The sequence below is a fragment of the Meleagris gallopavo genome, chromosome 20, assembly GCF_905368555.1.
Source record: "Meleagris gallopavo chromosome 20, MGAL_WU_HG_1.1, whole genome shotgun sequence".
NCBI lineage: Eukaryota > Metazoa > Chordata > Aves > Galliformes > Phasianidae > Meleagris > Meleagris gallopavo.
This window is the reverse complement of record NC_139423.1, coordinates 3,611,965-3,755,725: the sequence shown is the minus strand read 5'-3', so window position 1 is coordinate 3,755,725 and position 143,761 is coordinate 3,611,965. Positions and strand designations below refer to the sequence as shown.

The window sequence follows — 143,761 nt, the reverse complement described above, 5'->3', positions numbered from 1 at the left end:
TCAGCAATTAGTCAAAGGTGGGAGAAGCTACCAGAGCTGAGCTGTGTTTGACATGGCACAACCGTGTCACCAAGTGTCCCATTCCCAGTGGCACTTGGATGAGTGGGTCAATGCCAGGAGCACAGTGAGCGTGGGTCAGGAGCAGGGTTACCCAATGCACACTGCACCAGGAGAAGTGTAGGCTGGATATTAGGAAGAAATTGCCACAGGTGGAGCCAGGTGCTCCATGGTAAGACAGCTTTGATGCACTTGCTGCATTCGCCCTCATTTAGAGGAAAGCAAACAGATTCTCATCCGCAGATCTCCTTAAAGCTTTTCTTAAGCACGACGCTGCAGTATGCAAACTATTTACTGCGTATTTCTTCCAACACCGACAGACCCACCTCTGAGCCTCTATAAAAAGGAAACAGATAATAAAACAGCTAACAAGCCAGCACTCTAATTGACAACACAAAAAGGAGGGGAAAGTGCTGCAACCGGCAGCAGAACTTTGGGGAAGCAGTGTATAATTAATCGAGGTGGGATTTCACCAAGATCCCCCGGTCTTACAAACAACGCTGCAAGACATTTAATGACCGCAGGTGAGGAGAGTCTTGGCTTTATTGCTCATTTGAAACTAAGCACGGAGAATACAAAGTGATCCAAAAAGCCGCAACAAAACAAACCTCAAAACCCCACAAATACAAACAAATTGTCCCAAAAACACTCCTTCCACTTTGCCTTTGGACACCCTGCAGCTCCATGTGCTGCAGAACCTTCTGGAGCGGGATGAGCAAAACTGCACCATGCAAACCCTCCAGGAACTACCTGGGGAAAAATAGACAATATATCCCTCCACCATATCATTCCTACATCACTATAGAGGAATGCAGCTGGGATGGGAAGAAATGTCATCAAAGCAACCAAAAGGTCTTTGCTAAAATATTTATTTCCTATCCATACTTCAGACCAGGCTTTGTTTAGGCAACAGGCACGGTGCACCTGCAAAGCATCCGGGTGTCACCACTGCGGGGGGGGGGGGGGATTTTCAGCTGCACGAAAGAGCAGCTCATTGTGAGCCCTGGAGGCAAGCTGAGGTTTGTCATTGACTTCACCAAGAGAAGAGCTGAGCCAGCAGAGCCGTGTTGGAAAATCCTCCTTCCTCGTAATAGGGTAGGCACCATGGGGCTGTGGAGCATTTAGTGGGCAAGACCCACTGTGCTGGAAATTAGTAGTCACCTGTGTGAAAAACATCATAGACAGCTCCTACAGACCTGCAGCAATCCTTAATTATCTCCATCAGGGAGCTCTACTTTTAAGGAGAAAAAGAGCAAACTCAAGAACTGCGCTGGAACACAGGGGATGGGGAGTTGGGTGGCCAGAAGTAGAGGCTGAATGCTGCGACTGAACTCCCTTGGCAAATGCCCCTGCCCTTCATCCAGTCATGGCTGCACTTAAAAACCTTTTCATACCAAAACACTGTTCTCAGGTCAGAGTGGGGCAGAGCAAATCCACCAATTTAGGCATCCATCTACCTAAAGCCTCTGTAGTTGGTAGCTTGGTACTACGTTGTGTCCACATTGTTGTTCCTATTGCACCATTAAAGCTTAAAAAATCAAATACGATGTCTGAAATACCAATAGCTGGGAAGATTTTAAGAACACTCCCAAATAATAGGAGTGCTACGGTGGCCACCAAGAGGTGAGCGAGCCCTCCCCGGCCCCAGGCTCTTTTAAGACACTCTTAAATCCCTGTCCTGCAGAAATAAAAGAGGCTTTAAATATAACCTGCCCTAGCACTTCGTATAGCACGGGGAGCAGCAGAACAGTGGAGAAAAGGACAAACATGATTGCTGAAGTCAAACAGAGAAAATTGCAGGTAAATACCAGCTAGGTGCTGCTCCAAAACCTCCCGAAGGTTGTGATGGCTCAGTGGGTAACGCCCAGGGAAGGGGCTGATGCATGCAGGGTCAAACAGAGCTGGAAAAGGCACAGCTAAGTGCACAGTAACTCGTTAGTCAGAGCCTTTCTGTTGGGACTGTGTGGCTGGGTGAGCTTTTGTACAGCTTTGGCACTTTAAATGGTGTTAGGAAATGAAGAGCATGCCAGCTCTGTAGGAGCTCAGCCAGCACAATGAGTGGCGTTTGTAGTGCCTCTTCCAGCGTGCTGGCACAACAGCCCGCTATGCATTCACACCATCACCCCATAGCAGGGATGTGGAGGCAGAAACCTGCAGGAGAGGGGAGTTCAAAATGCCAGACCTGGTGAGAAGGAAACCAGGTAGAGATGGGTTCAGAAGATGGGAAAAAATATGAATAAAAAATATCTTTAAACGACCACACCAATGTTCCTCCTCTCTCTGCCTCCCAGCCCAGTTCTGTGCGATGTCAGACATCCCCACTGCCACCAGGCAGCCCTACAAGCAGAGCAGCTCACAGGGGTACCTCTGGGAAGGGTGATCCCAGAGCAGTCGCACTGTGAGAACTTGATGTTGCCAGGGAAACAGCTTACTGGGTGATGGAAGGAGCGTTCTGGGCTTGTTGGTTTTCTCCTCGTTTGTTTTGCACCCTCACAGCGTCAACTAACAGCCCATCACCAGCCATGGGATGCGGGGTAACACACTGCAGAGTCTGGCACAGGGCGAGCAGGAAAGGGAAGGGTGCACACCAGTGCTAGAGGCAGCGAGCTTTTATCTTTAATAAGTAAAGAGCTGCCTAATACTATCAAATGAATCCTCATTAATCAATAATATGAAATCGGGCAGTATTCTTAATGACCAAATCAGCTCTCAAGTCCAGCTCCCCACAACCAAACACGTCTCATGCCCTGCTGTCCTATCCCAAAGAAAGGAAAAGTCTTTGGCACCCTTCTCCCAGCACTTGTCCATCCTCTTTGCTTCACACTAATAGAGATGCCAGCACATTCACACTGCTCTGAATGATTTCTCATGTTTAATCACTCAGCCTAAGCCTCAACAAAGTGCAAGTCCTCCTTGGGGACTTACCAAGGCTGGGAGCTGCACCAGTATGAGGAAACAGCAGCATCTTCATCTGAGCAAGGGGAGCCACGGGCAGCCTACTCCTCTAGAATTGCCTAAGAAAGTGCGAAGTCTGATTTCTCAGTCACATCCCAGTCAGATCCCTGCAAAGCTTCCCATTCTGTAGGCTCAAAGGGGCTCCTAAAGGAGATGCTCGTGTGAGCACCCAGGCACCCTGCAGCACAGCAACCAGCTGGCGCCCAGGTGGCCCTTTGATAAATACCATCTGAGAAGGTGAAAAGATAGAATGGGGAAAATTCACCCATGTTTTCTGATGTCTTCCTCAGCGGAGAAAATCTCCCAGTTTTAAAGATTCAGAATTTGTTATTCTGGTGGTTGGTTGAATTGGAGTACTTTTTCATAGGAGGCCACATTCAAGGGGATTTCCAGATTATTTCAGCTGGGGCCTCTCAAAGCATGGGACAGGAAGCTCTCCATGCTCCTTCAGCCCTCCCAGATAAAGAAGCATAGAGCAGTAACCCTCCCCCCCACACACACCCAGCACACAAGTGGCTCATCACGAAGCCCTGGGAAGGAGGTGACCACATCCTGGCAGCATGATGCAGACACTACAACAACAGGAAGGGACTGGGGGTGCAGGGTGAAAGCCTCAGCACTGCAGGATGGGGCAGGGAGGGGTGGGAGGGCAAGGAGCAGCACAGAGCCCTTCAAGGAAATGCAGCTCTGGGGGGGTCCTCCCAGCCCCAGCGCAAGCAGATGCAGAGCAGCATCACCAGCTCTATGCCATTTCACTATCAAACATGTGAAGTCTGTGCCATTGACTTTGCTCATGTCCCACTCTGGATGGGCTCCCAGCCCCCAGAAACACCAAACAGCACAGATCTGCATTTCCACTGAAGCAGACTTCCTCTCCCATCTGCTTTATTCCCCAACCGGAAGAGCTCCATACTTTGGGGGAATCAAATTCCACTTTCCGGCTTATTAACAGGAAAAAAAAAAAAAAAAAAGTCATTCATCTCCCTCAGCCACATGTTTTACAGCTCACGGGGAGGGAGCAAGCTGAATTTTCTTGTGGTGACTTTCATTCCTTGAGTTAAGACCTTCTCACCATAGAGGGAAGCCCCAGGCAGGAGGATCCTGCAGCACATGGGGAGGGTTGGGTCCTCAGAGAATGGAAGCACAACACGGACTGCAAAGTATAGGCCACCAAACCACTGGGAGTAAATAAAACAGTACTGAAGAATGAAGCATCCTAACCCAAATCATCTTCTGGAGTATCAGTAGCATAGGATCGCGGGATGGTTGGAGTTGGAAGGGACCCTAAAGGCCATCTGGTGCCACCCCTGCACTGAGCAGGGACACCCACAGCTCCATCAGTGCTCACAGCCCATCCCCTGACCTTGGCTGTCTGCAGGGATGGGGCACCACCGCCTCTATGGGCAACCTGTGCCACTGCCTCAGTGCAGATCTCACGGCTCTGCGGAGCAGAGGAGATGACTCACCACACCTCACCCAGGCAGAGGTCCCGACACGTTATTTATTTCTCTTCCTCAGGCCCAAATTTCTGAAATCACGACTTTTATTAAACCCCAGCGCGGTGCGGATCACAGCCATAATTCTTCTTCCCCCCACCTTCCCACCACAAATCCATTCAAAGTGAGTGACATTTGCAAAGTGTATTTTCACGGCCCTCCGTAATCCCTTCAGAATATTAAGACTGCATTACTTTGTCTTTGGTTACATTAACTTCAATTTTCCTTATGAGTAAGTATTTGGCTAAAAATTAATATAGTGAAGTTGAAAAGAATCTTATGATAGGAAAAAGACTAATTTCATCTCTGGCTGCTCAGATACCAGAGTACACTGGGGTTAATGTAATTAACTTACAATTTTAGCCTAGGTTGTGTACATACACTGAATCTCCCTGCTGGAAACAAGATTAGATTTTATTACACTATATATCCTGGTTATCTTCACCATGCCTCCAATATTACTTCCCTCAATGACTTCAAGGCTCTCTGCTGCAATGAAAATGCAGAACCATCTGGTTTTGAGCCCATGCAGTTTATTTAAGGATTTAATTAAATGCTCTAAATGGAGAGCTTCTTTGAATTAACATTTTAAATGTGACTTATTGCAGGTTTAATATTGTCTTAATGCCAACCTGGGAAACTCCATAGCCAAGTTGTTGACGTTTAAATTGAATTCATTTGGGTGGCTCCAGGGGGACTCATTAATTAATCTAAACAACTAATGGGGATTGGTTCTGACTTTTGATGAAGATTATTTACAGAGACAATTTGCAGTGAATAAAGAGTCACAGTAGGCAAATGTTTAATTGAATTTAAAAAAAAAAAAAAAAAAAAAGGACATCTCATTGTGTTCAATATCAAGGATGCATCTTGTAAGTAAGCTTTGAAATACCAAGAAAGGGCCGATAGCTGGGAGCTTCCTAGCTGCACACTAATAACAAAGAGAATGGGTAATTACATTTGCCTGTGTAATTTAAAGCCTGTAAGAGGACAACAGGTCTGTCTGGTTTACAGTACACACAGAGACTCCAACACAAAATATTCTGTTTTGATGACAAAGTTACCCCACTCACTTTTACTTACGTAGCAGAAAATGCCATTTTCCAGCCAATCACCAGCTGGAAAAATAGAGTCAAGCCCTCCCTGTTGCATTGGCAAACACCTGGGGTAACTGCAAGGAGCTCAGCAGAGCTGCTTTAATTTATAACAACTTAATTTCTAACATCCAATCTTCCCTTATTCTTTGATTATATTCACTTTGGCAGCAGTTATTTGTCCTCTGAGCACCCCACGAGCCCAGGAGTAGCACTGAGATACGTGGTTTGTTCCCTGTAAGCCACAGCAAAACACGACCTGCCTCTCTGTGCTTCTGTGCTCATCAAGGCAACTCATCCTTCAGCGTTTTTCCACGGTTATCATCATTATCACATCTCATCCCAAAGCCTGCAGTAACACCAGAGGTTGCCACCAACATAAGGCATTGTGGTGCTGAGGCTCCACTGCCCAGTGCTTCTCTCAGGTGACTTCTGCTCATAAAAAATTCCTTAAACTATAGCCTGGGAATGCCATCAGATCAGACAAAACCACTGTGGCATCGCCTCATCCTAGAGCCATGGCCAAGCCTGCAGTGCTGAACCCAGCCCAGCCATGATTTTATTTTCAAACAATATCACAAATCTCGCCTGAAATGAAGAGTCTCCAAACTTCGTTTCTTTCTAGGCTGGACACATCCTGAATGCTAATTTAAGAGCCAATTGAGGGGGAGGGTACATTAAGAAAATGCACATAACCATTAAGCCAGGGAGACTAAAGCATCCTGCCTGGCTCAACACTGCTGGATACTGTCTAGAGCATCGCCAGCTGCTCTCAGATACCTATAGTGGAGCTCTTTTATGCAAACACCTCCAGTAACAGCTTTTGTGGATCTGACAGCCAGAGTGGTTAAAAATTAGGCATTCAGTGGGTATCCAGTGGAGAGACATTGTACAGCACATCTGAAGAGGGGAGGCACGCTCGGAGAGGAAATTCTGAATTGCCTGCAGGGGAAGGGCTGCTCAGGCGGGCGGGACAGAGCCCAGCAGTGGGCAAAGCTGTGCTGTGAGTGCTGAGCATCACTGGGGCATTGATCCTACATCCCACGGTCACTGGGGGCTGCAGCTCCAGGGAATGGGGTGGGCAGACAAGAGGAGGGTCGCATCCCAAAAGCAGCAGCAGCAGCAAAGGTGGGCGTTCTGCAGAAAGAGTTGGTGTTTTTTCTCCTCATATCCCAGGATTTCCTAAATAACCCTACCAGCCTGAGTTTGACATGCATAGGATACAGAGGCAAGAACTTCTCTTTCCAAGGCTGTTAAGCAAAGCCAAACTTCATTAGATTCCTTATAGTTTGGGCAACAACCACTGAAAGCATCTGACAAATGGGCTGGAGAGCTGGCAGGTGTGGGGCTGCCACTTAGGTTATGATAACATAAAATTCTAGACAAAATGCACATATATATGTGTGTATGTATATATATCTATGCAAACACACACATACACACAAGATGTTATAACAGTGCATATGCATGTAGACAGAACTAAATCTGGAAGCGGGCTGATAGAACACACATTTTTTATCTGCTGGTTTCTCTCTCATTCTCATTTCCACTGTTTGGATTAAAATGCATCATTTCCCCATCCCACATGCAAATGGAATATAAACTGTAAAAGCGGAACATTTAAACAAATATTTGCAGGGTGGGTTTGTTTGTTTTTGAACACTTGTCCTATTCCAGAAGGAATCTGCAGATCACACGAAGTTTCATAGAGCACCTCCCCTTTGTTCCCCACAAAAAGGCAGTGGGGACAGAGATCTGAACGAGTGCAGGACCTCCTGCAGGATTTGCATCCTCAGGCTCACACAAATCAATCTGCCTCGATCTGCCTCCATATCTTACACCAAATTGCTTCACAGAGAGCTCGTGCCCATCCTGAAACTGAGTTCCAAGTCAAAAACATCAGCCTGGTTCTGCTGCCTTTTCCATAACACATCTCAGCAATGATAAGGATTCATTTGTGCAAAACAGGGCATGTAGAAGGCATGGACACAATCGGCGTTAACAGCACTATTTCGTTATTCATTTAAAAAACAATTAAATCCAAGAGACTGACCTGCCTGTCAATGACATCTCGACTGTCTTCAGGTTTAAATTCAGAGCCAGAAGCTTCCATGTCCTGAGAAAACAAGAAATTAAATCTGTGTTATTCTCAAGTTTCACTCCTGTGTTTGTACCACTGGTTGTTGTAGTTTAGAGCAAGGATGGCTTCAGCTCTTTGTGCTACAGGAAATCCTTGAGGCCCAGAGGCCCAAATCCCAAAGGGAGCAGCAGGAATGCTCCTGAAAAGACTCTGAGGAATCGATTCTTCCCTAACAGTACCACCTCCAGCAGTGGTCCTCCCAGCAGAGAGCCAGGATGGTGCTAAAGCCAGTTTCACATCGTTACCTAGAACATAAAATAACATCCCCATGGTGGGCTGCAGGCTTGTGAGGTGTAACAAAGAATCATGGATGGGACATCCAACACTACCCAGACGTTTCAATAAGGCTGAGCAAGAAGGCACTTGGATGGACACCGATGCCACAGATGGGGCCGTAGGCCTGCACACACTCGGGGTTTGTGCATGGGATTTCCCCTTGCTTCCCTGACAAGTACAAATTAATAGGACAGCAGATATCCACTGGCTATTTATATCTGAGATGTGCAACAGCAAGAGAATCACTACATGCCAAGTAAGCGATCTACGTCCCAGTTTGGCATGCAAACAACAAAACCACTGCATTCAATACTGGGATGCAAGGAACAGGGCTGGCTCAGAGCAGCCTGGGCCAGAAGCTGGGAAATCCCAACTAGAAAGTCCTGTTCCATGCACACACACGATCTCATCACAGGTTCATGGTGATGTTGTTTGGTAACCAGGTTGCTGCAGGCTGCCTTTGCAGCCTTCCATACTGAGCTTTGCAGGGCAACAGGTGAAAAAGAACAACAAAGCAGCAAAGCATGTTTGTGGAGAAGCAAACTGAAAGGCAGGGAAGCAGAATTCGAAAGATGCAGTTCTAAGAAACAAAGCATGTCCTGTTATCCAGCAGAGTGCTCTACTTTCTGAGCTGCACACATCACTTGGATTAATTCTCTGAAAGAAAACAGGCTGTCTCAAAAGCAGCCTTATGGTCTCAGCAATTCGCTTCACAATTAGTCACTAAACCACCTTGATTTAATTATTCGAGAAGAATCTCACCGCTACTGATAACTGCTTAATTAAAAACACAACTTCAGAGCAATAAGAGAGTCACGTTATGTTGGAGTTGAAAGAGGTTTCAGGCTGAAAGCACTTGCTGTTCATTTTACCCAGCTCAATGCCCAACGTATGCAGAGTCCCAAGGATTTTAAGTGACTCAAACAACAAACAGCGCTCCTACGTTGGCTATTCTTCAGAGCCAACACCACTCCAGCAAAACCTAATTAAAAGAAGCATCACCGCAATGGAGCTAGAGAAAGAGCAGCCATCCCATGTACATGGTGGGAAACACCTCGGCTGCTCCAGGTTGGAGGTTTTTGCCTGAGGACAGCGGCCCGAGAGCCACTCCTCTGGGAGAGCCTCCAACCTACCAGCATGCCATTGCCTCTGTGGTTATTCCAAACCCCTCTCCTTTGCCAACTCCTTTGGTTTTAATGTGCTTTTGGGATAGCTGAAACTATACATGTATTTATATACAAAAAAAAAATAAAAAATTAAATGACTGCCTTCTTGACTATTATCTTCCTGGTTTATTGTGTGCCCTCTCTCCCCTTCTCTTCCCAGAGAGACCAACCATCACATGAAAATGCTTTTCATCATCTGTAAAATTTGATGCCCAAAATAGCCCCACGGTTGCCCTAGCAACTAGCATTTATTCCCCCTCCCCCAGCAGCCCCCCCTTTGCATATTGCTGCATATTTCTATCATCTCTTTCCAGGCACAGTTCATAAACACGGCTGCATAATAAAGAATGTTATCACCAATGACTTACAGCCCAGCTGCTGCAAATAAGATATGAAGTGGCAGGGAAATACAATTTCATGCAGCTAGGACAACAGATTGATTGGGTGCCCTTCAAATTTGATGCCACTTCTTTAAGTCTGTCCAAATTCAAAAAAAAAAAAAAAAAAAAAGTTAGTTTTCCCCACCTCCCCATCTTTCCATGGTAGCAACAGACAATAAAAGTGGGAGATAATTCACTAGGACACTCATTATGTCTGCAGCAACCTTGCCCTGAGAGATTGACAATTTAAAGAGATGCGCTGCTTTTCCCTGCCACCTCCTCTACTTTTTCCCAAGCCACTCTCCTTCATCAGAAGTCTTATTCCCACAGTTTTGCTGCCTGTTTAATTCAATTATCTTCCCTTTTGAGTTATTATTTCTATTCAGATTGCTAGCCAGAAGGTTGGTATAGGCGGAGACAAAAAAAAAAATCCTTGGTTTCATTGCCACTACCTCCAAAATTTTATCCTTACTTGTATTTAGATATGAAAAAACCTCCCATAGCATTTCCATCAAAGATCACCCCAGCAAGGACAAGAGGTGTGCTTCTAAATTCTTCCCCCTTGTCACTTCTGACAGCTCGACCTTCAACGACCAAGAGCTGTGCTCTGGGGGCTGATCTGACCCTGCAGAGATCACCTGGTGGCACGGAGGTGCAACGCAGCACATCGAGGACCAGAGGGGCTGTGCTGCTGCACACATTGTGCTTCTGCTTGCACAAGAGAGAAATGGGTGCACACAGAAGCAATCCCTGCACATCGTTGTAGTGCAGGACTTTTTTTCCCCTCCCCACCCCCTCCACTGCTGTAGGGGCTCAGTGGATTTTTCTTCTGTTCAGGGAAGGCTTGCATCCCTGAGACACTGCTCCTCCCTCTCTCAGCTGCAAACTACTTTCCCATTTATATGCTGTTCCTTAGCATATAAAGGATGCTTGGAGGGCTGGCAAGGATGAGGCTTGTTTTGCACAGGGGATGCTGGCACGTGGCCTGGGCACTGTGACTGGTGAGGGTTCTGGAGCACAAGTCTTATGGGCAGTGACTGAGGGAACTGGGATGGCTCAGTCTGGACAAGATGAGGAGGAGCAGGAGAGACTTTACTGCTCTCTACAACTCTCTGAGAAGAGGTTGTGATGAGGTGGAGGATGGCCTATGCTCCCAAAAAACAGCAGTAGGAGGTGAGGGAATGGCCTAAAGTTGCACAAAGGGAGGCTCAAGTTGGATTTCTTCTCAGAAAGAGCAGTGATGCACTGGCACAGGTTGCCCAGGGAGGTGGCAGAGTCACTGTCCCTGGAGATGCACAAGAAAAGGGTGGATTTTGCATCGAGTGATATAGTTTAGTGGTATGGTGGTGGAGGATGGATGGTTGGACTTGATGACAGCAGTCTTTCCAACCTTAATGATTCCAAGAGTCAAGATGTGCTACAGGTGCACTGCTTGGAGATCTGCAGGGAAGAAAAGTCTAGTTGGTTCTACTTAACAAGAAGATAGAGACCCATTGTAAGTGGCTCCAAATCTTACCTAGGGTTACATAGCACCAGTCAACCAAATCAAACAGAGAGGGGAGAAATCAATCCTTGCAGAAGCTGTTCTCAAGTGCTGGGTGGTAAGGAAACCCTTCCCTCCTGCCTTCATATTTTTCCAACACTCAAATCATTTGGAAGAAGAATCTTTGAGTGCTTACCTGCTGCATTGACCAACAAAGCATTGCCCAGCAGACAGAGCAGAGAAGCTGAAGGTGTGAGGATGAGCATCTCCTTCATATTCAGTGATCCCCTGCATCCCCCCCTCTCCCCTCAGCTTCTCTTTTCCCACCCCCAAATTGCAACACTGGATCTCCAATGAGGTTTCAAAGCTCGGATCCATGCAATATGTAAGAACTGGATCTGAGTTCCAGCAGTTTTTACTCATTGACCCCATGATGTTGTGATGTTTAAATGCACAGGACGTTTGCCAAGCAAAGCAGTTCAGAGCAGAATTACCGTTATTAAGATGAGAGATGAGGTTTTAAACTCCAAACTGCAGATTGGGAAAGTTAAAGCTGCTTTCAGCATCCATCTTAAAATATGCTCAGCGATGAAAAACTGAAGTCAGCTTTGAAGCAGCATCCATAGGTCACAAAAGGAGTGTTTAAGAGTAGAAGATACCAAAGAAAAAATGTTTCATTCCTTATTTTCTTTGCGATACCTTTAGTGACAAAAATACAGAGTTAAAGAAAAGAAGAAAACACAAAAGGAGGAAACACTTTCTTTTCACAGACCGATTTCTACCACCTCCTTCAAGGCATGAGCAGGTCTTTAATCTAAGGAGGGTCATTTCTGTGTCATTTCTGTGCCCTAAGTGGAGGCCAAGTTCAAGACGACTCTACTCCTTTTAATTTCCTCTGGATAAAAACGCTAGGATACAGAATCCCATTTATCTTTCTTCTCCCAAGTAAATAAATAAAAAAAAAAACTTAGTGCATGCTATAAATACTCCATAATATAGAGAATCCAACACCACTTTTTTTTTTTTTTTTTTTTTTGCACCTAAAACCTTAAACCCTACTGACACCATAAAACACCGGCGCTCCGCATCCCGTGATTGTTTCCCATAATCTAGGGGTGCATTAAAGGGAGAAAAAACTGTGCTGAAAAAATAACATCTTATCTATTTCCTTCCTCCCTACCACCACTTCACGTTGTTGTCATCGCAGGTCAGACACCTGCTCCCCACGTTCTAATCTGTGGAAGTGATAAATGCTCGCAGGCAGTGATTACGAGTGGCCGCATTCACTCGGTGTCAATCTGGAAGCCGGCACTTGGAAGCTGTTGCCATTCTTTGTCCTGCCAACAGGGCAAGGAAAAAAAGCGGGAAAAAAGAGTATCTAATAATAGGAATTTTGCTTTTACCTCCTCCTGTCTGAAGGAGAGAGCCATTACCAGCTCTGGGCTCTACCCAAACCCCATATTGGAGAGGGGATGTTGCAGCCAGGAGCGTTCTTACAATCTCTTGAGATACTGTGGGGTAATTATGGAATCATTACGGTTGGAAAAGACCTCTGAGATCATCCAGTCCAACCATTCACCTACCACCAATGCTGCCCACTAAACCATGTCCAAACGTTTAATATAAGGAAGATAATTTACACGATCTGGAATCTCCTGGATTTGACCTCCAGGAGGCTCTGGAGATGTTTGCAGAGGCGAGAGAGATGGGCAGCAAGCCAGATCTCAACATAACACCACAAAACCTGACAAAGCACAACGGAGTTCCCATCACTCCAGCCACAGGGCAGCCCCCATGGCCCCATTTTGTTGTGAGGCAGAATCACATCCTCCTCTTGGCAGAACTTGGGTCACCTGGTGGGGTGAAACTGAAGGGAGAGGAGCCTGGATCCTCACATGTTGCATTCCAATCAAGAATTGCTATTTTTCCAAGATTTGGGGAAAATCTTGGGAGTCACCACTCATGCAGGTAGAGAGGACACAGGCTTTGGAGTCATCAATTATACTGTGGCTGCACACCACAACTATTCATAAATATTTATACACACACACGTGCACCCTTTGTTCTGCCTGTGTGACAAAGAGAAGTTGGACTCTGCTCTCTCCCTCACCTGGATTTGCTCTGCCCTTTCTGCTGGCTACATGGGATTTGATTGAATTAACTTAATTGGCAAATGTATTGTTCAGACAGCTGTGACAGAAGTGACTTCGTGCATTAGTCAGAAGGTTAAGGAGCTCGTGGCAGCTCCCAACACCTTTCTTTGCTTCCAGACACCTCACTACCAACCAAATAATCTCATCTTCTGGACAGACGTTCATACACTATCCAGGACAGCCCTTTTCCAGCACCACAGGCACTTGAAAAACACAACTGAATTCTTTGCGTGCACAGGCACAGAGAGAGGAAATTTTCATAACCATTTTGATTCCTTCTAACTGAAACCAGCGTAAATCTCTGTCTTTTATGAATCTCACTTACATTTCGTGCCTGACTTGTGCATAAAACTTCCCCAGATTTACACAAGCTAACTCCATAAGTCATCTCCTTCCCAATCGGGCCCTATATCTTGATGACCTTTTAGAAACCAATGACTGCTTTCCTGTTGTTATCCATAATTGGAAAAGCACTGGAGATAAGAAAATTTATAGCAATGAGTGATCTACCTGCAAGAGACAATAAAGAACACCAGGGGGTGAAAGAAGGGGGAAACAAAATCCCACACAGAGAGAAGCACACAGCCACGCACTGCTCAGGCTGAACATCCCCTGCCCATACTAAATCTCTCTGCCCTCCCCCTGGACTGGATGATATCAGTGGTCTTTTCCAACCTTAACGATCCTATGACATTAATCACCCCGCTATCACTCACAGCAAAAGACACAGGAATCATCGTATGTGATGGGATCGTTGAAGTGCTCCTGGATATCACTGGACTCCTTCCCAAGAGGTCCCTTCCAACCCAAACCATTCTATGATTCTAAGATGCTATGCACCTCTCCCAGTTTCAGGAGATGGGAGCTTTCTCTAAGGCAGAAGCTTTGATCCTACTCATACCCAAGAAATATAGGATGTGAACAGAAATGGTTTCACTCATAATGCTAATCAGCATGATCCGGATGGCATTCTAGTCTGTAGGAACCAAAGAGGTCCCAAAAGGAGGAGGAGCATTTCCTTCTCCAAGTGTAAGAAAGCACACCCCAGCAGTATCAATAAGGCTGGATTTGGAGGGGATGCCTGAGCCCTGCATGTCTACATGCACAACACGTCCAGCCTCACAGTGATAGCTCACACCTTCCCCAGGAGAGGAGCAGCCAGAACCCTGGAGCACCATAAGGAACAGAAACAGGGACCCCTGTTCCAGATGAAGCTCTTTGTTAGGGGCTCTTCCAGCTTCCCCACTCCAGTCCTGCTGAGTTCACTCGGTGCAAAGGAAGTCTCCTTCAGACATCTGTATTTTCAGGTTATTCATTATGAATTGATTAGTTCATCTCACAGTCACTCTGATCATATTCTTCCTATGTACTAACATCTCAATGAATGAGCAGTCAAGTAGAAAATGAATGCATTAGTGCCTGATTGTGTTACTAAGCTCTTGTAAATGCTAACGAGGGCAGCGGTGTTTAATTCATCCAAATAACAAACAGGTAGTTACAGAGTTAAACAGCACAGGCTTTCCAAACAGGAGTAAAACATCTAGAAAATCTTAGTATCTTTCCCATTTAGCACTTGAAATTAGCTATGGATGTGAGTGCTTGAGAATCCTTTTGTCCGAGTACAGAGACATTTCCCTGCTTGTATTTTTTCAGTTCTGACACTGAACTGACTGTTTTCATGCCCGCTAGGGTAGAACTGATTACAAACCACCAGGTAATTAACAACCAGGTAACAACTTGCATTCAAACTAGCTTTTTAGAAGAAACTAAGCTTAGAAAAAAAAAAATATATTAATAACTCCATTGGATTTGCTATCTGCAACTCCATATGCAAGATACAGTTTCCAGTTTTAATAATTCCCCATCTCCAACCTCAAGCAACCATGATGATATATATAAAAAACAGAAGCCCTGAGCTTCTATTTTTGGTAGGCATGCTACCCTCTTAAAAGCAATGGGTGCATTTTCTAGGCAGGTAGGCCACTCAAGAACTTTGTTCTCATTACACAGGCTGACTGCATGATCCAGAGTATAGCAGCTGTCTGGATCACAATGCATTCATCAAATCTTTATGAGCAATAGATTAAAAAGACTGGGAAGTTTCCGTGCAGACCAAGCCTCAGGCTTGCCTTATTTCTCTGCCATGGAGCAGCTCTTCTGCAACCAGGAGAGCCAGGCAGTCTGGGCACACACTGCTGCCGTGCCCAGACCTACCCACACTCCTCACATTTTCAGGATATTTATTCACTCAGCTTCTCATAAGGACGAGCAGACAGGTGTGGGTTATACAGGCAGCCAGCACCCTTGTGGGTCCAGGTTATACCACTCACCAGCTTGCCATTAAAATATAATACAGCATTAGAAAAGCGTTGTACCTTGTTCTCAGCAAGAATCAGCTGCAACACCAAAGATGCTGCGACAGCTATCAGCGCATGCCTGGGCATCATCCTCCTCCACAAAATTGAACCTCTAGAGCACGGAGGGGGGGTGACCCAGAAGAGCATCCACAACCCAAATCCTATGGCTGAGAGTAGTGTCCCAACACTCCCTGAGGCCTGGCAGCTCAGGGCTGTGCCCACTGGGGAGCTGCTCCATGCCCACCACCCTCTGGGGCAGAACCTTTTCCTGATACCCAGGCTGAACCTCCCCTGGATGCAGCTCCATGCAGTTCCCTCTGCTTGCAAACCGAAACCCAGCTGAGCCATGTGCTGCAAACCACAGCTGAGCCAGCAGATGTACCTCCTTGTGCACCTTGACCCCTGCACTCCCTGCAGGAGAAGCTAAGTGTTGTACAACTCACATAGGCATGATGTTCCTCTGCTACTGATCCAATACTGGATCAATTTTTTGAGCAAAAGCCTCCAAGAATTGCCTGCCTCTGACTCAGAGATACGCAGTACTCCCAGAGGCTGAGGAGATTTTAATTTCCCATGTCTGCTAAGTATGTAAGACTGGACTTGCTAGGTAAAGATGCCATACCCTGTAGCTACAGAGCTGACCTACCTCAAGCAGCAGAACAACTTGGAACCAAGCACTCAGATCCTCTAAGAAGAGCTCATATCAGAGCCTGCAAGAGGTGCCTATAACAACCTGAGCAGAGAAGACTGACTCATCCCATTGTTTTCCCCAAGCACAGACTGTATCTGCTTGGCAATAGACCAAGAAAAATGACAGCAACAACTACCAGATCCCAACAAATCTCTTCCTTGACTGCCCCTGCTGTTCATTTCCAAGATGCAGAGCTGGTTGTGCTGCTATCCCATAGGACAAGGCTCACTCTTTGGTCTAGATCTGCTTCCCTCATCTTCTCGAAAGGCAACCTGACAGAGGAGCTGGTCTTGCACATTATAAGACCTCTCAATCAGAGAGAATCTTTTAGGGTCTCCTCAATCAGTAGAAAGCCAAACAGGGCTCCAGAGATGCCACCTTCTAAGTGTCTGGGGCACAACTAGTCTTGGAAATGGGGTGTTAGCACAGAGCAGGGGTCAAAAATTCCCCCTCAGCAGCATGTTAGCCCTGATGCAAGGCTTGGTTTTGCACTTTGGGAATGCTTGCACTAAAAACTGCAGTGAGAGCGTTACTCTTCTTACACAGCCCACCAAAGAGCCATTTAGTGGTAATGACCCAACTTGGCTTTCTCCTGGAAACCTTCAGTAGACTCCTGTATATTTCTGAGGTTTTAACGGATCTGGTAGAAAAACAGAGAAAGTAGCATGCGATACAAAGAAGCTGGGTTTAGTTTTTTGTACACACAATAAACCACCATTAGGAATTTCTCCCCAGTATTTTCTATGCTTCCTCTCTCACTGAGAGATGTTCCAATTTTCTATCACATCTTTTCTCTTTCCCTTTATTTTTCTCCTTCTCATTAGCTCGTTTGCCTTCCCTTACCTTTTTCCTTCCTGACGGAGGAAGGTGAGAAGATCTTTAAGTCTGTGTGAGCACTAACAGACCCCAAGGAAAGGAGGAGCCCTCCAAATAAGCACATGAAGACAGCAGCAGTGAATTAGCTATCCAAGAAATATTTGTCTTGCACAGAAACAAAAAACAGTGCCTACCTGGTAACTCTATAGACCCAAGACTTGCTCTGTACACAGGATAAGCCTCTTCATAGAAATTATCTTCTTCACATTAGGGAGGTATTCCTGAGCCAGAGGAACAAATTCCCCCAGGAAGAGAGATAAGACCTCTTCTACAGCTGGCAACAGCCAGGTTATCAAATATTTATGGTAATCAAAAGAGCAGGTGAATGCATTCAACCCCGATGGGTTAGCATGAATATCAAACAACACGGGCCCAAGTAGTGATTATTATGAGTACCTGGTTTAATAAAACAGATTAGATACAAACAGAGGTATCAGTGGCAAATGAAACTAGGAGCTCTGCTCCCAAACACAACTCTACCCACTGAGTGAACTTAACCTGAAAGTTGGAAGAAGTAGAACTGCTTCAGAGGAGAAATGTCTTTGGGAAACATGTTGTTTACTCAACACATCCCAATATGTGCAGCTGAAGGTCTCCACTTTCACCCCATGTGTGGAGAAGGGGAAGCCGTGACTTTTGCTCATGCACAATGCTAAGTTTGGGAGGCCAGATGCATGAGAGGAAACCCTCACAGCAATGAGAAACCAGGTTTTGTACACTGGAAAGCAAAGTTAAATGAACTGCTTTTAACATAAGGAAAGTCTTGCCCTGTTTCACTGAAGAACAACGCACAGGTGCAAGATACCTTGTAAAATCTGCAGGATTTACCCAAAGCAGCTCCAAAAAGGAGTTCAGGGCTGGTCAAAGTCATCAGAATAAAAGGTCCTGGCATTAACAGACTTCATAGACTTACAGAAAAAGACAGTGTGGCATGGGAAACAAGAGTACGCAACACCACTGGGATTAGCCTGTACAAATAATCTCTGCAAGTGTCTACACCTGTGTCTGGCTTTCGAGGAGCAACAGATACTTGAGAGCTTTCTGCTGTGCTGCCTAAGCTCTCTAGTCCCTGTGTGTTCCAGGTTTGTTTTGGTTAGTTAGTGAGTTCTTAAGTCAGATGAGAAGTCTTCCTGATGGCCATCAGACAGATCCAAAAACCACTTCTGCCTCATCTGTGAGTTGCTCAAAGTAGAAGCTAAGGCGCATTAGTCAAAGAAAAGAGCTGCATTTTCTTTGAAAGGAGTAAATGCCTTTAGCTGATTCAATGCTTTGTTAGCAGTTACATCCAGTCTCCAGAGCTACTTCTCACAAACTGCAGGAACTCACACAGGTGGGAGAACTACCAGAAAGCAGGAGAGAAATCGGTGGTCAGCTCTGGAGATTAAGCAGCAATCTTGGAAGAAAACACTGCCCAAGGGAGAAGTAGGGACAAAGCAGGAAGATGAATGGGAAATCCATCCAACAAGATCTACTCACGGCCTCCAGAAGATAGCAAATGGACAGGACAAAAACAAGTTAAGCTCTGTTGCTATGGACAGCAAGCAGGGTTAACTTCACACCAGATCTTCTAGAGAGGTGCTCCTCATTAGGCCACCACCAAACAAGGCCACGCAACTCCAAGAAACACACAGCAAGCATCTCCCCACAGCAGTAAGAGCCTTCAGCAGAAGCCTTGGGGTGAGGTCATGGGTCCACAAGCCCCTACTGCAGGCAGCACAGAAGCTCCATAGGGATGGCCAGGACACCAGAAAACCTTCAGTGAGATGAACGATGTGTGTGGCAGTGGGCAGTCTCTATAGCACAGTACTTGCTGCTCCTCCCTGCACAAAAGGATGCCCAGACATCCCATGAGAACACCACAGGGGCTGGAAAAAAGGGACAGCATATTGTCTTTTTTTTTTTTTTTTTTTTTTTTTTAATAAAGGAGCTGTGGTGTCATCTTGCTTTATTTTTTGACATTGCAGCCTGCTGGCAGGAGGACTCTGTTGCCAGGGAAACTGCTGCAAAGGTGCTCAGGGCTGCTGCCCACAGCAAGGCAGGGAAGTGCCTGCTGGCACCAGGAGCACCCACAGAAGCTGCCCCAGGCCAGGATGCAATGCAAGCAGCAGTGAGACAAGCAGCTGCTCCACCACTCCCAGGTTCAGTGCTCACTCCTTACTCTCTTGCCCACAGAGGAGGATGGGGTGGAACAGCACCGATTTATTTGTCTTATTATTTTGCCTAAAGGAGGCTCTATTCTTTTTTAAATTTTCTTTTTAGATGGCTGCCATTAGTAGAATTATGGTTGCAATTTACAATAATCAATTTGAAACCAGGGTTTGATTAGTTAATGCACTTGTTGTTGTTCTCTCCTGATTTGATCAGGAGGGAAGTGGGAGGGCTCCGTTTGCATGCTGCAGCTCTCGTGGTGTGTGCAAACAGCAAAAACATCCCTGCTCCTCACCTGTCTCCACCAGGCTGCATGCACACCCTGTTGCATTCCAGGAGTAGAACCAAGCAGAAATTTCAAACTTGCTACAGCCAGGAGGATCCCAAGTCCCTCTGATCCATAGCCAGCCCCATAACTTCCCAGGGGCCAGCTGTGTTATATTCCCTAACATCCCAGGGATGGAGGGATGAAATAGCACTGGGGTGCCCTTAGCTGACCCCTTGGGAGTTACGGGGCTGGCTATGGATCTCTTGTAGTCTTTCTGCACCCTTTTTTCCTTCCTGCTCGTGCTATTTCCATTCCTTCTCCACTCACCTCTCCACATCCCCAAAGTTCTGTGCCGTAATTCTCAGCACCATGTACCAAAGAAACCCTAGACAGAAAGGCTGTGGCACCCTCCTCTGCTGCTCAAAGCGGACAAGCATACATACACTGTATTAAAGGAAGAGGGAAAAAAAAAAAACAACAAATCCATCTTTTTAAGGACTTTGTATATCCCACCTGCTTGCAGAGCATCCTTGGGAGAAATCCGAATGTTGCAATTGACATTACCTGGTGCAATAATTAGAAGCTGTATTTACAGCCATGATACCATTTTAATGCTGTTTTGCATCTGTTGTGCTTCCACTTAGAGAGCAAATGTAGTGGGGAACATCTGTTTTCCACTGCTATCTGATGTGACAATCCCCGGCCAGTGATTTTACCTCTATTACAATGGGCTTTAATTATTGCAATTACTGTCACAGAGCGATGTCCCTGCAGCAACAGGTACAAGGCCTGGCCCAGCTTTCTAAGCAGATGACATCGCCTAGCTCTGCTCCTTTTTATTCCACTCAGTGCAATAACACATGGAAGAAATGAAAGTTCTGAAGCAGATGTTGCCTCTGCTTTGCATGGAGGTGCCATCATCAGCCCAGGAAGCACACTGCTCAGCAGCATCCACACCTGGGACTTTTTTCCCCACAGCCAAGGGGTTTCTACCTTCATTGTCATAGAAGGAGATTTGGGGCAGTTCATGTTTTTCTCAGGAGACCCAGCAGGATGCAAGGATCTTGAGGGTGCCATCAAGTTTCCAGGCCACGCTGCACAATAGATCTTTCACCTCTTGCAAGGCATCTTCCTTAGCTCCAATTATTTGCCCTTGCACTCATGCAACCAGTAATTAGTCAAATTTGAGGTCACATTCAGTCCTGCCATAAGACTATAACTGAAGAACAGCCCAGAGCTCCATCTGAACAAAGTTGGCATCCCAAAGCTGCCATCAGTGCCCTCTCTCCCAGTACCTTCAGGAGTACTAAAAAGGAGCAGCAGTGACCAAGGAAAGCCATCCCCAGTCTCCTGGCTGAGCATCTTGCAGCCCAACTCCTCCCTTTCTACTCTGCTTGTAGAAATAGTTATTGCAGAAGCGTTTCCCACCCAAACCAAAGCTGAGATCACTGTGATGGTTCCCAGTATCCCCTCGCTCCGACACCAGTTTGACAAAGAAGATACAACTGATGTCATCTACATGGAATTTTACAAGGCCTTTAACACGGTCTTGCACCACATCCTTATCTGTAAATTGGAAAAACATGGATGTGAAGGCTGCAGTATTTGCTGGATAAGGAGTTGGTTGGGTGGCTGCGGTTAACAGCTCCGCAACCAGGTGGAGGGGGGTCACAAGTGGTGTCCCCAGGGGTCTATGTTGGATTGATGCTGTTCAGCAATGACACAGGTAGTGGGGTTGAGTGCACCCTCAGTGATTTACTGCTGGCACCAAGCGGAGAGGTGCCTTGGCACAACAGAAAGGGCAGCATTCAGAGAGATCTGGACAGGCTTGAAGAGCAGGCACATGAGAATCTACTGGTGTTCAACAAAACCAAGTGCCATTCCATGATTTCCCTGAACTCCTCCACGCCCAACATAGAGGGACTCGTCCTCCTGCTGAGCTGCTCTGCCACCCCCTTCTGAGCAGATTTTGGTGACCTGTCAGCACTGGGCTAACATGCCAAGGAAGTCACATCAAGCCAGGTTTAGAAGTACATCGGCAATTCTTCACCTGCTGATTCACTTGAAGCAAATGCTGTGCCATCTGACACACGCTAGGGGTTTGGGAGCAGAAGTTGCTGGTCATTTCCAGACACATCCATATGAATATGTAGTATAGAAGTGTACACGTGCATTTAATTCAGTGTTATCTTCCCTAACACACACCAAGAAATCCTCACTGCCAGAGAGCTCCCACACCTCCTCCCACCCCTGGTTCCTACTGATTTCTCAGTCAAACCTCTCTTTGGGCAAAGTGTTCTTATTTGGCACACCCCAACACTCTTGTGTATTGGATCTAAGCTTGTGATCCCCTCTCACTGCATCACTGTGAGTCGAGCATCCTTCAGCCTAGCCCAGGGATGGTGGTCTAGAAAAACAGCATCAGTGCAAAGAGCACTTTCAGTCACCACAGTGACTGGCTATATGGACACAGCCCCACTCATTTCAGAACGACAGAAACAGTGCTATGCCACAGAAGCTGTTAGTAAACAGCAGCAGCTTGAACTATGAAAACCATTCTGGCTGAGGAGAGTTAGGGTCATGCAGGTTTCTCCACCCATAAAGCCAACAGAAGGCTCTTAGTTTATTTAGGTCAATTAACTCCAGCTTTCAAATTAAGTTCTCGTTTCGTTTTACAGACAAGCTGTGAGTAAAGCATGGGGAAAAAAAGGGGGAGGGGGGGGGAGGGGAGAGGAGAGGAGGAAGTCAGCTGAGGAGAACATAGCCCAGGATTTCCAGACTTAATTTAAACCCAAAGGTAAAAAGAAAATTGAGATCAGAGAAGAGCACAGAGCACCTCTCAAGTGCTTCCATCCTTGCTTCTTCTCTGCTCTGTTCATTGAGCTCACAGGCCAGGAAAAGGCAGAAAGGAGCAGTGCAGAGGAAGCCATTTGTGGTACACAACAACACGTTTTATTGCTCTCACGCACCCAAGAATGATGCTTCATATTCTTGAGTGCCATCTACTGGCATTTTTATCTCTTTGCTATATATTAAACCCAACCACAGCATTGAAAGAGCAGTCATGTTGCAGTCAAGCACTTAGAAGTAGAAAAATTCCAAAATCTGGGCTGTGCACCCAATCCTGACCCCATCCCCTCACATAGATCCATCAGAACACGTTGCCTAACAATGGCCACGCACCACTTTCTGCATGAAAAAGCCCCATCCACACACCAGATGGATAGTGCTCTCCTAATGAGCAGCTACTCAATATTTTTCTTTATCCTCATCACTCAACACGTAGCTCCACGTCCTGTGCATGGCATGCAATTGAAGTCCTGCTCTAAATAATGAGCTATTAATTTTCTCCTGGGCTTTCCCAGCATTTATTATTGTAGCATCCAAGTGGTTTGCAAACATTAATTTGCCTTACAACAGCCCCATGAGGAAGGGTGGAATTATTCTCCTGCAGATGGGAGACTGAGGGACGGCCATAGCGAAGCCAGAAGGGTTCAGAGCACCCTAAAGTTTGGGGTGCAGTTTTTCAATAGGGATAGGGCTTGAATCCCCATTCCAGGGCTGGTGCAGCCATTCATTCTGCCCTAATGGGAAATTTCCCATCTCACAATCACTATTTCCATTCTGCTTCATACACCCAGCAGAACTGCAAGACCATTTCGAGGTTCAAAAATCATTATTTTTTGTATTCAGAGACAGCAGCACTGCTCGTTTGCATCGTGACAATATTACATTTCCTCATTACTTTCCATCCCTTCCACCTCTTCAGATCTTATTTGCATTTTTGATCAGACCCGAGCACCGAGGAGATGCCTGCAGGGAGATGGCTGTAACAGTGCCCAGGTCTTTTTCCTGGGCTGAATCAATTAATTTGCACCTCTGGGAATAAAATGATTTTTTTTCCCCTGCAATGTGTACAATCCCTCCCAGTTTTCTTTGGTAAGAGAGGGGGAGAACCAGGCTTTGAAGTGCAAAGTCATATGTGTAAATCATCATCTCCTGCAGCGAGAGCTGTGTGCTGCCGTCCCAGGTGGGCACACCTGACCTGGGCAGGAGGGACCACAGCACCAATCTGCTCTGCTCATCCTCCCTGTGGGTCCGCAGTGCTCAGCAATGGCCCTGTGGAATGTTCAATGAGACCAAATCACTCCATGTCTGAGCATCAGGCCAGCCCCACCACCCAGCATCTGTCCATGTTTTAAGCTTCTATCTCACAGCTGGAGGCTGCAAGATTCTTCACAACACCTCACTGTAAAGGGAAACTCAGGGCAGGGGCTGCCTGCAGGTCTGGGAGGCATTTTGCTGAGTTGAGGATCTCCAGCCCAGCCCTGCACTGCTGCAATGTTCAGAGTTGTGTTTTATCCTCTGTTAAGCCCCATCCCCAAGCAGCCTGTATGGGAGTACTTTCATTGACTGAAGGTGTTCCTGGCTATGCCAGCTATGGAAAGATTACTGTCAGCCAACCCCAGTCCACCCCCACCATGCCCATTGACCACATCTGTCTGTGCCACATCTCCTGAACACCTACTAGGATGGTGACTCCACCACCTCCCCATGCAGCTGTGCTGAAGTCTCATCACACCTTCTGAAGAGAAATTGCTCCCAATATCCCATCTGAACCTCTCCCAGCACAACTTGAGGCCCTCACCTCTCATCCTATCACCATTACCCAGGAGCAGAGGCCAACCCCCACCTCACCACAACCTCCTTCAGGAAGTTATAGAGAGCAGTGAGGTTTCCTCCAAACACTGCTTCTCTTAATGAGAGATAAAAAAAAAACCAACAAACAAATGCAAAAAACCCACAAAACTAACATACCCCAGTTCCTCCTTCTAGGAGCACTCAGTCCTCACCTAACACAAAAACCAAGTAGCTCTCCTCTGCCTACAGCCAACAGCAACTCTTGTAGTGACCAAATTAGTACAGATTATTATGGGCTGGATGACTTTCAGCTGTGAATGCTGCTTGTTAACCTCACATGTTGGCCATTCCCTTTTTGCCATTGCTTTTTTCTACCCCATACCATGCTTCCTACATCACATCACAATCCCCATCTCCCAGCTGTGTCCCAGGGGGCTTGGATCCCCAATCCGAGGGACTTGGCTTCCCAATCTCTGCTTCCACTTCCCATCCCTACAAACACATCCCAGTTATTTGGACAGCCTTTCTCCTGCAGATCCCTGCAGGTTCCCAATTGGTTTTGGCTCGTTGACCTGGCACCGTCCTCCTGGTGGACAACAGAGATGCTGGGAGCTGGGACTGTGTGCCTCAGTTTCCCTCCCACGAGACAGCACAGCCATGCTTTGGAGGGGCTGTGACACCTCTGGGTGCAGCACAGCCTCCAACCTCGAGTGGAGCAAATCAAAAGGGAAGTTCCCTTTCTCAGACAAGGTCAGGGCACACCACCTAGGCTGAACTCTGTAGAAAATAGTTAATTAATCTCTCTTGCCGTGGCCTAATTCTCTTTTCAACATGTGGCTGTCACTTCCCTGTCATCACAGCTGATTTACAATGGGGTTTAATTAAATCCTCTGTACATTATTCAGCATTCTCTGAAGACAACACCAAAGCAGCCAAGGGTATTTAAAATGTCACCTGCTGAGACGTATCATCTTCTTCTAAATAAATATGACAGTGATCAAACTTTGGCTAATTACAGTGACTTCGTTATTTGTTTGTATGTTTTAATATTTAATTGCTTTCGTGTTCATCCAATTACAAAGCAACAGCAAATAGAAATTAACTTTTTATCAGCGTGTTCCCAGCCCAGCTAATCAGCACTTCAAAGGCCAGGCACAATAGGAGGCCATCCAACCTGAGAGTGCTTTACAATATATTCTCTGCTGAATGGACCGTTCGATTAAATTAAGGCAGAATTGTGTTTGTCAGTGTATTCCCAGCTCCCACCCAGATTCCCTTTATGTGGTCGTTTATGGGCCTCGTTGTGGCATCCTTGCAGCAGGGCAGTAAATTGTTTGCATTGCTCCTGTCCTCATTCAGGCAGCGCTGGTTGCAGCCTGAGGTAGTGGTGCTAGCTCTGCGTCAGCTGAAACATGGGGAATACCCCATTGTTGTTTTGCTTGGACATGCAATGGGTGCAGCTGCACTGGCTCCTGTTGCTTCCCTGGAAGGTCTGCATCCATTCTAGCAACGAGCAAGGGAAAGCAGCAAAAAAAACCCCAAACCTCAAGGGCATATAACCATGACAGGGTGATTTTTGCCAGTGCAACCATCATAGAATCATTAAGATTGGAAAGACTGCTAAGGTCATCCATTCCAACCATCAACCCATCTCATCATACCACTAATCACATTCTTCATTGTGATATCCACCCTTTTCTTGAGCACCTCCAAGGACTGTGACTCCACCACCTCCCTTGGCAACCTGTGCCAATGCCTGACCAGTCTGACCACTGACCAGTAAATTACTTATATTGCCAGAAATACAATGTGGTTACAGAGAGGTTAAGAAAAGCTGGTTTCCCTCTGCATAACTCCTGGTGAAGAGGAACCTTGCTGCAAAGAGTGATTTAGGGTCAAAGAAAACAGATAAATAGCACATCTGCCTAACATCAGGGGAGAAATACAGCCAGACAAGCACATGCATAAATGACCCACATTAAAGAGAATTGATCTGTGTTGTATCAGACCTGCCTGCACTGCCTGATTATTATCGCTGCAAACAGCCAAGCCTTTTAGTTACCACAATAATGGACTGGACAAGAGATTGGGGCTTGTGCCACAAACAAACATGGCTTTAGAAGCAGCCTGTGTAATAATGATAATAACAAAGTGCAATCTCCTCGTTTTAAAAATGAAACCAAACAAATGATGCACACGTAAACCCAGACCATGGTTAGAGGCATTCACAAACTTCCAACATGATCCTCCAAACCTTCCTTGCCGTCCCCTGGAGTTCGTAGGACATCTCTCAGTGTAAGCATGAAGAGTAAGGAAGTCATACGTTTGCACAACAGAAGACTGGAGCAGTTGGTAGGCTCCTTGTTGCATGGGCCAATGTCCCTTAAGCAAGTAGTACGAGAAGTGAAGGACACAAAGAACCATGGGCAACTACAGGTCCTCAGGGCAATAGGAGGTGCTGCAGTGATCACCATGCCTTGGTCTGATTTATTTATCCAGCACTACTGCAGTGAGAGCACGGGAAAAGAAAAAAATGACATAGACCTGTTTCTCTAGGGAGGAAGGGGGTGGTTCATCTTGGATATTTGGGACAATTTCTTCTCCAAAAGAGTGGTGATGCAGTGGCACAGCTGCCCAGGGATTGATGGAGTCACCATCTCTGCTGATGTTCCAGAACCATGGAGATGTGGCACTGAGGGATGGTCAGTGGGCATGGTGGTTTGGGTTGGGGATCTTACAGGTCTTTTCCAACATTAATGATTTGATGATTTTATTCTATGATTCTCTGTATCACAGAAAGAACTCATCTTTATCCCTACAGCACTGCGGATCAGCGCCAGGGAGGCACCACCTCTATCAGAAGGCTGTGACACAGCTTTGCATAGGAATTCTCAGTGTGGAGAAAAAATTATGCTGGGAAAAGGAATAAAAAAGTACTTTTATCAGATGTTTTTTATTAAAAAAAAAAAAAAACACACAAAAAAACCCCACAGCGTTTTCCCCACTGAGAAACAACTTTGTGGTTAATTTTAGGCTTATCTCATGAAATATTAAATGAACAAAGAAATGTGTTGGAAATACTTTGATTTTATTGAAATAAAATATTTAATTTGACCCAAAATGCTTTTTCAGTTTTATTGGATCTCCGAGACTGGTTTCATTTGAGAAATCAAACATTGCAGAGCTTTGCATGCAAACAGCAGATCTAAATCCTGCCCAGCTTCGATACCAACTTATTCACCATAGCGACTTTCAATGGCTTTTGTTGTCATAATTTTTCTCCTGCAAAGTGATAGCATTCATTAAAAGACAGCCAAACCAGGCTCACCCCAAGGAGGAAGCTGAATTACTTTGATGGGTCGTTTGAAAGAGCTGAGTGATGAGCACACTGGCAGCAATGCAGAGGTTTGGGTTGGGAGGAGAGGAGCCCAGAAGAAATGCAGAAATATGCGTATGAAGAAAAACAGAAACTTTCTGCTTTGATGAAAAAATCCGAGCATTTTGAAGTCTATGCACAAAGACTACAGCAGAATTTACTGCCAGTGACATGAGAAGGGGCAGCTAAGGAAAAATAAACTTCCAGCTGGAAAGACATGTTCAGCATCATAGAAAAGTCACATTTTTCTCAATAGAAAGAGGCTGGGAAAAAACAGTGAAAAGCTTTCAAAATGTTTAATTCCAAACAGATTCTTGAGATACAGAGCTTTCAATCAGGAAACTGAAAAGCAGAAAATATCCCATTTTTTCCTGGCCAGGACGAGGGCCATATTCACCACGGCTAGGAGCCATCACTGCGAAGGCCGTAGGGAAACACGGAGAGCTGTTCTCATCCTACAGGACAGATGGGGACAATGGCTTCACAGCACTGCTGGGCCCTATCTGACATGGCCATGGGGTTTTCAGTTAATTCCCAACAAAATCCTGCTTTGAATCACTTCAGTATCACTTGACGAAGAAACCACTGGAGAAAGCTCTGAAGTCACCACGTATCGTCTTCCAGCACAGAGCTCTCCCATATACACACACAGCTTGGAGGGAATTCATGTCCTCAGGCTTAAGCTAACTGCAAACCGAAACAGAAAACGCCAGGCTCAGCCACCAAAGCCAGCTTGGACCAAACCAAAGGCTACAGCTGGCACAGCCCCTTCCCTCTGTGACTCGCTGGAATTTCAAATTCTGATTTAACATCCACATCTGGGCCAAGAACAGTACCGATATTATTATTATTACTGTAGCTGAATCTTGAATGTTTTCCAGGGTGGCAAAGATTTCTCTCACTCAGTTTTATTGCTTCATTCCTGCATTTTTCAGCTCTAATAAGTAGGGTGACCAAGTCAAGGGCACACATCCAGATTTCTGAAGCTGCCATGTCATCGAAACATAGGAAATAATAACACGTATACTGGGGATAGCATGAGAACTGTTCCCCTTGGCTCTCCATTTCTTTGTTCTTGGGCTTTTGATCCAACTTTTGAATTGGGTCCTGGATCCCAGAGCGAGATGATCACAGGAGAATCTCAGCTCTAGTTCACTTAGAACCAAATTTCTAACCTTTGTGCTGCAGAGAAAGATAAGGCTTCGAACTTCAGGAAGAAAAGAATCAGTTGGGATGGTTTAGAAGAGATCCAGTGGTGAAGTCCATAACTCAGAAGAGCTCCAGGGACATGAGGGCTGTGACCTCCAGCACTGGGCTCCAGCAGTGCTCTGTGCCAAGGCTTTTTCAGAAAGAAAAGCTGCCAGGAAAACCAGAATCCGTGACACAGAAAGGGACGGATCGCCCTCCAACACACAAAAAGAAATCAAAGTGAGTGCTTTGCATACAAGCCTTGCATTTGCAATTCTGATGCTCTAATAGGAAATGGCTCCCAGCTGGGGGAGGGGTAGACAGGAAATATTACAACTATGTTATTTTGTTACACTAATTACCAATAATGGCACATACTAGGATACCAACCACAGTCAATTCATTTTGAAAGCTATATAATAATGTTTAGGATAAAGGAATTAATTTTTATAGCCACTGAAGCAGATTTACTTGTACTGTAATGCAGATTTATTACAAATTAAATTTCCCAACTCGAAGTTGGAGAGGCTCAGCAGGACCTGAGGGGACATGTACCCTGTTGTATGAAGGAGCTTCTGCTGCTTCAGGGCTCATGTCTGTGGGCCACTGTTAGCACAAGAGTTTGGATGTACCCTACAGCATGAACACGAGCAGGCAAGAGGGCATGACCACACTGGGTGACTGCCATTCAGACAACTGCTTGTGAAAGTTGTTGTTATTATTTTTTTTAATACATATTGTATTAGCTTTAAAAGGTGAAATTTTAGTGCTACAGGCTTTCTGTGTAAAAAAAATTCCATAAAAAATTCATAAAGTGGAAACTTTGAAGTAAAGCCAAGAAGATGCAGTCATTATTTTACAGAAACATTTCTGGTGTCAATCATTGACTATGGCACATTTCAGACCACTCAGGATTGGGACAGATGTAAGTGGAACCAAAAGCAGAGCTGGGCATGGATGAGGGAGCTGGACAGGGCAGGGAAGGGCCCTCATGCAATCCAATAGGAACATCAGCATTCCCAATTGCCAATTCCATTTTCAGTTATGGTGGTAATAGGTTGATGGTTGGACTAGATGATCTTAGTGTTCTTTTGCAACCAGAATGACTCTGTGATTCTAACACCAATGTCCAACATGCTGAAATGTGGTTTTGTTATAATCAATACCATGATGGGCAACCAGCAGGATGCCTTTCAGGGTGCATGACATGGACTGGGCATGCTGCTCATCTACAGCTTGGGAAAGGGATCCCAGCTTACCAGCTCAACGCTTGGCATTATGATGCCCTTAAAGAAATAAAAGCTTGTTCAGCCCAAGCTTTGCAATAGCTTCAGTGCCAAGTGGCAGTGCAGTAGGCGAGAAGGGCGAGAAGGGCTCACAGCAGTGCTTACACATCAGCCCTGTACCAGCAGATGGATGGAGGCACCAAACAAAACCTACCCAAGTTCCTCGGGAGGCACAGACAGAGCTGGAGCTGCTCTGAACCTGTCTCAAAGACATCCCTATGCACAATGCTGCAGAGAACTGGAACGGTCCTGCTCACATGTTGGCTCTTAATGACAGCCACAGAGATCCCATCACATTAAGCCTCATCCTGGGAGAGGGATGCGGAGGGAGGAGAGTCATTAGCTCAGCCCGGGTGCCATGCAAGGAGGAGGAGGAGTGGTTTCCTGTGATAATACTGCACAGGCTGAGCTCCCACCAATACTTTCCTGTGCTCCAGGATAAATGAGACTTCCCTAATTCTTTCCCCACTGCAAATAAACAGACGGGGAGTCTACACCACGCGGCTTGTAGTGCCCTATTCATCACAGCATCCCAACTGTAGGTAGCAGTGATTACAGCTAATTATTGGCAATTACTGCCACTGAGCTGGTAGGTGTGTTTCCCCAATAACTTTCAGCAGCTCCCAAAGCTCTTTGAGGGCTTCTCCATGCGGCAGTGACTCCTCCTCTGCACAGCAGCCAGATTCTCCTCCCAAATCTCTCCCCACTGAGCATCATGGTGTGATCGGAGATAAAACGGGAAAAATACTCAGCCCCATGAGACCACAGCATCAGTGACACACCGACAGGTTGGTGAGAACCCTCCTGCCTGGAACGACTCTTTATGCCTTTTGCTCCTTCGATCAAGCCTGGATCTCCCCGCCCCTTCTCGAGCATATCATTCAATTCATACAAAAACACAACAGAGGAGCGCATGTACAGCCGACGCTTTCCCCGCGTATAAAGTGACACGGCAGCGGGTGAGGGATGGATCCTTTGAGAAATTCGTATGCCAGCCTTCCCACTATAGTAATTTCATTCTGTCTTTGTAATTGTCTGATATTACATTGTTCCCTGCCGGAAGATTAATTAGCTAGTCTTACCCTCCAATACACCATCCCTCTGCAACCCTCAAGGAAGCTGGAGTGGTGCCAAGCCGTGTGGATTTGCTATTCGGGCTGGCAGCTGCTACCGCCGCCACGAAAGCCTCCTTTTGTCCCTGAGTAGCAGTTGCTGTGCCAACTGACCCCCACGTCCCTGGCTCTCCCAAAGCCACCGCCGAGGATCTGGCCAAGGTTCAGCAACATAGGGTAAGGTTTGGAAGAGAAGGGTGGGGGGAGAAAGGGAAAAAAAACAACAATAACAACAAAACACAAGCAGAGAAAATGCAAAAAAAAAAAAAAAAAGAGAGAGAAATCAACACATAAAACACACACAACTCCGACCGCCCCCCACACCCCAGCCCTTCACATGGCATAATTACTCACGCTTGTTAAGCATGGCTGCATTGCGTATGCGAGTCACGCGGGCCGGGCGCACGTTGGTGATGCTGCAGTGCTGGCTGGCAGTGGGAAGGGCATGGCGGCACCGCGGGGACACCACGCCATGGGGGTCCCCAACAGAGGGTCTGCAGGTTTTGTTCCTGTCCTTTCTCCCTCCCTTCCGTCCTCCCCAGGCATGGGTTTGAGTGGATCTGCCTTAGCTCAGTGGTGGTGCGCAGTGGATAGGGTTTGGATGTGTCCCCATCCAACAGTGGGAGGAAACTCCCTAAAAAATATGGAGATGTCTCCATTGCCCAGTGCACACCACAGAGCCATGCTGACAAGTGCACTGGTTGCCATTGCATGCAGTCCTCCCTAAGTCACGTTGGTTCAGTATGCTGTAGGACATGTTCAGACACATTTGCCTGGTGCTCTGTTTTGCCCCCAAAAGCACTAGGGTAGCTCACAAATGCTGTTTTCCTGGCTGGTCTGCCCCAGCCCCACTGCTCAGCCACCCTGGACATTTCCTTGGCCACCGTCCCCATCAGGGCCACAATGCAGGGCACCAAAGGTGCCGACAGGTTGTGCTTAAGGAGCAAAAAGAAAGGAAAGGAGATCCCTGTGTTGCACACAGAAGAAGCTGTGAGCACGGAGGGCTGCAGTCCACCTCCTGCTCTGAGATCCCCAGATCACAGTGGGGACATGAGGAGATTTTCTCAGGGCAGGCTCTGCACCAGTATGCGGGAAAACAGCTTGGAATCAGTTGTTGTGGGGCTGCAGGGAACGGTCCCAAACTGTGCTGGGGGTTCATTGAGATCTGCAGGGAGGAGATGTGGGCACTTCAGCGCCCGCCTCACCAGCAGCCCCCCTCCCCGGGTGCTACGGAAACGGGAATTAAGCGATGATGAATGCGGTATTAATTAATTAAAAGAAAATGCGCACAAAGAGGGGCGGGGGTCCTGGTGCCCAAAGAGGGGTCACCCTACCCTCATTGCTCGTTGGCTTTGCTCAGCAGGAGGCATCGGGGCGAGTGGCAGCAGTGGGAAACAGGGACCTGGCAGGAACAGCTCCGCGCCGCCATCTTCTCTTGGCACAGAGACTGAATAGAAAATCGATTTTGCACACCCCGAAATGGCCGCACGGGAGGGGTCAGCGGAGGAGCTCAGAGCAGATGGCACCGCGGGGACTCCGCTGCTTGGGTTTGAGGATGGAGGCTGTTTCACACGTGTGATGAGCTACAACCTTCAGCTTAAATAAAATGATGAAGAAGGCAAAGCTCGGCACGTTGCTTGGATTTGCATTCTGCACCCACCTGCACCACGTGCCCATCGCCTCCTCCTATTGCAGGCACACGGACACAGCAGTTCCAAATTCAATGGCAAAGCTCTTCCAACTCACACCATCCTTCCCTCTGCCATTGTGTTAAACCTACTCTTCTTTTCTCCCACTGCAGTGATAATCCCCCATAGCTGAGCACCAGGGCAGTTCGTGGCTCTTCTCCCAACTCTCACTCAAGGTACATTATTTATATATCTTTCAACACTGACTTTTTCAGCACTTTTTTTTTCTTTTCTTTAATTACTTGCATTTAAAATAAAAATGCCAACCTGTGTGAGTGACTGCCCTCATTACAGTCCCAGCCCTCTGGCTAATTAATGTCTGTTAGCTTTGGCTTATACACTAGGATGCCTAAACCCAAAATACACAAGGCTGCCAAGTTACTTTGCAAACAATGCTTGCCTTGAAGAAACGTGTGAGTTGGGTAATGCAGCTGTGTGCAATCTGACAGTAATCCTTGGTTTCAAGGTGTCTTCAGAGAGGGAAAGCTACAGCTTGGCCACCCCCAGGGAGATGGCTGGAAAACCGAAGAGCAAAGCAGGAGGAAAGTAAAGAGAAAGAAGGCATCTGCAACAGAAGGGAGGCATCTCCAAGAGAAAGGAGGCATCTAAAAGAAAGAGAAGCAGCCTAAAGTCTAAGGACTGTTTACTTAGCAAGGTCACAAATAAAGGACAAAGGAACAGGCAGGGTGGGAAGGTTGGTTCAGTCCTGGCAGCATCCAAGAGTCAGCACTGCTGAAGGCTGCAGGTTTAAATCTGATTAAAAAAAGAAAATCCTTATGTAAACTTAATGCATAATTAACCTGAGAAAAGCACTTGTAGAAGATATCATGAGGTTGTGAGAGCATTAGAGCCACAAAAACAACTCTATCGCTCTATGAAGAATGAGAACATTCCCTGTGAAATTATTTCAATGCTCATCTAATGAAAAGCGTGAAGCCTGCTGCATCCCAACCAGGGCAGATTGCAGGTTTCTCACATCTCCCTACAGAGTTAAAAATCCTTGCAAAGATGCCCTCAGGTTTCATCCTCCCGTAGACCCCTGTGTAAGCCCTGCATTTTCTGTGCTCCCCCCTTCATTTCACACCTCCCTCGGGGTCTCATGGCACAGACATCGCTCAGACCCATCCGTCTCCCCAGGCTGTGTTTGGGTCCCGAGCTCCCAAAGCTCCTCCTGATGCCATTGGTAAAAAAAGCCAAGTCTCCTGTTTGCCAACGCCTGTAACTGAACCGCCCGCAGGCCCTGCCCTCCACCCAGCTCCTGGCCTGCTTACAACCAGAGCAGCTGTTTCACATTTCCCAGTTTAAAACCTCATGTTACATCAATGTCCCTCTTGCCAAAAATCCAGCGAGAGGTTGGCTCCACGATCCAGGTCAGGGTGCCCCTCCTCCCAGCAGGATCCTGACCCAAATGTTTGAGACTCCCTTTGGAGAAAGCTCTGCTCAGCACCCCAACACCCCACACACCGTATGTGTTTGGGGTTACTGCAGCACCCAGCATGATCCCAGGGCTGTCTGCACAACCTGCAGAGCCCCAGTGCTCTGCCCTTGCTTGCAGCTTTGTTGCTCCCATGCATGCATCACCAGGCTCTGCCAGCAGCACCGCAGGCGCTCGGCAGGGCAGTGCCAGCACTCCAAAACAATAAAACATGGTTTCCAAATGCCTAATTTTACAGCTAATTTCATGGTATTTTGATGTTGTAAGCTTGAGATGCGTTTGCAAAAAGCAAGTATTTTAATGCGTGGCTACAAAGACCCCAAGAGCAATAAGAAAACAGTCACAGAGCTCCCATTAAATACAACTGCAATGCAGAGCGTGCTCAGAGCCAGGTGAAATCCACCTATGAAAAAAAAAAAAGGGGCAGAGAGCACGACACAACACTTCTGCAGCTCACAGAGGTGCTGTCATTCACACTGCACTTCTGCAACGTGCATTAGCAGCACTCACAGAGCCACTGGCTCTGCAGAGGGTGCCCTCCATGCCAGGCCCAACCTGCCCAGATCCCAGCACAGGGACTCACTGGGATCAAGGTCTTTCTCATTACTGTGCACAGAGCCAGGAGGATGCTGCAGATATACTATGAGCACTTAGGAGGAAAAACATTACAGTGTCTAAAGGCACTTTAAATGATTTAGATACAAACTTGCCTGTAATAAGACATCTATTTTGGTTAATCTCTTAGTTGCAAATCTTGAAACTCTTGAACCTGCCTCAGGCTACTGTCAGCAGCACTTCATTTAACACTGCTTATTGGGAATAACTGCTATTTCCCACTGTAACCTCCAAACCTCTTAAAGTCTCTCTTATTGCTTTGCCCAAACACACTTGCCTTGAGGATACAGCAGGTTTCTCTCACTGAGAGCTGTTACACTGATCTGAACACGCTGAATCAGAGCAGACCGGGCTCAGAGCATCGTTCCCATAGTGTTTGGGAGCAGCTCTCCTTTGAGTGCTCACTGGGGTTATGGGAGCTGTCTGATCTCACATCACTCACGTATTGCAGGGGGTGGGGATGTGCCTGGAGACAGCCTGACCTTGTCACTGTGCTTGGAACACCCTGTGGGCTCAGCATCACGGCTGCAGGGCTCAGCATCACATCTGTAGGGCTCACACTTGGATCTTTTCTATGTTTCTCTTTGAAGAGGATCCAGAGTTGTGTGGGTGCACATCCAGTGCCTGGTGGACACCCAGGTGTGATGACAAAGTGACCAGCCATTGGTCTCCCAGGTGAGCACATGTATGAGAGTCCTCCAAACACATCCTATAGACACAACACTTAACAGCCACAGCACAAGGCTTCCCAGACTTGAGTCTGGGGAAATGTGCATCTCTGCAGCCCCTACAGCAGTGCTGCAAGCACAGCCCTCTGCTTGGGGGAAAGGTCTTAGGTTGGAACGCACTTTAAAGATCGTCTACTTCCAACCCCCTGCCATGGGCAGGTTGCCCATACCACGTCAGGCTGCCTTGAATCCTGTCTTGGGCACCTCCAGGGATGGGGCACCCACATTTCTCTGGGCAAGTTTTGATCCGTGGTGGAGGATGTGAGGAAATGCCAAAGAAAAGGAAGGGGCTCACACAACGCTCACAGCATCAGCTGCTGTTCCCAAGGCATGCTGCTCCTGCAGGCTGTAATGCTCAGAGCTGTGCCCTTGAGCCAACGCTGAGCCCCTCCTTTATCTGCATCCCTCCACTCTGCTCCTGTCCTGGAGCCTTGGTCTGAGCTCAGGTTGGGAACTAAGCATTCATCAGACAGCTTTCTCCCCTGCTAGATGGGATCCATCCTGTTCCATGCAGCTCTTAGGTGGCCCCAGGCCATGCTCTCTGGGGCTGGCCAGGAACCATATGGGTTTTCCATCTCTCTGCAGCAGTCCCACACCTTTTGCTGCTGGGGGTTTGGGGGACTGATACGTGCACAAAAGATGGTTTCAGTAGGTATAAGAAGAGGGAATTTGGCTCATTACTGCATGCTGTGAGGTATGTCTTTAAGCTTCAGTAAACTTTTGGAGTCCCTGGGCAGCTGGTAATGTGCCTTTGATGGAAGCATGACTTTTGAAATGGCAGTTTTTAGCTTAGCTGGGTAATGTTAATGAGAAAATACTGTGGGCTGTGGGTGGAAGGCTCCTGAATCCCAGACGTTCAAAATGAATTATTCTGTTTTCCTAAATGAAGCAACGCAGCACAGTGGTGAGAATCAGGAGTTGGCAGCCAAATGTGGAGCAGGGAGCTGCAGCCTCAGACATGCCATGTGCAGGGAGCAAGCCCTGCTGCTCTGCTTCTCAGAGCTGTGTGGGTTGGGGCAGTGCAGGTGGGGACGGATGGACAAATTCTCCCTTCTGCTGCAGCCACGGAGCTGATCAAAGCCCCAGGCTGCAGCTCTGCAGCTCCTCGGCAATTAGAGCTCAGAAAGCCAATGCTGTGTCTGCTGCTGCACAGCACAGTGCACATCAAAAGGAGTTCCCACGAGGATGGGTCCCATGCGTGCAGGTTATGATGAGCACCATGGGTTGGTGTAGGAGATACAGCCCGAATATCCACCAGCACTGTTTGCACTGTGCAGGCGGTGCAACCCGTGGGACAGTGCATTGGGCAGCTCATGCTAAAGGCTCATCCTATATGCCCATCCCCTGAGCAGTGCTGCTGGCTTCTGGGCTCCTATGCACAAGGTGCTGGTGATTACCCTCCAAGTAATTAGTTTTTAAATCAGGCAGACGTTTCAGGAACCACTCGCTATGAGCTGCTTTAATTATTGATGCTCCCTTTTATTCGTATTATTTATAGCAGCTGGACCGGGTGCGATGCTCGTGGGGCCAGAAGCAGCCCCAGCCCTTTCCTGGGTTTCCATCCCCTCCGGGGTCACCCCCAAACCCCTCAGTGCTCAGGGACTCCCCCTTTGCAGCAAAGCAAACAGGAGCGAGTGCCCATCACTGCGGTAATTAAACTCTCACTCATCTTCATTTCCCTCAGTTGCTGAAGCGAGGCCACTCAATAAGCCATTAGCACAAGGCTCTTTCTATCACTACAGCATCGTTAAGCACACGTACCCCAGAGACCACTGGGGACCAAAACGTGGTCATGTAGTGCCTCTCACTCCCCCCCAACAGCTCCTCGTGGGATGCTCAGGGAGATTTCACTGCATAAACCTTTCCTGAGCTGAGGTCTTCTTGCAGGAGCCATCCCTACCTGCCCTTTCCTGCAGCAAGAACTCATTCCTGTCCAGCACCAGCACAGCATCTGCCCCAGTGCAGCCCCTGCCCCGACTCAAGGAAAGCTGTAAAAAGCAGCACCAGCACAGGAAGAAAAAAAAAAAGCCATAGGGGAAAAGCTGCTGCAGATGCTTTGCCAGAAGCAAAGCCCACGGCCCGTGTTTGTAATTACAACTGTATGTTGATTTTTCCCCGCCAAAGATGTTGTGCTTGGGGTCTGGCTGTGGTTCCAGCAGTGAGGACCTGTGGGGCAGCAGAGCTGGGGATGAGCGGTGCCTGAGCCAGAGCAACCACAAAATCACAGCACATTGCTTGGAAATCCTCTGAAAGGCATCAGGCTGGGCTTTGCAATGGGGCTGGGAGCCAACTGACAGCGCAATGCTGGATGCTGTGCATAGAATTATAGAATCACAGAATGGTTTGGGTTGGAAGGGACCTTTAAGGACATCTAGTTCCAACCCCCTGCTACAGGCAGGGATGTCTCCCTCTGCAACCCAGGTGCCAGCAGAAAACCAGGTCCCTAAAGATGCCCTCTACTCCACACGCCTGTAGGGAACCCAAACCCAACCCAAAGCAAGGTGCTTTCTGCCCTATTGGTTTGCATGCAGCTCAGGCATCTTGGGAAGAAAAAATACAGCACACAAGTAAGATACCTACATGGGAGGTGCTAGGCATGGGACCCCGCTGCAGCCCTATGGTGTTCTGGGGTCAGCAATGCATTGAGCCATCCCCCAAAATGGGCACAGCCCCATTCAGCAGCCGGTTGGATCCATGCATCAAATCCATCCCTGCCCCCCCAAGGAACAGCCAATCCCAAATAAGCCATCTCCCATCCGCAGTCAAAACATTTATTTTGGGAAATACATATTAAACACTATTATTTATACAAATTAAAAAAAAAAAAAAAAAAAAAGGACTAAATTTCTCGTAATGCTTATAACCCCCGAAAGGCCATTGTAATACATCTGGATGAAGTTTGTTCTTTTTATTATTGTATTTTCATTTCCTTCCCCCCCAAAAGAAAGAGAAAGATCCCAGGTTATAAGGGAGAAAGCAGCGTGCCTCGCCTGGCCCAGCTTGAGAGATCGACTGGAGGGAAAAGAATTAAAAGAATTTAAGATGACATTTGCAGAAGTGCCTCGCGCAGGAGATTTTCTCCCCTTGAAGTCTTTGTAACAATTGAAATGCATCTATTTTTTTTTTTGTTTTCTTTTTTTTTTTTTTCCAGTAAATACGTTTTGTTTTTGCTAAAATATAGCAAGTCAGTATGTAAATGGTTGTGCTTCCTCAGCAGCTCAGCGAGTGCTGCTGCAGAGGGGGAAATGTGAGCTATGGGGAGAGCGCGTTCTCCTTGCGGTGCACCCCAGGGTGTGCGGGAGCACCTCCTAACCCCTCACTGAGTATGTGGGCATCCTGAGCAGGGTGAGAGCTGTCTCTGCTCCTCTGCCCCATAGGGAATGCAGGGTGGGCCACGCTGCCATTATTACACGCCAAAAAAAAGGGCCATTTGCATGAGGTTTCATCCCACAGAGGAGAGCAGAGATGGATGGAGCTGACACCGGGAGAGGGGCAGGGGGACGTGGGGCTCCTGGGCCACGCAGCGTTTCCCAGCAGAACCCACGCAGGGTCCTTCTTCCTGCAGGTCCACGGAAACACAGAGTGTGGGCAGAGCCATAGGGCCAGGCTGCTCTCATGCATGTGGGCATGCAGGGCTCAGGCGGTGTGGGCACAGCCCCGTGCGCAGGGCTGTTCACATGGAGGAGTGCGTTATGGAGACGTCACACACGGGATGCAAAGGAATATGTTTAGAAAAATAACACCTAATGGCCTCCTCTGACTTAGGGAAAAGTCCGCTATGACAAAGGTCAGACAGGACAAACCTCCACTTCCCAGCACCGCTTTGCGGGGACGTTCCACTCTCAGCCCCTTCAAACACACTCTGAGCCTTCCATGGAATAAAACACCCTACAGATTAGAAATAAATACATGCGGGTCCACAGGAACCCAGCCATACCTATGGGCCAAGCCACGAGTGAGAGGGACAAGGAGTCTCTGCAAAGCACTGCAGTGTGGGGAAGCATTTTCCAGACACAACCCCCTGCCCCCATTCTGCACTATTGCAAGGTAACAGTCCTAAAGGCACTTCTCCCAGAGCCAGGCTGCTGCGAGGCGAGATAACGCCCCAATGCTCCCAGCTTATTGCATGTAGGCAGGGAAGAGGGGCTGGGTCAGGGCTGGTGCTGCAGGGCTGCTGAGGAGGAGGCAGGAGACAAGGATGGCACTGTCTTGCTGTCTTCACACCACCGTACCTTGCTTTGCTTCTGGAGGGTACAATGACATGGAGCAACCCTTGCCTCCAATGGACGGAGAGGAAAAATGGCACAGACGTGGGACAGAGGTACTCAGCCTTTGGCAAACTGCCCCGGGTGCATGGCCACAGAGGTGGCAGGAAACACCAACCGCACCCTGAGACCCCGCAGCACCTGCTGCCCTACAGCCCAAATCCACACAGCCCTATGGCTGGAGGCTCCTCCATCCCCTCCCAGGGTTGGGGAGCAGCGGGGGACGGGCACTCATCCCACTCTGTACAACATACGGCATCTGGTTATTTGGTCAGTTAACATTGGTGGGGGGTTTTGGGGGAAGAGGGACAGTGGCAGAGGATTTATATAAAAATAAAGGGAGGAGGGGGTAGAAATAGCGAGCGTGAGCGAGCAAGGTCCTGGCTACAGAGCGAGACGGTTACATTTCGTTAGCCACCAGCTCTTTGTCGGTCACGCCGTTGGAGAGCGAGCTCTGGCCCTCGTTCAGCCTCTTCACCCTGTAGGCTTCGAAGTGGATATTGCTGGTAATATCCTTTATGTTTTGCATGTGTGTCCTATGGGAAACAGAAACATGGGGTGGTCACATCTCATATAGGGCATAACACCCACTGTGCCAACCCCGGCTGCCACCTCAGCCTCTGCTTTCCAGCTCTCTCTCCAGCCTTGTCCCCACTTATACCCCTGGCTAATGGTACATCTGTAGGATGCAGGAGGGAAGCAAAGGCAGTTATGGGCAGCTGGGTCCAGAAGCCCCCTGCAGCCACATCCCGTGGCACGGGGCCACCCCACCGAGGGCTGGGAGGGAAGCACGGAGGGATGGAGGAGCAAAGCAAAGCAGGGCTGCATCTGGTGGGATGAGCTCTGCCCTTTGGATGCCAACTGGAGACCAACGCTATGGGGACGCGGCGCAGTCCTACCAACCTGATGAGGAGGTCCCGCAGGTAGGCGAACTCACAGTGTGTCGTGTTCTCCACTGGGAGGGAGAGAGAGAAACCTGTCAGTGTACACCCATGGCAGCTGCCTGGGGCAGGAGGGCGTGATGGGGCTTCACCAGCACGTGGGGAATGGGGACAGAGACCTAGTCCAAGGGTAGAGTGCTTGCAAGAAAGAGGGGGGAAAAGCAAAGGGTGCTGCACCAGCGCAATGAACATAATAGCTCTCAGTTTACCAGGCAGTTGAATTTAGAGCATCGACTCCCTTTTTTCATTGTTTTTCCATGCAAACTTTGAAGAGAACTCAGAAATGGCAGGACAACAAGTAACACTGCTCTGCAAGATGCCCATGGGCACACTGGGTCCTTGTGTGGCATCTGCCTTCTGCATGGGGAGACCTACACTCAACCACTCCAAACCCCATTAAACTCAGAGCTTCCAAGGATAGAGCACAAGAGGGCAGCAGAGATTTAAAATACACCGATTTTCCTGGCAGTTTTGCTAAGCAATCCCTCAACACGGGAATCCTATAAAAAAAGAATCACAAATGAGAGCAGTCTCTGAAATGAAGGGGAGGAAGGCAGAGGGGTGGCATTGGAGATGTGTCAGCTGGCTGCCAGAAGGCAGAAGCAGGGAAATGTGATGATGGATTGGAGCCAGGAGCCTTCAAACTATAATTTAAAATGAGAGAGGGGAAAAAAAAGAAAAAAAAAAAGAATGGGATGAAGATGGAAGAATGATGAGATCCCACTGCTAAATGCATGGACGATTCACAGAAGCATTATCATAGAATTATTATTAGAATTGGAAAAGACTAAGATCATCCAGTCCAACCATAAGGATGGATCCTATCACGTTCTGTCAAGGCAGGAGATGGGCTGAGGAGGGAGGGAAGCAAGGACAAGCTACCTTCAATGGTGCCCCACTTGGTCTTCCTTCCAAGGATTCTCCTTCCATTAACCTGGTATTCCTGGTCACTGCCCACCACTGCAAATGGGATCATTTCCTGAAGGCAGACAAAAGCAAGGTTACGTTTTCCTTCTGAAAAAACAGTCTGGAAACCAGGCTGCTCAGCAAAGTCCTGAGCCATGCTGCTTTCCTTTTTTGCAAGAGGACCTCTGGGCATCATGGTAACATGGAGCTGCACACCCCCAGCCACACACACCCAGCTGCAGTGCCGTGCACTCACCCTGAATTTCTCATTCACGAGCCGATCTTCAGAATCTTCATCAAACTCCTTCTGAGGGTACACATCAATCCCATTGGCAAGGAGATCAGCCGTGATCTGGGAGGGGAAGAGTAGAGCATGAAAACACATGAAAGCTCAGGCAAAGGAGCTGCTCCCATCCCATCCCATCCCATCCCATCCCATCCCATCCCATCCCATCCCATCCCATCCCATCCCATCCCATCCCATCAGCTCATACCAGGGCATAGCAATGCCCAGCAGTCAAACACTGATATCTGGGCTGGTCCTCCAGACCCAGCAATTGCCCCTGTGCCCTACAGCCCTCAGCCATCCCCTGCACTACACCAGGATATTTGGGCCAGTGCAGTACAGTGTGCACACAGAGGAAAGCACACACGCTGCTCCTATGCACTCAGACAGCCCCTTCTCAGCTGCCCACCAACAGAATCAAGGGGATTTCATGCCTTGCTTTCCCACAAATGTGGGGAAACATTTGTGCCTGGTCGCTGCTGAGTGCGTGGTGCTGCCCAGGAAGCCTTTTACAGCCTCAACATGCACCGCCGTCAGCCTCCCAAAATATAACAAACCAGCCTGAAAATAACAACAGCAGCAACAAAGGAGGCAGGAGAAACAGGCTCCGAGGCCAGGAGCTCAGAACTTATCCCACACTGACAAAATTCCAAGAGAAACACAAAGAAGAGTGAAGGCCGTTCCCTGCTGCACGGATCGCTCAGCGCTGCGGCTGAGGAATGCTGGGCTGGCGGCCCAGTGCTCAGCTCCCAACCTGCGCAGCCTCCTGGCCCCTCACCCGCTGCTTGAAGTAGTCCCTCTCCTCCAGTGTCAGCGTGTCGGCTTTGGCGATCACGGGGACGATGTTGACCACTTTGCTCAGGCGTTTCATGAACTCGATGTCCAGCGGTCGGAGCCTGAAAAACACAGTGGAGGGATGAGGGACTCACACGGGGCCGTGCAATCTCCCAGCGAAGAGAAAAATTTCTAAGGTGAAAGCATCAGAAGAGCAAAGTCAAAGCGATTGCATAACCCCAGCACTCCTTGGGAAACCCATCCCTTATGGGTGCGTAATTGGTGCCACGCATGGACCCGGCCCTGACCCTGCCTCTGCTCCTCACTCCTCCCAGGAGATGCTCTTATCACTGGGGGCTAGATGCAGCTGTACAGCTCAGGGACACCTCTGCTTGCTCCGGGACAAATGCCAAAGCTTGATCTCACGAGGCACAACAGAATCATCTAACCATTAAGGTTGGAAATGACCTCTCAGATCACCATGTCCAACCCCAGTCCACCCTCACCATGCCCACTGACCACATCTCCCAGTGCCACATCTCCACAGTTCTTGAACACCTCCAGCGACAGTGACTCCACCACCTCCCTGGGCAGCTGTGCCACTGCATCACCTCTCTTTCTGAGAGGAAATTTTTCCTGATATCCAACCTGAATTTTCCCTGGAGCAACTTGAGGTCATCACATCTCAACCTAACACAGTTAATTGGGAGCAGAGGCCAACCCCCACCTCATCACAACCTCCTGTCAGGGAGTTGTAGAGAGCAATGAAGTCTCCCCTCAGCCTCTTCTTCTCCAGGTTGAACCAGCCCAGTTCCCTCAACTGCTGCCCATAGGAAATGTGCTCCACACCCTTCACTCTGCTGCCCTTCTCTGGATGTGCTCTGGCTCCTCAATGTCTTTCCAGCATCTGACCTCAGCAGCAGCAAGACATCCTAATGCTCACATCCTCACAGCCTCATGGTGACACAGCCTCAGCCTGGCAGGCCTTGGTGAAGCCCTGTTTCGCTGACCAGAAGCTCACATCACCAGGAACCCACAAGAGCAGGTTGGAGCCCTGCGTGGGGCAACATGGAGTCACGCCAAGCACCAAGAGATGGGGAGAACACTGTCAAGACAGCACCTACTGCCAACACACCCAACCAAGCCCCACGGTGGTGGTCTCTGTGAGCTTTATGAAAGGCTCAGAACCCCCCAGAGCCCCTGCATGGCTCCTGCAAACCCAGCAAAAGCCTTGCAAGCACACAGGGAAAGAAACTGATGATGCCCCACCTCCATCCCTCAGCAGCAACACACAGTCCATAGAAAGCTGCTCAGCTGCACCATGCCACTCCTGTGATCCTAAAACCACAGCTCAAGGCTACCCCCATGCATAGATCCCATCTGTACCCTGCCCAAACCTCTTCTCCTCCCAGGAAGGTCTGGTCACACCCTGCATGGAGCAGCTCCCCTACCCTGACACAGCTCAGTACCAGCAGTGTGAGTACAAACCAGTTCCCAGCATAAGCTCAGGAGCCACAGATCACCATGGGCCCCAGGAAAGAAAAGAGTTTGGCTATTTAAAAAAAAAAAAAGAAAGGAAGAAAGAAAGAAAAAAACACAAGGAAACCCCCATGGACACATCTAAGCAGACTGCTGCTGGCAAACATTGTTTGGAGCTCTGCATAATGTATTTCCCAGACCTCCAAGGAAGCAATGCACTTACGTTCCTTTCCCAGCAGAACGCTTTCCCCTCCTTTCTCTTTGCTGTTTTTCAAACAGTTTTTCCCCTTTAAAAGCCTCTTCCCCACTGAGGCTGTGTTCCTGCCTCTTTCATCAGAGCACAGCCTGGGATGCGCACGCAGCCGATGGATTCACAGCCCACCAGACACGTGAGATTGAGCCCAGACCCCTCAGCCCTCCCTGGTACCAGATGAGGAGCTGAGGCTGTTCCCAAGGCACAGCTCACATGCAGAGCAGTGATGCTAAACGGAAGCAGAGGGGACAGCTGTGGCACCACGGGGCAGCTCCCAGGATGCTGTAGAGCAAAGTTCCCCACTCTTTCCTCCCTGCACATCACATCCATGGGCTGAGCTGCTGCAAAACCCCCAGCCACAATTTTTAGGAAACCCCAAAACCTCAAGTATTTAAAAGCAAGTGATGCTGGAAGTCATTGTTACTCATCTGAAGACAACAAAGGAGAATGAAGGGCTTAAGGGGATGATGAAAGAAGAGAGCCTGATTTGAACATCCACTAATTAACGCTGCACAGACCTACGCAGACACAGGCAAGGTCACGATGGGGCAAGCCCAGATCTAATTCCTGCCAAACTCCTGCTGCACAGCACCACCCAGCAATGCTGGCTGCCCCCCCACCCCCTCTTGTTACGGGGTTGGAGACAGCAGAGTGCCTTTAAATACCTTTATGGTAATAACAACCCACTGAGAGCCGCAGCCATTTCCTTTCTGTGCCCCAGATCAAACCAGCAGCAGGAAGCTGAGCTGTGCATGTAGCCACCCCACAGCACCCAGCACCCCGACGAGGGGCCCAGTCGTGGCTGCAGGGTGTCTATCTCTCAACACGTGGCTCTGGCACACACACAGAGCAGGGCTGCTGGGGCTGGGCAGTGGTTCAGAGCTACGTTTCCAAGCCGGGTGGTGCTTCACAGGGGTCACAGCTGAGAAATTTATTGGGTGGCAAAGATTGCGGCTTGTGCGGCTGCAGCCAAAAGCCCTGCCAGCAGGTTACTTAGCCTGTGCTAACATGGTTTTACGGGAGTGTTACAAGAAGGACAGGGTGTGTGCGAGCTAGATGGCTTGCAAATCCTGCCCTGACCTCCCTAGGAAGGGAAAATTCTCCCTGGATTAACCCTTGAGCAGAATGGTAGGAAGTATGAGCCTGCGCTAAGCGTGGTGTGAGCCCCTGCACTGCAAACTGAGCAGAGCCCTGCTGCCAGCGCTGCGGCACGGGCACACTGGGGTACCAGGCACCATGACTTGGGCTTCGAAGGGGAGCAGAAGGGAAACCCAATGCTTGCTCATTGCTTTCTCCAAAAGCTTATTTCCCACAGACTTCTTGTACTCCATGGGGTTTGCCCCCCTTTCTGCAGGCAACAGCTTCAATCGCTCTCAGCCTCTCTGTCCCCGGGCAGGAGGGGATGTGAGCCGATGCTGGGGGTGGCACAGGGCAAGGCTGTTAGCACTGCAGCAAGGGCTGTGCACAGCTCAGCAACACCATCCTCCAACGGCCGGGCTAGCTGATATTGGAAACACATGTTTGCTGGAGAGAAAGAAGAAAGGCAGCTGAACCTCCAGCAATTACTGCTAGCCAGCAGTGAGAGAAACCAGAACTTGCCGAGGGGCTCCGGCGGGGGACGGGGTGAAGCAAGCTCCATGGGGTGCTGCATGGGAAGCAGAGCCCACAGCAGCAGCCCCAAACCTCCCATCCACATCTGCTGCGTGCTGTGCTCCCATGTTCATAGATGTGCAAGGGTTAAATGCCCAAAGTGATGAGAAAAAGACAAAGCACAGCTCATGCTGCAATACCCCGACCCGGTTTGCTTTGGATAGGTCCAAAGATGAGAAGCACCAACAGCCAGAATGGCCCAACACATCATCCCCTCCTACATTTCCACTTCATCAGGGTGTAAAGGAAGAGCCCAAGCCCAGGAGGAGGCTCCTGCTCCCTCTCAGAGGCTGTGAGGTCCCTGCACACGCTGTGCTTATTATACAAGAAGAGCATAGCTGCCCCATGCAGTCATTGTATTCCACTGAAAAGTGCATTTTTTGTCTGCCCACCAACAGAAGCAAAACAAAACCTTTTTTTTTTCTTTTTTTTTTTTTTGTTTTCTGTTGGAATACATCTCTCCGTGATGAAGAGGAAAAGGCTGACATGAATACAGTGCTGGTGGTTTGAGTTTACTTCTGAAATCAGACACAAAAATTCCCCATGCAGACAAAGCCAGAAGTGGAAGGAATTGACTCAAATCAAAAGGAAGCTCGGGTCTCACTTCATGCTGAGACGCTTCGAGTTGTGGCTTTCAGACACCACGAGTGCCCCAGATCTCAGTAAAGGCTCTGTGTCTTTAAAACAGAGAAGCAGGAGATGGAAATGGAGCTCTTTGATGCTGTTATTTGAGAAGTGCCAGAGACAGGAGAGCTCTGCACAGAGTAAACTGCATCCCATGTGCAGACTAATCAAACAACCACAGAATGCCCTAAAAGGGTTACGATGTTGGCTCCCTCGGTACGGCAGTGCTTACAAAGGTAGGGGAGCAGAAAAGCAAGTTCTCCTGTTTGCAGAGGCAATCATCCCATCCAGAAGCTCGCTGCCTGCTGCCCACCCTCAGCTGAGCAAAGGTGATCAAAGCAAACCTGAATGAGAGCTTTCATGGCCTCGGGAGAAAACACCCCATCCTCCTTGGCTAAAGCAATTCCAGGTGCTCATAGATGACTCTGAGCTCCTCCAAACCCTTTGACAGACCTCCATCTTTGGGGATGGGCTGCCCCAAGCAGCTGAGATGTGGGACCAGAGGCACAGAGGGGAGCACAGAGGGGCTGGAGCCCAGGGGTGTGTACGTACGAGTGGCCGGTGGCGGGGATGAAGTATATACAGCAGTGCACCCTGGTGTCAGGGATCCGCTTCTTGCGGTTGATGTTGATCTCCTCCTGCAGGTACTTCTCATACTGGTCGTTGATGAACTTCATGATGGGCTGCCAGCTGCAGAGGCACAGACACATGAGGTTGGGGTGTGAGAGGGACCCTGAGCCCTCCTGCTTCCTGAAAGCACCATCTATAGGGAGAGGGAGCACAGGACAGCAGAGAGGTGTCCAAAAAGGCCCCATCCTCCCTATCCCAATGGGACCACATAGGGGCTCAGGCACTCTGCATGCACACAGCACTGCCCCACCAGCAACACATCCCACACAGACCCCAACTGTCCCAAAGACATGTGGCAGGGCTCTGGGCCACATGAGCACAGTCTGGGAATCGGCTGTGCTGGCATACAGCTGCTCCTGGCACCAAACAAAGCCTGTCTCATGCCACAAACAGCAGGATGTTTATGGGTCCACTTCGGTGCCAGGGAGCACCCACAATGATCCCTCTGCTCTGCTTTTCATAGGGTAAGGGGAGCACAGGACCACAGCCCAGCCCCAGCACCAAAGCAGGATGCCCCAGCATCAGGTGCCTTCTCCCTGCAGCAGCTCCTCGTGCCCAGGCAGCTCACCAGTTCTCGTTGTTGATGTGGTCTCCAAAGCCAGGGGTGTCAATGACCGTCAGCTTCATGCGAACCCCTTTCTCTTCAATCTCTGAAATGGAGAGGAAAGCAGACAGTGTGAGCCAAGCATGCCCTGGCTAAGCTTCCCCTTACAGCTTCCAGTAGGCACAAACCAGCCCTCCGAGGGGATGCAGCACTGCATTTGCCCTGTATGCATTCCCCCCAGCTGCCACCTTGCTTATTCCCTTCTATCATAATTAAGTCAGTGCTGGAGGATAAAAGGAAAAGATGTGCTTTCCCAGCCCACTGAGCATCTCTGGATGCTCCACGCCCATTTGGGCAGATGAGAGCAGAGGTTCAGCAGGACGCAAGGCACAGTAGGACAGAAAGCCAAAGCACCAGCTGGGATATGTAGAGCCTCACCGTGAGTGATGGATTTGATCTCAATGGTCTTGGGGATCCGCTCTTCAGAAGTTGGCTGTACAGATTTCCGGCTGATTTTGGATTTGAAGAGGGTGTTGATTAATGTGGATTTCCCCAAGCCGCTCTGACCTGGAAAGCAGCAGGACAAACCATCGTCAGCACTGTGACATTTCCGGGTTATTTTTGCAGGGGACAGCAGATGAGAAGCTGCCAGGACACAGCCTGCACAGAGCTTGTGACAGGGCAGCGTTACTGGGGGCAAAGCCTCTCCTCGCACCGCTGTGTGTAGGGGAAAGCAGGGGGAGGACAGCAGTGTGGTCACATACAAAGGAGCTCCTTCCTCTGCACGTGGCTTCTTGAACCACCACACACTCCCACATCCTCCCCCAGCAGCTCTGTGAGCCTTTAGCAGGACAGGAGTCCAAGCTGCAGCAGTGCCAACACCCCAGGCTTCTGCATTCACTGTGAGCTGCAATGCAGTACAGCACAGCACACATTGCTCACCAGCAGCCAACACCACTGGGTTGCAGAGGGGACATGTGATACAATCTGGTCCAGGTGCTCCTGCACCAGCTTCAACCAAGCACCCCTGGGCCCCCCATGGGCACAGCTCCTCCTGCACCCCTCCCCACGTCTGTCGGGAGAGATGCAGCTCAGCTTGTTCATGCTGCTACGAATTCCCCAGCCTGTAAACAGCTCTCTGGAGCCTGCCAAGGGAGGAACAATGTTTTCCAGCCACGCTACAGCAAAAGCTTCCTACCACACACAGTGCTGCCACAGCAGAGCCCTTCTGATCAGCCCCCAGCATCTGCTGGGAGTGCAGGGGGAGGCCTGGAGCTGCTCAGCCAGGTTCACACAGAAAAATGTCACAAGAAGCTGCACCAACTGGTTCTGAAATGAGAGAGCTTGCAGTGACCTCCCAGCCCACATCCCAGGCTGCCCTGAGAAGCTGTGGGTGTCCCATCCCTGGAGGTGCTCAAGGCCACGTTGGGTCAGCAACCCTGCTCATGCTATGGGGGATTGAGACTAGATGATCTTTGAGGTCACACTATCACAGAAACACAGATCGGAATTGAAAGGGACCACTGGGGACCACCTAATTCAACCTCCTGCTAAAGCAAATTCTCTAAAGTAGGTTGCAAACAACCCAACAGTGTGTCCCTTGCAACCCAAGCCATTCTATGATTCATTCTCTGATACTGTGTCTTGCTGCCAAACCACGGCAGGGCTGTCACTCTCTGTAACACCTGACACCTCTGAGGTACTCCCAGGGGGAGCGATGCACCCCAACACAGCACTGGGATCCTGGCAATTGCCAGGCTGTGTCCCATCCTGGCCATAATGACCGCTGAATCTGACCAGCACTCTGCAAGCAGCACTTTTCCGTGTCAGAGACAGCGACATGGAGCTGAACTGCTGTTCCCAAGGGGTGGACAGAGAGGACAAACATTGCCACAGAACAAAACAAACAGCCCGTGGAGCACGCTGCAGGCAGCTGGCCCACAGGGAGCACTCACCCACAACCATGATGTTGAACTCGAAGCCTTGCTTCATGGCTTTCCGTCTCATCTGCTCCAGGATGGCATCGATCCCCACGTAGCCAAAGTCTGCAGCTGGTTTGTCCGGCCGTGCCGGTGCCGCCTGCTTGGGGCCAGCATCACGCACAGCGTCCGTCATGCCGGGCACAGTGCTGGGAATGGCCTCTGGACCTGGGGGGCAAAGGGAGAATGGTCAGAAGGGCTGAGCAGTTTGGGGCATTTGGGGGCTGAGAGAGCAGCACGCAGCATCTTTGCCTGGAATCACCTCGAATTTGGGCTTGCATTTCTTAACCTACTGCATGCACCTCAATCCCTGCCCACGTTACCAAGCCTATGAAGCACAGCACAAGGATGCAGCCCAGCACTGTGGACCTTGCTCCATGGGCAGAGCCCTGCCAGATCCCACCAGATCCCAGGGCAATGCTTTGAGCCAGACCCAGCACTGAGGAAGCCCTCAGCACAAGTGCAGAGCCCCACTGCAGCCCACTGAGAGCTGGAGAACAACACATCCACATCTAAATGGGTCGCACCAGAGAGCACCCACACAGTAACAGGGCTGTCACAGTACTGCTCTAGTTCTGTTGTTATCTGTCAGGGGAAAAGCAAAGCCTTTGACTTGCCCAAGAAGCAGGGCACTTAGCTCAGTGTAGAGCATGCTCATTACCAAAACACTTCAGCACCGCACTGCAAAGAAGGCATATGTCTCTGGAGGATGACAGAGAAACAAATATACATCCATAGTCTCATTTAACATCTTCATACAAAGTCAGAGCCCCATCTCCTCTGGGATCCACAGATGGGAAGTAGAACCACCAGGAAGGCACTACGAGGTGATGCATCCCCAGCACAAAGTGTGCACAAGCAGGATGAGCACCCACATCCCTGCATCCGAGCCAAATTGATTTACTTTCTTTAAGCTTTTTGCAAAGGTCCTCATCCTCACTCATTAAAACAGGAATAGGGACCTCAGCTCCTATCCTCACGTAGGCCTCACCCCACTGTTATTTCTGGCTCTGATGAGGAGCTGCATGCTTTCCTCTGCAGCTGGGGCAGAGGGGCTTCCTCCAAACCAAGCCCCGGCTTTTTGGGGCAGTAGTACTCATGTCTTGCAAGCACTGCACTCCTTTAACACTAAGCATGAATAAAAAATAAAAACAAACCCAACATCAATCGCCAAAACTGCTGTGCTCTGAGCACTTTTTTCCACCTCCAGCCCCGCTGGAGAACAACAAAGCAGCTGACACACACGGCAACAATCTGCTCCTCCATCCAGCCCTGCACCAGGCGGTTGGGCTCCAGCACAGCTGGCAGCACAGTGCAGGCTGCTCCCGGAACAGATTGCGAGTCCAGCACGCCAAAGGTCCTTCCATAGGTCCTGAGTTGGCATTGTTTCAAAGTGGTAAGGCCAAAAGTGGAAAAAATCCCTACATACCACTGAAAAGTAAATCGTGTGGAAAGTATGCTGCCACCAGAAGCACAGGGTTGTGCAACCGCTCGGCACTGTGCTCCGGGAGCAGAACAGTAGGGTAACACACAGAGAGCCTGGAGTGCTCTGGTCCTGCAGGACAGGATGCAGCCTGGGGGCTGGCAGAGGAATTGAGCGAGTCATAGAATCATTAAGGTTGGAAAAGACCTCTCATCTCACCAACTGCAACCATCAGCCCAACCCCACCGTGCACACAGACCACATCCCTCAGTGCCACATCTCCACGGCTCTGGAACACCTCCAGGGACGGTGACCCCCCCCCCAACCTGGGCAGCTGTGCCAATGCATCACCGCTCTTTCTGTGGAGCATCCTACAGCCATGGGTGTGCACGGAGCCTTGCTACCATGCAGTTTGCAGAAGGTGCTGCGCCCTCCCCAAGCGCACAGCTGGGACGTGCACACAAACCTTGCCCCAGCCCCATGCAGGCGCTACGTGCCGCCGTGCAGCGCTCTGCTCCATTGCACCGCAGAGGGCTCGTGACTCACCAGCTCACAGTGAGACAAAAGCCACAAAAGGATGCACATCACGTGTGCCTGCTTGCCACGCTGCCACCACCAAGGTGCATGCGGCCCACGCTGCTGCAGCTGGCCAAAAGGAAAAAGTAAGTGAAAGGCCAAGCTACCCCAGCATCTGGTTCCCGTTTGGGGAGAAGATAAATAAACATGTTGCAACTTGGAGGCTCTGCAGGACAACAGGGATGCATGGACACGAACTGCCTGGAGAATTCCCCAGGGGAATGTTGCAACCCACGCTCTCGCTTTCTTTCCTTTCAGCTTCCCACCGAGGCAGTGCTCCTGGGAAGAGCAGATCTGTTCCTAACAAGAACCTAAGCATCCAGTCAGCTCCAAAGGGGCTGCGCCAGACCCACCTGAAGACAGGAGTTCAGAAACACACAGTGCTATCAGGAACGCTTGAGTGCCACTGGGCCCCCAACAGCAATCAGACCTCAACCACCACCGCTTCTCTGTAGCACAGCTGCTTCCTGGGGAAGCGTAGAGCCTGCTCGCTCTGCTGATGCCCATGGGTAAACAAACATGAGGTGCATGGGAACTTGTGCACAAACGTCCTCTCTGCTGGGGAAATCCCCTCCACGTGGGTACTGGAGATGCAGAGTGTGCAGAACACCAGCACAAACCAGCCCACAGTTCCAGGGTGACTTTGGACAGCTGCTCTCAAGTTTATTTTGCCAAAGGCTCTGGGCTGTTGCACCATAATTAACGTGCATCAGATGCGAGCCAAATCCAACATCTGCGCAGCAGCCGCTGAGAAGCACCCCCAGGGCAAAGGGCTGCAGCAAGAGGGTCCCTCTGCAAAAAGCCTTTGGGGAAGCAATGCTGGGAACTGCCAGTGAGGATGAGAGAGGGCATCCAACTGCTCTGGGCTGCAGATGTTGTCCCAGGCATCCCAAGCAGCAGCACCCAGCAAACAAGGATGTTGCACAGAGGTTTCTAGACTGGGGATAGCTCCCTTTCATCTGTGCTAGGCTGGAAACACCGCAGGCTGCCAGGTCAGTTGGATGGCTTAGCATAGCCAGTTGGATAGCCAATGGCTGTATATCAGTCAGCTGAGGGCGTGAAAACATCACAGCTTCCAGGCAGCTGAGCATCCACAGATGTTTCAAGAGAGTTGTGCAGCCCAACCAACCTTCCAGTGATGTGAAGCAACAATCCTCCAGAATTATGGCTGCTGGGTGTAACAGAGACATTTTTAGAAGCAAGGAGTGAATTTATAGCTCCCAGCCAGTCCCAGCAGATGGGCAGGACCGCAGTACTCACTGCTCAGGGGGCTTTTCTACCTCACACACCAAACTTGCAAGCTCCCAATGCTTTGGCATCTTTGGAGCACTGGGGAACAGCAGTTCTGCAGGAGCCACGGAGCAGGGCAACGCTCCCCCTGACCTGCCCTTGGCACCATTCTCTCTCAAGCCAAGCTGAGTGCATCCACTTGGCCCAAGCTACCATGATGAGGATGAGGGGAGGCCGAGCCCTCCTGGGCAAGACAAACCTGCAGTCCCTCTGCATTCCTGACATGAAGCGAATGCAGCCTACACAGCACACAGCAAAACCACTTTGTTTTCAGAGAGAACAGCAGAAGGCAGGCAGCAGAGCCAGGCTGGATGCAGAGTTGCAGACCTATCACGGCATAGGGATTGCCCACAGCCCATCTGAGCTGGCATGGGCACACAGCTATAGGAACGCAAGGCACAGCACAGCATTCCCCACAGCCCCCAAAATTCAGCCCCATGTGCAGAGCTCCCACAGATACATCCTGCACAGCAGAGGCAGGCGGCACCCAGGGGACACTGCTGTTATTTGATCGCAGCCACCCAAGCCGGGCTGGCACAGCCATGCCTTGAGCTGTGGCCATCTGCTCCATGCCCTGGGCACCTGGTGACAGCATCGGGCTCACCACTAGCCTGGGGACATCAGTGCTTGGTGCTGGTTCCAGCCCTGGGCAGGAGCTGGGTAACGCTGCGGCTCAGCCACGCGCTCGCCCTGGCAGCACAGTGCAGCACAGCCTTGTTTCTCCCACCACGTGAGGCCCACGCTGGGCTGACAGACAGGAAACCGTTCACAGAGACCTGCAGGGAGGAGCTGCAAGCTGGTGTCCTTTTTCCGTTCACGGGACAAACATAAAAAGGAAAGAAAAGGTCAGAAAGACCCCCAAGGCTCGCTCCAGAGGTCTCACCAATTGAATGTAGGGCTACAGATTGAGAACCCCAGGCTCTATTGGGGTCCTGGTGGGGCACACCCCGTGTGCAGGGGGCATCCCCAGGCAGGCAAGCTCTGCAGGATGCTCACGCTACCAACAGCCCCGTGGAAGCACACTGTATGGGTCAGCACCGGCAGAAGGAGTTTTGGTGCTATGCAAAGCTGCTGCCCCACGGCACCGCGGAGGGGACAGCCCACAAGCCCCCACCGATTGATGCTGCTCAGGAACAAGGAGCTCTTTAGACCCCCAGGGTGAAAGGAGGGATTTCTGGGTCCCCACTTCCCCCTCGCTGAGCTCTGAGCTCTGTGCCCTGTAACGGAGGAGAAGCGCGGAGCTGCCCGACCCACCGGCCAGGAGCGCAGCGGGATGCTCCCGGCTGCAGCCGCACAGCAACGAGTTCTCATGGGGAAATTTACGCCCTGGTCGTTTTTTTTTTTTTTTTTTTTTTTTTTCCTCCTTTTCTTTCCTTCTTTTTCACAAAGACCGATTGTGTCCGGACGCCCCGGAACACCGCGTTTCGGGACCAGGCTCAGCACGGGGGGTGCGGGCTTTCCCCTCCCACTCGCAGCCCGGCTCCCGCCGCTCTCCATCCCGAACAATACCGGCAGCACCGGCACGGAGAGGGTGGGAAGATGTTGAACAGCCGCTCTGCTCCCTCATGGAGCGAACCGGGGGCGGGCAGAGCCCTCCGGCCAACCTGGGCTGCCTGCCCCCCTCCACGACCACACCAGCGGTCCCCGGGGCCTCCCCGTTGGCAGCAGCGACTTCCTGGGGTCGCACCCCAAAAGGGGACCCGACCCCACCCCACCTCAGCCCAGCCCCGGCCCGCTCCCCCCGCCCGGGCACCGGCGACTCACCCGCGGCGGCGGCGGCGGCTCCGGCAGCGCGCGGTTCCCCGCCTCCTCCTCCTCCTCTTCCTCCTCCCCCTGCCCTCCTCCTCCTCCTTACCCTGCCCTCCTGCTGCTTCCTCCTCCCCCATCACCCTTCCTCCCCCGTTCCCCCTCCCCCCACATCACCCTTCCTCCCCCATCACCCTTCCTCCTCCTCCCTCTCCCTCCACAGCCTCCCCTCGCCCCGGCCCCAACCATCCCTTAAAGGCTCCCACCTCCCTCTTCCCACCGAGTTCCGCCGGCTGCTCCCCATCGCTCAATCCCCCGTTATCCCAAATCACGGTCCCCACTCAGCCCCGTGCACTGCGGGCTCAGACCCGCACCCACCAGAGCCCCACTCCTCTCAGACGCTTCGCTGCTCACCAAAACTTTATCTTTTGCTCTCGGGCATCCCGAAACTCTCAGCAGATCCCAAACCCCATCATGCAGTGGGAGTAACGCTGCCCGCTTTGCAGCCAGGGAGCCGGAGAGCCTTCAGCCACTACAAGGACAGCGTGGGGCCAATGTGGTGACAATCAGGGGACAAGGCGGCTGCAAGATGCCCTCCCTACTCAGGGCAACCCCAGCTCAGGCATCTACACCCTCAGGCTCAGTTGCTTTTTTAAGATCGTGTCAGTGGAGCTCAACAAAGATGTTATCTGTCTCTGTGAGCTCTTCCTGCTTCATATCTTACACATCTCCCATCTTACAGCAGTGCTCCAGCACCGCTCTAGCAGCAGAGCTGGAGCTGTGTTGCAGTGAGGGGCACAGACCCCCCTACAAACTGGGGTTCTGATACCCTCTGGTTTTAGGATGCGTGTCCAGAGGAGGGCCTGAAGATGGTTAAAGTGTTAAGCACGGTCACACTTGCAGTCCTGCTACGTAAAAGGGCCTCATTTCACAGCACAGCCTCCCTGGCCCATCTATTGTTGCCCATGAGCACCTGGTATGCCCTCGTCCTTTCTTTTCCACCCCTAAAAGCATGCAGCAGCAACATCACCAGATGCACCCCCCACCCTCCATGCCCAGAAGCAGAGACCTGCTACCAGCATCACGCCATCAGCATCCATGTCACCCTCTGTGTCACCCCATCACCATTCCTCACAGCCATCAGTGCTGGCCCCTCTTCACCCCATCCTGCCCCAAACCCACAGGTCCTGCAGCCACTGGGCCTGGCTGGCGCTGCTCTGCTCCAGCAAAGTGCCACAAATAACAGCTTTGGAGAAACCTCCACCCTAACACCAAGGCAGGAAATCCAGCCTCAATCTGCTTACACTGCAGCTGTGCGTAGCTTTCTGCTGGATTACACCACTTTTTTTTTTTTTTTTTATGACTTAAAAAAGCTTTAACCCCTATCAATGGGCATTAGGGTTTTAATCTCCCTAATCTCCAGGAAAATCCAACGTGGGATGCCAAAGGAGGGTTTGCCCAGGGAGCAGCTGGGGCTGTATGCAGGTCCCTGCAGCCTTGCAAAGACAGGAACGGGATGCATGGCTGCAAACCATTCCAGTGGGAAGGAGGATGCGCTCAGATGCACGTGGGTTTTGCACAATGGCCACCCCCAGGATTTGTTATTCTAGGGGCACCTCTCCACTCCTGCACCAGGAGCTGGGTGTGCAGAACAGGCCCACGAGGAAGGAAGCAGCCTTATCCCTGCGCTGCAGATGAAGAGAGGAGGACCGCCCAGGGTCACGAACAGCAGAGCCAAGAACTGCAGCCAAACCCCCGGCTCAGCTTCTAACCACAAAGTCATTGTTCCCCTCTTAAATAAAAAATTCTGGGTTAGGAGCAGTGCTGGTGAGGCCCTATTGGTGTTGCAAGCGCTACCAAGGGATCTGAACAAACTGCAGCAAGTTTTGGGGCAAATCCCAACCATTGTCCTTCATCCTGCAGCAGAGAACCACCACGACCACATGGCTCCATCCCACAGCCCCACTGGGCAGCAGACCCCAAACCAACAGAGCACAGGGCGCAGCAATGTCCTTCCCTGCAGAAATGACAATGAAACATTTCCAGTTTCACTGCACCGCACCGATCCCCATTTGGAAGCGCCGCAGCCTAAGGGCTTAGGGAATTGTTTTTATGGCCCTAATAGCGCAGCAGTGCTGTCCACCTACATGGTCCCCGTGACTCGGATGGATGCTGCGGGCTCTCAACCACCTGGAAGTGCTGCCAGCTGTATTTATTCTAATCACAGATCAATAGCAGTGGGAAAAGCGCAGCCAGTAACCTTGAGGAGCACCAGCAAACTCAGTGCGACTGAGAAGGGACATGGCCACCCAGACCAGAAAACCAAAATTGAGGTTATTAATGCTGAAAGAGCCCTGCAGCCCACAGTGCCCAGTCTCCTGCGTGGGGCAATGCAGCTCTCGAGCCCCAAGGAAGGAAGGAAGGAAGGAAGGATCATTTTGAAGGCATGCAGCTGGCACCATGTCCTTGCCACGAGTCACCCCGTGCTCCCAGTGTTGCCCCCCAGCAGTGCCCTTCCCTCCTGCAGCTCGCTCACAGGCTGTGCTTGGGCAATCCATCATTTCCCAGTGGGGAATGGATTTTGCTAGAAGGTCGCTCCAGGGTCAGGAATGTTTGGAAAAAGCAGGAAAAAGAGATTTCTCCCAACATCCTCCTGCTTGCAGGGGGCAATGGTTTGGCCACCAATGTGCCAAGTGGGACAGAGTGCACTCAGCATCTTCAAGGACACTCTTCCCAGCCATGTGCTGTGTGAGCAGGGATAAGTTCCCTTGCCAGGCTGTGCGCCTCCCCTTTTATTTCCCTTCAGAGGTAAAGAAGAAAGAATTTAGGGCACCCTAACCGTGGAAAGAAGGAAACCTTTGCTCCCACTCCGCAGGGTTGGGGTCAGAAGGATAATTGGGTGCAGCTGCCTGGGACAGGGGGGCTGCATCTCTTTGCTGTGGGGCGATTGCATCTCCACATTTAACAGAGCAATGGGAAAATGCAGGAGGCATCCACCACAGCCCGGCTATCAGGAGCCTGCAAGCTGCTCTGGTGCCGGTTTGACTCAGTCCAGAGCCCCGATGGGGAAATCCCTGCTGTGCTCTTATCAGAGCTGCCTGATAACCGGTATTGGGTCCCCCACAGCACGGAGCTGCCCCAGCCACCTCTGCCTGTGCCAGAACGGGATGGGCCTTGCTGCTATTTGTCTTTCACAGAGATGTATACAAGCAGACCTGAGAGGAGCAATGCAGTTGGATCGTCTTCCAAGCACTGCCTAAAAAAAATACCAATCCAACAGACACAAGCCCTGGGTGTGCAGCAGGAGATGCTGATGGACACCCCACCATCTGTTCTTGGGGTCGGCCACCTCTGCCACAGCCCAGCCTGGAGACACACAGCCAGCACCTAACTTCCCCAACTGCCTCCTGCCATCACACACCCCAGGAGAAGTCCCTGTTGCTTAGCAAAGCACCATTCATCCCTAGCTTTGTGTTGCCCCAGGATCAGAAAGGGTTAATGCGCTGCAGCTGGGCCAGCAATGCCCAGGACAAAGAAAGGCTTCATGCCACGGTGTCCCCAGCGCAGAACAAGGGGCCTTAATCCGATTCCCAAAGAAAATGTGGCTTTTACAGACCTGCTTTTTTTGAATCCATGGCAAGTGGAAGCTGGGCGGGGGTGGGAAGGGGAATCACTTCTGCATGGGTTTGAGGAGAAGGCGAGTTGGAGGAGGGCAGCAGTCCCCATGCAGCGCCTGCACTGGGGGCACAGAGACATCTTGGCCTGGCCATGGCCCCGAGCACCCCCAGACCTCAGCATCATTTTCACATTATTTACCACGGAGCACCACTCCTGATGATGCATGCACACAGGCTGCTGGATCAGAGCAGTGACCAACAGAGGAGAATTTCCAGCACCACCCAGACTTTTCACCAAGACACTGTCAGGATCAGACGGCGCTCCCACCCCAGAGATGCAAATCAGCCATCCCTGCATTCACCCCCTGCACAGCAGGGCCAGCCACATCCCTGCAGTGAGCAGCACCTGCAGCCCAACCCCGCTGCCAGGGCTCACTGCTCCATGCTGCGCTGCTGCTGGGAGATGCTGTGTGCCACATGCTTTGGGCAGGCAGCCCTCAGGCTGTGTTTTCAGCATTAACTCTTTCAGCTGAATTGTTACATTTCATAGCTGTGAGATTCCATGCACCACTCACAAGCCCCGCAACCACACAGGTATTTTGCTCTCAATACAAAAAAACCATGCAATGTGTCTACAAAAGCATCCACAGTTCCAGAGTTACTGGCTGCACAGTGTGCCATGTGCTCCAGGCATATTTTTCTGTTCCTGCCACGGGGCTGTGAGCAAGGCACACATCCTGCATGGCTGCACACCCGGATGCTGTGTCCCACAGCCTGGAATCATGCCTGCATGGGGTAATAGCACTTGTTGGTTCACATAACCACATGGAGCAGCTCGCTCACAATCAGGATAAAGGACCCCAAACTTGCCACGTGCTGTAGGAGGATGCTTCTGCCCTCCTCTGCTCTGCACAAAACCTTCCCTGAGGCAGTAATAGCAAATCCAGCACACAGTGCTCAGCTCAATGGGGGCTGGATATCTGCAGGCTCCAAAGAGGGGCGAGCCGTGATGACCTCCATGTGGGGAAAGGCAGCCACAGGCTGTCAGTGCCCTCTGGCCCCAACCAGCTGCACACAGGGCTCAGTGTGCTGCAAAGACTGTGGCACCACACAGTGACAATGGCCCTGTTGGAAGCAGCTGGGGCAGGCAGAGCCTTCACAGATCCAGGGATGGAATCAGCCCCAGCGTGTCCAGCCCGGATGCTTCCTCCCTGGTGCTGTGTGGATTTAGACAAGGGATGGGTTTAGAAAGGAAGCTCTGGAGCAGTTCAGCACAAAGCACTTCCCATCGAGGGCACAGGCAGGAGTAAAACCCCAAACTACTGCGTGTGAAGATGCTGGGTGACAGCATGTCCTTGGGGTACAGCAGAAAAGGAGCAATTCCTGTGGGCACTCAGCACACAGCTTCAGTTAGAAGCCTGCTGTGCCCAGCCCCCTGCCCAGAAACCTGAGCCTGAGCACTCCCCTTGTGCAGCTCCAACAAGCGGAGCAAGCTGCTGCTCTCCCACGACCATTGTGCAAGCAGCTGTCCCGAGTGGCAGGAGAAGAATAAGGAGCTGTTGTTAAAATATTAACAAACAAAAACAGAAAGGAGGAAAAGCATCCCCTCCTCCCTGGCTCTGACAATTCCCATCACCACAACACTCCCAAAAGGCAGAGCACGAGGCAGTGATGAGCTCCATAGAGCCAGCAGTGATCCCAACCCCAGCAGGCGATGCTGCATCAGCCCCTTCCCACTGCCCACATGGACACAGACCTGACCCATCCAGGCTGGGGCAGGGCTCTCAACCTTAGTACACACCCTTCTGTTGGGAGCCCCAGCTTGGCACCACCAGCACCTTTGTGCTGGGGCCGTGTGATCTTGGGCACAGCGTGGGGTCCCAGTCAGCTTGGAGCTGGGACCTAGAGGTGTTGGTGCTGCAAAAGGAGCCCCCATTGGGCTGGTATCCCTTGCACCATGCCCAGACAGCCCCACGTTGCCCCTATTGCCCCGCTGTGATTCCCTTCTGCTGCCTTCCCTCCCCATGGCAAAACCCGAGCAGGGAGCAGCCCCAAAACATGGGCAGGAGCAGCCTGGTGCCCACACGGAGCGCTCACAGCCTTCCACCCTGAAAAGCCTCAATGCAGGCCCTGACAAAGCTCTTTCCCATGCCGCTGCCTGTGCTATGCCCATGGTATTTTCCCTCACTTCCCACCCCCGCTCAGCACAGCACTGCTCTCTCCATGCCCTTTCACTTTGCTCTCCCCTCATCCCAAGGGGACGCACAATCCCCGTGTGCCGCGAATCCCTCAGCACAGCCCCTGGGTGCAGATCTCTGTCCCTGAGGCTGGGACAGCTCAGGCATAGACTTACCCAGAAGGACCAGGAGGGGAGGACACGCACTGCCTGGGATGCTGCAATGTGGCTCCCAGCTGCCTTCCGCCTCCGGAGCACGTGGGCCCACTGCCCCCGCAGCTCCCAAACTTCTCCAAACTTTTGCCTGACTCTCCCCAAGAAGGACACGCAGCTCAGCTCCCCCCCATCCTAGCCACACACAAAAAGCACTTGGGTTTCTCTCAGGGCAGCTAATGTGGGGAAATCCTCCGACATCAAAGGCAGCAGCTGCCCCTCCCGCCCCATGCAGCCTCCCCCCAAAGCAGCCCCGTGGTTAAGGTGCTTGAGACATCATTTTCATCTTTTTCTGTCTTTTTTTTTTTTTTTTTTTTTTTTTTTACAACTCTGCCACACACTTTTTGGGATACGTGGGGCAAAGCTGAGCCATGCTCCCATTTCGGGTCATGGAGACAGCACTGTCAGTGCAGTCAGTGGCTGCTCCAGAGGAATTTGGGGCTAAAAATGCTGCCCGTGCCCTAACTTGAAAGGAAACCATGGCATGTCCTGGAGCACAGGGAGCAAACCTAAGCACCCCAGTAGTGAGCAGACACACGATAGCGTCAGCACAAACAGGCTTTGCAGCCCTGCCTCCAGCTGCCAAACAGCAACAACAGCATCTCCCCTTTGTGCAGCACTGTGATAGCAGCAAGAAGGGCAAGGGAGGGCTGCGTGCCTCCTCCTGTAAGCAGCCAGTAGGATCTGTGCAGCACCGTGCAGCCTGCGTGGCACAGAGCACTGGGAAATAGCTGCAACCTTTGGTTAACGGGGGGGAGGTGGGAGGGCTCTGCTGCTCAGCGCTTGGCTGTGTTTATACTGTGATTAATATCACCCCATGCACAGATACCAGATGTTCTCGGGGCAGGCTGGAGCGTATCCTACGTTACACCAAGATGGAATTTTTGGGCAACTTTCAGGGAGTGCTGAGGGCAGGAGCTAATGGAGCACAGATTTTTGCAGATCCGTATGAAGCTGTGCTTATCACACAGGCCAGCATCCCCAGCTGGTTGCGATACCACAAGCTACACTTGCTGCAGTCAAAGCCTCATTACTTTTTTTGTCAATTACTCCAATTCCAACTGGGAAAGTCTCAAATCCCAGTGCGTGGGCTGTGAGCACAGGGCTTCAGCCCTACCTCCTGCCGCTCCCCACTGCTCACAGCACCAGGGAGGAACTGCTCACATGGAGTCAGCCCTGTGGGCTCCCCGTGGCCAAAGGGACACCAGGGGGACAAGGGTGGTTAAGGGGAGCAGCCTCCAAAGCCCCCACTTCAGCTCCACAAAGCAGCTTCCCCATGCCTGGCTGTGGTCAGGAGCACCGGGGTCACTGATGTGGGCGTCCTAATTAGTTGCAGAGGGGTTTGGGCTTGGAAATAACGCAGAAGCCAAGCCTGACTGCATTGGAAGTGGCCATCCCAGCTCCTTGTAGGCCACACACTGCCCTACATTCAGCTGACTTCAATCAGGGAGGTTTCCCCTGGCCAGAGGCTGGGTACAAAGAGGTGGGATGCATCTGTCTGTGCTCAGGAGCAGAGGATCATGCCCATCCCACCCAGCGTTCCCCATACATAATGCCAAACTGATTATGTGACTGTGGACAGCTGCTATCACCACCAAGGCTCGTGGCATACAAGTCAAACCAGAGGATAAGACAGTATTATCCAGGGCAGAAAACTACAAGAGCAGCTGTACCTTCTGCCATTCCCCAAAGGTCCTCCGTGCCCTGAAAATCCCAAATGCGGGAATCCCAAGGAGGCAGAACCTTGTAGCATTCAGCTACAGAAAACAGCAATGCCAAAGAGCATTTCTCCTCCCTCCAACCTCACTCACCACCTCCAATGCAGAGTCGGGTGCTCACTGCAGCCGGGCAGAGCAGAGCGGAGAGCAGCGCAGTGACCACAGGCACTGGGGATACCAAACCCCACGCCGTCACTCTTCTGCTTGTGCTGAAGCTGTGAGAGCTGTCTGACACCTCACACTGCTCCGGCAGACACTGCCAGAGCAGGAAGGAAGAGTGATGTGGGCAGGCTGCCGGAAAGCCCCTGTTAATAAGGAACCCCTGAGTGATGCTCGCTCTGTCTCTCCTCCGGCTTTTCTCACAATGGCATTGTGCTGTGTGTACAAAACCATCGCTGAATCGTAAATTTACATCCAGAAACCAAAAGTAAAAGACCTTTGTTACTCACTTCTTTGAGCAAAGGTTAAACCCAGCTAAATACATCAGCTTTTGTGGAAAGGAGGAGGGTTTGGCAGGCAGTGCAAGGAACAGGAACGTGGGAATTCCTCCTACGGTTTGGCAAAGCACTCTTCCTTCCGCATGGGAGCCCTCTGGGGTCTGTTCAGCCTCCCTCCAAGAAAGCCCCTCGCCAGTGGCCACAGGACCTGCTGCTGCCCCTGGGCTGGCAGAGAGGCAGGACCAAGGCACATTGCCCAGAACCCTGCCAACCACAGGTGGCTGCTTGTGGGACATGTGATGGGCTCAACCACAATGTGAGCACCACAGGGACATTTCCCAGTCCCTTTTTTTTATTTAGGGGCACTAAGAGCAGCAGGAAAGAGCATGAGATGGGGTCTTAAAATGCATGCCTCGCTCATGTTTTGGTTTCGGGGTAACTCTGCAGGTGCTTGGCTCTGCTATAGCTAACTCCCAGCTTTACAGCACCCACAAACCCAAGAGCAGCCCCTTCTTTCTGATCCAGTGGAAAGAGATCCTTTCACAGGGTTTGTTCAGAAGAGCTCTCCTGCACATAAACCCATCGGACACCAAAGGTCCCCTCGAGCTCCATCTCCCTTTTACACACAGACTGGTGGTTGACTCGCTGCAGGCATGGAGTAAGGGATGCTCCACACCTGCAGTCCCCAGGGTCTCTCACAAGTACCTAACAAACAAGAGTAGCCCCCACTGCCCCGTGCCCTCTCCCATAATATCCCCAAACCTCACCTCCCCAAGGCCAGCCCTAAGCCCATGAAGCTCACCATCCTGCTGAGCCCACAGCAACCTCCTGTTCTTTCCTGGGGCTCAGACCCTGCTGACCTTCCACATCCCTGCAGCACCAGCAGTTCTCAGCCACCACTCAGCCACAGGGCGAAGCTGGACCGTTTGTGGCCCAAAGGCAAAGCATCGTGGAGGGGCCCAAGAACGGATCCAGATCTGGAATTCGGGAGCGTTCAGGCATGCCTGGCGAGCAGCTCTGCCTCCCTGCAGTGGGGAGGGACGAGTGCTGCCCTCTGGCCCCTGTGCTGACTCTGCAGAGCATCTCCATGTGCTGCGTCCAAACCTTTCCCAGATGCTCCTGAGCGCCTTGCAGCGCTGCAGCTCTGTGGAGCCATGGGAAGGGGGGCACGGAGGGGAGAGCCCTGGGGGAACCCCAAGGGTCAGCCAGAAAGAAGAAAAATAAATCAATGGTGCAGCAATTTATGTAGCAATATTTCCTCCTTCCGGCAGCCCTGCATTCTTGCCGCAGCTGCTCAGCAGAATGCAGCAATGCCAAAGTGTCTCAATAGCTCCAAGAGTCTCCCATGGAAGGACATTTCCTCTCCCTCTCAGTTCCCTACGGGAATCAACCCGGGGCTGTGGTGTGGGGAACTGCTTCAACTTCTTCCTCGAGGTTTTGCTTTGCATTATGCAAGAGTAGCAGACACTGCTGCTTTTGGCCCTGCCCTGGGCTGTGCGCACAGCTTTCAGCCATCTGACTGCTTTCAGGATTAAACGCAGCCTCAACTTCCCCTCCTCCGGAGGTCAAAGTGCTCCCAATCAGACTTGTGCTTCAGACCCCTTACAGCTCCACTGCCCATCTCTGGACATGCTCCAGGGTCTCAATGTCTTTCCTGTGGTGGGGGGCCCAACGCTGAACACAGCACTCGAGGTGTGGCCTCATTAGTGCCCATACAGAGAGACAGTCACCTCCTGCTCTGCTGGCTGCACTGTTTCTGATGCATGCCAGGATGCTGTTGGCCTTCTTGGCCACCTGGGCACAAAGCTGGCTCACGTTCGGCCAGCTGTCAGCTCACACACCCAGATTCTTTTCCTCCCTGCAGCTTTCCAGTCACTCTGCCCTAAGTCTGTAGTGATGCAGGACCCGACACTTGGTCTCGTTCAAGCTCATACAATTGGGCTCAGCCCATTGATCAGCCTGTCCGCATCACCCAGGGAGGCACACCCAGCATGGACTGCTGCCCTCGTTGCTCACAACCTCTCCCATTTCTTCTCCATCTCTGCACATCCCTGCATGCACAACAGGGCAGCTGCTGTTCCCTGCCTGGCCAGATAGATGGTGCTCAGCCACACCAAGTGGGGAATCGCTGCGCTGGAAGCAGTCACCACCTCCACCGCAGTAACTCAGCCTTGGTTCTGCTGACAGATGCAGGAGGTCCCACTGCAGCCCCAGAGTGACTCAGATCCTCACCATCCTTCCCCTTTCACTTCAGGATGAAGATCAGCAAACATCAGCAGCAAACGTTTCATCAAAAATCAGCGCCTTCCCATTCTGATGCAAAACCCTTCCATTTTCTGATGGAACATCATTCTGCCAACATTTTTCTTCCCACAAAAGCCAAACCCAGCGGAGCAGGGCACAGTTTGCCCATTTTTCACTGCATGGCCCTCAGGTCCATTCTCCAGATGTGGGACGTCCTGCATCACCCCAGGCTGTCCCAACCCTCGCACCACTTTGGAGCCGGAAACTGCAGCCATTTCCTGCAGGCACAGCTTTGCCCCGCAAATATTTGGGCCTCTGCAAATTGTTTGAAAACCAGACCTGGCAGCTGGAGCTGTGAAAGCAGAGGAGGGGCTTTTCTAGGGAGAATTCAGCCTGTGAAACCTACCCAATGCCCTTTGCCACAGAGCAGCAACAGCGGTAATAAAAGAGAAAAATCACTTTTGCATGTCTAAAAATGAGAAGGAAAAACAAACTGAATGTTCTCTGCCTGTCTGCGCCCCAAGGGACAGAGCAATGTTCTCCAGCACAGTCACAGCACCATTCCCCCTGTCTCTGCAGTCACGATTGGAGGCTTCCCCAGCTCTGTTCCTCCAGTAAATCCCAAGCAGCGGCTTTGGTTTTGCTCACTGTAGTAGTGAGCATCCCACAGACCTGCTGCCCCTACCCAGCCAGGAGGCTGAGATAACCCCAAAGCTGCTCCTCCTGCTCCCCCAGGTGGAGGCAGGGCAAAGCCTAGGTCCTGATCCACCCTGCTTGGCCTCTGCAAGACATTTCAGCCCAGGAAACGAAGCAACAAAGCAGAGAGGAAATCCCAGTGCTCCCTCGCTGCTGTCCAGGAACCCTTCACCTCCCAACCCCAGGGCATGCGCTCCTACGCTGCTAATTAACTTCCATTTGCTACCCAAAATAGGGCAGGGAGGATGGCTTCCCGTAGGAACACCAGCAGTAGGGCAAGAGCTCACATTTCGTCCCACTCCACAACACGGAGACCCCAACATGAGCACCCACATCGCCTCTCCCATGGCCGCATCCCAGCCCGTGCCCACAGCTGTCCCCAGTCATCCTCTTGGCTCCTCCAAGGCCAGGAGAAGAGGCACACGGGGACCTCAGGGTGGGGGGTGATGATCCCAAGAAAGGGCTCAGCAGCAGCTGAACTCGGTCTCCCACTTCCACCCCCATTTTATCAGCACATTGGGCTGCAGGAGGAAGTGAGTTCAGCCAGAGTTTGTCTAAACAATTATATTTTAACAGAAATGCTGCTCAGATAGAGTCCATTTTTCTCAGGGCAGATCTGGATAACTGCAAGGTAATTTCAATTCTCTCCTATCTGAACAGGATGGAAAAGGGAGGACGTGGGGCAAGCATCCCAAACTGCTCACCAATGCCTGCACCAGCAGCACCCATTGCTCACAAACCAGGACCCAGCATTCATCCCCCCCATTTACACACTTCCAAAGGTTACCTTCCAAATCTCATTTTCTCACTTCCAAATTACATGAATTCTTCTTTTCTGCTTTGATTTTTCAGCTTTCTTGAGCGCTCCTGGGTTCCTTTCCCAGGCTTTTTTCTGCAAGTTGAGAATTTACTTTCCTTCTGCTGCAAACCTCAATGAGTCACATAACTCCAGAGTGCTGGAGGAAAACAGCCTGGGGCTTTGGGGGACAGTATGGTGTCCTACACAGGGACATGGTGTGACCACAAAGGACTTACTGTCAGCCCTGAGCAGCTTTCTATTGCCCAGGGATATCCAGGGAAAAGGAAAATAAATGACTAGACACATGGGCTTCTGGAGAGCACCAGCTGATATTTAAATTTAGGAGAAAGCAGACCGAAGAGTAGAGTGGACTGGAGGGGGCTTTGATAAAGAAACCATCCGATATCCTCACTCTCCTCCTGGACAGCTGCAGGAGCTTTCTGCAAAACCAGCCCATAATCTGTGCAGAGCAGCTGCCCTCCTCCTGCCTCCACAAGAAGGGCTCAGCCCAGTGCCAGTTCTTGCATGGAGAAAGGACTCCTTGCAAGGACTGAATCCAAGCCCTCTTGCCACATTCACCTGCTCGTTATTATAAAAGATGAAACTGGAACAGGTAGAGAGATTCACCCAAGGTGACGAGCAAGCAAACAGTAAAGGTAGGACCCTGACAATCCAGCCTCGAGCCATCTTCTCAACATTTTCCAGGCTCCCAGTTTCCAAATTTACTTCTACTACTGAAAAAAGTGAGTTGCCAAAGCTCCTAGCTTCAAAGGAGCTGGTTATAGGGATCCACCCTGAGTTCATTTCCACGCTCCAGAGCTATGGAGAAGGGTTCAGAGGACACCACCACTTTGGTACTATTAAGAAGCAATTTAAGAGCCGAGAGCTGCAAGACAGCTGTAACTGAGAAAGCTGCTTTAAAGAGCTTACGTACTATTAACTTTTATCACAGCCCTCCCCTCCTAGGCACCATACCCTCTGGGATTCCCATCTAATATCCATTGGCTGAGGTCTCCCCAAATTAAACTTCTCTTCGAGGAAGGAATGTGTGTCCCACTCTGGGCACAGCAAGAGAGGAGCAAACGGGAGAAGACAGAACCTTCATAAAAAGTTAAAGCACCACTGATAAGCATCACAGGCAGCCTGACCCACGCACTTAAGTAAATGTGCACAGCAAGAGGTTTGCAGAACAACCAGACCCAAGAGGAGCAGGTCTGCTGGGGCTGCAAAGCACGGCTGGAAACAAGGGACTGGGGCACAGTCCTATTTCTCCTCGATCACTTTCTCTCTGGAAATAATATACAAGGGAAAAATTCATCTTGCCAACATGGATGCTCAGCACGTATGGACAGAACCACATGCATCAATGAGAGCACTCCTTGCACAGCTCTCTCTCACCCACAAAGAGGCAGAAGGAGTTCGGATCTCAGCTCCCACTAAATATTTCTGCACCCCTTGTGAACTCAAGCCAAGGGCCGTGCTGGAGTTGCACCATGGGAAGCCTCAGCAGATCCAGACCTCTGAGAACATTCAGGGGCTGCAGGGACCACCCAGCTCGCACACAACCTGGACGCAGCCTCTTGGGCTGCACAGCCAGAGCATAAATCCAAGGTTCTGCTTGTATGTGCTAAAGAATCAACAGTCTTTGAACTTCAAGGTGTTGAAAGATGCTTTGTTTTAGTAATTTTTGAGCCCTGCTGTACAAATTGCCTTTGCTATGCAAAGAATAACCCACTGCTTCGACAGAAGAAACTGCAGGCAATAGAAGTCAAGGAGCAGACAGCAAGCAAAAAGCCCCGTGCTGTCACTGCTGAGCTGGCACAGCAGCCTCGTACAGCTTGTTAACACTGTTTGCTTTTCACAAATACATAAACATCTGCAAACTTCTGCTGTTTGTGAGATGCTCTGGAGCCGTCCCTTTGGTCCAGCCTCGAATTTCAATATGTCTCTCCTACTGCCTTCACGCCATGATGTGCTGAAACAAGACAACCAACTGAGATACCTGTGCGCGACCCTACAGAAATCCAGGTAACTTCTACTCCCAGGTCTGTTCAGAAGACAAATGAAACAAAGGCCAACAAACCTGAAGGAAAGCAGCCCTCTCCCCAAGTCCCTCCTCTAAAAGCTGTAACAGATGGAAGAAAAACTGGGTCCAGTGGAGTCTGAGCACAGGCTGCAATCCAAGAAGAGCTGCTTCTTCCATTTATAGCCACATTCACTTCGACTTCATTGCAACATCTTGGACAATGCAAAAGTGTTTGTGGCTCTGTTTGTTTGCTGGAGGAGTAGAGAACACAACTGGCTTGCTGTCAAGTTATCTGCTTTGGACACGACAACGTTTGATCTTCTCAAAACAAAGTAATCTCCATATAATCTCAATTCAATTCCTCAATTCCTCTCACAGAGTTTACAGCGCTGGCACCGTACCCAGCTTACGGTGTCCTCCCAGCCACTGGCCAACAGAAACATGTCAGGCTGGGACACAGATCTAGAAATAGCGTAGAAGAAAAGCTATTCCCTGCAGAAGGTTCATCGCCACTGCTACCACCACCTCCCCCAGCCAACAGGGAGAAGCCACACAACCAGCGGCCAGCCCTTACTGTAAGAGATCAAAGCAAACCCTTTGTTTTATCTTGGTCAAGATAACGGATTTTATTTGCCTTATCAGCCTGTGGGATGATTAACCCAAATGTGAGAAAGCTGGAGGATGCCAAAGGAGTTGTAGGGTGGGGAGTGTGTTCCAGAGCACAACCACTATGGGCTCCAGACACACAGATACCACAAAATAAACACAGCAACCCCTCAGTCTGCTCTGTGCATGTCACCCACTGCTCCCAGACAGAGCTGCACATCCGGCAGAGGGTTGGGTACAGCAGGAAGGGCCCTGCAGCTGCATGGGGCTCACAGCCCAGATCCCACCAGGTTGTGGGACCAGCACTGCAGCAGGATGTCACAGGCACACCTGGTTGCTTTCTCCTGGGCCAGGAAGCTCAGCCTTCATGTAGTCCCTGCAAGCTTCTGGGTGTAAGCACATGGCTGCATGGCCTCGTGCACAGAGCCAGCTGAGAAGGGCAAGGGCCATGATTTCTCTGATGCTCAGCAACCACAGTTTCACCCTCATCCGGCTTCAAAGAAGACAGGGCAGGACAGGGAAGGGGGAAGTGTCCTATTTCCGATGGGAATCCACTACTTCGCACGATGAACCCCACTGGTGAGATCACTGCTTTTCCTACAGGCCCTCAGGGACTCCCAGAGGGACAGTGAATTCTCCACTTGTTTGCATTTGTCTCCAAAGAAAATCCTACATCCCCAATGGGTCTCGCATGGCAATGACCTGAGCTGAAGGCAACAGCAGCCCACAGATTCAGGACCAACATCCTGATGGTCAAGGATGGTCAGCAATGTGGCATAACCACATCACCCAGCCTCCTTCCTGCTTCAAATACAGCCCAAAATGAGACCAGATGAGCTGCCCCAGCTGCTCCCTACACAGCCACAGACAGGGCATGCACTGCTGCCATCCCCATGCAGACACCCAGCACGTGGCCACGCATCCCTGCCATGGGACACAAGCATCCCCTCTGCACACAGGCTCCTCTCCTTCCAAGTCCCTGCTCCTCCAGGACTCCATTTTTCCAGATTATCTCATTTTTGGCACCTGCCCTGAGCATGTGGATTTGGACTCTGTGTTTCTCATTCAGCCTCTCCATTTGGTATCTCAGGCTGTAGGCGCTTTTCCTGTTAAAAATAATAACAACAGCAGCAAAAGAAGAAGAAGAAAAAAAAAAAAAAAAAAAAAAAAAAAAGACTACTCATAATCTAGCCCAAATGTGTCAGCTGGTTTTAAGGAAACATTTCCCTGCAGCTTTAATCTTCTCATACAGTTAAATTGCTGTGCAGCTCAGGGAGCTGGAAATGATTACTCACTGTTGATCCACACAAGCCTGGCCCCTTTATTGTGGCAGGGCTGCTGTGCTAGCGGTCCCTGGGTCCCTCTGAACCCCGCCTCTGCGCTCAGCATTGTCCCTACAGATCTACACCAAGGCTCCCTAATGACCAATGCAGGACAAGTGGGGCTGTGCCCCCAGCGGTGGGTCCCCACTTTTTGGAGACGTCCTTCACGAGGAGTTGTGTGGATTGGAAAGTTCTCTCTCTCTCTTTTTTTTTTTTTGGTAACTCTAATGGAGCTTTTAAATGAAAAATAAAGTTCTAAGGACAAAGCTTGCCTTAGGGGTCCAGGCTGGAGAAAAAAAAAAAAAAAGAGTGGAAAAGTTGAATTGTTTCTTTCTTCTGAAGTCCTTGTGCTTTTCCTGCAGCAGCAGAGGGGAGCTTGCTGCTATCTTAGGGATCCTGGCACCCACACAGCTCTCCCAGATGGGGAGAAAACTCCACAAGAGCTGCACTTCTGTGCACATTTCAGACTGCTTTACCCATCACTGTGCATCAGCACAGAGATGTGTTTCATCCAGACGTGGCTGTAGCACACGTCAAGCTTCTGCTTTGGGTGACAGCTCCAAGCACTGACATCATCCACCCCCATCCACCTTTCTAGCTACAGCAATGGGAGGCGTGGGCAGCGAGGCCATGGGCAGAGACCAGAAAGACCATCAGGTCAGAAGGGCTTCCGCTTCTCACTCGGGATCCTTTGAACCCATCGCTGCGATCCCAGAACCCCAGATACAAACAGGTCCACATCTTGGGGAAGCACAGAAGGGCAGAAAGCTGGCATGAAAAGCATGAACTTCTCTGCTCTTCCCTCCCAGTCACCACAGACTTGCAGGACGCAAAGAACAACATGTTTTCCCAGATGAATAAGCCAACATCGAAAGCAACACTCACGGAATTCACAAGCTCTCAAACAACAACAGTAAAGTTGTGAATTTTCCAACGCGCCTCTGAAAACATGTTTCTGTGCCCAGCAGAGCATGGAGCACAGCCAGCCCCACGTTGGGCTGCTTGTGTTCCTCCTGTCATCAGCTCCCCAAACTCAACGTTAAGCTCTGCAAGAGAATGGGGGATGCATCTCAGGGAACACAGGAGGAAGAGAGAGAGAGGGCAGACAGAAGTGGGAACGAATATTTCTTGCTCCTGTTCCCCACCAGAGCTCCTCCTGCACTCTTCTCACAGAGAACCACTGCTTCCACCCGAATGAAGCTCAGAGTTGCAACCACTGCTTTCCTTCAGGGTCTGGTCAGGCGAATGGCCCTCCTCCAGCCACCTCCTCTGGGACACAGGGTTCAGCACAAGAGAGCACAGCTGAGCCCAGCAGCTGGGGGCTGCGTGTCCTGGCATGGAGCTGGGGGCAGCTGGCACATCCCCGGCGCAGCTGCTTGTGCCAGAGCTGCAAGGTATGAGGTGCCATGGTGTCTGTGCCACGGGAGCATCCTGTGGGTCAGAGTGGGAACAGGACTCCAAGCTTTTGCCATGCACTGCATCTTTTCCACCTGAGAGGTTGTGCTGGGGCCAGAGCCACATCAGCAATGAGCCTGCATTCACCTGCTGGGCACCCTGAGGAGATGCCACCCCTGCCTGGTGAGTAATGGCCACGAGGTCTGGGTGCGTGCCTCAGCTGACCAGCAGGCAGAAGGAGGCAGAGCCCTTCCTGCTCCTTCAGCCTCTCTTCCTGGCTCTTTTCGGATGTACCCAGACTGAAAGCCCCTTTTGTACCAGCACCAGCCTGTCCTGCTCTGTAAGGCAGACCCCAGACAGCCGGGCTCTTTCCTAAAACCCATCCCCAGCAGCTGTCCTGAGTTTCTGGAGTCCTTTTTGATGCACAGAGCCCTCCCTTTCCCCCCTGTGCAGCTGGGGCGTTCAGCAGCTCAGATTCTTCTGCTCTTAAAGTGCCCAGCTGCCTGACATTCAGAGCTTGGGGAGCTCACAGCAGCCCAAACTCAGCACAGTGAGGTCAGGCACAGGGGACAACAGGGGCCTTGGCACCTTATTGCTTCTGGGGATAAAACCCGGCAGAGAGGCTCCGGCTGAGCCCATGGCCAAGCCCACTGCTGATCCCTAGCCATGCCCAGATGGAGCTGCACCAGCCTGCTGCCCACTGAGCCTTTCATTCTCTCCATCCATGCTCACGGTCAGAGAAAACCACCCCTGTTTTACAGGTCTAACATCAGCTTCAGTGTGGACATCTCGTTTGCTTCCAGACTGCACATACACACCAAAACCCCAAAGCCCAGCAGCAGGGCACGACTGAACTTCGCAGCAGACGACGGTTCCTGGGTAGGACCAATCTGAGACTGGCTGCATGCAGCAGCAATAGAGCTGGGGCACATGGCAGGGCAAGGCTTGGGATGGGATCCAAGAACACAGGAGCCAGACCCCAGGGCAGGCATGGAGCTCGCAGGGTCTCACCCTGGCACTACTCCCCACCACAGCTCCGCAGAGGAAAGAGCAAGCATGAGATGAGGAATGGAAACATAATTAATGGCTAAAAGAGAAAAATCTCTAAAACATTAAGGAGGGTAAATGACGGCCGGTGGGGGAGGGAAGCTGGCTTTCATGTCTAATACGGGATTAATCGAAAACAAGATGCAGCTAATAGAAGGCAGGGCTCCAGTGTAATACTGGCTCTGATCCATGATGTTATTAGACTTTGGCTCCAGCAACCAGCAGGAAAAAAAAAACCCTGACTCCTGCTAATGAAGAGGCTGTTTCTGCCCCACAACTATAAACAACAACATTAAACAACAACCCATCACAACAACACCTCCACAACCATCACATTTTCCAGCATGTCAGAGGCTTTCCGAGATGCTGCACAGGCAGGCGGGTCTGTGCTGGCAGAAGTGTCTTCTTCCGCAAGCACCCAAGCTTTTGGCATTTGCTCATTTTATTTCTTACAAGCTTGATAGCACGTCTCATTCCAACTGACAGCTCTTTCAGCCAACATAAAACCAAGTCTAACAGCCATGTATGTAGACACATGAGACAAGATGCAAGCTCAGCCGCAGAAGCCATCACTGCTCGAGCTGGAAGCTCCAAGTTCCCAACCCACAGTGCGGCCGTACTCACTCACCTTCTTCTCTCTTTGGTGGGCTCTCCATCAGCACCGGCTGGGGCTTTGGCTCTGCCTGGGGAGGCTGTGGGGCCGGCACATGCTCCATGCTCTCCACTTGCCGTGCCAGCGGGGCTGGCACCTCGGCAGCCTTGGCTACCTGAATTTCCACGCGCTTGGTGGCCACGTCGGGCACGGGAGCGCTGGGCGGCTCCGCTCTGCGCTGGGGCATCTCGGGGATCTTCGATGCCGGGGCGTCCGCCCGCCGCAGTCCCGGCTCCTGGGGTTTGCCGAGCGTGATCTCAGTCCTGCGCGGGGTGGGCTCCGGGGCTTTGTGCCCCAGCACATCTGCTCTTTTGAGGCCAAACCTCGACAACCCCGAAGTGGAGTTCTCCACCTGCTTGGATGAGATGTCAATGGAGATTTCTGTTCTTCTGGACACCGGCTCTGGCAGTTTGGGTCCGGAGTGCTCCACTCTCCTCAGAGGGGCCTTGGGGGATCGCTGGGCTGTGGGGTCTGCATGTCTGGCAGATGGCTCCGAGTTCCTGGCACCGAGTTCCTGAAACTTCTGCGTGGAGCTGGACACGGTGGACCTGAGGAGAGGGTTCGGGGTCCGTCTTTGTGGGGTGGAGGAATTTGAAGACTGATCTACCTCCTCGACCTCAAAAGATCTTTTCAGAGCTGAAAGAAATTAAGAGGAATTCAGAATTTAGTTACCATCCATCTGAGCATCTCGAGAGACGCTTCCAGAAACCTCCAGTAATGTGACCCCATTATCGCTCCTCCGCTCTGCCATGAGGATTCACAATCCCATTTAACACACAGGGAACAGAGGGACAGAGAAGCAACAAACCCAGAAACAAAGCTGGAACATGAAGCAGGAAATGCAGCCCCAGAAAGCCGGAGCAGCTCCCAGCCCAATGGGGTACAGAACCAAACACTCCAAAGCTTCCCTTTGCCTCTCCCACCCAAAGGATAAACACCAGCTGCCCACTGACTGTTGCCATCCAAATCCAAATCCGGCAAGTGAAAATCTCAGAAGAGCATCAAACCCAAATAATGCTGCAAAAAAACAAAGGTGGCAGTCACAAAAGCTCATATCCTTAAAACGGTTCTTAGAGATCATTCAAGCCAAAGTGCTTGAAAAACAATAACAGGAGACCCCCCCAGTGCAGGAAGGAGCAAGCTGGGAGGCCCGGATTCTACAGCCAGGAATCCTTCCAAGGAAATCTGATGGACAACAGTGTCAGCTTGCTGGCTCCGAGCCACAGCCTCACAAAGGGGACAGAGCATCACCAGGGGCAGCCTCCATCCGCCAGGCGATGCTCCCTGCCCCACTGTACACTCCATGGGAAGGCCGACCTGGGTTGCGCCACTCTACACAATGAGCCCACCCATCCTTTCCTCTAACAGAACACTACAGGCGAGCTTCAGTCTTTGAAAGCCACACTGGGATCACACAAGACACCAGAAATGTCAGGGAGACTCGAGCACAGCTTTCCCTCCAGGCCTCCTGGGTACCCCTCGTCCTGCAGCCAAGAGCCCCTGGCACACATCGGGGTGCTGCAGAGCAGCTCCTGTGCTCAGCAATGGGAACCATCTGCTGCAGCTGCCGGCAGGGAAGGGCAGGGAAGCGTCCACGTGGCAGCCGCTGCGGCTCAGCCTCACCAGCAGATCGTGATCACAGCTGCTGACACAAGCAGCTCAGGGCTGTTTTGCCTTTTTAGGGGGAATACCCAAAAACACTGTTCAGTCTCCAGCAGGGGAAGTGCTGGGGAGCAACGGCATGCCTGGGACAGGCTGTGTCAGGGACACGACGTGCAGGCAAGCTGAGCATGAAAACCCCGTGCTGCCATTGGGGTATGGCACCCAGCCAACTCATCTTTATCTCCTTGGTGATCAACACCTGGGCACAGAGTCCCAGTCCAACTGTTGACCCATCCCCACCACAACCTCTGAACCACGTCCCTAAGTACCACATTTCTATGGTCCTTGAACATCTCCAGGCATGGTGACTCCACCACCTCCCTGGGCAGCCTGTGCCAATGCCTCGTCCTGCACTTCCATATATTCAGGAGGAAGCAGAGATCTGCATCTAACTCTCAGTTATCACACTCCAAGAACAATGAATCAATTTTAAATAGTCCCCAAGCCGAGATTTAATCTGGCAGGTCCACAGCTCTCCAGCACCAAGCTCAGGCTCACCAGAACAGAGTTCTCCGCCACTTCCTTTCTCTGTCACATCCCTAATAACACTTCAACCATTCTTCTCCCCAGTCCCAGCTTCCAAACAATGTGCAAGGCCAGCCTAGGCTGAGTTTTGCAGGAAGGGGACATCGGTGGGGGATGCAGCACAGCCACACACCACCAGCTCCCTGATGGCTGTGATCACCGTTCTGTCCATGGTGGGCAATTAAAGCCTGCTCATCACTCCTCCTGCCAGCCTATTCAGTTCCTTTTTATTTCCTTCAATAAAGAAGCCTAATTACCTAATGACAGATGTGTCTGCAGGAACAGACAGTTAATGTAAATGCTCTCAAGGAACCTGAGAGCAAAGAAATATTGGCGAGCTTCTTTTCTTTGCAAACGCCCCTCTGGAAATGTCCCTATGCCATGTGTTTTGGGGATTTCTTTTTGTATCAAAAGCTTGTTACCAAGTCAAACAGCCTTGCTGCTCTCCAGGGCTCATGCTGTGAACCACCTCTGCCATCTCAGCTCTTTTCCGTCCATTTGCTATCACCAAAAGCAAAGATGGCACTAGTGATCGTCAGTGGGGAACACACAGTTCCTTCTGTTGACATCAAGCCCCTAAAAGTGCCCCAAGCCCAAGGCAACCTTGCCCACGGCCCTCAGCACAGCTCCTGGAATACAGCCATCCCCTGCCTTTATCGGAGGGCTGGGCTGCATACAACACCCAGAAATGGCTTTTCTCCAAGTCTTTCTGGGCCCCACTGCAAAAATGAAAATAAGGTCAAAGCCCAGACACAAAAAGGGTTCAGAAAGTCTAAGGAAGAGCTGCAAAGCTGTGATTAGGGTCACAGAACGCTGCCCAGTGGAGTCACCATCCCTGGAGGTGTTCAACAACCACGGAGATGTGGCACTGAGGGACATGGTTAGTGGCCATGGTGGGGATGGGCTAGGGTCAGACTCGATGATCTTAGAGGTCTTTTCCAACTTTAATGATTCTATGATAAGCCATCCAAATATCATTTCCTATGCCCACACTGCGTGGCAATGGAGTACGGGGGTGCTGGGAAAGCAACCATTCCTCAGTAGGGCTGGAAATGGCTTGGACTGCCTCTGACAGCAAAATGAGCCCTGGGCCCCAGTGGTGTTCCTTCTGCAAAGGAAACCCTGACCTGGCTGAGGACAGCATGAAAGCTTGCCCACCTGCAGCTCTCGGGATGGGACGTCCATCTCCTGCTGCTGGTTGCACAGGGATGTTGGTGCCTGGGTTGACCTCCAGCAAGTTTGGTCACTGCTCTGTGTCCAGCCTGACCCAGAGGGCTGTGCTCCCACTTCTGAGCACAGGTGACCCTCAATGCACCGCTGTTCTGGGATGCCACCTCCAGTGACAACAGTCCCCAGCATGGCCAGGGCTGCCCTGCTCAGCATCACCTCACTCCTGCTCCTTGCACAGAAATGAGAAAAGGACCTCAGGAAGCAAAACAGCTCTCGAAAAAAAGAGAAAAGCTTAAAAATAGCCCGTCCTGCTCAGAGCTAAGAAAGGAAAGCAAACAACCTCTGCTCCACAGGACCCTCCTCCCGGCTTCCTGCATGGAACTGGCCTATTAATGAAAACAACAGGAGCCCAAGGCCAGCACCGTGCGGTGCTGGGGCCCGTTGGCAGTGCACAGGTCTCTCTGAGGCTCCATTGCCACATCCCCACAGCCGGGGCTGAGCAGGGAGCTGGACTGCAGGGCCCTGTCCCTGCTAAGGCACCTTCCAGGGGACTTTTGGTGCTTGCAGGGTCTCCCCAGCCCCACCATCCTCCTGCCAGCTGGTGCTGGAGGCAGCGGAGGTGGAAGCAGTCAGCACACAGCATCGCCCTTCCTCCTCTTCCTCTCGGGGTGCCTGCGCTGCGGGCAGTACGCACACAGAGGTGTTGTCATTTCCACGCTTTTCCTTTTAACCAATTCCAATCCAATTCAGGCAACTCATGACTCAATCCACTGGAAGGCAGCAGCTCCACAAGCCAGAAATCCCCTAAAATGAGGTGTCTGAGATATTAGGAGGAAGTTTTTCACACAAAAGGTGGTGAGGCACTGGAACAGGTTGCCCAAGGAGGCTGTGGATGCCCCATCCCTGCAGGCATTCAAGGCCAGGCTGGATGTGGCTCTGGGCAGCCTGGTCTGCTGGTTGGCGACCTGCACATAGCAGGGGGTTGGAACTGGATGAGCATTGTGCTCCTTTTCAACCCAGGTAATTCTATGATTCTATGACTCCTTTTGGATGCGAACCCAACCCTACCCATGACCCCATGCCCTGGCTGCAAACCACTTGCTGCCAACCCCCTTGTGAGGAAGCAGCGTGCTACAGGGACAGCTGGCAGCCCAGATCCGACAGCCCCAACACTAATCCTTGCATGTGGGGTGGTGTGGGCAGCACCTGCTGTGGGGCTCTGCTGGCAACTGCAGAAGCTCTGCGTCCCTGGCCCCAAACTCAGCCGCCAAGCCTTTACCAAAGCGAATGCCAACACATGCATGTGCAGGGGCCTTCAGCACTTTGGAAAGTAATTTTATCCTCAGAAAATGTTTTGACACATGTAAGAAAGCAAATCTGTATTTCCAAAGTCAGGATTTCCTTTTGCTGCCTGCTCTTTCTCCTCACTCAAAGCTCCTTTCTGGAAAAGCACAGCTACGTCCCAGCCCTGAGCAGTGCCTCTACCTGCTGCTAGGATGCTCATGGGCAAGAAATGCCCAAACTCACACCCTCGCCCTGGGCTTGAGCACTCCTTGAGCAAGACCAGGGTCAGTGAAGCAGCAAAGTGCTTGTCTGTCAGTCCGTGCACTGTGCTGCAGCACTGGGGATGCTCACACTGTGCCCTCCCGGTCACGCTGCGGTCAGGCACCAGCGGTCAGAGCTGCTCTTCGGGGATCTTGCAGACTAGGACAGAGGTCTGGTTCAAGTCCCAGCAGCGCATGCAGCAGCCAAGAGGTTCCCGAGGAGGCACAGACACATCTTTAATTCTTCTCCAGGGGGAAAGATCCTGGACACGGGGCTCCCAGGGGACACAACGGGCTGCACAGCTCCTGCCCAAAGGCTCCTCATGTCCCTACAGGCACTGGGAACCAGAAATGACACAGCTCCAGGCAGCACGTGGGAAGGGGCAGCCAGCAGAGCAACATCTGCTCCTTCTTTCTTCCCTCTTCCTTTTAAACAGAATACCCCAAGTAACAGGCAAGGGGATGCTTTATACAAGGAAACCTCTATGCACAGAGCTCTGGAGGAGACCAAAATAAACAGAGAGGGATGCTGGTTCCTCCAGGACCTGTGCTAGCTGCTCTGCAACGTGAGCCCCGGGCTCGCTGCTTCCCATTAAACATCCTCTGCCCCTCACATGGTTTCTGTAACCCAGGGGTTACATTTGCTTGCTTGCTTAAGCACTGAAAGCTTTCCTTGCGTTTTTAGACACATAAGAGCCTTATGGGAATAGGGCAGCCAGTCGTCCCGGCATTTCACACGATACAATGGTATCGTTTCAGAGCGCTGACTTTCTCTAAACTGCTACCAGATGGCGACCTCCTGTTCCCGGGGAGGAAAAAGGGGGAGGCAGCGGCCGCAGGTGTCAGCTTTCAGCAGCCCCCCCCCTGAAACCCACACATTAACTGTTCAGGGCCAGCAGAGCTGCCCATAGCCCTGTCCTGGGCAGCAGGATGCTCCCCATGTAGACTGAGCCCCAGCTCAGATGGTTCTCTGTGTTAGCACGGGAACACCTGGGGATGCACTGTAGTGCTGCTTACCTGAAAGCACCATCTTTGATGCCGATGGATGCCAGCATCCAAAGCAAAGGTGGATGCCCTACAGAATCATTGAATGGTTTGAGTTGGAAGGGACCCTTAAAGGTCATCCGGTCACAACCCCCCTGCAATGAACGGGGTCACACAATCACACAATCGTTAAGGTTGGGAAATAATTCTTGTATTACCAAGCCCAACCCCAGCCCACCATGCCCACTGACCACGTCCCTCAATGCCAGATCTCCACAGTTCCTGAACACCTCCAGGGACAATGACTCCCCCACCTCCCCACTGCATCACCATCCTTTCTGAGAAGGATTTTTTCCTAATATCCAACCTAACATCCTAATATCCAGCCTATCCAACATCTACAGCTCCATCAGGTGCTCAGAGCCCCATCCAGCCTGACCTTCAGTGCTTCCAGGGATGGGATGTTCACCACTTCTCTGGGCAAATGAAAGGCATGAGATGCTGCAGCTACAGGAACAAGCACAATATTCCTCATGTACCCACAGGCCGTATGGATGCTGTGGATAAACCCTAAAGAAGGAGGAAGGGAGCTGTGCAATGTATATGGAATGATGATCTGCTGTTGTAAATGGTTTGTGCGCACACAAATCCTTTTTCCAACTTCCCAACAGCATCAGTAAGAAGTTCTTTAATAGATTTCATGGTCTGACACAGAGATTGCATGTAGGATAATGCTGGCACCACGCTGTCACCACGCAGTGCTTTGTGAACTGTGCAGCCCCTAACAAGAGCTGAATTATGGAGGAAATTTGTGGCTAAATGCAAGTCAGAGCTCTGACATGAGCAAAGCTGTTCAAGCAGCATTTTGCTCCTATTCAGCAGATTACAAAGAGAGCCTCAGACCGATGCAGCAAACCCAGCCATCCAGCAGCAATGGGAGCACAACTGCAAAGTTGGAAGCAAGAATAGAAAAAAAAAAAAAAATAATATCCACGCACAGATTAAGTCAAAATCTCAGATTTCCAGTCCCTATAATGGAGCTCTAGAAAGGTTTTAGCTTTGATTCTCTGTTACACTTCGGCTTATATAACCACTAACTCTCAGCAAAATGCTTCCAGATCACACCAGTATATTTTACATCCCTTATATTCATTGTGTGTCCATACAGACAACCCCATGCAGCACAGGGTGTACCCCGTACCCCACAGGCTGCATTACTGGCTGTGAACTGCTCTCTGCACAGCTTTTGCCTCCGGTCTGTGCTCCAGTTTCCTTTCATAAAGGGAGAGAGAAGCAGGAAATAAATCTTCTCTGCCTCCCAGGGGACAGAGCAGATTTGGTTTAGTTCACTAATGTTTCCAAAATGCTTTACAATTACTGCCTAGAAGGCAAAATGATGACGCAGATGGACTTGCAGACCCCATATCAGCCTCGGTGCTGATTTGCAGGGTACCACAGCTATGAAGGGTTAAGAGCAAGCATGGGCCTTGCACAGCTGGGTTTAGGAAACTACAGCACTGAGCTGCTGGGCCAGACACCTCCAGAGATGAGTCACAGGTCCCAGCTCCAGGCACTCAAATGGATGTCAGAATGACTCTGGCGGGTGGTGAAGAGCCTCGGTGGCAAGGGATTGGGTGATAAAAGTGATTCAATCATTAAGTGATTCAATCTCAGCTTGATAATACGATGGGCAGAGTTGCAACATGCTGGTACTGAGAATAAAACTGAGATAAATGAGTAGAAGTGGTGAGAGGAGGGGGTCATCTGTGTGGGTAGTGCCCTATGTATCACACAACTGCCACCTCCTGTAGTGGGAGGACGGTTGCACAGTGTGGATACTAGGAAAAATTTCCACTCAGAAAGAGCTGTGATGCATTGGCACAGCTGCCCATGGAGGTGCTGGGGTCACCATCTCTGGAGGTGTTCCGGAGCCGTGGAGATGTGGCACTGGGGGACACAGTGGGGGGTGGGTTGGGTTTGGACTTAGTGATCTACGTGGTCTTTTCCAGCCTTAATGATTCTATGGAAAGAGAACATCTCAACACGGACCAGCTCTGAGTGCTGGCCAATGCCTGAGCCAGCCAAGGAGCAGCAGCACTCATGGAGACGTCCCCAACGTGTCCCCTAACTCAGGTGCAGGAGCCAGGCAGTGTTGCCACCCACGGTGCCTCACCTTGGGGCATGCAAAGAGCTGATAGCCAGCCTGGGTGTCCCCAGGAGCCCCAAGGGCTGAGCTCTGGCCAGCAGCCTCACAAAGCAATCATGGTAAAAGCCTGAGTCACAGTGCCAGGAGACCAGAGCTCTCATCAATCTGGAGCAGCTTTTTGGAATAAGCCGAGGACAGCAGTAAGCCTCCTAGCTGCCCGAGGGCTGCTCCTAACCATGGCTTTTGTGTAAGGAGGGAGCAGGGGCACTGCTACAGCAATGGGTGCGAGCTGCCAGTGCTCCATCAGTGAAGTCTCCAAATAAGCTTACCCCCAATTTGGCATCATTGCTGTCTTCCTGTCCCGCTGTATCAGTGAGGAAGATGCACTGCAGAGTTCATTGCAGCACAGGGAGGGAGATCAGGAAAGGAAACAAGCCTTGCAGTGGTACTGCCTAGAGACATTGCCTTAAATATCAAATATCAGAGTTAGAAACATGAATATCTGGAGTGATTATGGGCTTTCCATTATTGCCTTTGGATTTCTGACAAGTCCCAGCACAGGACTATTCGTGAAGCTGCCTGGGTTCTGGCTCCTGGGAAAAGGCACAGAGCAGCACCCCACAAAGCAGGAATGAAAGCAGCACCCAACAGTGAGGCTGCAGGACAAGGGAGGCAGCAATGCTCTCACACTGCAGTGAGCATTTGTTAGCCAAGAGATGAAGGGACGGTCTCTCAAATGCAATGAGCACTTGGAAGAGGATGCTGCATGAGCTCCAAGACCTGGAGGAACCCAGGCACCAGCATAATGCTGGCACAGCTAAAGCTGTATCCTGGCCCAGGTGCAAAGACTCACCCACGGCCGGATCATAAGGGAACCTTTCAAAGGGAAGGGACAGTGTGACACCGTGTCCCAGATGGCTCTCAAATGCACATCGAGAGCTCGCCAGTAACACCAGCACTGGAAGATGACGCAGAGCCAAGGACACTCTGCTCTGTGCTGCAGTGGTTGCCCATCCCTAAGGATACACAGCCCAGCCCTCCCTGCATCTGATGGCTGTAAACACCGATCTCTGGGCAACTCTACGTTCTACCATGGGCCAAAGACTGTCCCCACCGACCAGCTCACGTGAACAGAGAGATCCGCATCCTGTGCTTCCCCTTTCCCACTCCCTCCTAACCTCTGTATTCCCAAGGAACTAAATATACACAGGAAAAAAACAACCCGCAACTGCAGATCCCTGCTGCTGGATTCAGGCAGACAATTTTTCCCCTTGGCACAAGAAAGAGCACTTGTGCTGGAGACAACGTGGCTCCTGCCTTCCACTGGTACTTTCTGAACCTTTGCATGAAATGAGGAGTTGGCGGGGAGCTCCCATCCGTCTGATCTGGGCTCAGAAATGTGGATCAGAAGAAGAGAAAAGAGAGAAAACTCTCAGCACAGCTTAGCCCACCACATCCCAGAGCTGCAAGGACACCTGGGAGCAACGCAGCCATGAGCAGATGGAGATGAAGGAGGATCAGATGGGATTGGCCACAGCATGAGGTTTTAGGGACAGCCCAGGAAACGCAACAATTGGAGTCCAGGAGCTTCGTTTCACTCCTAGGGCTGCGATGATCCGAGATAGAATCTGAAAAGGCTTTTTGCATTTCCTTTTCCAGGCATTGAGCCTTGCACACCATTCGTCACACAGCCCTGCGACAGCTCGCCATGCAAAACCACAGGACACACAGGGGAACACGAGCCATTCCCTCCCTGGGCTCCACGTAGGACTGCACTCAGGGCACATCACCCACATAGTGCTGTGACCGTCCCTCTGCTGCTGCTAATATTAGCAGTGGGGCAGCAGCTGTGCAGCAGGGCCACCCCACCAGGCTGCTCGGTGCTGTCAGAGCTGCAGCCTCTGCATCCTACCCAGGCTCCAGCCGTGGAAGTTGCCTCCAAGCCCACTGTGCTACCCTGAGATTTTGGCAGTTACAGCCCCACAGGGCCGCTGTTAGCAGATTGTATCCGCTAGGAAATGTTTTGTTTCAACATCGTTACAAGGAAACAGATTTGGTGTTAACTGACAACACTGGCAAAGAGCTCGGCATTGCTTGCTGTGAGCCATTTCCAGCACAAGGAGCCTCAGCTCCCCACGGGCTGTGCTCCACAAGGGATGGGCTCTTCTCCCTCCCCAGGAACTACACAGCAAGCCCTGTATGCACACCATGGGATGCAGGAAGACCACAGCAACCAAAAGCTATGAGCAGGGTGCACCTCCCCTTTGCACAGTCCCACCAGGAGGGCTGCAGCCAGACAGACCCACACCGCAGCATCGTTCAGTCCGAGTGGGATAAGGATGGTTTGGGCTTCATTCAACATTCACACACCACACACGGTGTGCCACAGCCCAGACAGTGACTGCTGCAGTCCCCATTCCCACTGCTCACAGGGACAGGGCTCAGGCAGAATTGAACTGGCAATGCTGCTGAAGATCTGCCAAAATCCATAAACCCACAACGGCGACGTTCTGCAAACACCGGCAAACTGCAAGACCTCGTGCTGCTCTCCTCCAGACAAAGCAAGGAAACTCTTGCCAGTCAAAGAAACGGCTTCAGTGCCTGTGCTGAGGAACCTGGTGGGCATGTAGGTGCCTGGACGTGGCCATCTCCATCACGTGCAGGACACAGCCTGCTGTGCTATGTTTCCCGTTCACACAATGCTTTGATTTGGAAGCTGAACTACAGCTGAATGTTTGTGACCCCTTCCTACTCCAAAAAGGGCCCCTGCACCCTTCATAGAACTGAGGGTAACAGCTCCAGCCCACAGCCCAGCCCTTAAACCACTGCCTGCTGTAATCTAGCGGCCACAGGCACCTGTGGGGCAGAGATGCTGGGAGGAAAGCAGGCAGGGACAAGGACAAGGTGCTCAGGACAAGGTGGTTCAGGAACACAGAGGGCTCTGGCTGCCAGCAATCCAGTGTTGCTGCCGCATGGTACTTTTGGCTGATTGGCCAAGGTTAAGATACTCACCCAGCAGACATGAATACTGCATCTACGGCCCTACAGGCCAAAAACTAATTGCCCTGCTCTTGGGAAGCTGCTGTGCAACCCAGAGAACTAATTAAATTGAGAAACACAGCCTGGATCCCCGCTGAAGGGCAAGGCTCTTGTAGCCTCTCCATAGGGAAGGGAGCACATAGCCTCAGGGGCTGAGGAAGTGCCACTAAAGGACACGTACAGCCCAGGGCAAGCAGCCTCAGGGCTCCCTGGGGTTTCTCATTCCTCGAGGATTTAAATGCAATGGAGGCAGGCAAAGGAAAAGGCTGTGACCACGCCAGCTCCGAGGAAGCTCCCAAGCTCCTGAAGGGCACTCGCAGACTCACCTGTGAGCCCAGTGCCACAAACCCACAGCGTGTTGGGGCTGCTCCATGCCCCAATTCCCTTCGCCCCAGCCCTGCTGCAGGATGTGGCTTCCCTCGGCCTCCCGCTCACCCTCCACCCCCGCTCCGGCTGCAGGAGGGAGCCCAGGGGCTGCACAGAGGGGGCACAGATGGGGCTGGAGCTCGGGGTGACGGCACCGCAGAACCCAGGACAGCCCGCCGAGCCCCCAGCCCTGCCACCCGTTTCCTGCCCGACCTGGAAGAGGAACCGAGGGGCTTTCGGCTTCCCAGCAGGAAAAACAATACTTTGCTCCTTCGCAGAATGCAAGAATGAGTTCACCAGGAGGCGGTGAAGTTCTCTCAGCCTATAGCAGCACACACGGCCGCTGGATAAGCTTTCATCACAGCCCCCAGATCTCTACTATTTTTTTTTCCCCCCCTTCTAAAAACCACTGCACAGAGCTGAGTTTGGGGCACTGCCAGGACGCTGAGTGCGGGGACGCTGTCGCTTTTCCAAAGCTCTGCTTTTGAGATGAGTTCCCCCTAAACGCCCTCTCAATGGCTGCAGCAGAGACATCCCCAAAGCCTATCCGGAACCACAGATGGGCAGCAGCACACTTCCCGCTTGCTTCTGTTCTCCTCCCTTCCCTGGAAAGCCAGCGGGCACCCAGGGGAAGGCATCCATCCATCCCTCCAAGCACGGGCTGCAAGGGGACCCCCGGCACCGAGCCGCGCAATGCCGTCGGGCAGTTGGAGCTCTGCCACCCGACAAACGCAACGCTTTCTAAGGCAGCTCCCGCTAAGGATATTTTTGAAACGGGTTCATTACCCACTTCGCGGCTACTTTGAGGCTGTGCTCGTATCCAAAATCTGGGAATCCACACAAGGGCCGGTGCCTGGGGAAGTCACAAACTTTTCGCTGCGTCACAGCCGCGTTTTAGGCTGAAAAAGCGCGTAAACCAACTCGGAAAAAGCAGCAGAGAAAAGCGTCCCGTACGATCCTGCGCTAACAGACAGGGACGGGGCGAGTCCGCTCCAAACAAAAGAGCCGGGGCAGCGCCTCGCCCACCTCTGCCCCGCACAGCTGGGGCGGTGGGGGCGGATGCGGGCGGCGCCGGGGATCTCCCAGCCGCACTTCGCCTTTAGAGTCGCCCGACAGCCCCTCGACATCCATGCCTCAGCCCCCCACCGCTCCGAGCAGCTCCGCAGCCCCCTACCCACCTTCGAAGTCGGAGATGATGCCCTCCAGGTGCGCGTTGACGGCCGGGTCGGCCATAGCGAGGCCGGGCGCCGAGCGCTGCCGCCGCCGATGCGGCCGAATGAATGGCGGAGGGCGAGCGGCAGCCGCCGCCTCCCGCGGCCCCGGGCCCGCAGCAGCGCCCCGGCCCCGCCCGGCCCGGCCCCGCCCGCCCCCGCCGCACACTGGCTGCCGTCACCGCGCCGCGCCCCGAGCAGAGCCGTGCCGGGCCGTGGGTACGGAGCGCAGCGGTGAGCGGGGTCCTGGCCGGGTGCCCTCCAACTTCAGACTCTCGGTGCGGATGGGATAGCACCTTCAGTGTGACGCCCCCGACCAACCCGAAGTAACGGGCTGCACCGCTGATGCTCTCAGGGATCAGTGAGCTCAACTCGGTTCCGTTCTTGCAAACCTCCTCTCCTCGTTTTTAAGGAGGAAATCCTTTACGCAGAGGCGGTGAGGCCCCGGCACTGCCCACAGCTGTGCTGCCCCATCCCTGGAGGTGCCTGAAGACGTGGAGGGGAGGCTGAGCAGCCAGAGCTGTGTGCAGCCGGCCCGTGGCAGGGGTTGGAACTGGGTGGTCTTTAAGATCCCCTCCAAACCATCACTTCGGGTGAACCATAAAGAAAAATTATGCAAAACAGCGGTATGGCTGCTGTCTATTTCTGCAAGAAGTGTGTGTTTCATCACTTCTGCCGTACTTTCAATTGTACAGCCTTCCCACTTCCAGTCTGCAAACACCACAGACTTCCCAAGAGCACATGTGACCCAGAGCACAAAACCAATGGCACCAACTTCCCAGACTCCAAAAACTGCAGAGTAAAAATAATAATAACGCTGAGCAGAAAGCACTCCTGACCTAGATTTTACATACAGTTAATAGCTTGAGGTTTTAATATATTATTTTAAAACACAAAAACTGCTTAGCTAGTCCAGAGAACGCATCTTTAATATATAAGTATTGAGTTCTAAAGGTAGGGGCAGTGGTTTTCCTCCTCCCCTTCACAAAAAGCACTCTGCTCTTTCACTGCGCTCACACAGCGATGGCAGAAACCAACACACCACAACAGCGCAGAGCAACTTTGCACCTCTGTGCACGGAAATATCAATGTCTCGTTGTGTGATACAGTGTCTGCACAGACAGCAGCTCTGGGCTTCCTAAAGGAGAGCACAAGACCCAGCCTGGGCTGAGCCTGCAGCTCCCATGGTGCCAGGTCTGTGCTGCTCCCACGGTGCTCATTGCTGGCTGAGCCACACCGCCAGCATTGATTTTCAAAAGAAAGAGGTTTTCTTCTTCTCTTGTCAAGTGTAAGGTCACACCCGCAATCCATTCCAAGCAAGCAGAGATGTAGATGTCAATATTTCACCTTAGTTACTCTGCAAAGCAAAAAGCTGCTGTGGTAGAAATGGGTGATGAGTCCCTTTGCTGGAGCTGCACTACTGAGATTGGGTTATTAAGGATCATTGATCCCAGGTTCACTGTCATTCAGGGTGTAAAATGAAGAAAAAAAGGCAAAATAAGAAAGACAAACTAAAAATCAATATTGTAAGCAAGAAAAAAGTTTCAAGGTCAATGTTAGGAAGAATCAAGCAGCACATTTGTAATGTTCAGTGTCTGCCCACCTCCACAGCTCCCATGAGGTTCAGCAGTAGACCCAGTGCTGGAGGTTGGTGGGTCTCCCTGCACCACATCACGTGGGGAACAGTGAGGGTCTATGATGGGGTTCACCAGAGGCAATGAGAAGTGAACTGCTGGAAAAAAAATGTGTGTGGTTGATTTGGAGCAGTGAGTGTCCCAGTGCCAGTGGTTGGACTTGGAAAGATGTGAGGAAGCTCAAAGCTGTTCTGCAGAAGAGTTTGGGCACTTTGCGTTAGTGGCTGCGTCCCTCTGTGTATCCTAAGGATGGATGATGCTATCACCATGGATCTCACTTGTGCTGTTAATGAAGGTTTTGTGAATCAACAGACCTGGAGAAGAGTCCCAAGAAGCAAGAAATCCTGACCATAAGAGTCCATGTTCACTAAAAACAGCTGCCAGGAAGGGAAGTGTTGCACCCACATGCACGTAAAGCACGGAAAGGGGGGAGTGAGATGGAAAAGTACAGCAACGAATAACAAGAATATCCAGAGTTCTTGCAGTAAATATTTGAAGCAGGAAGGTATGTAAACAGCTTACCCCAGTGCACAGCTCCCCTTGGGGAGCTCAGCATACCCTTCTCTCTCCTTTCTGCACCTTCATCTGGCTCAGACACTGGCAGAGATTTTATGGAACCAAAAAATCACTCTGCTATCCAGCTGTAGTTCTTAGGCCACAGCTAAGAACGAAATGCCAAGTCACTGAGTTTGCTAGCTACATCCAGAACCCAAGAGCTTGTGTTTAGCTACAATGCTGCTCCCAGAAAGGCAGACACCCAGCCCAGAGGGATGGAGCACCACTGGTTCCCTGCACTTTGTGTCTAGAGCTCCTCATCAGGCTGGATATTAGCAAAAATTTCTTCTTGGGAAGAGTGGTGAATGGGTCCAGGGAGGTGGTGGGGTCATTGTCCCTGGAGGTGTACCCAGAGAAGGGTAGATGTCACACTGAGTGGTGTGATTTAGTGGTATGGTGGTGATGGGCTGATAGCTGGACGAGATGCTCTTGTACAAACCATTGGCTGCAGGAGGATGAGAAAAATGGCTTTGCTCACAGTGTGACAGCAACTTGTGTCCTATACAGCCCACATCACTGCAGATACCGACTGCCCAGCCCTTCTCTCTACCATGAGCAGTCAGCTTCCTGCAAAGTTGCTTTGTTGGCCCCCAAGTGATTTCCTGTCCCTGAAAATGCAGCTGATGAGATCTGTTGATCATTGGCTTGTAGACACCCAGCTGAAAGCGGCACGATGCCATGAGAGCTGGAAGAAACCTGGGCTCTTGACACCACCACTGTCCTGATGCTGGGTCTGAGGGACCACAATGTCCATCAATGTCCAAAGAAAAGATCTACAAAGTCATCTCAAGGAGAAAAAGCCTCAAGAGAGAGAACATCCTAAGGAGACAGAAGGCATCAGCGTCAGAAGGACCCTCACCAAGACAGGCTGAGGTAGAAAGGGGACTTTCCTATCCACTCACATTAACCAGCACTGTGCAGTCTGCTTGCAGGCTGCTACAAAAGCATTCTTTCTGGCAGATTTTCTTCCTCCTACAAGTCAGGGTTTTTCTGAGCAGCTCTTATCAGACCCACAATCTGCTGCAGTCATGAGCGTCAGACCCGGTGAGACGAGGTGCCATGAGTCACTGTGGCTGCGAGAACCAAATGATCCAGCTCACAATAGCAAGTCATTCATCCCAGCATCTTCCTTTTCCACCTCCTCCTTTAATTAGCAACCTGAACTCTTTATGAGTCTGGCTGCTTCTAATGAAATGCTTTGAGACTTACTGACCAAAAGTACAGCATAGGTGGTTCATAATAGTATTCAGCAGCTCCCAATGTTTCTATTGAAAACCCAATGCCTTTTCTTGCTGTCCATAGTGGATGTACCCCCTGCCCAGCATGTGGCTGCTGGCACACATGCAGCACCAGTGCGGGATAATTGCAAATGTGCAGAAATAAAGGCACAGCAACCCATACAAAGCACATTTTGAAGGTGAGGGAAACGAGAAGTCACATCGTTCCAAGAAAGAAAATGTTTAAAAAAAGTAAAAAGAGAAAAAAAGAAAACAAACAGGAAACAGAAAAAGAAGATAAAAGAAACAAAGCAGAAGAAGGCAGTTGCAATGACCTTCCTTTCCACTCGTGCTCCTTGCAGCTTCTGAGATTCTACACCTCTGCCCCAACACACCTGTGTTCCAAATCCACCAGGAAAAGCTGTAACGATCCTTAGGGGTCCCTTCCAACTCGAGATACTCTGTGATTCTATGAACAGCATTTTAAAAGTGGGGAAACTGAGGCACGCAGCATCCACCTCGGTGAGAAGGCTGCAGGAGGACGGGGCCAGGCTGCCGTGCTGCTTGGGTGGTAGCAGTGTGATGGGATTGTGGGGATGGACAGGAAACACAGACGCCGTTCCCATCACCTCTGCCTGTGCTTTCATGGGGATGACGCGTGAACTCAGCCCTGCTGATGACGCAGGAAGTGTCATGAAAAATGCTCTTTCCCAGATTCAGAGCCTTCCTGCTTCCAATGCAGTAGGAAGCAGAGTGAGGACAGCCGTATTTCAGAGCTGGTCACACATCTCTTCCTTTGTAAGGAAACCTGCTTCATGGGAAAGGCTTAAAACCGTAGCGCAGGTTTGCTGATTTGAGGCTGCAGGACAATTGGCTGGTTTGCCGGGTGGAGGAAATGCAGCCAGACCTCATCCTCTAGTGCACAAAAAGAGCTGAGAGACATCAGAGGCTGGAAAACAGGAATGGGTGAAACCTGGAAGGACAGTGCCTGAAGGCTTTAATGCTCTTTGCCCACGAGAGGAGCAAAGCCACAGGAAAGACATCAGTGCACTGTGGGTCCCAGCATGGCCACAAGCCACCAATGCGATGTACTAAGAGCACTCCTGAGATGAAACAAATTAGGTACTTTCAGCAGCAAAGGGGAAATCACTAATCTCAGGTCATCCTGGGCACCCAGCCCACAGTGGAAACGAGCAGCGGGGGTGGGGGGGAGGGGAAGGACAGAACATGGGGTGTCACTGCTGGAAACATCACCGGCGGATGCAACCGCAGGCAGAGATTGCTGTTGCCAGGGGAACAAAAACACTGAATCCAAAGCCAACCCCTGGTGATGGTGTAAGCAGGTCAGTAAGAGCTGCAGGCTGGAAATGAGAAGATATTAACAGGCAGTGATGGGAGCAATGATGGGACTTCCATGATATGAAGGGGCAAAAAGCCATGCAGGTGTCAAGGTGGGGCTCAGCTGCTCCTCGGAGAATGCAGTGTGGTGCAGCAGGGCAGTGAGGAGCTCTGGGCTGTCCCCAGTGCAGCAGACAGGGGAAGGGAAGGGAAGGGAAGGGAAGGGAAGGGAAGGGAAGGGAAGGGAAGGGAAGGGAAGGGAAGGGAAGGGAAGGGAAGGGAAGGGAAGGGAAGGGAAGGGAAGGGAAGGGAAGGGAAGGGAAGGGAAGGGAAGGGAAGGGAAGGGAAGGGAAGGGAAGGGAAGGGAAGGGAAGGGAAGGGAAGGGAAGGGAAGGGAAGGGAAGGGACATGGCTCGTGTTGGTTAAAGGACAGTGAATGCCTTCATGGGAAGCATGTTCTGTCACTGGAGATACCCACGGTCAGTCTGGTCAGAGCTCTGAGCTCACTGCAGGGAGTGGGATCAGACGGCCCTTAAGGCTCCCTTCCAACTCAGACCATTCAATGAATTGCATCTGTTTGAACATCAGGCAGCCACAACAGCCCCAACCCAACACCTTTGCTCTTTTCATTCATTTTCAAGTCAGACTATCTTAAGAAAACAGGAAGTGCAGTCGTTCAGGATCCAAGCAGGATCCTACATAACCTATGTAATTCAGTTATTAAGTATGGGCTTAATTCTTGTGGCACAGCACGTTTCCAACTGCAAAGCCCTCCTGCAGGGGGCTGCAGGGGAAATCACAGTGCTCACTCCCAGCCCTGGGCAGCCCCCAGCCACTTCAACCACATGGTGGTTACATGGGATAAGAGGGAGATGAGCATCAGCTGGGACCTCAAATCCTTATTCCTGAAAATTTCCCATTAATCCCTAATTGGGAACTCAGCACCCAGGACATCAATCCTGTGCATTGCAGCCAGGCTCTCCTGTTACCATGGCAGAGAGAGGTGTGTGAGCACACACACCTCTGCTTCTTTCAGCTGCCTGTTCGCAACCTTTTCAACCCCAAACTTTCCAGCCATAAATACACCAGCTAATGGCAGGAAACTTGCTTTCCTTAATACTTCTCCCTTGCTTCTCAGTGGGCCTTTTCCAGCAGCTCTCACTCCCTGCACCAGCCCCCGGTTACTTCTCCTGGCTCTGAGATATTTCAAGCACGCAATGAAATCTGCAGCAGCACAAAAGCCCTAAAAACCCCCAGCAATGGTCCAGGAAGCACCACGGATCAGGCTGCAGGGCAACGGTGGCCCCTCTTCTCCCTTTTTACCATCAAAGATTTCATTATTATTCTTCTTTGTGGACAGAAAGCAGCTCGATAAGAACAATTCCCACAGCAGCCGCAGCCCCACACCCACTCAGCTTCCTCCGGGAGCTCCTGCACGGCACTGAGACAGGGAAGGAAACGAGGGCAGGCGGAGGGGAGCGAAGGGAAAACCAACATCACTTTCCTTTGAAAATGATGTGGAACAGCCGCTGATCCCCCTGGGAGCACACAGCACCGGCAGCCCCAAAGTTGTAGTGGAGATGCAGTGATCCACATCCACACCACACTGAGCACTGCCAGCGGTTCTCCTGTTCTTCCAGCCAGCAGCTGTGGACGTAGGGCACGAGAACCCCTGCAAAACCACTACAAAACCTCCTCCCTCTCCAAGGGGATGAGAATCATTGCTGATAATGCCTTTCCTGCGTCATCCCTGCAGCTGATGCTACTGGATGGCTGGAGGACCCCCATCTCCACCACTGCAAGAATTGCTCAGCACAGACAGCTCAGCCATGGGCACACACAAAATTAGGTAAGATCAGCCCATAGCAAGCTTCTGGGCTACAGGAGTGCAAATGGGAAAGAGAGGACTCACCTATCCCAGAGTACCCAAAGCTGCCTGCAGCGAGACCATTTAATTCTAATTGCCCTCCCTTCTGCTTGGGAACACAGAGATAGTCAGCATGGAGCTGTGGCCAGGGCAGGACACCTGGTGCTTCCTCAGTGATGCCAGCCCCAGCGCTGCATCCCCGAGCCCCCTGGCAGCTAGCACACACAGGTGGGAGAAGTGGGGGATTTCAGCCTCCACGGGGAAGCATTCAAAAACAGCACAGAGATCTGCTGCAGGCAGGCCAAAAGCAGCCTTCTGCCTCTCAGTGTTTGCCCTAGATGGAAAGGGGCCTGGGGGCTGAGCACCAGCTCAGCGAGGCGGCACGCAGCCAGCCAGGAACAGGGAGGGGAACAGCTCTGCCTCAGTGTGAGGGGGGAGCAGCTCCCTGCAGACAGACCCCAGCAGAAGGATGGGGAAATTCTGGGGAGGTACTGAGCTGGGGGCCCAGGGTTGGGGCAGGCTGGAGGCTCTCCAGCAGCACATCGCCATCCGGACACCGCACCTGGGCAGGATGGGATGGCTGCGGGTGTCAGCTCCCATTTGGCTCCACGAGGTGTTGTCACAATTGTGAACTCTGGACAGGAAAAGGCTCTGTTCATCCGCTGCGAGGTCCAGTCCTGCCCAGGGTTGGGCGGGCTCCCGTGCAGTGACACTGCAGGGCTGTGTTATCTCCACCTGCACACTGTCCAAACTCTGCTCACGCCTCTGACAGCAGCAGGGAAAAGGGAGGATCCAAATGCCAAATGCTGCCATCACACCCAGAAATGAATCAAAGTGAGTTCCTAGGATACTTGCACACTGCATTGCCTCTGTCTGTAAGCTGAAGGGATACTGTTATTCCCAGACATGTAATAATGGGGCAGACCAATTCAGAATCACAGAATCACCAAGGTTGGAAAAGACCTACAAGATCACCCAGTCCAACCATCCACCCATCACCAACAGTACTCACTAAACCATGTCCCTCAACACAAAATCCAAACATTCCTTGAACACTTCCAGGGTCGGTGAATCCATCACCTTTCTGGGCAGCCCATTCCAGTGCCTGACCACTCTTTCAGAGAAGCAGTACTTCCTAACGTCCAGCCTAAATCTCCCCTGGCGCAGTTTGAAGCCATAAGATGACATGTATTAAAACAAGAGAATAAATGGTGAGAACTGAGCTGAGGTTCTGCATATCTTCTAAAAATGCTTCCAGGGATGGAACACCTCTGCTACAAGGGCAGGCTGAGGGAGATGGGGTGTGCAGCCTGGAGAAGAGAGGGCTCTGCAGAGAGCTGGCCTCTCACTATCTCAAGGGCAGCAATAAGAGAGAGGGGGACAGAGTCTTTAGCAGAGTCTCTTGTGATAGGACAAGGGGAAATGGTTTCCAACTAAAAGAGGGCAGATTTAGACTGGATGTAAGGAAGAAGTTTTTACACCACGGGCAGTGAGGCAGTGGCACAGGTTGCCCAGAGAGGCGGTGATGCCCCATCCCTGCAGACAGCCAAGGTCAGGGGATGGGCTGTGAGCACTGATGGAGCTGTGGGTGTCCCTGCTCAGTGCAGGGATGGCCTTTAGAGTCCCTTCCAACTCCAACCATTCTATGGTTCTATGACCATCGGGACAAAAAGGTACCCTGTTGGTCACCACCAGTCTGCAGGCAGAGTTAAGACACACAGGAATCGGAGCTCTGGGCCAGGGATGGCTCCGGCCACACAGGATACCTCCTTCACCACCTCAGGAGAGCTTCTGGCAGCGCAGCAAAAGAAGCATTTAGTAAAGCTACAGACTCACTTGGAAAATCTTGAGGATGATGAGCTATTTTGCAGCCAAGCTTCATATAAACACGTTGATAACGATGTCAGCATCGGGGCTGGTGATGAATATGGCTGCACAGCAACAACAGCCCTCTCTGTCTGCTCCAAGAAAGCCTCTTTCTTGCCACGCACATGTTTAATCCATGATCGGTGTCCGCTGCCAGCCACATTCACACCTCCATCTGCTCACCTCATATATCTGCTACATGTCCCAAGATTTAGTTGGAGCACAGGCAGAAATACACAGCCTGCTTGCAAATTCTACTCTGTTATTTGCTGCCTGCACTTTGCAGAAGCCCCCAGCCTGACTACACCTGAACATGATGGTGATGCTAACAGGTCGTGGTCGTGACAGCATCCCAGGTCAGACGTGACCAATAGCTTTGGTGTTTGCAGCTTTGGGAGCCTCATCTGACTTTAAGTCCTATTTTTGCACCTGATGTGGGGGACGCAGCTGCACCCTGCAGCCAGTTTGGACAGAGAGCCCAGGGGACATCCCAGCACCAAAGCCAACGTCATCTCTTGCTCGCAGAAACCCCTCTGCACACCACTCCCTGCACCACGGCCTGACACCAACACCATCCTAGCAGAGGAGATGCCAGCAGAAGCTGAACTCCTGTAAGCACGCTTGGGAAGATGCTTTGCTAAGTTCAAAGAAACAGCCATCGGTGCTCAGTTGCAGCCACCACCCTCCACCCTGCAGACACGCTGGTCAGCTTCAACCTGCCACGGTTCTCATGGTCATCCCTGTGTAACAATTAACGTTTTATTAAAACCATGGAGCAAGCACTCCAAAGCATAATGAGTGCTCATGCTGCTTTCCACAGCTGGGATCTGTACGAGCCCTGCAAAGCTTCCCCTACCCGCTTGCAAGGCACAAAAGCGTGGGAGTCGAACAAGGATCAGTATTATCCACTAAACCACAGGATGAGCTTGCAGGAACTGGCAGCCTGGATGGCTTCCAGCAGCTAAAGAAGGCAAAAGTCCAGCCCCGTTCTCGCACGCCAGCAATGCTGAGTATCTGTGTTCTTAAGAATGTGAAGACAAGCCGTCCCCATCCCCATCCCATCCCCAGCCATCTCCCCCAGCACGCCCCTCACAGCGCTAGCAAACAATTCTCTCAATTTTCCTGAATTAGGCATTTAAAAGGGACGTTACATGCAGTGCTTTCCTTCTATGTCTAGCAGCCTTTAGCTAATAAGGAGAAGAGCTGGCAAAACTCAAGGAAGGCTGGCAAGGAATAGAGCAAAATAAAAATCTCATCTTGTAAGGAGACAGCAAGTGGAACTGGGCATAAGCACTAAGGAGAGGCACGGCCAGGGTCTATTGGGAAGGTCTCAATGCTCCGTGTGTAAGAAGGATGAGTAACGGGGTGAACAGGGCTTCTTGCAGCCAGAATCGTCCCAGACCAGACACGGTGAAGGTGTCCGTGCTGGCTGGGGCTTCCTTCACAGTTCCCAAAGCTGGGGACCTTTTTGTAAGTCTCATACTTCACAAGACTGTAACTGTCTTTCAGCCACATTGAAAGCCAGACAGGACTGCCTATCTTCTTCCCATCACCAGGGCTCCCCCAGCCCACACCAGCACCCGAGGATGAATTTCCTGCCCCAGCAGTCAGACCTGTTAGGCACTCTGGGCGTGCTTGGTCTGCATTCCCCTTGGGTGCCTCTCACTGCCAGGTCACTGGGACAGCCAGGCATCGCCCAGCAGCCTCACAGAGCCAAGGGTCACATAGTGGACAACAAAATCTCCAAGCCTGGCAATAAAAACACCCCTCGATGCATTATCTGTGCTGTGCTTGCCTTTCCCTTCCGATCTTCACACCCAGATCTGGGAGTTCCTCACAGCCAAGCCTGCTCACAGCCAGAGCTTTCTCAGCTTGAGAGCCAAGAAGAGCCCCCGAGGATTACAGCCTGTTGCTCTATTTGTTGTCAGAAAAGCACAGTGTGTCAAAAATCCCTAGAAGGGCAAGGGGCCATTATTTATGAACCAGATCTATTGTCACCCTCCTTCCCCAGGGCCCCTGGAAACACATTCCATGTCTCAGAGTGCCCTGGCTTTGAGGCAAGCCCACGGAACGCAGCTCCTCGAAGCCCATGTCCTGCTTCCCTGCTCCACCCAGCCCTGGGAGCTCCCAGAGGTGGGGCATCCTTCTCTGCCTGCCAGCATGGAGATAAACACCACTCCTACGCTTCCATGGAGAGGAAAAACCTGAGCACGGTGCCTTTGGTCCATGCAAAATGAACAGAGAGGGCCGTGATGGGGGTATTTTTGGTGGCTGAAGCGATGGCCAGGCTTGCTTGAAAACTCTCCCACCCACACATCAGCCACAGCCTCAGCCAGCAGTGGGTTTATTTCTATTTCTTTGCATCTAGGCAGAGAGATGCTAAACTGGTAGATGTTTAAAATACACTAGTTTGGAGGAGCAGTGCTCTGAAGTTCAACTCAGCACACAATGTGAACTCCTCCTCGAGTTCAGACAGCTTCTGCCCCCTGAAGCTATCCCTGGTTTTACACCACTGTGCCCCAAGGGTTTTAAGCCAGAAGCTGTAAGATGCAATGGTAAAAGCTTTCACTTCAGATACATTTGTACGTCAACAGCCAGCACTTTTTATTTCATGGGAAAGTCTATCAGCCAGAATGTCCTGAGCACTGCCAAGGTGCCTTTGAATGAGACTCTGACACAGAACCGGATTTCCCATTACTGGCACTGCACAATGCTTGCTGCTGTCAGGGCACAGAGGGTCTCCAACCAGAACCAGAGCATCAGTGGCTGTCCAGAGAGTCGCAGCCCTGCATGAAGGAATCCCTGGAGGAAAAGGGGTGAGTTGCTGGGTTTGGGTGGTTACTTAGTGCTGCTGAGGGCTGTGCTGTCTGCACATTGCTCACGCTCCCTGAGTATTTGCATCACCCTAAAAGCAGAGCAAACCTCCCCCCCTGCAGGGGCACCTTGTAGAGCTGGGGAGCAGAGCTCTGCCAGGAATGGATCGGGGTCTGAGCTCTGCTGGGAGGAAACGAGAGGAGTGGGAGGAGGGCACCAAGCCAAAAAAGGGAGAGTTCAGCATGAGCCCCGCTCCTACTGCTGCAAAGCACTCTGATGTTCCTCCTGCCTCTCACATCTGGTTTTCCCAATAAACGTGTTTCATCTTTCCATCCCTCAGCTCAGAGCAGCCCGCAGCTCTCCAGCCATGCAGCTCCTCACTCTACTTCAGCCATTACGACCCACACTGCCCACTCTCAGTTGTCCCCTTCCTCCACACCCGTGCTCCTCATGCTCAGCTCCTCATCTGTGTGTCAGGCAAGATAGCTTTCTTCTCCAGCTGCAGGCAAAGGGCCCCATTTCCGAGCTGTCTTCAGACCCCGCAAGCAGGGAATTTCCCTTTTTCCAAAATACAGCCACGGTTTTAATGGTAGGGACACAGCCCTGTGTGGCGTTGGTGTGGTTGGCAATGGCACAGCCACAGCAGCTGCCCTGGATCTACACATAGCTCCTAGGCAAGGAAGCAGCAACGGAAGTGAACACAGAACACCAGAAGTGGATCTTACCCAGTTCGGGGACTGACTATGGGATAAAAGGCCATGGGTGTCTCCAGGGGCAAAGGGACACAAGCTGGGCTCCAGCACAGCCCTTCTGCAGAAATCCAGGCACTGCTGCAGTGCTCAGCCCCTGTGCATGGGGCAGTGCGGAGGGAAGGGTTTCCTGGTCTGTGGCCAACACTGCTGTTCCTCCTGTGAAGGATATTGCCTTCCCCAGGGTGTTTTTCATTTCAGAGCACGAGACACACAATTAATTTTCATAGTTCACTTTCCCTCTCCACCCACTGGGGATTTTTAAAGTTGTCTGGAAAACAAAATATCCCAAACACAACCAACTATCTGCTCCCCAACCCTGACAGTTTCCAGGAGGGCCCTTCCCTGGAGAGCAGATGCCAACATGGATGGCAACGAGCCCCTTTTAGGCAGCCAAATTTGAGTCTAAGCAGTTCTCTTCTTGAATTGTGCAAAATGGTAAAGAAATGTTAAATATTTTATATACTGAATACCTCCTGCCTCAGTGCCCAGCAGTTCATCTGCTCTAAGGTTCTCTGTTTTGCCCCTACTCCCATACACCACTAAACACAAGCCCTCCTGGTGAGTATTCCTACAAGCTTTGCCCGCTCCACTTCCCTTTGACCTCATGAAGCAAGAGAAGGCACAAGGAGAAAGACAGCAAAACAAAGCTGTGATGCTGTAGGGTCAGGGGAAAGAGACTCAGGGTAAGAAATTCAGTGGGTGCTCTGCCTGCTCCTCCCCTGCCCATCAGATGGACTTCAAGTCCAACAGGAATAAATCCCACATCCTTGCCCTTCGGCCCGTGCTCCTCAGCATGGATGAAAAGATGGGCCCACTGGGAAGGATTCATGTCTCCAGCCCAATGCACAGCTATTGCCGAGCCCCACAGCTCAGATCAGCCCCAGCCACTGCCCCCACCCCACCGGGAGCTCCATCCTTGCCCCACGTAGGTGTGCCAGCTCCTCAAATCCCCAGCTCCATAGGGACAAACCCCTCAGAGCTATTTAGCAGAGGATCACGAAGCGCTGGTCTACCTCACGTTCCACACGGGAAGCTGGAGCCCACGTGTTAAAGGACTTACATTTAAAAATGTACATTAAAAAACATTAAAAAAACCATTTAGCAGACGAGCAGGACTCCAAGCCCGGCTCCCAGGGGCCGCGCCATCACTGCCTCCTGCTTCAGCTTTCATCCTGACCCATGCCGGACTCTGCCGGTCCCCGGTCCCCGCCGTGCAGCGCACAGCGCCACCTAACGGCCCCTAACGGATGGCTGCCACCAGCCCTGCGTGTCCCGGCCACACGGACATCCCGCAAAACGAGAGCCGTGGGGATGAGGATAGAGAGATAGAGCCCTTGGAGTGAAGAGGTTGTGCCAAGGGGGGAGCAGGGGGTAGAGGCTCTGGGATGAGCCGTGGAGCGCGTCCGGAGAGCGGCAATGGAGCTGTGAAGGGTCTGGAGCACATTTCCTATATGCAGCGGCTGAGTGAATGAGTTGTAGGGAGGGATGAGGTTTCCCCTTCTCAGTCTGGAGAAAAGGAGGCTCAGGGGAAACCTCATCACTCCCTACAACTCCCTGACAGGAGGTTGTGGTGATGTGGGGGTCGGCCTCTGCTCCCTGGAAACAGCAGTAAGATGAGATGCGATGACCTCAAATTGCACCAGGGGAGGATCAGGTTGGATAGTAGGAAAAAATTCTCAGAAAGAGCGGTGATGCAGTGGCACAGCTGCCCAGGGAGTGGTGGAGTCACTGATCCTGGAGATGTCCAAGAATCATGGAGATGTTGCACTAAGGGACATGGTCAGTGGGCATGGGGGGGTGGGCTGGGGTTGGTCGTGGTGTTCTGAGAGCTCTTTCCCAGCCTCAGTGAGCCTACGATTCTATGATCCATCCTTATCCTGCTGGGAATTAGTGAGCAATCCTGCTGCCACACAGCTGCAGAGCCCACTGGGACGTGGGTAACCTGGCTGGAAGCAGTGCTGCAAGCAATGCAAGGCTCCCAGACCCTGAGCCCAGCCATGCTTCAGAGCAATGCAGGTGCAAAGTGAAGCCAACCCAGGGGCTTCTGCAGGCAGCCCTTCTTGCTCAGGTGCCAGAAGCAGCAGGGAGTTTCTGGGGAGCTCTTTACAGAGTCCAGCTTTGCAAAGACCAACTGAAGCTATTAAATAGCCTCTTCTCTAAGGAAAACAGTCAAGTAAATTGCTCTCTGCACTGGGAAGTGGGAGACGCGTGCAGCCCTCAGCAATTCCCTTCATCTCAGTGCAGAGCATAAGAACCTTGTCTTCAGGTCAGCACCCAAAGAACTCTGATCAGAGCAGGGCTCCCTCAGCAGTGCTGCAGCAACAGCAGGAACTGAGCCGTTCTCACAGAACACTCCCAACATCTCACCCGTGCCAGCCTCTGCACCAGCATCAGGACTCAGAACCCACAGTGTGTAAACCCTGGGCAGAAAGAGAATCTGAAACTAGCAAAAAGCATGCCCTGTACTTACGGAAAGGAAATCCCACAAATCTCACATCCCAGGAACCGCGTTTATCTCTCCAAACATCCGTTTCCCCGGAACCCAGAATTCACTCCAAGCACTACTGCTTTCATTTATGAGGTATCTGGCAGTGATGTAATCACAAAATTGACACTGTTTATGTTTATGTAGCACCAATTTCACACGGACATGGATCAGGCTTAGCAAAAAATAAAATAAAATCCACTTTTAGGCTTACTGCATGATTATTGCTTGTAAAACTAATTAATTTTCTTCACCTGCAAAGCCATTTCCATTCACCCCCAGCCACAAGGCAGACACCCAAAGATCCTTCCCCAAAATCCCCAGGGCAATGGGAGCACCAGTGTGTTTTCCAATGGATACTGGAAGGAAGCAGAGCAAGTTGGACTCGATGACTCCTGTGGGTCCCTTCCAACTCAGGATATTCCATGAAGCTATGAAATCCAACCGTATGAAATCTTAACCTGAGTTTTCTCAGCTCTCAGACCAGCCCTATAATGGGGCTGCAGTGCTCACAGCAGGAGGTATCACTGCTCCCTAACAAGCAATTCTATGCGTTAGTTACATGGCTCAAGCACCATGCGGAGAAGCCAACAGGACAAAGATATTGTGCTTCTGAGCTCATTAAGGCAACAGAAGACATGTGTTGACCCAGACATACTTCCCTAACTACGTACTTGCTTCTACTCAGCATTGTGGTATGCTGGACCTTGGAAGAGCCCTGACTTGCATGAGAACCGTCCTCCCTCGGCCTGGCAGCATGGGAATCGTGCTGCTGGAGGCTGTGAGCCATGCTGGGGAGCACGGGGCAGGGCAGCTCTTGCCCAGGGTCAGGCACACTCAGCAGTGCACACGGTTGCTGTACAGCCAGGCAGGAGGCGTGCCACAGCGGGCTTGTATTTAACGAGGATGAGCAGTGATTCCAGCAAATGTAAAGCAGACATCAGGAAATGGATAATGCTTCATACCTTGACATGCCTCAGACAACAGCGGGAATGCACGCACCGGCCAGGATGGAGCAGGCAGCCAGAAGCAGGCTGGGAGCAGCACAGAGCATGCTGCAAACACTGCAGTGGCAATGCTGCAGCATGGGGGATCCCAGTGCATTCCCCAGAGGAGGCCCTGTTTGAGGTCACAGCAGGTGACAGCACCTGGGAGGTGGAGGAAGGTGAGTGCTTGAAGAAGAATGCTGATGAATAAAGCCACAGGTGGCTTTACAAAATCACAGAATGGCCAGGGTTGGAAGGGACCTCAAGGATTATGAATCTCCAACCCCCCTGCCGTAAGCAGGGTCACCAAACTCCCCATTTAATAAAAGTGGTTTTAGGAGCACATAGCAGTTGGGGACAGCATCACACACCACACGCAGCAAACTACACGCGTTGGTGCTAGGCAGGATAGGAGCAGCACCAAAAATCTTGAAGCAGAAAAGATAGCCGAAGTGATCGGAAGCAATTCCAACCCTGCTGTCCCGCTTCTCGCTTTGTAAAGACTCACTTTGTTAAAAGGTGATAAAACAGCATGTTCTCTCCTAATGACCACTGCACTGGACCTCTCCTTTCCTTCTGCCCATGCACATGGTACATCCCACGTGGCTCTGAGGACCACTGAAGGTGCTCTGTCCTCGTGCACTTGGTCTGAGAGCAGCTGTCTGCCTTGCTGCTCTGACCAACTATGTGTGCACCGTGTTACACAAAAGCATGTACATGCACACACAAACACGCATAGCATCCACAGGTGGTACTTTGCTTAATCATAATGATCACCAGTGGGCTACACAGCACTTCACTTGTTCTGGAGTTGAGCAGATTTCTCACAGCATGCACAGTTCTCCCAGCCTGCTTAAGGCCCTGCCTAGCACATCATTGCAATCAGGTGTTGCAAGCACTACTATAATTGCACTACTTCTACATGCAATTATAAAGGTGGCATTAATAGTTTACCTACGAGATGGCACTTCCTTTCCCATAACCCATCCTATATCAACACAGCAACCAGACTCTTCCTTTTCTTTTAAGAAGAAGAAAAGAGCCCCGTGGCACTAACAATTAAGGCTTTGTAGAAAGTTGTGGGCTAATGAAAACAGCCATCTGCTGGGGAAAGCTGCCCCCAGCCGAGCAGCACCCCGCTGCCACCAGAGCCATCTGGAAAGGCAGAGAGCAGGATCAGATGTGAGCGGGACTGCAGCCCCCCAGCACAGCTGTCCGGCCCCAAACCATGGCAGCAGGATGCCTGGAAACTCATTTTTGTCTGTTTAAGCAGTATTAGTTTGTGGAAATGTGTTTGAGGGAGGAATGAACCGGATTGAAAGGAAGGATCAGGTTATATGAGATACGTTTCCTATATCTGCACTCAAAGGAACCACCGGAGCCTGGTGCCTTGTTACAGGGACAGGGAAACCTCGCTGCCATGGAGCAGCTCCAGCATCGCCCTGTGCACTCAGTGCTTTCACCCCAAGCGCTTGTTGTCGGCATGGGATGCTGGACCAGGGACGCTGCTCCCCTCCAGGAAAGCCTGAGCTGTCCTTGTGCAGAGGAGACCCTGTGGGACGTGCTGAGCTCCAGCAGCTGTGGGAAAGCAGCCCTCAAAGAGGAGAAAGGCCCAATTCCCATCCGCCCCGAGGTGCCCTCACCCCATCCGGCAGCAGTACAGTCAGCCCAAGAGTCAGCTCTTCCCACCCACAGCAGAGTACTAATTAAAAGCATGCTCAGAGCCAGAGCAGTGACGAACGCAGCCCCCAGCACTGCACAAATCTGCTTTCATCTGAGTCATGTTTCAGTTTAGTCACCGAGGCCAGAGTGGTGCTGCACTGGGGGCAGTGCTGGCCTGGCCATGTAGTGCAAGGAGCACCTTCTGAATGGGGCGAGCTGCAGCTGGTCCTCTTCTCCCCAGTGACAGTGCACATTTTGCACAAAGAACCTCATTAAAGCCGATTTCCTATGCCCCCATGCATGGGTTTCACATTCTCTGCAGCCCCTCTGCTGCTGCCATACTGAGGGTCTTCCTCCACACGTCTCCCTCAGCCCCTCCAGATCAGGATAGTCAGGAACAGCTCTTCTTCCCCCATCCCCCTATCCCGTATTTCATGCTGAGCCACACATCAGGAATGGTGCTGAGACAGCTGGCACAGCTCTCCCATCCCACAGGGCACAGCAGCCATGTGCCCATCCCGTGCCAAGCCCTATGGGCACAGTGCCTTAGCATAAGGGCTGGTCACACTCAGCTGCGCCTGCCCCTGTGCCTGCCCACAGCCCTGGTGGTGCCACAGCTGCGCCACTCACAGAAAAGCTGTTTTCAGCAAGGCACAGAGAAACATGTATGCACTTGGATATAGGCAATTTGCAAACATCACTCGTGACCCCAGAGGTGAGCATAAGCATCTTTGCACAGACGTGTTCACCTCACGTCTTCCTACCGTCTGCTGCTGCACTCCTGGGAGCAGTGACAGCCCAAGCCCAAGCATGAGGGCTCATGCTGCGTGCAACAACTGAAGGGTGGGAGAGACCCACCTTCACCACTCCTCTGGAACAAAGAATCCCAGATCATACCACTACCCCAGTGATCAGTCTTTTTGTAAAGCCCCCGTAGGGGAACCAGGGCTGCAGGGAGAACACAGCAGGAGGTGTGTGAGGCCAAACTGCAACGGGTCCAAAACCACCCTGCTGTCCCTAGACCCCCCACATCCCTGCACACAGCAGCAGAGGACTTCCCAGCCTGCAGCACTGCCTCTGCCCCAGGAGCAGCTCTCAGGAATGCTTTGAAGTGGCTCAAACAAGAGGAGAAAGCGTGAACAAGAAAGATGAGGGACAAGGAGGCATCACCCACACTATGCAGAAGTGGTGAGGAGCAGTGGGTGCCCCCACAGGTAAGCACCCTTCCTGGGACCCTCCACATATACCCAGAATGGGGCCCTGCAGCTCTGCCTGGGGGTTGGCCATGGCAGCAGCTTTCTCTGGCCGCAGTTTCACTCCACCCTGGATGAGCGTTTCCTCTCATCCCTGTGGTTTCCCTTTAGCAGCGATGCCCAGCAACTGGCTGGGAACGCCCAGCAGCAGGCTGGTGCCCGCCAGCCGTGCACGGAGCACGGACACCCACGGTGACACCCTGCTGGAGCTCCCAGCACCAATCCCTGCCCCTCGCCTTTCCTCCTTGGTCCAATGCATAGAGCCTCGCAGTGCATCCTGCCCCATCTCCCTGCTGCTAAGAGGAAAAGGTTACGGTCACGGCCACCCTGCACATGCTGCAGAAGCAGCTTGCTGAGACTCTGATGCACCCAGGAGCGCATTTTGGAAGCGCTCAGACATGCACCAGGATTTGCACAGGAGTGACTCACTCTTCTTTCAGTTCCCTCCATCCATGCCCACCCCAGCGCCCCAGGCTCCACCAGGTGAGCAGCAGCATCAGCAGCAGGATGCCTGGCGGCAGCTGGGGCCACATCCATCCCAGCCGGGCAGGCGGCAGCACAGGGCAGGCAGAGAGCTCAACCACAGCACACAGCCACACTCACGCACTCAGGAGCCAACCTTCAGGGCAGAAATTCGTCTCCATGCCAAGAGCTCGGCGCTTTTCCTCCCTCTTCCCGACTGGCAGCTCGGAGCTAACAGGCTCAGCATTCATCCCCCCGCGCCGCGCGGCACATGGGAACAGAGGGGGGGGGAGAGAGAAACTCAAATGAGATCCAGACTCGGAGAGCAGTTTCTTTTTTCCCCCACTCGCTCCCCCCCTGGTTTCTGTTGGAACCACCTTCTGTCTGGAGGGCTCAGGAGGAAGGGAAAAGGGGGAAGAAAAAAAAAAAAAGGCAAAAAGGAAATGTTGCAAAAAATAAATAAATAATGGAATGTGCTGAACGCGCGCTGGAGCGGGGCTGCTGCTCCTCCTGAAGTGCAGAAGCTGCTGGAAAGGTAGGAGGGGAGAGGCAGAATAGAACGTATTAAAGATCAATAGCCTACCTGAAATCCGGTCCCTCTCCATTACTACAGGATATATTTAGCATCCGCGTGTCACGGCCGTCCCTTTTTTCGGTGGCGTCCCCTTCTTTCACCCACTCTCCCTCCCTCCTTGCCTTGCCTCCTCCTCCTCCAAAAAAAGCTCTTTGTCTGGTCTAATTTCTTCAATCTGTTGCAATCATGAATGCATCCAAATTACCACATTTCCATGTGCTGATCATATGTTTGTGCTCCAAACTGAAGTAGCTTTGTCTCTTTGAAATGAAAAGAAAGAGGAAGGGAGGAAGAGAAAGGAGGAAGAAGGAGGAAAAAGGGGGTGCATGACCCCAAAATCCTGGAACTCCCCAAAATACTCCACCAGGCACAGGAAGAATGGAAATCCCAAGTCCTCTGTGAAACAGTCTTAAAGCCACAGCTTGTGAGTGTCCGGGGGAGCACTCCGCTCTCCGCAGCTCTCTGTTAATATCCACCAGGAGATGCTTAGGGAACTTGGCTCCTCTCAATAACAGCGCCAACAACTCATCCAGCGTCTCCAACCTCTCCCCGCTTCCCCAGCCTGATTTTGCTGCTATTTCCTCTATCCCCTCCTCCTTCCTTGGCGAGAGCGTTTGCGAAGAGCAAAGCTCCTGCGCGTTCCCTCCACCCTGCCAGGTCTGAAGTTTCGATTCATGCATAAACTATTCTGCTGATGAAGGCTGACTTCATTCCCGGCGCAGCACCGCGGGCTGCTGCTGCTTTCTGCACATGTTGACCCTCCCCTGTAGCCGCCGGAGAGCTTCACGCCTGCTCCTGGCGAGGATTCCCTGCTCTGCCTTGGCAGTCCCCTCTGCACAGCCTCGACGGAGGGATGCGATGGGCCGGCCTTGCGGAAACTTCCACTTGGCCATCGGCCAGCGCAGGCAGCAGGACTGTGGCTGCAACACGGGGCTGCCCTGTGCTCCTTGCCTCCAGCCTTTGGGCACGCAGGGGGGATGCCCCCCGATAAGCCTTGGGGGTCACCGCTGCTCCTCCGTGGCCCCAAAATGCTGAGGTCCCCCTAAGTGCAACACAGAACTGCTGTGGGAGATGGGGAGCACTGAGCAGTGGAGCTGACTGCCTACAGCCACCCCCCCGTGCCACCCACTGCAAGTGCCTATTGACATCCTGTAGCCTGAGTCACTCAGCCAGATGCGAGGGCACAGCCTCTGTCCCCAGGGCCAGCCAGCAGACAAGCCAGCTGCAGCCCTCAGTCCCTTGTTTGGACATTGGAGCTCAAAGCCTGCACCTATTTTGCACTGCTTTCCAGTGGCAATGTGAGAAATCCCAGCAATCATGCGTGTTTCCCCATGGAGCAGCTGATGGAGCATCGTTGTCAACAGAGGGAGAAACAAAGCACATGCTGCATGGCATCTGGCAAGCAGCACAGTCAAGCCAGTAGCAACCCTCCAGATAGAAAAAGCTGAAGTGGAGGCAGCTCTGGGATGCTCCATGCCTTAGGAAAGTTCTAATCCCCAACGGTCAGAGCTTGAGTTATTTGCTAGGCAGGAAGGCTTAGATTCCTTCCCAAATTCTTGTTCTTTCCCTATTAATGCTTTGCATGTTTCTGCCACCAGTGCCTAAGGCGCTAAAGAGGGGACAATGAGCAAAACTTTCCCATGCACAGCCCAAAACCACGCTTCCTGCCCAAGACTGCGAAGGTGCCCAACACAGAGCAGGAGCCCAGGGCAGCTGCTGACCCAGTGCAGCACAAAACCCAGACCTCTGCATTCACCACCATCCACAGCCCTCACGGCCGTGTGCCTTATGCCATAAGCAGGCTGACGCTGCAGAGGAAGGGAAGAACTCAGGAAGTACCAAGAAAGGAAGAAGGTGAATGGAAAGGAAGAAGGGATGGGCAGCAGGCGTGCTTCAGCCTGGGGATTTTAACCCATCAAGAACCAGGTGAGCAGGAGCGGCAGAGTGAAGGGATCATTCCTGCAGACTGGCACGAGACAGCCAGTGAAGTGAATCCCAGTGCTGATTTATGAACCTCAACTTTAATCTCATAAAACCTCAGGGTGGATGCTCTCATCCAGACTCAAGTCCTCAAGCGAATTTTGCAGATTCCCTTTAAAGGTGCAGCCATGCTGCTCTACAACGTGGAGCTTGGAGCTGGTAGGAGCTGCATGCTCTGGCAGCAGCCAGGCACCGGCGTGTAACCCAGCCCTCCTGCTGAGTGAGCTGGGAAGGCCTAGTGCTGCAAGTCAGTGCAGGGAGCAGAGCCTCAAAGTGCTCTGACAGTGGTGCCAGAGAGCTGCAGGGCCTGGAGGGGCAGGGAAACGTGGTGCGAGAGGTTCCTCACTACTCAGATTCCATTCAGCGATGAGGCAACGCAGGCCTGAGCTCAAGCAGTGCACACATCTTGTCCCATCCCATGCATACTAGGGAGGAGTATGTCTTTAAGAAGAGCCCTGCTCTAGCTCTCCTCTGTGCTGGCTCTCAACTTCTCTGCCTGAAAGCTTCAAACTGCCGGAAATCCCGAGCATATCCTCCCTGGGCTCTCTGCTTGTGCTTTAACACTCATGTGCTGAAGTATTAATAGCAGCTGGCAGCGCAGAGTGAAAGGCGAGGCGAGGCAGGAGGACTGCTTGCTCCCTCCTGATGCACGTTAACTCTTCCAGGATCCTCAACAGATGCCGACCTGCTTGGATTGCTTGCTGCCATTGGCCCAGCCCCAGAGAGACTCATGCTTCATAGAACCATAGAATGGTTGGAGTTGGAAGGGACCCTAAAGGCCATCCCTGCACTGAGCAGGGACACCCACAGCTCCATCAGTGCTCACAGCACATCCCCTGACCTTGGCTGTCTGCAGGGATGGGGCATCACCGCCTCTCAGGGAAACCTGTGCCACTGCCTCACTGCCTGTGGTGTAAAAACTTCTTCCTTACATCCAGTCTAAATCTGCCCTCTTTTAGTTGGAAACCATTTCCCCTTGTCCTATCACAAGAGACTCTGCTAAAGACTCTGTCCCCCTCTCTTTTACAGCCCTCCTTGAGATACCAAAGGTCGCTCTCAGCTCTCCCCAGAGCCCTCTCTTCTCCAGACTGCACAGCCCCAGCCCTCAGCCAGGCTCTTTCATCCCTGGGAGCATTTCTGGGGCCCTCCTTTGGATGCGCTCTAACAGGTCCAAGTCTCCTCTGTGCTGAGGACTCCATGTCTGGATGCAGTGCTCCAGGTGAGGTCTCAGCGCAGAGCAGAGGTGCAGATACTCTTCCTGACCTGCTGACCACACTGCTTTGAGTGCAGCCCAGGGTAGGTTGGCTCTCTGTGCTCCGTACTTTCATCTCCAAGCTTGTATGGATAGCGGAGGTTGCTGCGACCCAGAGAAGGGCTGTGCTCCTGTTCCGCACACGGGATAAATATAGCAAGGAGCAAATTGGTGCTCTCTGCCCAAGTCACAATTAGGGGTTTTGGGAAATGCCAGACACCGCCGGATGTGTGGCTGAGGAGGCTCACAGCACGCCTGTGGTGTGCAGCCAGGGCTGGAGAATTCGCCTCTGCCCACGTGACAAGGGACACCGCGATGGAGGGGAAGAGGGAAAGTGGAGCAGCCATGAGTTCTGCCAACATGCCCAAGGGCAATTTGCAAATTGACATTTCAGCAACAAAAAAGATGAGGAAGAAAAACACCACGAGGAGATGCACATATCCGATGGAGAGAAATGTGACCACACACAGCACAGTAGGTAGCCAGCACTGCAGGAGTTAGCACACCCCAACCAGGCCAAGGCACACCAGTCCTCCTTCAGTTCCAGTAATTAAGGAAGCACTGTACCTTAACTCTCAGCTTGCACACAACAGCCTGCGCTCCCTCCTGCATTCTAACTAATGCACATCTCCACTTGAAGCACGTGGCATCCCCACAGGACCATCCTAGCAGCTCCACATGTCTGCATTATGCAAGCACAGGACATGTGTCTGTGCTGCAAACCAAGCACCTGAGCCCAGAGCAGCTTTCCCACTTTAACTTCTTGCTGCCCAGGGTTTGGCTTTCCTGCAGAGACACATTCATGGAGCTACACTATTGCAGGAGGGATTCTCCAGGCTGACCTAGCTTCACCCTTTGCTGCTTGCTCAGGATGAGGAGGACAGAGAGGACACATGTCACCAGGCTTGTCACCAGGAGCCTGAGGAAACGAGCAGTGTGTGTGCATGGGGACGCTGGCACGGAGAGCTGCACAGCTGGTGTGCCCAGTGTGGGGCAGGGAACAAAGGGGAACAGAGACCGCCTGAAGAAATGTGTATGATCTCATGTAGGGACACGTCCAACACATCCAGGCTGCAGCCACAAGTCCTGGGTTAACCCTCCTGCAGATCTACCAAGGTGAAAGGCGCGGTCTGTGTTGAAAATATCGCAGCATAGAGATGTGTGTTCCTCCAGCTCGCAGCAGCACATTGCACTCACGGCTTGGTCCTCACATGCCAGCAGGAAACCAAGGCAAGGCTGGGATAAGCTGAAGGTCTGGATGAAACCTAATTCAGGAGCTCTCAGCTCGCCTTGCTCAGGCATCAGAGTATCACAGAATAGCTTGGACTGAAAAAGACCTCATCGACCATCTAGTTCCAACTCGCTGCCATAGGCAGGGCTGCCACCACTAGATCAGGCCCCAGATCAGGTTGCCCAGGACCCCATCCAACCTGGCCTTGGGCACCTCCAGGGACGGGGAACCATGGCTGCACACAGAGGGCTGTGCTGTGCCCACGCCTGAGCTGCAGGAGGGATTTGTCAGTTCTGGCCATATTTCCCTGGGGAAAAACAACTCAGGAGACCTAATGGTTTTTATAGCACTCTGAATTAGCTTACGTAACTGTAATCATGCACGCTTGGCTAGGGAGCCTCTGGCTTTTGGTATTTCTTTTATTGTCACTATTTTGGTTCACCTTCTAAAGCTGCTCTCTTGAACAGTGAGCACAGAGAGATCATCCTCAGGGCAAAGGACTAAACCAAGAGATGGAAACATCACAACCTATTGCCATATTTACCTTAAACTCATTAGAAGCATTTGAGATCCTCACTGCAACATCTGACTTCATCAGGGTTCACTAATTTGGGATGCCCAATTGAATCTAGTGCCCACAGCCCTCCACCAGGACACACAGCTTCTCGTTTCAGTGCTTCAGAAGGACTTCCAGTCTCATAGGCAATGCAAACAGTGCTATTTTCAGCATTTCTGCTGCTGTCTTCCTCTGTGAAATGGGAATGTCAATTCCTGTCAAATGGAAACCACCAGGCTTAAGCAGGGAAAAGCAAAATGAGAAGAAATAAGAGTTATCTGTGCAACAGCTCTGATAAGGAGTCACACAGAGACACTGCCCCTGGCTGACTGATAATGAAGGAAGCGTGGCTCTTTTCTGGCACTGCTGAGGCATTTTTCACAAGGAGATGAGTGTGTCATCAGCCATGGAACCCTTCAGCAAGTGCCTGTTTAATTACATAGCCCTGAAATTAGAGCTGCGCTAGAGCTTGGCACCACTTAAAGGGTGGACGAGGAGCTCAAGATGACCCAAAATCCAAGCAGCCTGATATGGCTATAAGGCCTGGAAGGAGTCCCAACAGAAGTATTTAGACAACATTAAACCAACCGCTTCGATGATGGGTTTCATGACATCAATGAGTGCCCCCTTATAATGCAACCCAGATAGCTGGCCTTGAGCTTTATGCCTCTCTAAATTATGCTTCCAAAAAGCCCCGAGACAAGCTGTGGTTGATTCCCAGCCAGCTGCTGACACTGCAGGACAGGGCTGCACCGCCTGCCCGGGATGGGAGCACGGCTGCAGCTGCCCTGGCAGCCTGCCCCTGCCCTGCTCCACACAGCCCAGCAGCAAGACAAAGGCTGAAACAGGAAAGCAGAGGCACCTGTCCCCCTCCTCTCCCTTTGGGGTTTCTCACAAACAAAGCACCTGACCTGAAATAGCAGCAGTGCAAGAGCAGCGCAATGGGATGGCATCCTGCTACCTCCTACATCTGTGTGACCAAGAGGGATGTGCTGGTTCAGTTAAACAGTTAAATCAGTAAAATCAGTAAATATACCTTTCTTTGGACCCTCCTATATTGCCTCTACAATGGGGAGTTCCTTCCTCATAGCTAACCCAAATTGCAGCCTGGAAGAAAATCAAAGTCCGGAGTGCAGCTGGCAACCGTGAGGAACCCGATGCTGATACCTTCCACTCCAGCTGCTCCGGGGCTGTTCTCTGCTACTTGGGAACACAGCTCTGCTCCGGATGGCAAATGTCAGCAAATATTTTCTTTCAAATCCATCACGTACAGCTATAGGAAAATGAAGTGAGAGTAACTTCCCTAACACACAGTTCTTATCCTTGCAGAAATATTACCCCAAGCTACCAAAAATCAGGTGATGGTGGCATTTTAGAGGCCAACACTGCACTCTGACAGAGCCCTTCATAAAGGGCTTCCCATTTCCCTCTCTCTGCCTGTTTCCAATTGCACACTGAACAGAGCCTCCAAACCACTCACAAAACTCAGCCTCATCAGCAGGCTCTCATGTCTCAATTGGGGGGTGAGGGTGCCAAACCCCATCACTTTCCCAGCCCAGGTCTGGCTGAAGGCTGCATCCCAGGACAGAGCTGCTCCCCATAGGGAGCTGGAGCCCCACGGTCAGGCCACCCCAAAGAAATTATAGTTCCCTGTGATCCCATGGGGACATGGGTTCCTTCAAGAATCCTGTTTCCTGTCCTAAAATAGGTGCTCTCAGACACTCTGATAGTCACCAGCTCTCTTCACTGACCACCAAGAAGCCCACATGTGTCCCACCACAATGGCTTACCCAGAACTACACACAAGTCCTGCACGAAACAAAACCTGAAGCTCTAAACTCTCAGCATTGCTGCTCCCTGAGCTGTGTGCCAAGCCACACAGCCGCCTTCAAAGTCACAAGAAAAACCAAGAGGAGTCATGGAATAAGGTTCCCAAAAAGAAGCCAATGCCAGATTTGGGGTCCCAGTGTCACTGTGTGTCCCAGGGATATGATGGTCTGTGGATGACTGTGCAGCTATCTGAATCCCAAAAGCCAGTGGCTATGGAAATGCATGTCATCCCTTTCTTTGTTTAGGGTGGCAAAGAGCCCAAAACAACCCCCTTCTGTGACGCTTCATTTACAGCCACTGCTCAGTCATCCCAGTCCCAATTTATCTTGCATAGGAATAAAAGCTTCTGGGTACAGGGCCAGATGTGCGGAGGGGAAAATTTGGATCTGAAACAAGGGGAAATTGAGTTGCAGTTATATAGAGTCATAAATATTTACTGCAGTGTAAAATGGAGCACTGAGTTGCTCATTTGATTTTAACTTAAAAAAAAAATATTTAAAAGATCTCTCACCAAAAAAGTGGAAAAGTATATAATTAGAGTCTAAAGAAAACAAGATTGAACAAATGTGCTGTGTCTTCCAATTTAGATTCTCCACACTCCAGTTATCTTTGGAGCTGTACCAATTCCCCTTTCTGTCCTTGGACATACGTATAGGAAAACACGCGACGCGAGGGCTACAATTGCAGTTTTGTTGTTGCACACACAGAAGAAAAACATGCAGTTCAGTTCAAAATTTGCAGCTTCTGCACCAGTGGCCACGTTTTGAGGCAGTTTTTGTCTCTGCACTGCAGCTCAGCTCCCTCCTCCTGCTGCCATCAGCACCCAGACCAACAGTGACTCCGCGCTGATTTATTACACAATGCATTCAGCTATCCAATGTCAGTTTGTGGCCATAATCCTGTCAGACCACATTTACATCCACTGATACATCACAGCATCTCAGTGCTCTGCAACTGTGAAGCTCCAGAGCTGCGAGTGCCATGGTCCCTGTCACCATGTCTATACCATACCTGAAATACCTCTGGGCTTGTCTCTACTTCTGATGAAGGCGAGCCAGACAGTGTCATAGCTTCCAAGGCCCTTCAGAGCACCCTAAACCAGATGCCTGTGACTAATCCCCATCCCACATGTGCTCATGCCCAGATACAGCAGAATGTTGAGGTCAGTGCTCCAGGAAGGCTTCCGAGGGTGGCTTTCTCCTCCCCCCAGCACAAAGGGAAAAGCTGACAACAACTGTTTGGATAAATCCATCTGGGAGCTGAGACAGGATATGAGGGCTGAGAAGATGAATTGAAATAGCAAACAGAGCCCACAGGGAGCAACTGTTAGTGACAGAGACCCAGGGAGTGGGAGCGGATGGAAGCTCCAACCTCAACGTGGGCAGTGCTGGGTATGGAGCAGGCAAGCAGGGCTCTCTTCAAGCAGAGGTGAACAGCAGCATCCCAGGGAAAATGATGGGGTGATGCCAAAGGTGAGGTTGTACCTCAGGTTGGTTATTAGGAACAATTTCTTTCTGAAAAGAGTGGTGAGGCATCAGCACACACTGCCCAGGTGGTCACCGTCCCTGGAGGTGTCCAAGAACCATGGAGATGTGGCATTGAGGGACGTGGTCAGTGGGCGTGGTGGGGGTGGGCTGATGGCTGCCGTAGGTGAGCTGAGAGGTCTTTTCCAATCTTAGTGATTCCATGAATTCTGTGCAGCTCAATCAGCACACAAACTGCAGAGCCAATGGACTCAGGTGCTCCCAAGCTCTACTGCATTCCCAGAGGCTACAAACACCTTCCAGAAGGAACCCCTCCCACCTGCTTCCTTCTGAATCAGAAACAGCTTCAGAAACATTACGCTGCAATTAGGAGTGTAAATTTAGTCATAAGCACATATAATCCATAAATCTCCACATCCAATAAAAAATAATAGCTAAAGAGAGTAAGAACGAGACGCTAATTACTAAAGCTGTATTTCAACCTCGGGCCATTCCTGCTTTCTGTTACCTGCAGTCAGACCCCTGGAATTGAGATGGGCTTTTCTAATTATTCTCTCTGGATCCATTATTCAGAAAGTAATTAATCTTTTATTTTACACCGCTCTCTCTTTTCACAGTTATTTTATATATACTGCTCTCTTTTATATAAATGCTGCTCTGCAGCTACTGCATGGAGAACTCTGCATTTATCAGCAGCCTGCAGGAGCTGCATTTTCCAGGAGTGACTCCTTCCATTCTCCCAACCCATTTGTTGCCAACTGCTTGGTTGGATGCATTTGTTGTTGATTGGTTTTGTTTTTTATTGGATGAGGAAGTTTCAAAAAGAAAGAGCCATGCAACTCACTGGGGCTGGTCTGGTCGCTGAGCCTGCGCAGTCTCCCACTGGAGGTCCGGGTGATTCCTGCAGCAAGAAGATTTGCATGAGCCAAGGGATGCACGTGAACATGGCATGTGCCTCAGTTTCTCTTTCTTAAGCACAACAAAAGCGGGCAGGAAAGAAAAACATGCTCTGAGCCCTCACTGTGGGATGCTGCGTTCTGGAATGACCCCAAACACTGTAATCTCCCCATACAGAGATTTCCTTCTGGGGGCTCTGCAGGAGGAGAAGGGGCTCCAGGGTCCTTCCATCATCTCAGCACAGGGATGTGAGCTGGTAGCCTCTGGAATGCAGCGGCCATGTGGGCTCCTAGCTCAGCCCTAACTCTGCCAGGGCACACCAATGTTTTTAGTAGGAATTTCCATTCTGCAAATTGCTAAAAGTCTCCCAAATCTTTTCAGTGATGGTCTTATTTAATTGCAAGTGATAGACTTCAAACAAGTATCTTCTCACCAATCTGTTGGACAAGGATTAAAAAAGCATTAAAATAAACTGCAACACATCCCCCTGTTGCAGTATGGAACATAGCCTCAACCTTACAAACCTTGTCAGCTGTAGGAGTTTGCATCACACACAAAAGAGGGAAAAAAAGTATAAAAGGCAGGAAAACGTCCATAGCAGTGAGTCTGGGATGGAGGGAGGGAAGGGAAAAGCACTGCCTGGCAACTTGACATGGAAAAAACGTCTCATGCTCAGAAATTTCTGCTTGTGTGTGTGCATGTGTGTGTGTATTTTCTCTCTGCCTTCCTCTTTTAACATAAAAAGCCTCTGTGCCTATGAAGCCACGCAGCTGAACCACAGTGCTGCTCCTGGGGAGCTGTGGTGGCACAGGGCAGCCCCGGGTGCTGTGCTGCTCTGCACATCACTCAGCCCACACTGCCCATTACCGACACAGAGACAAGGGCTCATGAGCTATAATCAGCATTAACGTTTTTAACCAGTGTCATATTTTTTCCTTTAACCACAGTCCATGATTTTTTTCTTAATTATTCTGTCCTCAAATGTCTATTGCTGCTCCGGCAAAGAAGAAGGCACAATTCCTGTGCTCAGCAGGGCTCTGAGTGCCCCTTCTCCAGGCACGGAACACTCAGGTGCTGGCACAGAGAGGCAACACCTCTGCTCCATACATGCACATGCAAGATGCTGCACTGAAATCTGGCTTTAGAAATCGCTCAAAACCCAGAGAAAAACATCCCTGACTGGTGACACACTGAGGAAGGCAGATATGCAACCATGCCGAGCTGGTTAAATACATCTCTTCATGTTCAAAGGCTTCATCCAGACTGCGGCAAAGCAGGATGGAAGCGGAGCGAGGAGCTTACAAGCTTGGACAGGATCACACATAGGAAATGGGCTTCATTCCCTTCAGCAGTGGAAAAACACACGCACGGGTTGGAGCGTCCACGCGGCACCACTGCAGCATCCATGCATGGCTGAGCAGTACCTCTGGGCAAACACTTCTGAGAGGCCTGCTGTCTACCCTGCCAGTGCTATCTGCAGTATTTAAATACATAAGCAAAAAGGTGGGCAAGATAAACTGATCTGTATTGGAGATGGGATTAGGAGGAAGTTTTTCCGACAGCTGTTGCTCCAACCTTTGCGTCACACAGTATTAATAATACATAATAATGCATAATAATCCCCTTCCAGTGGAAGGGGAGCAAAGCAGCAATTCATCCAGCCTGTCCAACACCACAACAACAGATCTGGAAAGAGGAAGCAGCACCATGCAGCCCCAGACCACGATGCCTCATGGCCCCTCCACCAAGAGAGCATCCAGACAGCTCTGGAAAGCCAATAATAAGTAAGATGGAATGCTGGCAGGCCAGCAAGACAGAAGAGAAGTTCTGTCAAAAAACAAGAAAGCAATAGCTAAAAATATGCTGCTCTGAGCAGGCTTCCAGGAAGCCAGTGGTGTGGGCAGGACCGGAGCATCAGCACACCAACAGCATTCTGGGGTTATCTCTATTTATAGTGTGGGAGCAGCAGGCTGAGCCCCACTTTGGGCCATGGGGCTATGAGACGAAAATCAATGCTTTCCACCCCAGATGTGGTGTCTATGAGCCTTCCCTCTTAACACAGTTCAAGTGCCCTCAGGCCATCCTATAAATTTAACATAGTGCACTGGACTAAGAACCATAATGAAATGTACTTTATTTGGTTGAAATTTGGAATGCTTTCCCGCACTCCAGTGGAATGACTTTAAACTGGAAGAGTCCACAGTTAAAACAGGTCCATCCAAGAATAGTTCATTCAGCCCAGCAGATGTGTGACAGCAGCACAGCACCATAACTTTCTCAGAGCTCAGTCTCACCTTGGCTCAGAGGCTGAGCAGTAGATTTTCACATTTATCATCAAGGACCAAACCCCTCCAGACTTGCAGGCTGGGACCATCAGGCACACCTGGCACACAGCAGCACTGTAGGCACACTGGGTTGGGCTGGGTGCTCCAACACAACTACTGAAACCAAAAGTGCTCCAACAGGGCCATGTCAGTGCAAGTGAGGTCTCAGGCAGGTTCGTGTGGAAATCACAGAATCATTAAGGTTGGAAAAGACGACTAAGATCATCTAGACCAACCATCAACCCATCACCAGCATGCTCCCGAAATCACTGCCATCAGCAAATATGGAGCTAAGCGTTCTACTACTTCGTGCTCCTTGCAGCAGCTGATTTAACTCACCATGGGTGTAAAGCATTCCAGTATCAGGAGACTGAAGCTGATGCTTTGGCAGGGGGGTTGGACTCGATGATCTCTGGAACTCCCTTCCAGCCCCTACGATTCTGTATGTGGGCAAACTGTCCATACTACAGTGCAACCTTCCTAGTTGACTTAGTTGAACCTGAGACCAGCACTTAGAAGATGTCAGCTGTGTCAGAGATGTACAACAGCAATACAGTCAACACATATATTCTCCAGAATAAATCAGAGCTTTTTCATGATAAATCTCAAACTTTCCAACTATTCCAACTAACTTTCCCAATTATTCCCAAATTTTTCACCTATTCCCAAAGAAATGTAATAGTAACAAGACAGGCCACCTGAAATTTATTTTCTCCTCACAGTAAGTGATCCGTGCCTCTACACTCATACCACATAGAAATCAAAGAGCAAGAAACTAATTTCCATCATCAAGAGAAACCATGGGGCGAGGACAAACAGTGGAGGATGTAACCCAGAATATAACAAATGAACCCAGATCAAATAAGGGTTGTGTTAGAAAGGGATGGGCCAAAACCAGCAGAAGGCATCCCAAAGCTGTCCCAGCTCCCCCAAACAGCCAGCACGACCTTGTTCTGTTCAGTGTTGGTGTGTCTGAGCTCATATCACATGGGTTCCTTCTTCAGATTTACTCTCAGGACCATCTGTTTTGGACCATACAGAGTGTGAACTCCCTCTCATTTTACCTATATCTCAGGTACTATCCCAATAGCAAGAGAACTGTTCTTACCAGCAGCTTCCTGCCCCACACAAACAAGATCTATAAGCTCTTTAGATACAACAGCTGGAGAAGACTTCATCAACAAGGAGGATGGGAGCTGTTAACAGAGACGGTTGTGCATTGCACAGCCTCAGCAGATCCTCCAGTGTCACAGCTGGAGACCAAACTGCAAACTGATAGTGCTGATACTGGACATCACAGACCTACGTTGGACATCACAGCCCAGTGTTGGAAATTACAACCCAATGTTAGACATCACAGCCCTGTGTTGGACATCACAGTTCAATGTGAAACATCATGGCTCAACACTGGACATCACAGTCTGATGTTGGACATCACAGCCCAATGTCAGCATTGCAGACAGTGCATATAGCCTGGAGTGACTGGAGCAGCAGGTGTCAGAGAGGCTGCAGAGGAGCTGGGGACCATGAGGGAAGGACATCTGTTAGCAGAGACCAAATGCCTCTGTTGCTTCAAACCCAGCTCCAGTGAACCACACAATTACAGCCTCAGTTCCATTAGCTCAAAATCCACTTGCAACATTAACCTCAAAAGGAGTGTGTAAAAAAGAAAGAAAAATTAATACTTATATCCAACACTAATCAGAACACTAATCACCAAAGAATAAAAGACACTTTGCTAGACAAAGACGACATCCCCAGTGCATGGATTCATTCTGAATCAAATGCTTTCAGCAACAATTTGAGCTTCACAGGGATGGAGCACAGCCTGTACCCAGGGCTGAAGGTTACACACGGGGAGGGGATCAGCCCCTTCTCCAGCACAGCTACCAGCACCTTGGTGCACCAAGGCTGAGCACTGCTAAATGGCCTGTGCCATCACCAACCTGTCGTGGGAGCTGGACAGAGCTGGGCTTGGCAAGCCAGCAGTGCTAATTGGCACAACGTCATTAACACAAGTAGTGGTGAATTCACACACACAGAGAATCTGGCCCAAGGATTACAGATAATCCTCAAGGAAACCACAGGAAAACTGACATTAGCAAGGTGCAGATATTTCTGCCACAACATTATACTCCTAGCAGAAGCCAAATACATTCTAACACTAAAAAATGCTCAAAAATCTTGCTCTAATTATAAGAAGGAGCAGCAATTAAGCCTCAGTTTTTCCAAAGTCGGAACAGTTTCCCCGAGCCAATGAGTGGCCAGCCCAGAGCTCAGCAAGGGTCAGAGGGAAAGGTCCTGCATGCAGTGGGATTTAGCACACGAGCCTTTGATCAAACTCAGGCATGGATTCAAGATTTTAGGTCCAACCACGGTAGTTCCCAGGAAATCAATTAACACATCCATAGAGATCAAGGTTGGAAAAGAAGAGTTTTAAATCACCTTGACTGACCCACAAAACCCACAGCATATCTTTCCATCTTGAATCGTGCCCAGCTGACCTTGCTTCAACCAAGGGTTGGCTGTTCAGAGATATTCAGCAAGACTGAAACACTGGGACAACCCAAACTGCTTTGGTTGCTCAGTGGTTAAAAGCCTTTCAACAGCACAGGGTCCATGGGTCTTCATTCTGAGGCGAGCAATCTCATCTCTGAGCACTCAATTGATAGAAATATCGAGATCATTTCACCGCTGTGTGTGACGGCCTTCATTGCCCGCAAATTCCTAAACAGCTGATAGTCGTTGAGAGATATGCTGGACAACCATGAAAGCACAGAAAAATTAGCACAAGCAGTTTTTTTTCTTATGAAAAAAGCGTGTTAGTCATCATCTGTGGTCCTTCTGGCTGGAGTGTTCCAGTAATCCAACGGGGCAGCGGAAAGGACGCCACGTCACCACACTGACATATCAGATGATTTGCACAGATGCATATTTATAATGCAAAAACCCACACATTGGAAGGGACAGGCAAAAATGGGTCAGCTGTGTGTGCTGTCCGTTTTGCTGGTTTATGCAGTTCTTTTCTGTAGAAGAAGGAAGGAACAGAAAAGCATTCTTGTGAAGCCATGCTGACTGGGAAGGGACCTTATATCCACTGACAAGTCTAAAATCACTTCCACTTCACTGTTGAGGTTAACCAGATTTCCAAAGAGATGTTCCTCTAAGTTTAACCCGTCTTCACCGCTATCCTCATGTGCAAACAGCATTAAGCTTCTGAAACCCAACAGAGCAGAGCTGCAGGACCAAAGGAGAACCACAGGGCCCTCATGGTCTTTTTGCTAAATGAGTGGGTTTTGCAAGGCTGGCTCAGGGCTTGCAAAGCCATCACAAGAGCAGCTTGGATCTGGTCCCATTCGTTTCTGTAGAACCTGCAGCATTCCTGCAGAGAAAGGAAAGGGGGAAGGCACCACAACTCATCCAAGCTGTGGCTTTGCTCAAAGAAGGAAATAATCAAACTCTTACATTAACCAGCTGCCACCAGAGCTTCTGCAAGCTCAGAATGTGTTAGTTAATGATTAGCATTAATAGCACAAGAGTACCCAAGTGCCTGAATGGGCTAGGAATAGGGCATGGCATGCAAAGCACTATGCAAACAGAGAATAAAACAAATGATCGCTGCTCAGCCCTTTCCCTTTGCGTTCCAAAAAACCCCAAGCATTTACAGCATTCAGACCCACGCGTGCACCAAACCTTCCCAGGTTCATCTGGCAATAGCCACGGATTAGCTAGAGAAAACCACTGTCAGATTTAAAAGAGGGGAAAGGAATTTTAAAACTGCAATGTGGTATTTCCATATGGAACAAATATTCCCCAGATGCCCCGCTGCTCTCCTCCCCACTCCCACAGGCTCTGACCACGCAGGACTCCTGGTGCAAGCTTCCCAACCCAGCATCTGGCTCTCTGCTGTGCTCTGACACTCTGCTTTATCACACCAAGCAGCATTATGTTATTTCAGAGGGAGGGGAGAAGGAAATCATCCTTACTTAGATTTTAAATCCCTTTCTTGCCACCTCTTTGCAGCCTCAGTGCAACATAAATTTTATTTTTCAGTGTGCACGCTGCTTTCCTTCTCTTATTTTAGACACTCAGAAATCAGCAGGTTCTGCTTCACAGGGTGCTCCTGCAACAAACATCCCTAGATTCATCGCCACAGCCCTGAAAGCCCAGGGCTGCCATCAGGATGCAATACAGATCCCTTCTGATTGCCAGGCTCTGAAAGGCAAATGTTGATTTTTCCCAGAGAGTGATGGACCGCATAAAGGGGAAAAAGGCAAGAACAAAGAGGTGGCAGCTCACCAAAATGCTGCTGCCAACATGGGGCAGAGGTGACCCCCTGGGCTGCTTGGCCATTGGGACACCCAGAGCAGAGCTGTGCATTACCCAACCTTAACCAACATCTGCTGGATCGCAGATGGAGGAGATGAGGGGCAGCCTCTGTAACACCCTGACAAAAGAAACCAGCTTCCAAGACAGCTCTGGGTAAGAAGTTAAAGCTTAGATTGTAGCTTGGAACATCAAGCATCTATATGCTTCCCCTTTGCAAGGAGTTGCCCCTGGAAGCACGAGCACCACGAGGAGCCAGGGACCCCTGGGCCATGACTTGCTGCACGTAACTTTCCTCCTCCGCATATCCTTCTCTCTGCCTGGAAACGAGGTGTCAAACACATTCCTCTGCTCACAGGAGCAGGAAGGATACATTATATAATGGTTTTACATTTTAGTGCTTGAGTCATTCTTCACGGTACAGCTATCTATAGCCTGCAGAAGTAATGTCCACTGTCCTTAAATGTCTGGGAAAGAGGGAAATTACAATTTGAGACTACCATGGAGCCCTACATCCATATAATTGAGGTTTTTTTTCCCCTATAAAATCCATCCAGAAGTAGCCAAGGCAATCCAATTTCATAAGCTACTAACATTCTTTGAATATTTTCCCTTGTATCTTACAATTATATTTAATAGTGTCTATAGTGGGGAAATTGGACTAGCAGAGAACTTTGGCCAATTTTTAGGAAGTATTGGAGTGCCTAATATCGTGGATCAGCTTACACTGGAGTTTGCAGAAGTTCCTTTACAAACTGTAGTGCGACTCCATCTCTATCCTAAGTGCATCCTAAAACACTGATGCTGCATTTACAGTTCCCTTTTCCAAGTCAGAGGGACTTGTGGAAGGACAGAGCAGCCTTGAAGTCAGCTCTCGAGCAGCTCAGGGCTGTGTGGGTTCCTGCAAGCTGCCAGCAAGGAGCAACATTCTTTAGGGACAGGTAGAGCACCTGACACCTCAGCGTGGCTCAGCGCTGGTGAGAGGCAGTGAAATCACTCCTGGCACAGGTGGAAGCCATTTCAAGGCATGGAGCACTGCCTGCAGCCTCCAAGGAAGCTTTTCTCTCTTACAAGAGGGCTCACACAAAGAGGCACAAAGCCCATTCTGTGGGTCTTGCTGAAAGGCAGCATTGTGCAGGGCAGGCTCGGTGCATCGGAGCCAGGCGGCAGAGGTCAGGGCAGAAACCAAAATTCCTTCCACGAGTCGCTCACCGCAGAGATACAAATGTTCAGCCTCCACTATGAAATCCTTCACCAAAAAATGCAAATGCTGCTATCTGTGTAACACAGACATATGTGTACCTACACCCGAGATGGAGGTGGACTCTGGATTGTGGTGGGTTCTCTCCAAGCCCATCTGCAACCATGGAACATCCCAGCCCATGCACACTCCGTAGCATCATGATTTGGGCACCTGCCAGGCCCCCCAGCAGCACGAGGGAGGCTTCCAGGCATGGTGAGGCGTGCGGACTTGCACCATGAGTCACTAAACACGCTGTGTAACCTGCCATGGATTAAGTTGGATGGTTTTCAGGCATTTTGAGACACTGAGTAGGGTTGGAGAGGAGATACAGGTTAAACTGAAGGAACCGAATGATCTAGCCTGATCCACTTCACTTTTAGGGACAGGAAAATACACTTCATTTTCCTCTCCTTTGCCTGACATCTGTGGAGATGACTTTGGGAGCCCCTCTCTGCTGGATCTGTGTGGCACAGCCCCATCCATCCTGCCTAGAGCTGCCCCACCTCACTGCTAATGCCAGGTGGGACTTCCCTACCAGCCATGGCTGAGGGACCAACGTGAGGCCAAGGAGGATGCTGAAGGGTTGGAATTCCACCCTTATCTTCAGGGGCTGAGATCATGGGTGGAAAATATTTCTGCGTTGTTTCAGCCTGTTTCCTGCTGGCATCCCTCTCCACAGAAGCACCTCTTTGTGAAGGGTTTTGGAGCCAGAGAATGTTTGTTGGTACAGACTAAACATATTGACCACTTTTGAGGCACTGGCTCTGTAATGGTGCTTATCTTTAATGCGACACAGTTGTTCCCCAAACAACTCCATCACAGCCAGGTCCATGGGAGCAGCTCCAGCACCCAGCCCTGAGGGATGCTGCCCCAGGTGACACAAAGCTGTCACCTCCCACACAGTTTGTAGCCACCTGCTTTGAGCTGGGGATTGCCTATGCAGGAAGGATGTCTGCTAGGATTAGCATGACAAGCAGAGGTTTCAAGGCCAGGATCTGAGCCTCAGGCAGCACCTGCTGAGCACTCAGACAAAACACACTCAAGAACCCCAGACATCCCTCCTAGGGAGAATGAGGCACTGTAGTGGTTGATCCACCTCTGTCCCAAGACGCTTTGGAAGATGGGGTGGGTTATCCAACAGTCCCCAGCTCAGCTCTGCTTTTAGATACTTCTCTGAACTAAGGCAAAACTTAATTCCACCTCGGATTTTCCTGACCTCAGTCCTCTGTAATACGGGGTATTAGCTCTTTGCTAGCTTTAAATCGATATATGAAAGACTGAGGGCTTACATTTACAGTAGTAAGCACACCTTGGGTTCGCTGCACAGTCATTAGACAAGAAGCAGGAGGCAGGAGATCTGATTATGCCTGAATGTGACCCCACAAACCGAATGAAACAACGTATTTCTCTGCAGCTCATTTTTCTTAGCGACAGAGCTAATAGAATAATATAATAATATAATAATCATATTTCTTACCCAGAATCTGCAAGGTGCCTCTCCTAGCCTGGGGAGCAACAGGGAAAAGGCAATGCTCAGCCACACTGCTCCAGCCCCAGTGAGTACAACCTCTGCCAGGACAGCCCCATCCCTGCCTGGGGGGTAATGTCACCAATCAGACCCCAAGTTTCCATCTGTAACCTCCAGGGCAATGGGCATCTGCCACCAGCAGCTTATTCCGTAAGAAGTGGAATTAAAAACAAACAGAAAACCAGCTGAACCAGTGTTTAATCTTGCAAAGATTATTATTATTACGTGATTTGAAAAGCAGAGCTTCCAGAACATAGAGCTTTGTTTGGTTGTCTTATTTTGCCCGTAATCTATAGGCATCAGGGCTTGGATACTTCCAGGATGCTCCGTGGGACTCTGCCAAGGCAGTTTTTAATCTAAAGCTTGATGTCCCAGCTGTGTTTTGACCTAGGGATACAACATTCATTCACCATCTGAAATGTGAAATACAGTGCTACAAAGGATGAAGATGATCCCACGCTGGGATGAAATGCCACTATGTTAGATGATATTAGAATTCAACTTAATCCCAACACACTGGATTGTTCCCATCAGATGATGCTTCCAGAGCCTTCACCACCCCTTAGCACAGGGCTTATAAGCAAGCATTCCCCACTGAGCAAGGCTAGCATGCAGAGGGGCTGGGGTCAGGCTGACAAGCACAAAGAGCCCTATGTCCTCTACCTGTGCTCTGACCATACAAGGGAAGCTCTGAGGACAACCCTGCAAACCGTTCGTGGCACCTCTGCTATGTGTGGGAAAGGTGAATTCCTGGGCAGATGTTTAACCCCGCAGTAAAGTATGTTCAAAGAGCAGAAATCAATAAACGCCTCGCTGCTCCAGAGACCTCAAACTACCTCACCAGCACATCTGTAATACTTGTAATAAGAAAGAAAAACTGTAAAACGATTCAGGTGCTACCTGAATAGCTCTTATCTCAGAATCATAGAATCATTAAGGTTGGAAAAGACAACTAAGATCATTGAGTCCAGCTGCCAACCCAACCTTCTCAGAATGCATCCCAGCACTCTTCCTGCATTCACTCAGTACAACCCATACAACTTTTGGCTATTCTCATTCATTCTAGCACACCTTTCTGAAGATACTGTTTGTCCTTGCTGTTGATGCTTTCCCCTGCATCCTTACAGAATTTCATCCTTTCTCCTCTTCCTGCCCCAGAGCTGACCAGGTTTGGTCCAGGAGCCCCCAGAACACGTGATTCAGTTCCTGACCCCATCTCCTCTATCTCCAGTGCATGTTGAGAGCACACTACAGAAATAACAGACGCAGGGGCTTCACACAAACATTTACACAGGGCAGGGAATGAGGACATTTCACTTTCACCCAGGACTAAGGTGGGGTTTTCTTCCTGTGGCTGTAGCTACATCTCAGATCAACCTTCCAGCTCCTCTCCTCCCAGCACACTGCTATAGCTGTGTTACAAACCATGCCAAGAGCAGCCCACAAACTTTCCACCAGGGAATGGGAGCAGTAAGAGTCTAATACACATGCTTGTCATAATAAGCACCTGCGCTTTGCCATAGGCCATGGCACTCCTGTGTTTATAATCACAACCCAAAGGGCAGAAAAGGCTCAGTAAGATCTGAGCATTAATCCAGGCTCCAGACAGATTATGAAACAACTTTTTACCATTGTTTTCCGCCACAAAGAAAGCACAGGGGCTCTTGTTTTCCGATGATTATCCTTATAAATTTAACAAAACCAACCAAAAAAAAACAAAACATAGTTGTGTCATCCTCCTCTCTGCCTGCCTGCCCACATTGCCCCCAACGCATTACTTGTCTCCAAAAGCATTACATATATCAAAGTCTGACTGGCTGATGCCACCATCCAGGACAGCAGCTGGCACGTGCTGGAGCTCATGGTGAGGACTGGAGCCTTTGCAGATGCATCGAACACGCAATGGCTGAGCTCATCCCTCGCCACATCAGTTGCAAAAATCAGCTGTCAGTTTATTTCACATCACCGTTCAGGCGTTTATCTGACAAAAATCCACTCCAGGAAATAAATCACAGCCTCGTGCTGCAGCTGCCAAGCAGGAAGGGGAAGACCACCCAAGCCATGACATCCCCCTGCAACCACACCGCACCAGCAACCTTCCCCTGCTCAGATGTGGGAGCTGCCAACCAAAGCATCTCACTTGTCAGTGCAGCAATTTGAGAAATTGTTTACAGATGCACACGTAGGTGAATGACAATTACCATCAAGGGACAATTAGCTCCAGTAATGTCAGCCCTTCAGGCTGCGTAAGCCTGAACTATCCAGTCAATAGTCAGCAGTTCTGAGAGTTGTAAGCTATCAACTAGAAGAAATATAAAAAATAGGTGTTTGAAATCCAAGGGCAGAATGCAGCAGGCTTGGTGCTGCTTGGGCACAACTCAACCTTACGTGACAGCATTACACCCACCTTGATAAAACTTGCTCTCTTAAACACATGGGGGGAGCACAGCAAAGATAAAACCCCTTCATGTGACAAACAGAGCTGTAAGAGCACACAGAGGTCTGATTTTAAGGATTTCCTAGTGCTTCTAGCAATTGAGCTTAGATAAAAGCAATGCATCACACGTGACTCCTTTTATTGTCAGAGCACTGAAGATCAGTGAGGACAGAAAGATTCCCCAAAGCAAAGCAGAGGGCAGGGAGGATGATGGCCATTCAGGACTGTCACATTTCCAAGCTGCAAGTGAACTTCTATGAGAGCAATGAGTAATAAGTCATCCTCACTTGAGTTGAAAATAATAAAAAACGTTACTTTTATTTAAAAAAAATGGGAAGTCATTTCAGAAGGAAAACTGAAATGGAGCACCAGGAAGCAAAACCCCAGAGCGTGGCAGCCTGGGGACAGCACTGCACACTGTGCTGGCATAGGGCACCCACTATTCACGTGGGACACTCACTCTGCATGCCCACACGTGCTCTGCACACCCACATCTACACCTCTCCTGCAGGCAAACCAAAGCCTGCAGCCATGCTAGCTTTTCAGCAGCCTTAAACCCACCTAAATAAATCTCTGCAACCTCCCATGGTCTATAACATGTGCAGGTCCCTTGTCCTGACTTGTAACCCCCCGAGATCTGTTGTTCTTCTCTATCTGTACGTGTCCAGGCATTGCAGCTCAGCCACTGAGTCATTCAACAGTAATGGCTGAGGGCACCTTGTACTCATTTCCTTTGTTTATTCTGTGCATTATATAAAGCTATAGGCAATCCCCATTTCCCTTGATAACATCAAAAACAAACTCACACCCAGGGGCTGCTCAGGAGGACAGGACTCCCACTTGCTCCCCACATGCACTCAGCGTTCTTTGGCATCACTGCTGCAGCCTGCAAGGGGACATGGCTCTGGGCACGATGAGGAGGCAGCAGCTCCAGCACCCATTGAGATCAGCCTTGTTCCCACTGGGAACCAGAGCAACAAATCCGTTCTGCTGTGCCCCCAGTGTCCAGAATAGCAGTGCTCCCACACCAGGAAATTATGGACTTTCTGCAGCACTACTGTGACTTTTTTTTATTACCATTATGCTTTTGACTCCTCCTTCTACACTCCTTCTCTAAACAAATCTCCAAGCTGCAACTGTTTCCTGTAAATAATACTCATCTGACACGGACAAGGAAAAAACATAATAAGAAAAATCTTTTGCTACTGGTTCCAGCTTGCAACAGCTCCACAGCTCAACTTCCACCTGGGAGCCCTGAAGGCAGCACAGAGCTCGAGGGAAACAGAGGGAACAGCCGCATGCAGTACTGGCATGGGCTGCCCAGGGAGGTGGTGGGATCACCATCCCAGGAGTTGTTCAGGAAAAGGACAGATGTGACACTGAGCCATGTGGTTTAGTGCTATGGTGGGGATGGGTTGATGGTTGGATTAGATGACCTTAGTGGTCTTTCCAACCTTAATGATTCTATGATTTTATGCTCTGGGCATCAGATTTGAACCTGCCCTCCCCAGAATTAAAAGTTCAAGTCACAGAGGAAGTTTGTGCCACACATCAGACTGCTGTAACACAACGATTGGTGTTAAAGGGTGAACAGTAACTTCACAGCGAGCCCCTTCTGAGCCTTCAGTCACCATTGGACAAAATTACCTTCCCCTCCTCCTGGTGCCATCACACACCAATGCTGTCCTCTGCTCTAGAAGCATCTCTGGATGTCTGGATCCCCACTAAGCTCTGAGAGAGGTTATCTCACATACGTGAACATGAAAATTGCATTGTGAGCACAAAGCCAGGAATCTCTTTTGGGTTTGTGCAGGATCCAGATGTCCCATGCACCACTGATTGCCTCTCTGTAACGCAACATCTTTAAAGAGTGCTTTGAGCCATCGTCATTGCAAAGCCACTGCAGTGTGGGAACAGGCTGACTCGAGAGAGCAGCACTACCTCCCTCCCACTGCACCACTGCTCTCAGCACACAGCTGCTGTATGTAGGGAAAGAGGTGGCACAGACAGAGCTGGGACCCCAGTGCCAGCAGGAGATAACATCCAAGTTGTGCTTGAAGCGGATGGGGAGTTGGGAAGTGCAAGGTTTCCTCACTCTGCACTGCACATCTTGGCCTTGCTTACTCCAGTTGGGCATGGGAAGATTTCCTATCAGGCATGAGGACGTTTTGCTACCTGAAGCAACACTCCAGCACTGCCCACACATGCCAGCTAGATCTGACAGCAGCAGAGCACCCAACCCAACCTGTCCTGCCCATCCTGTCATCCCCCACAGCATGGCACTGCCACTGGAGAACCTCCCTGACAGTATTACATCAGCACCAGGGGCCATCAGAAACATGACTGCCACACAGCAAAGTGACTCAGCAGGAACATGATGTGATGGATTGAGTGGCAAAAAAATGAGTGAAGGATCCTGGGGAAGAAATCCAGCAGGCAGAATGTGTAAACATGACTGAGACCAGGGCTGTTGTTTACTGGTTGGAAAATGTGAGCGTGAGGCATGGACTACTTGGTGATGCAGTTCCTGAAACAATAAGCAAGTGTTTGCCATACACAAACTGGATCGTGCCTGTTTTCTCTTTTGTTTGGGGATTTATGTAAGGATGGGAGGCTGTGGCCATTGGATATCAACTAGCTTTCATGCAGGTCACATTTATGGCTTCTAATCCATGCAGCTGAGCAAGCCAACCTGCATCCTGAAATAGGGCACAAAGCCTTTTGTGCACCAGCCTCCTGCTATTCTTGGGCTATCAATAAACAAGTTCATTCTGTAATCCTTATTTTCCTTCCTGTTACTTCAGTAACACAAGGTATCACAATGCCCTCGCAAAACCAAGCAACGCAGAGCTTGCAGAACCTCAGGGAGAGCCTTTGAACTGGCAGAGGCAACACTTGCACTGAATTCAGGTCTTGAACACTAAATTTGAATGGGCACAGCCTGAGATCCAGTTCCTGTGGCTGACTGGGAATCCTTGAGACAATCATTTATTTTAATGATAGTTTCTTGGCCCAGCAATGCAGGTTTTGAGGATCAAGAGCTATCTATAGTTAAGCTCAAGGAAATGGCTTTTTTATTTTTCCATACCTCAAAACAAAATATTTCATATTTCTGTTAAAAATGACAATTTTAATTAAACGAATGCTTCTGTTGGATCCAAACCTTATCCTTTTCCTCTCGATGTTTTACTGGTGAGCTAAGGAAAAACTGCCTGAACAACCCTGCATGTTCCCCCATGGGTCAGCCTGACTGAATGCCAGGTAGATCAGAGAACAGCAAGTCCAGCTCAGGGAAAACAGTGGGGCTCTGCAAACACTGTGTCTTCAACTGCCACACCTCACAGCTTTTATGACAGTGGGGTTAAAAGCCACTGACAGAATTATGCAGGGCCTCTCTCAATGGGTGTCAGCCTGGAAAAGATCCTAAACCTAAAGCAGTGATCAGGTCTCCATTCTGATACTCTTGAGTTTCTGACCTATAACCCAGCTCAGTATGAGGATTCTATAGCTGAGGTGAGACACAACTACACGTGAAGGTTCTGGAGGTGCCATAATTAGTGTAATCCCTATTTCAGTGCATGCCAACAATTTACAAACCTGGAACTGCAAGCAGTCCTTGGCCAAAGCAATTTGTATCACCCTTGAAAACAACTATAAAATCATTTGTCATGAATTCTGACTGTTTCTTCTCTGGCATTGTTATAGTACTTAAGAAATGGAAAATGAGAATCCAAAAACCCTTTTAACCCTTGTATTTCAACCCTTGTGTTTCTCTTCCTCTTCCTTAAGGATCTGAAATAATAGACATTCCAGAAGAAAACATTTAAGAGTTGGCTTCAGCAGTGGTTATTTCTCAGTTTTAACTTGCTGTGTAAAATCTCCTTTTTGCCCTCCTCCTTCCAGGAAGTTCCAGGAAAACAGCACTGCTGGGCTGAGCTGCAATGCCTGCAGCTATGGCACAGAGATCTGAACCTCCCTTTACTGGTAAGAGGTAGAGCATCTGCAGGCAAGCTGCAGCCCAACCACGCCTATGTGGCATGTGCTGAAAAGCTGTAGCAGATGGCTAATGATTTCCTCTGAAGGTCTTCAGAAAACTTGCCTGGAGTGAGGAACAACCTGGTAACAGAATGATGATGTACTAACAGAGGGCAGAGCTGGAGCTTCAGCCCTGAGAAGTGAAGCCTTCCAGTTGGGTTCAGTGGCACCTGGTCCGCCATACTTTGCCCAGAGAGGTGGTGGTGCCCCACCTCTGCAGACACCCGAGGTCAGGCTGAATGGGGCTCAGAGCCCCTGCTCAAACTGTGGGTGTCCCTGCTCATTGCAGGGGGGTTGGACCACATGGCCTTTAAGGGGCCCTTCCATTTCAAATCATTCTATGATTCTATATTAAATCGGAATATATGGAAGATGTGAAAGAAGTGCTCCCTAACCTCAAAAAGGGTTCAGAAGCAGCTAATTATCCCAGCTTCGGCAAAAAAGCAAAACACTGTATTTCCAGCCTGTCAAGGGCTGTCAGCAGTGCAGGCTTTAACCGACTAGTTACTTGTCTGTCATCTCCAGGATCTCTCTATCAGCAGGAAGCCTGGAGGCTCAGCAGCACTTTACGCTCATCTCTTCGAAAAGTAGCTTGGATTCCAATGACATTTCCTGAAGGAAGTCACCACTGCTGATCCCCCATGTATGAACCCATCAGATGCACAGGACAATCAGGGCTGCCTCTCCCCAGCACACCGCTGGCTGCTCTCCAAGGCCTTCCCAGCATGGTAAATGACTCACCCAGGGCCTTCCTTCCCTGTGAGTCAGGAGAGGTGAGAGCCCAGTTCACCACTGCTGAAGGCAGAGCCTTCACAGCACTCACAAGGGCTGCGTGCGCTTTTTCCAAAGATTAGTGGTGGCCACAGTGCAATGATGTAATTCTTCCCTTCTTTTTTCCATAAGCGGCTGCTACATACCAGTCAAAACCCCACACAAACAGTTTTTCCAAAATATAACTGCAATCCCTTTTGAATTCAAGGTATTGATCAGGTGTTGATTGATCTTAATTTTACAACACCGTACTGATATGGAGGCGAACGATGATCAGAGATGCATCACTCATATCAGGGGCTTTGTAGGGCCACAGCTTCACCCCAGCAGTCAGCCCAAAGCAAACAGAATGCTTCAGGATCATGCAGCCTCTTCTGCAGGGAGCCTTAATTTCAGGTCCTTAGAGCCCACAGTTGCCCCTCTCCAGGACCTCTTAGCCACTACATGCACTTTAGGATGTAGGTGCCAGCAACAGGCTTCCCTACATGCAATTCCATTAATACCAACTGTAATCAATGAACACTGTTGTTAACATGTTGTAAAGTCTTCTGTTGTTCTTGGCATACACACTTTAACAAAACCTCCCTGGCAGACCATTTAGTGATTCTAATAAGAGAAATGCACATAAGAGAGATGTCCCCCATCCATTTCGCAGCAACCAGGCTGCATCACAGGGGGATTCTCTGAGCACAAAAAACCACCAGGTCCCGTTGAGTCCTACTGGCTGCTGCATGGCTGCAGGGGCTCTCAGCACAGAGGCAGCCCAGACACATGACTTAGGACAGAGGCCAGTATGGACTGTGTGTCCCCAAAGCCACCTGGGTGAAGCCAGGACAGAAGCAGACCTACAGAGCAGCCACGGGCAGGAAGCTGGAGCTGAAGAGCACAGCCATATCCTGCACCTGGAGGAGCCACTGGTGGGCATCACAGTGCACGGGGAGATGGATCTGTGGCATGGATTCACACCATTGTGCAGCAGCCGTCTCTCAGTCTGCCAGCAAAGTTTCAGAAGAAGCTTAGAGAAAAGCTGTCAGCTGTGGTTACCTGCTCCCAAGCAGCCAGGGAGGAAGGAGCCTGACTGAGCCTGCAGAAGCCAAAGGCAGAGAGCCCTCACCCTGCAGGACAAGGCTGCAAAGCTGGAACAAGGAGCAGGGAGAGAACCGCACAGTGTTTGGGCCCCAGCTCTCCTACGTGGGGGATTGCCCTGAAGGCAGCCGGTGTCACAAGCAGTGCCACCGTCCTGTTTTAATTCCAAGCTGCAGCTCAGCACCGAGTCTGCCCTATGCTGGCAGAGGTGTCCTCCAAACAAGCTGCATGCCACCAAGGCTGGCACAACCTGCCACCCTGGATTTGTTCTACTCTTTAAGCTTTTTCCATCAGTCAGCAGGTACTGTTTATACACAGCAAAATTGTTCCATCCTCCACCACAGAACCACTCGGACGGAGAGGGGCTGATTCAAGTCTCACTTCTGTTTTGAAACCTTTTTCTTTTCCCAGTCCAGACACAAAAGGAGAGAGCCGAGAGAGGAGAGAGCCACAGCTCACCTGAGTACGTCGATTTCCTCATGCTGTCCCTTCGGGCTGCTCATAGGATCGTAGTGTGGTCACAGCTCAGTCCTTTCGTCAGTGTGGGCACAGACGGGGAGGGGACACACGAAGTGCCACATCCACACGTGCGGGTGCAGCCGAGGGGCAGCGCAGCTCTCCCATTAATTAGCGCACACCTTTCCTAATCTCGCACACAGTTCTGGGCTGTTCCAACTCTCCTGGCATGGACAGGGGTAGAGTGGGATGCAGCCTCCCTGGTGGTCGCACGTTATCACCTCGGAAAACAAACAGGAGCTGTGGGTTATTGCTGCCAACCTCCAGCCTTGGAAAAGCCGCTGCTGTCAGACGCAGTGGCAATGGAAGGAAAGGGAATTTCGTGCCTCCAGCCCGGCACACCCCACGGCTTTGACTCGGCCCTTCGCTGCCAAAACAGCTCTGATCAGTGCTGCTCTGCAGCCTGGCTGATTCTAGTTCAAAGTGCATTATTGGCCCGGCAGCACCCGGCAGTGTAAACATCTCTTTCCTCTTTCTGTGCAGTCGTAAAGGGCCCATTCAAGGCTGCAAGCCGAGTGAAACTCTCGTGCAAGCTCGTGCCTTGGGGAGAGATATATGGGAGCCCCATATGGAATAAGCAGTTCCCAAGGGATCTGGCATACCCCTGTCACCTGGCTGTTACTGGGAGGGGACTCAGCATGCAGCTCTGTCAGAGCAGGAATGTGCCGGGTCACTCCCTTGTGAAATGCCCCTCAGACAATTAGTTACATAAATGCAGTAAAGCTGGGGGCACTGTGAACACAGACAGCGAGAGAAAGCAAAGGCTTGCTGCGACTAAAGGCAGACTGAAGTGCTGAAGGAAGGGCTGAGCAATTGCTACCGAGATTTCCACCGCCTGCTGGATGACTCATCCACACAAAGGGACAGAGCACAGATCCCATCCACATGGGAAACTTCACCAGACTCAGGCAGGACTTCAGTACAAAGGGATTCCTGCTTGCTTTCGGTGGTTTGGACTTCTCGGCAGTAGGAGAAAAACCACTTAATACCCCAGCCCTAATGCTGGCATCCCACAGGACCAGAGCAGGTGAGCAGGACTGTGAGGCTTAAGTAAACATATATCCAAGCCCATAGTAACAATATATGATTCTTTTTAAAAGTTCTTTTGAAATTGTTAGTCACAATCCGTGGAGGAGAAACAATGCACAATGGCTTGCCCTGCCTCACACACCAAGCAAGGGCAGAGCCAGGAGCAGAACCCACTCCCAGCACTCATCCTGTTGCTCTGTACTTGCCCACATCTCTCCGATGACCACAATCGCTTTTAACACTCAGTGTTCATGGGGATTTATTTTTGTAAAATGTCAAAAGACAGCGTTTCTGCTCCTCTCTCATATGGATGTGCATGTGTCTGATTAAGTGTGCAATTACGTGTGCAACTCAGTGCACGGTCACACACGTGTGCCTACTGCTGACAACACTATCGGAGCTGCAATGCGGGCACAGCTTTTTGATCAGCCCGGCTGCACAAACACAAACCACAAATTGTGCAGCCGGCCCTTCTGCTGCGGGGCCAAACAAACATGATGAGACAGAAAATGGCCGAAAGGATTTTTCCTGAAATATCGCCCAACAAAGGATCCTTTTCTTTGGCTGCTTGAGCCTCAGAATTACTGAGAGAGTCAGTACTTCAGCTCAGAAAGGCAGGTTAATGTTTAATACAATGCAGAGCCCACAGGCCTCAAATAGGTAAGGCATTTGTAGCTTTTCTTCTGCTTCGTAAGATTAGTGAGGGAATTTATTGTTCCTGAAAGTGAGGGATTCAGGCTGCTGGCTCAGCCCAGCTACAGCACAGACAGGCACCGCTGAGCCTCTTGCATCAGCCCTGCAGGACAACCCCACTCTCAGCTGCTGTACATGCCAACTCACACTCTCTGTCCTGCCCCAGCCTCTGTGGGAGCCCTTCTGCATCACACATCTCACTGTGGCACTCCTGCATAAGCACAGTGCTTGTTGCTAGAGGCTGCACCAGCCCCATTCATTTCTGTCTGGCAATGCCCTGCCTCATGCACAATTGCACTACCCACACGCACTGAAGCTGCATCTGCTGAGCCTACCCCAGCTGTGATGCCCTCCCCAGCTGATACATCTCATGGCTTTGCCTGTAGCATGCACGTTGTAGCTTCACAGCAGGCACAAAAAGCATTTTCTGTGAGCAGAATGTGCTCTCTCTCCCCCAGTAGCATCCTCCAGGCAAGCACGTTCCCCAGCATGTGGGGGTCCTGCACTGAGATATGCAATCTCCCAAGCTAAACATCATGCAGTGAGCAGAGGAGGGAGAGCCGAGCACCGCCAGCTCCGGCCGGTGAGGCTGGGGCAGCGAGCCAGGAACTCAGCAAAGGGTCAGAGAGAGAGGGAGAGACCAGGGGAGATAGCAGCAGCAAACAACGCATAATGCAACCAGGAGCACAGAAAGAAGGAAAGAGTAGGCACCTGGGGAAAAAAAAATAGAATCCTGTGGACCAGAACAAAGTTGGACATAAGGGCATGCTGAGCTGTGCAATGCCTCTCCTACTGATTCATTCAGTTGAGTTTCCCATCTTGCAAAAGGGGAGGAAAGCTGAGTTTTCTCAGGGTGGGGGGAGGCTGAGTGTTGCTCAGTGCTGCCCTAGGGCTCCCAGGCATTGCTGGTAGGCAAAAGGCACTGTTATAGCAGAGCAGAGCTCCCCAGGTGATCAGCAATGAGAAGGCAGAATTTATGCTGCAGAAACCTGCGGTCAGCACAGAGCAGGGCTGAGGCCTCTCTTTGGGGAACAGTATCTGAGTGATTTAGAGGTGGAAACTCAGGTGCTGGGGCTATAAACCACCCACATCTCCTCCAGCTCTGTTTGTTTTATATATGATCCTCCCAGCAACGTTCTCCTGCCCAATTGCTCTTTTCTGGCTTCATGACTAGGAGAGAGAATGCAAAGTTTTCCACCCTGCTCTCTGCCAGCATCCCATCCTCCCCAGCACAGGGAGGCAGCAGCACAGCATCCAGGTTATCTAAGCAGAAGTTACAGCCCAGGGCTGACTTGTTACTATTTAGCATTGCAGCTGGAGGAAAATGAGGCCTGGCAGCTCCAAACTTTGAGTTGGTCTCTTTCAACAGCCCACCTCCCCTGATCTTTGAGGGGGTGATAGAAATCAGCTCCATAAGCAAAGTTTCTGATAGCATTCCTGGAAAATATGGGTTTCGCAGAACACAGCACTTGGAATGTCTCAGAGTGATGGGCAGTGACCTGGAACTGCCTTGCCCACTTCTCTTACACCTGGGGGTAATCCAACACAGTTCACATCCACAGAGCCTCTGTGCCCTGACTTTGAGCACAGGCACACACAAATCCTGTGCCTGCTCCATTCAGAAGCCTGGTTCTCCGGCTTGCAGGGAGGAAATTAAGGAAAAGAGTTATGAATTATATTTGGGGTGATGAATAATGGGGATGGGGCAGCAAGATTTGTCTGAGAGGAACTCAGGTGCACACAGATGGAGAATCTCTCACTTAAAATTATGTCTGACATTTTGGCTGAATGAAGAAGCAAACAAAGCCCATCTACCTGTCCCGTGGTACAAGGTAGAGTTCACCAATTGGTCCACATGTGTACAAACGTGTGCAAACCCAGCCTGGGGAGAATAAACACAAAGAATAGGGGGGACACAAGCCATTGCCAGGGAGCACAGCTCAGATATTGCCATATTCCAGTTCTGAGCCACTTTGACCTGGATTTAATGCAGCTTCCTTTCTGCCTGCTCCTCAGTAAGAGGACACAGCTGCTCAGCCCTAAACATCAATTCACAGTGCTCAGACAAAGGAAGCAAGGCAAGTGTGCTATCTAAAGCCTCACACATTAGCTCTCTGCTGTTCTTAGGGACTGATTCACTCTGTTAGGACACATTCCAAGCTCTCTCTGAAGTCTTAAATGCACAGGGCTGAGAGGTAAATAACTTACCAAGGTGTTTCTCAACTCCTTTTGCCTGTGATTCCACCTGACAACACAGCAGAAAGCCCCAGTGTCACAGTACAGTCATATACGGTCCGGTGGGCATGCTGTTCTCTTCTTTGGGCTGATGGTTCTGGTGAGGAAGCAAATAACTTAATGAAGCAATTACTCATATCAAAACAGCAGGTTTTGTTCTTTTCTCCTGCCTTAATTATAAGGAACCAGGAAGAACATCCAATTACTTAGTAATGAAATTCTGCCTTGACTAAGATAACATCTGCTCAACCACAAGGTACATCAGATGGTTATTTCATAGAACAGCCCCTCCCATGGGTAGGGAAGGGAACACTCCAGGCACATTAAAGCTGAAGGGCCTATTAACAGACAAAAAGGGGCAGAAGTCAGCACCCAAACAGCAGAAGAAAAGCTTCTGATAGCCTGAGTGAGAGGTCATAAGAATTTTGCATTCTGAATAGCAGCCACCTCTGAAAATAGAACTCCTGAAAGTGCTTCACAAGTCGACCTACAGGAATATCTCCCCTAAGAATCTTTGAAATCCCCCAGCTGCTTTCAGAAATGCCAAGTGAGCACTTTCAGAACAAGCTGGAAGTCTGAAAAACAAAACCAGGTCAAAGTCAAACTCTCAAACCCCTCAAAGCTTAATCCATTTGTCACCAATGTACAACCCAGTTTTATGGCTTTTATGGTCTGTGTTCTAGTGAAACTACAGGAATGAAGCAGGAACTAAGCTTTGTATCAGCTGTGCCCACAGGAGATCTGGATCTCACTTGGTGACAAGTGAGAACACCACTGGTTTTTGTCAAAGCATGGGCTCTGCCCAAGGGCAGGGGCTCAACCCAGTGCCTGCACTGGGTCAGGCTGGGTTATCAGCTCTGTTTGCACAAGTGCACTTTACCAAAGTGAGCCTATGTCCTTAGGGAGGGAGAAGAAGTGGAGTGGAGGCAGAGTGCTGAGCTCTGAACAGTTTGGGCTGACTGTTTCCTGCTGTGCTGCAGGGAGGCACAAAGCATGGAGCAAATCTGCTGCAGGGGAGGGGGACCACACAGCACCTACTGCAACCTGCCTCGGAGCAGTAACCAACCTGAGCATGTGCTAAGCAAACAGGCACGATCATTTTGCTGTTACCATAACTGCTTTTGCTTAGAGACACCCATAGGTATTTAGAGAACAGTACAATCATGCTTAAAGCTGTGCTTAATTGTCTGCTTGCCATCATTTATAAATCCGTCCCCAAATGCAGCCCCCAGCATGATTCACAGCATATTCTTCAACGCATGAACTTACACATTTGTTTTCCATCTTTGCAAAGGCACAGGGTGCCCCTTCCCCTGCTTTGGAGAGGCAGATGGACCCTGCTTGTCTCTTGGAGGGAAGCACTTAACCAGAGCCATGGGGCCTGCTAGAATTGGAAGAGGGGAGAAAAGGAACTAGGAAAGAGAATCAACAACAATAAAAGCCCACAGAAAATGTGGATAAAGGAAAACCACAGAAGGATCAACAAGAGCCTGCCTATAATCGCTACCAAAGCAATTACAGAATTAGGGAAGATTTATAACAGACTGAAGAGCAGGATACTTGGCACACAACATGGAAAAGCTGTAAGGAGGGAATTCTGTATGCTGGCACCAAGCTCGAGAGCTGCAAGTGATGCAGCCTCAGCAGTTCTGTCCCATACAGAGCAAGCTGAGCATTTTGGATGTCTTTCCTCGTACCTCTCAGCTTCCAACTCTAATTTGGTCCAGGCATCGATTCCAAGTTTAAAAAACCAAAACAAACAAATATTATTTATGCAGAATGTTGAAAAAATATAAGGAGTGATTAATAATAGCCACCGTTTCCTTGATGCCATAACACACTGCAACTTCTACCTAGTGTTTGTGGCTCTTCTGGGAGGAAATTACTATTATCCAACTTCACAGGTGGGAAAACAGAGGCAGAAAAGAGCTACAGAAAGCAGTTTGCTTAGCCCAGACCTATGGTTATGATCCTGGACTATTATATCACATGTTACTCCCAGTATTCCTGGACACTGGCGCAGGCTTATCTGTGATACAGTCACCCATCAGTTATGTCTTTTTTCTTCCATGTTTGCTGTTGTTTTCTGTTCTTACACTGACATTGCTTTCTTTTCCATTACTCTTTATCTTCCATCTATGTCTTTCAGTTCAGCATTCAAAAGGACAATTTTGATTTTGCAATCAGTGATTCAAATACCCATACAAGACTTCAGGCAGCGGACGGACCAACCTCTCAAAACCAGTTCACTCATTTCCAGTCATACATGAACAAGCCCTAAGCTCATGCTCAGTCCAAGATTTCTAAACTAGCAGGGTATAAAGACCCGAGGAAAGCTCCAGAAGGAGCGTTTCCCCATTCACAGTGGCAGGAACAAATCTAAAAGGCAGAGGAGCTACAACATTCAGTGTCTTTCAGGGCGAAAATCAGCTTTACTCAAAGCACAGTGGTGCCAGTTCTGGAGCAGCCAGGGCTGCCTGCACGCCTGGCTCTGCACTGATCAATCAAAGTGAATCATCACTGTGAGAGACAAGCTGAGAAGTAATTTAGCACTGAAACAAGCCTGCTGCTGCTCAGCAGGTAACAGCATGACTGGGATAACATATCCTCCTCAAAGGGACTCATAAACAGACCTGAGAAGGAGGGAATACATGCTGGGGCTGTGGCTACAGGAGGCTCATCATGCACCAGGTCCTCCAAGTCCCACAGCTGGCAGTTCCGGCCCTGTTGCAATCTATTTTCATCTTCTATATTTTTGGAAGGTATCCTAACCTTTACAAACCAGCTTATTTATTTATTTATTCGTAGCATTGGAACTTATAATCTGCAGGCAATTCTTCTATTTCAGAGCTGTATGGCAACATTAGCGATGAAGTGAATAAGCACAGCATTAAGGGTAACAAAGAAAACTGAGCTGGAGTTTGCTTCCAGTTCTGTACTAAGCTGTAAGAAGTACAGGCATGTGCAGGAAAACCACTGCCTGAGCACAGCAGAGGGCTCTGCTCTCACTGCAGTCCTCACCCTATACCCTGACCCCGCAGCCAGGCTGCAGCAGAGGCTCCTGACCACCACCAGCATTTCGGTGGATTTCGGGCTTTAAAGAGTCACCTAGGGCTCCATCCAGCTACAGCATGAATGGTTTCCTAATAGAAATGATTTCAGAGTCTGGAGCTGTTTCAGGAGGAGCTCGGAGCTGGCTGCTGCCAGGAACTACGTGAATGTAGCAGCAAGGAATGCTGCTTCCTCCTCTCCCTCTGTGCCTCCATCAGCTCTGAGCAAGGCTGTGCTGAACACGGTCGGAAAAAGTCAGTTGTCATCCAGGAACCCCGTGGGGCTCCAGCCTCCATTTCCACACAGGCTGCAAAAATAAATGGTCACCTGCCGGCAGGGTCGTGGCACCAGCAAACCCGCATCTCACCCAGGGGCTAAGGAAAACAGCTCTGCTCCAAGGAGGGGAAAAGAGCAGGAACTATAAAAGGAATATTGTATAAGTGCTAGTGCAAAAGCCTTCCTGCTGTTGTTACATTTTAATAACTCATACTTCCGAGCGGAGCAGACTGGAGGCTGCCTGCTGTGACTGCCAACAATGGCACCAGCCAGAGCCGCAGAGTGCTCTCATTCATGGTGTGCCCAGCCAGCTCAGCCTGGCTGCAGCTCCATGCTGCTCCCAGCCTTGGCAGTGGGCACAGCACTGTCTCCTACTATCATTTCCTTGCCCAAAGGATTCAGTTTTGCTCAGGTTTTCATTAGCATCTTGCCCTCTCCGGGCTGCTTTACAGATCAGAAGGTCCCCCAGTGGAAAATGCACTAGCACAGCCACCACTGGACTCTGGGTCTCTGTAATGAGCTAATAATGCCCTGTCCCTGGGGACACACAAGGTCAGGCTGGCCAGGGCTCTGAGCACCTGACTGAGTTGCATTCATTGCAGGGAATTGGACCAAAAGGCTTTTAAGGGTCCCTTCCAAGTCAAATCATTCTATGACTCTAACTGGGTTCAGATCCCCGATCCTCACGTATCCAACTCAACTTAGAAATGCTACTTTCTCGCTTTCATTTTTCTTTCTCCATTAAGACAGAGAGTACAGAAAGTAACGAGAGAGATGTTCATGTGGCAACAAACTTCAGCAGCCACCTTTCAGGACAGAGTGCAGCTGAATTCTAAGAAGCAAAGTGGACGTGAAGAGAAGTAGTGGCAGGAACTGAGGTGCAGCTTCAAGATTTCACTACCTGCTCTCTGATCAGAGCCCCCACATGCATTCATTTCTTCCCTGCCCTCCCACCCTGCAACCCACGAGTACCCAAACACAATTTCAGATCTGTTAGATGAATCATTCTGGAAACATTCAGCAAATTCTGGTTTTATCATCTCTTCGTCCAGCTGAAGCAAACCCTGCAACCTGACCTGTGGTGGCCGGGCTTTATGGCCACCTGGTTCCTCCCCAGGCACCAGACCTCAGATCGTTCACTCTGATCTACAACACAGGCATCAGTGCGAAGTTTTTAGCGGTCGCCAGATGGGGCTATTGCTGGTAATACACCCACCTCTAAAGGCAGGAAGAAATATGGAGAAGGCAGCCAGCAGCGAGATGCCTGTCTTCACAGGGGCTGAGCATAAATCAGCCCAATCACTGCCTACAAATCTGAATTCAGTGCACCCAACGCTCAGGTGCTGAGCAAGCTATGCACAAGCAAAAATAAAATAAAATAAAATACAACAACCCAACCATAAAATGAAAATACTGCTTCTTCTATTAACGCCAAAACTTTTTTATTATTAATGATGTATGACCAGAGCCTCACCGTGCTGATTTAGAGGCTACTAATACCTGTGGCCTTTCAGCAACATGATAGCAATCCATTCCTGTAGGTTTTCAAGCAGCACATTTGTCTTGCTGCTGAACCATGCCCATTTCATTGACACTTCTACTTCTCTAACCACAAAAGCAACTTTCTCCATGACAAATTACACCCCACATACACCCAGCAGTTCTGGAAGGGTATGCCTCTTCCAAGAAGCCACGAGCACTTGCAAACCTGTCTTATTAAATAGAGGAAGAAAGCAGCGTGTGCAGCTGCCAGTTATAATTGAAATCATTTTAATAATTCATACCTCATTACCTTGCCACATGGCAGTTCAAAGACCATCTCCTACTCCTTTAACCCTTTTCTCCTGCATCCTTTGGTTTGATTTCAGAGTTTAATCAGAGAAGAAACAAAACGAAGAACACTCATCAGCACTTGCCCTTGGGAACAAAACCCAGGGGACACAGCGAGGCTGGGATCTTAGTGCCCTTTCCCCTACCTTTATTTTCCCTGATTCAATCCATCGTTGCCAGACAAAACAGAAAATAAGTTAGTAAGTTGTTATATGCCCCAAACTACTGGCTGAAGCTGGAATTGCATTATGGTATGTCTAGGTCACTACACCACAAAGAGCAAGGGGACTCTTGTTACTTAGCATTGTTGCTCTGTTCTTATAAGACCATTATGGTTTTGTTTTTAAGGTTTTTAAAGTTTCTTGTTGCTCCCTTGGCCATTTGGGGAGATACTGGATGATATCAGCTTACTACTTCTATCCTACACAGTGAGATTGCAAGCAAAGCGAGGTCTAAAATTATTTATGGCTGCAAGCATGGTCCTGTTCGCTTATGAAAGGGAAATAACCCTGTAAAAACACATTCATTGAAACACAGTGTGTGTTTACACAGGAGGTGTCCCTCCCTCAGAAGTTAAGCTTGTGTATACGAGGGAGACCAAACCACATACGTGAACATGCATCAACATGAGCAAAATAGCACTAGCATAAGATTTCAACACCAGAAATGCCAACATCAGCAAAGACTATCATTTATAACTAGTTGCTCAATATGTCCCAGCAGGCAGATAAATTCAGCTATAGATAAATTGGCTGATAGCCTAACGAAAGCTGTAACATAAGGAGCATTGCAATCTCTGCTGTTACCACCACCTACAGCACACTTGACCCAGCCTACTGCAGGCTGCCAGCGTGCTGAGCCACGTGCCTACAGCACAGCACAAATCCACCCCGTGGATCAGCACACAGCATCCTCTGTGCCCCAGGGCTGCATCTCTGCAAAGGTATGGGGAGGAGCTGGCAGCACAGGTGTGACAGTGTCCTCAGAACCCAGCATACACGCACACTGATTGAGACAGCACAAGCTCCTGCAACACAGGTCTCAGTCAGCTGGCAGCAGAGCCAGAGCAGGGTCACCTTGGGGAACTTCGGAGATGGACACAGAACTCAAGGCCCA

At 50.6% G+C, this 143,761-nt stretch overlaps 1 protein-coding gene and 1 long non-coding RNA gene across 7 annotated transcripts; one reads left to right on the top strand and one right to left on the bottom strand.

Annotated features, from left to right (window-relative positions):
• Window positions 1–31,079: 31,079 nt before the first annotated feature.
• On the top strand, window positions 31,080–33,102 carry LOC146543065 (uncharacterized). Of its 2 annotated transcripts, none has more exons than XR_014887498.1 (2): window positions 31,080–31,320; window positions 32,507–33,102. It is a non-coding gene; the product is annotated as an uncharacterized LOC146543065 (long non-coding RNA). The 2 variants fall into 2 exon arrangements; XR_014887499.1 differs by having other exon boundaries at window positions 32,504–33,102.
• Window positions 33,103–38,366: 5,264 nt separating this feature from the next.
• SEPTIN9 (septin 9) lies at window positions 38,367–133,918 on the bottom strand. Of its 5 annotated transcripts, none has more exons than XM_010721262.4 (12): window positions 133,475–133,918; window positions 115,213–115,269; window positions 73,900–74,559; window positions 49,917–50,108; window positions 48,400–48,528; window positions 47,986–48,067; window positions 47,340–47,477; window positions 42,786–42,903; window positions 41,978–42,073; window positions 41,698–41,794; window positions 40,778–40,829; window positions 38,367–40,410 (listed from the first exon to the last, which is right to left on the bottom strand). In XM_010721262.4, exons 1-12 carry the CDS (start codon window positions 133,494–133,496, stop codon window positions 40,275–40,277), a joined length of 1,779 nt encoding a protein of 592 aa, XP_010719564.1. In that variant the 5' UTR covers window positions 133,497–133,918; the 3' UTR covers window positions 38,367–40,274. The 5 variants fall into 5 exon arrangements, with proteins under 5 accessions (XP_010719564.1, XP_085096630.1, XP_010719565.1 ...); XM_085240504.1 differs by lacking the exon at window positions 133,475–133,918 and adding an exon at window positions 120,035–120,077; XM_010721263.3 differs by lacking the exons at window positions 115,213–115,269; window positions 133,475–133,918 and adding an exon at window positions 106,045–106,812.
• Between the last annotated feature and the right edge of the window lie 9,843 nt (window positions 133,919–143,761).

Bases quoted from the DNA above. Each gene is read 5' to 3' on its own strand.
- SEPTIN9 (XM_010721261.3), bottom strand. From the start codon at position 105,712: ATGAATGCTGAGCCTGTTAGCTCCGAGCTGCCAGTCGGGAAGAGGGAG. The intron at 48,529-49,916 runs GTGAGTGCTCCC...GCTGCTTTCCAG, and splicing joins GTTCAACATCATGGTTGTGG to GTCAGAGCGGCTTGGGGAAA. The intron at 42,904-47,339 runs GTACGTACACAC...TGTGTTTTTCAG, and splicing joins ATCCCCGCCACCGGCCACTC to GCTCCGACCGCTGGACATCG.